The following is a 144,179-nucleotide window of genomic DNA, read 5'->3' on the forward strand; positions in this document are numbered from 1 at the left end:
AAGCTCCGCCCTCGTTGACGCATGTATGCCTGCCTACAGTGCCTTGAAAAAGTATTTGCCCTGTCCTAATTATTATTATTATTATGTATACACACTTAAATGTTTGAGATCTTTAAAAAAAATTATAAGAATATTACACAAAGATAACCTGAGTAAATGCAATTGATGCAGCATGATGATTTCATTTATTAAGGGGAAAACGAGCTGATAAAAAACCCTAAAACAACATCTAAAGACCTGCAGGCCTCAGTTAAGGTCAGTGTTCGTGCATCAACGAGAAGAAAAAGACTGGAGGGCAAAAATGGCATCCATGGGAGAGATCCAAGGCTAAAGCCACTACTGACCAAAAAGAACACAAAGGCTCGTCTCACATTTGATTAGATTATCCCCAATACTTTTGGGTAGATTTCCTGTAGACTGATGAGACAAAATAGTTTTAAACCCTAAAAATATAAAACCATATACTGTGTTCTGAACACAGTGTTTCATAAAAAGAATATCTCACCAACAGTTAAACATAGTGGTGGTAGTGCGATAGTCTGGGGGTTTATAGCTTCAGGACTGGGACGACTTGTTGGATGTCTTGTTTATGGAACCACGAATTCTGGGCTCTACCAGAAAATCCTAAAGGAGAATATCCAGGCTCAAGCACACCAGCAAAATTAAGGTTTTAGACCGGCCTAGTCGATTGAGATGTTGTGGCGTGACCCTAAATAGGCCGTTCATTTTTGAAAACGCTCTAATCAGGCTGGATTAAAACAATTCTAAAGAATTAGTGGGTCAAAATTTCTCCACCGCGATGTGAAAGACTCATTGGCAGTTATCACAAATGCTTGATTGCAGTTGTTGTATGTGGAGTGGGGGCAATTACTTTTTCACACAGGGCTAAGCTGGTTTCGACAGCTTTTTTCCCAGAATATAGTAAATCATCATTTAAAAACTGTCTTTAAAAAAAAAAGTCAGGAAGGGGCAAACACTACTACTACTACTAATAATAAAACATCATGTTAGAGCAGAGAAATAAAAGCACAGTTGGGACCAACGTGTAGCTCACTACAGAATGAGGTCACATATAAATAATTCCACAGAGGTGTTGAGTAAATCATTTGTTCCACATCCTGCTGCTCTCTTGTCAGTTTTTTTATTTTTATTTAAAAAAGGTAGACATGTGTGAACTCACAAGATTGGGACAGGTGTGTAGCCTTAAGAAAACCACTTATCAGTGAGGCTAATCAGAAAAAAGGCTTTAGTTTGCTAGGGAGCATAAAGAATGGACTTTGGAGCGATGGAAAAAGGTCATGTGACCTGATGAGTCCAGACTGATCTTATTCCAGAGCGATGGGCGTGTCAGGGTAAGAAGAGAGGCGGATGAAGCGATGCACTTATCATGCATAGTGTCCACTGTACAAGCCTTTGGACGCAGTGTTATGATCTGGGGTTACTTCTGTTGCTTAGGTCTAGACTCAGCAACGTTATGTAGCAAAGTAAAGTAAAGTCAGCTGACCACCTGAATGTAGTAAACGACCAAGGTTTTTCATTAATGGATTTGTTCTTCCCTGATGGACCATCTATGTTCCAAGATGACAATGCCAGGATTCCTCAGGCTCAAATAGTGAAAGAGTGAATATATCAATATAAGATGTTGGAGAGAAATTAATATGACTCTGGGCAAAAATAAATGTTGTGACATTGCATAAACTTATTGGAACAATGTCACAGCTGTATTTAAAGCAAAAGGTGGTCCAATAAAATATTAGTGTGCAACTATTTTTTTGGCCGGGCAGTGTATTTAAGTTAGATTTTATGTCTCTCTGTGTATTATTTCTAAAAAAAATAATAGACTCAAAACCATGCATCATGACAATCTTTTATGTATATTTACATGACAGAATTTAAATACAGTAGTTTGTTTCGAAATACCTTCTTCATAGACTTACATAGTATATTTTATAAATATTTTAGCTTATTTTTATTTAGCATTAACTCAAGTGTATCTTATGAAAATGCAGTGGTGTTAGTGTTATGGTCTGGTGCTTTGCAGCTTCAGGACCTGGACGACTTGCCATAATTTATGAAACCATGAATTCTGCGCTTTACCAGAAAATCCTGAAGGAGAATGTCCGGCCATCAGTTTGTGACCTCAAGCTCATATGCCCTTGGGTTATTCAACAGGACAATAATCTGAAACACACCAGCAAGTCCACCTCTAAATGGTTTCAAAAAACAAAAAAATAAATAACGGTTTCGGAGTGGCCTAGTCAAAATCAAAGATGCTGTGCCATTCATTCATGAAAATTCTGAAATTAGGCTAAAATAAAACAATTCTGCCAAGGAACAGTGGACCAAAAATCCTCTACAATGATGTGAAAGACTCACTGGCAGTTTTCGTAAACACTTGATTGTAGTTGATTGTGGGTGGCAAAAGCAGTTATTAGGTTTGGGGGCAATTACTTTTTCACATTCGACCAGGCAGGTCTGGAGAGCTTTGGTCCCTTGATTAAAAATAAATAAATCAGGCAGCATATAAATATCCTTCTTTTAGAAGATGTGTAAAGTGAACACAGTTAAGGTACACAGGTAAACTTACTATTTTCATTAATTCTCTGGGACTCAAACAGTGTTAAAACGTTGTTAAAATCAGTTAAAATGCAACAGATATGGTGCTCTGTCTCACAGTTTCTTAAAAGGTAAAAACGGCTAGGTTAGTGTTTAGTGTTAGTTTAGCTTTTAGTTGCTTTTGTACCAGGTTCGACGCGTGGCACCATAAAGCACAGTTAAAGGAGGGAGGACGGAAAGAAAGGGGATGGGATAAAGTGCCATGCTGGCATGCGGGCACGCAGCTGGCGATAGGTGGCAGTGGGCGGAGTGGCAGAACGGAGCACAAGGAGGCAGTGTTCCTGCACGCTCCCATGATGGCGCTTCTCCTGCTGTCGATGGCCAGGCTGGCCCCTTTCAGCTCTTCGGGAGTCCTCGCTGACGTCCGTTTGCTGGGCGGCTTTCCCGGCTTGGATCTCGGCAAACCTCCTCGCGGACTTTTTCTCTTGGGGGGCAGGACAGCAAAGACGGGCTTGGTGCGGGAGTGAAGGTGCTGCGGGAGCTCGGGCAGTTCTTTCCTGTGCTGTCCTCAGCGTGGAGATCAAAGGGCGTAATTCCAGTGTCCATGTTTAAAGTCCCTGGGGCGCGTCACATCTTGCATGCCACTCTCTTCTATTCCATCACATTACACAGTACTTCCTGCACCCCGAACTATACTCTGCGCATTGCTTTTATAATGCGGAGCAAGCCCAAAGTCCTATTAACGCTAATTATCGCCAGCCGGCCCGAATAGGCGGCTCCGTCCCTTTGCATACCTGCAGAAGGGGGTGCTGCCCAGGGAGCCTACATAGTTAGCAAGGAGCGATAGTAGATCAGGTAGATAGGTGCACGCCGTAATACTCTTTAACTCTTATATCACTAAACAGGTAAACATTGTGGATGTTGTTGCAAATGAACACAGTTGTATATACACACAACAGATCCCTTAAACCCTTATTTTGTTCAGTAGAAATGCCTAAAGATGGGTGGGAAATGCTAAAAAAATAAAGTACCTAAAAACATGTGGAGTAAAAAGTATTTTGCTTACCAAGGGAGAAGTCCCCTTTCTCGTATTCTGACTGGCTAGAGAAATGCACTTCCACAAATGCAGCTAATTTGCCTTTAAAGCGACAATGAATTGAAGTATTTAGTGTGATAAGGTGTAAAGTTTCTTGGCACACGTCTCCAGGCGGTCCCTGTACTCCAGTTTAGTGTAGTTACACTCGGGCACTCCATTCATCCCGTACATCAGACCCCAACAACAACAGGCTATAACCGCCGTGCTGTCGCTGTCTCCTGCACAGAACCAAAAGAACAACCAGATGGGGAAGTTACAAATATTTATAATTCTTAATTTTATTCCCAAAAGTCCTTTCTCAGCATTGTTTATTTGTTCACATCAGTTTTAGAATAATTTAAAAAACAGGAAGTACAACAAAAAGCAAAGAAAAAATCAAGTCTCCAGCTTAATGACATGACTGAATATTAAAGCTTTAAAAGAGGTACTGAAAGTGGGAAGCAGAAATAACTGAAATAATCAAGGTAAACCACAGAGCAGGTGACAAGATGGAGCCAAAGCAAAAGCAGTGCCCATCGCATTAAGAGTTTGGTGTGAGGAGAAATTACCTCCATGAAATGCTCCTCGGCTTATTAGCTCCTTCCAGTCTGACCCCGCCCCCATGAGGGCATCCAGAGCTATCATTGGTGCATCGTGACCACTGCTGCCCCCCCATCCAGACCAGCTAAAGCTTTTGTACGCTTTATCGCGTTCAGCAGTTGTGTAAACCTCAGGAAAGACCACAGGACCAGTTCCTGATGACAAACCTCTCAACGCTAGATACCTGAGACAAGAAAGTGACATCACTGCTATAATTATTATTTCTTCAGATGATACCAGAAGGTCCACCACAATGCAGATCAGAAATCTCACTTTTCCCATTTCTCAGTAAAGTATCCCCAGTCTCTCTCTGTCTCAGGAATGGCGTATCCCGCTGACTTCACAAAGTCCTTTGCGACTGGACACGCCTCCTTTACTAAACCCAGCCCCCAGGTTGTGATTGGACGTCGCTGGATGGCATAGGCTGCGAACAACGCAGAAGCAACAGCACCGAGGAATCCGGTCGGATGTGTGTGGGTCATTCTTCCAGTCTCCACGGCAATGGCAACCAGTGAGGAGAGCTGCTCTGGTTGAGGGTATCTGGTACAAAAGTACTGTAGAGTCAGTCAAGTAAAAAGTGATGTTTTATTACACAGGATACAGTACATGTTCATTTATTCCAACCTTAGACCGATGCACATAGCCCTCATGGCAGCTCCACATCCTCCACTTCTTTGAGCATAAGCGATTCTGTAGCCTCCTTTAACTCCTGGCTTCAACTGATGCACACCTATGATGAAACCCCAGAAGTATGAATTAAAAATATTGAGTGGTTGTGAACCTCTGGTGAGACGATCCATGCTGTGTTTTTACCATGAATGGTGGCCCCTCCTGGAGCCCTTCCAGACATGTCCTTCATACCCTTTTTGTAATGGAAAGCCACCTCATGCAGAAGCTCCTCACCTTCCTTACCTACAAGATAATAACATGCGGTTTTAGCACAGTGCATTTAGACACGCTGTGGGAAAGTATGATTTAGTAGTAGGATGATGAACCTGTGGCTAAAGCTTCACCGGTCGCCAAGTGAAGCACTGTGTCATCACTGACTGGCCAATCAGGAAGGCTAACAGTAATGTTCTCAACTCCTCCGAGCCTTAGAACATCCTACAAATTAAAAAGCGTAAATGTGTTACTGTATGTGTATCATGACCTTTCACAATTTTGGCATCAATACACAGTATATGTTCAAACATATGTGTAAATCTGTTCTTCACCTATACGTCCTTGTCCCACTCCAAATCAGTAAAAAAGAGATAGTCTCTCCTTGCTGGTGTTTAAGGTTTTATTTAACCTAATAATCAGCAGGTGTGCAGGCCTCCGAACAAACTGACAGCATTTTGGGAGATACACCTCATACCCACTGTCAAGCTTGGGGGTGGAGGGGTGATGAATTGTTTTGTTTTTTTTGCAGCCCTAGGACCATGGCACCTTCTAGGCAGTGAGCCGATCATAAACTCCCTTTCATGCCAGAGGCAAATGTAAGACCACATGAGAAACATCTGCGTTGTATTTCATGTTCATTTTTGGATTTTTATGTTGACATGTTTCTGGACTGCACTTCCCCTTGGAAAGGCGACTTTCCTGACCAGCCTTCCCTTAAAATGTCTAATGCTTACTCCTTGTCCTGACTTGTACTGTGTCTTGAACTCTTCGCATTTCCACACACCCTTTCTTCTCAACACCTTTTCCTTCAGTAATGCTCTGCATTTTTAGTTGGAGTTAAAAAATATTAAATGCTTTCCTTTCCCAATCAGTGACTCCACATTGTACTCCACAGTAAATACAGTACACTCAGACAATCAGATGTTCTCTTAATTTGTAACTAGGTAACTGCAGCCCCAGTTTTCTCTGATTTCTGGTTCCTAGACCCACCTGTAAAGACCTGTACACTATCTTTATATTTCTTGTAAATTGTTATATAGTATATGCTAACTAGGTCAGCTGTCTCATCAACGTGCTTGATCTAATCCCCAGAGGCGCCTAACAGGCTACACCATGGGTGTGCCAAAGTCTTACCATACACACCCATCTCTATTGTCAGCTGATCTTTCAACCAAAGCTTTCCTTCGGAGCAATCTCCTTCTCCCAACACTTCTTCAGACGTCTTAGATTGATCCAATAATTTACCACTAACTGTTTTCTTCATAGCCACAATGGCATTTTACTTGCTTTAACCTGGAAAGCACACACTGGAGAGCTTTAGAGCCTGAGCTTAGACTATATACAGGCCTAACAACACACATTTAGCTGCTGATCCATATACTAGACTGTCATAATCCATCTTTATTCTTATACCGGTGGTATATATATATATGCTTCAGGGACTCAATACTAACCCTCCCACTCTTTCCCTGCAAGGCATCTTATGACATTTATTATTTTTTTGCACAATATACTCAACGAAAACAAAATGTCCTGACTCTAATGTTTTAGATCATATTCCTTGATTTAGGAAGTAATAGGCTTGTGTATTTTCTACTGAATGTATTTAAAATTTCTTCCCTGTTTTCATAAAGCTCCATCATCTGCAAAAAGCTATCTCCCCCTATCTGCTGAGATACTTTCAAAAATATCTATGATTATTATAGAGAACAGAGTTGGACCCATTTTATACCTTACATTGATTAATTCTTCTGAGCCTATCTTCACCTGAAGACTTCTTCCATGTGAACAAGTTTTTACTTAAACCATCTGCCAAATGCCTAAATGTAAATGTGACTCGAAATGAGGCTTTATTTGTTCACACCCTCTTTTGCTTGACACAAACTTCAGCGTTTCTGGGTCATTCATACCATCACTAGTACATAGTACTGCCCACATGTTTTTTATTTTTGACATGTGTTCAGTAAATAATGGTGAAAAAAGACACACTATGACAAAAAAATGTGTTCACACAAAAATACATGGAATTAAAAAAAGGATAGAATTATGTATGCATACCTCTTGGATTCGTGGTCCGGAAAACACAAACTCCCACTTGAAGCCGAGAGCGTCACCCACGCCGCTCAGCACCATGCCGGCCTTGTAGTGATCAACAGTCGCAGGACTGAAGTAGACAGATCAAATAGTGATAATATTAGATTTACACAAAGTCCATTAGTGAATCTTGATAAGTCAGGTGTAATCAGCAGTTAGCTTAATTACTGACCACTGCACTTTTTCCTGTAAAACAACACACAGATAATGATGTCATAGGTCACATTTTCTTTGTATACATTTCTAAATCTTTACAATATGTGTTCTAAATGTGGAAACTTAACTGATTAATTTTCTGTCTGAAAAACCTCACCTTCAAATTTGCAGAAGCAAATCTTTATATATAAAACTTATTATTAGTCAGGATTTAGGCCACAAAGAAGTAAATAACCTCCCATTGGCCTCTGACCAGGGTTGTGTCACTATTCTTGTGTTACTGGACCTCAGTGCAGCTTTTGACACCATTGATCATAGTATTCTCCTTCACAGATTAGAAAATGTAATAGGAATTACAGGAACAGCCATCTCCTGGCTCAGATCCTATTTGACTGATCGTATGTTTAAGTGGTGTTTATTCTGCATGTTTAGTGGAGTTTGGTGTTCCACAGGGTTCGGTTTTAGGGCCACTGCTTGTTTCCCTTTACATGCTTTTTTGAGGCAACATAGTCCGTAAGCATGGTTTTAGTTTTCATTGTTATGTTGACGACACACAATTATACGTCTCAGCAAAACCAGATGAGAAAAAACAGCTTACTAAAGTTGAGCAATGCGTAAAGGATATAAGAGACTGGATGCTTATTAACTTCCTTCTGCTTAATCCTAATAAGACAGAAGTTCTAGTCATAGGACCGCATTCAGCTAGAAGTAAGATTTTAGATCACACTGTAACTTTAAATGGCCTTTCTGTTCCATCAAGTGCAACAGTAAAAGACCTCATTGTGATTATAGATTCTACTCTTTCAATTGAAGCTCATGTAGATAATATTACCAGGATAGTATTCTTTCACCCCAGAAATATTGTCAAGTTAAGGAATAAATTGTCACTAAACAATGCAGAAAAACTAGATCATGCTTTTATCACCACTAGGTTGGACTATTGTAACGCCTCACTGTCTGGTTGTTTAACTAGGTGCATAAGTTCAGAATGCAGCAGCAAGAGTCCTCACTAGAACCAGAAGATACGAGCACATTACCCCTATCTTATCTTCACTGCATTGGCTCCCTGTGAAATTTCGCATTGATTTTAAAATACTACTTTTAAAATATAAAGCATTAAATGGCCTCGCGCCACAGGTCTTACGATTCACCACGCCTACTTTGATCAAAGGATGCAGGTTGCTTGTCAGTACCGTGTATTATAAAAACTACAGCAGGGGACATAGCTTTTTCTTACAAAGCCCCAATGTTATGAAATAGTCTTCAAATTAATGTCGAGACCTAAGTCTAGGCTAAAAACCTATTTATGTAATCAAGCATTTTTGTAAATAGATTTGACTTGGGTAAAGTAGCAGATCTGGGGGACTCACAGACGTAGAGTATTAGGTGAACTGGTAAATCAAATAACATCAAATCAAATCACTTTTATTGTCACATCACGTTCCTGGTACACTAGTACAGTAGATGTGAGTGAAATTCTTGTGCAAGCTACACAAGCAATAGTGGAATACAATTATAGGAATAGATATGCATGAAAATAAATATGCATATATACAGTACATACATACATATATACATACATACATACATACATACACACACGCACACAAACACAAAGACACATATATACTGTATACAACCGCACCACTCTCTGCAGAGCTTTGCGGTTGTAGGCGGTCCTGTTGCACCAAGTTAGGATGGATCCTGTGAGGATGCTCTGGATGGCACAGCGGTTAAAGGTCCTGAGGATGTGGGGTCTCATGCCAAATCTCTTCAGTCTCCTGAGAAAGAAGGGTCGCTGTTGCGCCTTCTTCACTGTTTTGTCAGTATGAGCTGACCATGTGAGATCCTCTGCATAATGAACACCCAGGAAACAGAAGCTGCTCACTCTCTCCACAGCAGCACCGTTGATGATGATGGGGGAGTGTACACCTCTAGCCCTCCGGAAGTCCAGTATCAGCTCCTTGGTCTTTTCGACATTGAGGGAGAGATGGTTCTTCTGACACCAATGTGTTAGGGCTCTGACCTCCTACCTGTATGCTGTCTCATCACCGTTGGTGATAAGACCCATTACTGTTGTGTCGTCTGCAAACTTCACAACGATGTTGGAGCTGCTAGTGGCCGTGCAGTCATATGTGTAGAGTGAGTAGGGCTCAGTACACATCCCTGTGGAGCACCAGTGTTCATTATGACGGAGGATGAGGTGATACTGCCCAGTCTGACCATCTGGCGTCTGTCAGACAGGAAGTTGAGGATCCAGCTGCAGAGAGAGCTGATCAATCCTAGATCTTGTAGTTTCCTGTCCAGCTTTGAGGGAACGATGGTGTTGAATGCAGAGCTATAATCTACAAGCAGCATTCTCACATACGTGTCTTTCTTCTCCAGGTGGGTGAGGGCAGTAGGTAGAGTCAGGGCTATGGCGTCATCAGTAGACCTCTTGTGACGGTATGCAAATTGTAGCGGGTCCGTGAGTTCGGCAGTGCAGAGCAAATGAAGTTTCTGACCAGCCTCTCAAAGAATTTGCTTACGATGGGGGTCAGGGCTACTGGTTGCCAGTCGTTTAGCGATGTGATGGTGGAGGATTTGGGTACAGGAAAGTTGGTGGACGTTTTGAAGCCGGCTGGTACTACAGACAGAGAGAGAGAAAGGTTGAAGATGTTCATGAACACTCTGAGCCACGCATGATTTAAGGACACGGCCGGGGATTCCGTCAGGACCGGCGGCTTTACGTGCGTTCACCTGTCTGAAGCACTTCCGTACATCCTCTTCAGACACTGTGTGCGCACTGACGTCATCCATGATGCGTTCGCTGTCCAGTCTCGTGTTGTTCGCTGTGTCGAATCTAGCATAAAATACGTTTAGATCCTCACACAGAGAAGCCATGGTCTGCGGTGTGCTGGTTTTCCCTCTGAAGTCCGCGATTGTATTCAGTCCCTGCCACATTCATTTAGGATCATCAAATTGTTGTTCCACCTTGTCCCTGTACTCACTTTTCGCAGACTTAGTAGTCTTCCGGAGTTCGTTGGTGGCTTGTTTATATTTTGATGTGTTAGCGGAGGCGAAGGCAGAATTCTGTTCCGCCAGTGCCATGCGAACATCACTGTTTATCCATGGTTTCTGGTTTGGAGAAATTTTCACTGTTTTGGATGGTAAAATATCATCTACACATTTCCTGATAAATCCGCAGACTGAGACTGCATATTCATCAATGTTGTCTGATAGTGTTCGGGGAGCAGACACGCTTTCCCAGTTCAAAAGTAGACTCAAGAAGCATCCCTTAAATCTGGCATACGCGTAACTCATCCCATAATCTCATACTCCATCTATCCTGAATTCTCTCCATCTGTTCTGTACTTTTCTACCCATCCCGAGGCATCTGGAGATTGTGCCAGCTTCAGTAGACAAAGGCCAATCCTGCGAGGTTTCTGAGGCATCCGGAGAAGGACCAGCTCCAGCTGGATTCTGCTTTATGATGGCTGGAGCTACACATCCTGCTCCTGTGCTTCCAGTGACCCAGACCCCATCTGCCCTCTGCACCTACTGCAGGATGGGTTCCCTGTTGAGTCTGGTTCCTCTCAAGGTTTCTTCCTATTGCCATCTCAGGGAGTTTTTCCTTGCCACTGTCGCCGTCACCCTTGGCTTGATCATCAGAGAAATTTCATTCATCATTCATTCATCTCATCATTATCAAGACACATTTTTCTTACACATACACACTTCTAAATATTTTCTTTTCTAAAAAATTCTTTCATTTTTGTGAAGCTGCTTTGAGACAATGACCATTGTTATATAAATATAAATATATTTATGCTATATAAATAAAATATATATAAATATATTCAATTCAATTCAATTTTATTTATATATCGCTTTTAACAATGGTCATTGTCTCAAAGCAAAAAAAATTTTTTTTTTTTTTAGAAAATAAAATAAAATAAAATAATATATAAATTATATCCGACAGATATCGGAGGTGGTTATGTTACCATGGTAACGCATGGAGACGGGGAGTAGGGAGCACCCTGTGAAGTACACTTCGGAATGGAACGCAGCTTTAGAGAATGAAGCAATACATCTGGGCGTGGCTTAGAATGGGGCGTGTCAAAGCCTCTTGTCCAATCAGCATTGATCTTTATCATCATTGAATGAAAGCAGCGAGTACACGAACACCTAACAAACACCAACTAGTGTGTTGGGACTCTACGGTAATCATTTTATCAGCACATTCGTTGAACCTACAAGTAAACAGTTATAAATAAATAAATCAGAAATAAAGCTGCGGTTTAAGTATAAGATGATTGAGTGTGTATTTAGACAGAGTGAAGTCTCACCTCTCCATGTGTCTCCCCTGGGTAAGTCTCTGTCTCTTTTCCCCACAGATTATGAATTAGATTATTAAATGTTTTAGTCACACCTCTAATGATATCAGATGAACTCAGCAATCTCTCTCATACACACACACGCACTGAAGTGTCTGAATCGGAGAGTAAAAACCAGGAAGTGAGAAGTGTAAACGCGGAAGTGATTTCATTGAGCGTCTGTAATACACACTTATCTCCACTAGATGTCACTGTGTTCATGCTGATTCATGTCAGACTTAATTAACCAACAGTGCACTTAGACCTAATCTCAGGCAAGAAAAAAATTGGCCTCCATGGTGCCCCGATGGACTACAGATATTCATAGATAGATAGATACAGTAGATAGCACTTAGACACGCTGTGGGAAAAAATGATTTAGTAGTAGGATGATGAACCTGTGGCTAAAGCTTTAGAGGTCACAGAGTGAAGCACTGACTGGCCAATGAGGAAGGCTAACAGTAATGTTCTTAACTCCTCCGAGCCTCTGAACGTCCTACAGAATTGAACGACATGAATGTGTTACTCTTTTTCAATCTACCAATTATCACTAACAAAAAGGATTTATCTTAATTAGTGCAAATGTTATAAGGGGCACCAGGTCCCAATTATTTCCCACTTTTGGCATTAATATAGAGTAAATGTCCAAAAGTATGTCAAAAACTAACCTTTACCCATATGTACATGTTAAACATCCCATTCCAAACCATAGACCTTATGTATAGCAGTGCGGATTTCAGGCAGTGATGCTGGGAGCAGAGGCCTGATGTAAAATCACCAGTCTGACTTATCCCAAATGATTTCAGTGGAGTTGATGTCAGAGCTCTGTGCAGGAGTTGATCCAGATCAACTTTGGCAACCCATGTCTTCTTGAATATCACTTTGTGCTGAAAAAGATTTGGGCCTGTTGGTTTTTGGTAATTTGTTAAATACAAAATAATGTGTTGCTTTGCTCTTTTGTGCCACATTTTATGGGAAAATAATAAGTACACAGTTATTAATAGCTTTTTATGTTTTACAAAATTTTATGACTATGTCTAGTCTGCCATGATTTTTTCTACTTAATTCATTATTATTTTTATTATTATTATTATTATTATATTTTCCCCTGGATATTTGTCTTCAGTTTTTTGGTGGTCTTTTGTATTCAGCATACAACAGTTACTGTACTGTGCAAAAGTCTTGACCCCACGGTTTCTTTATATTTTGCCTTCAAAGCTTCAGACTTTCTTGTATTTTTTTTGTAGTCTTGAGGAATAGTTCTCCAGGCTTCCTGAAGGACGTTTTTGTCTCTCACCATTTCCAAACCAGTCTATGTGCAGTTTTAGAGGAGTGTGTTTTGTTTGTTAAGCTTAAAATTCATATAACCAGAAGTGGGTAGTAACGACTTACATTTACTTTGTTACATTTACTTGAGTAACTTTTTGGAGAAAATATACTTCTACGAATATTTTTACTGGACCAATACTTTTAAATTTTACTTGAGTAGATTTGTGAAGAAGAAACACTACTCTTACTCCGTTACATTCGGCTGTACTCGACTCGTAACTAGTGATGGGTTGTTCATAGACGATTTGTTCTTTATTGTGACTCAGAAGAACGAGTAGTCTCACTGAACGATTTTTCTACTGGGCGCGCATGCGCAAATCATCGCAAGACCTCCATAGGTTACGTACAGAAAACAAGATTGAGCGATTCTTTCTCAATGACTCTTCTACTCTGAGTCGTTCGTTCTTTTGTCACGTGACTCCCATAGACGCTATGTGGTGCAATAGATTTAAAAGAACGAACGACTCAGACTGGAAGATATGAGAGGTGAGCTACTCATTCTGTGTATTGTAATATGTCCTTAGCTGCATTATAATAGGCATTATAATAGTCGCCTTGCACCTCCAAGGTCCTGGTTTGATTCCCAGCCAGACTCGATTCCCATCTCTGTGGGCATGGATTTTGTATGTTCTCCACGTGCTTGGTGGGCTTCCTCCGGGTACTCCGGTTTCCTCCCACAGTCCAAATACATATAGGTTAGGTTGACTGGTGTTCCCAAATTGCCCATAGTGTGTGAATGAGCATGTGACGGTGTGTATGTGTGTGTGCCCTGCGGTGGATTGGCACCATGTCCAGGGTGTACCCTGCCTCGTGCCCTAAGTCTCCTGGGATAGGCTCCAGGCCCCCCGCAACCCTGAATACAGGACAAAGCGATATAGAAGATGAGTGAGTGAGTGCATTGTAACATTTTCATTACTGGAACTATAGCCAAAATTTGTGTATGTAGATGTATTGAGGGTCTGTTTATTAAAATTTCTTATTAAAAGAACGAAATGAACTAAAAGACTCAAAAAAGATTAGTTCATTTTAATGAACAAGATTTAAAGACCCGAGTCAGTAAAATGATTCAAACTTCCCATCACTACTGTTACTTTTTTAACCATTTATTCTACACATGAAGCTGCTAGATCTCCAGCATGACTGTTTCACCAATCAGACGCAGCAACAATAATCACATGACTCCGTTTGACCAATCAGGTTCAGCCGGTGTTCTATAAGTTCATGCTACCTCTGAATCCGTCCTACATACGCTCACCACGCACAAACAGAAGTTTCCACATTTTTCTTTATTTGCACATCTAGAACACAATGGGTGTTATGCATCCTTTTCCCCCTTTTATTTATACCCTGCCAGCAGTTTTTTGAACCATGGATTCACAGTTTCACCATAGACGATGCTGCCTACTGTACATTCGTTGGGAACGCCTGTGACACATTCACAGTATGACATAAAAGTTGTTAATGACACAGCCATAAAAGGGGGTGGTTTAGTTGCCTGAGGGCAACATCATGCCATAGAGGGTTAGCATGTTGCTAGCAACATCATTAGCATGTCACTAACATAGGGCTAGCATGATTAGCATGATGCTAGCATGACTCCAATGTTTTGCCACAGCAAGAACCACACACATTTTTTTTTTTTTTTTTTTTTAAATATATACCTCTTTAGGTTACATTAATATTGTTTTTCATGTGACTCTGGAGCTTGTGTTGAGTAGAACTATATACAGTACATGCTAAATAAAGCATTCAGTGATGTCATCAATGACGTGACCACTCAGCACATGATGTAATGTCCCCCAATTATACAATTACTTTAGTTAATAGTTAGAACCTATGCAGAGCGTTTTTCAGATTTAGAGATGGTAGTTCAGACATTTCCCTTTGCACCATACTATATACTATACTATATCATTTTATAAAACAATCCTGAAGGCGTTCATCCAAAATGTGCAATCATTTCCTTTGAACAGTTGATATTAAGATGTATTTGTTACTTAACGGCTCTCATCTGCTGTTTGTTAATTGGCGATTTTTTGGGAAAGTCTTCATGATAGACAGTTTCATCATCATGTTGCTTGATGGGTTTTGCAAATACACTGTTCTTGCAAGAACTGTTCCAGAACAGCTGACTTTTATGTCTTAAAATAACAAATGACTAAATTACATAATGCCATATTTTATTTCATAGTTGAAACATCCAGTATTGTTTTAGAATGTAAAGATTTTTTGAAAAAATTGAATTAGAAGGTATCCAAGGTTTTGACACACACACACACACACACACACACACTTTCTCTCTCTGTTATTAATTTCTTGCACCTACATGCCCATATTAATTGTATTCCGTAAGACACACCTATCTTCACTAGATGTCGCTGTATTCATGCTGATGAATGTAGACACAAACGATTTCATCAGTACAGAACTGAAATACACACGCACTCTGATTACATTACATTAGAATTTTTGCATTACACTTCAAATTTTTGAGGATTTGTGATATACAACAGCCTACGACTAACTGGGGTAGCTCAGTGGTTAAGGCATTGTTGTAGGTTTGGAAGGTCCCAGGTTCTAATCCCACAACCACCAAGTTGTTCCTGTTGGGCCCTTGAGCAAGGCCCTCAACTGCTCAGATGTATAAAGAGGTAAAAATGTAAGTCGCTCTGGGTAAGGTGTCTTACAATGTAAATGTAAACTATATGTTTATACAAGGGGGATTCACCGTTCCGAGAGTAAAAACTCCCTTAATTTCTCTATATAATCTCCTGCTACACTAATGCACTTATCCCAGTGTTTTTTTGTAAACAAGTTTCAGTAAGAAAGTCATATACAAGATGTAAAGATTTGCTTTAACTTTAACATTTAACCAGCCAAGAAAATACAAAACAAAACATAAATTATAGCAAAAATATGTAAAAAAGTACAAAGTAAAGCTTGTTAATAAACTTGACTAGCTCATTAACATCAAACATCTAATATCAGACTTAGAATCAGAAAAGCTTTATTGACAAGTTCGTTTGCAGATCCAAGGAATTTGTTTTGGTGACAGGAGCTTCCACAGACAACTACAACACCAACAACACATTTGTTGAAACTGAATAGGATGTGGGGTATTATAAAATGAATATCAGTGGTGTTGCACAGGAGGGTTTCCACCTACAGTCCAAAGACATGTAAATTAGTCTAATTAGTGTTCACAAATCGCCCATAGTGTGTGAATGAGTGTGTGAGTGTGTGTATGTGTGTCCTGCGATGGATTGGCACCCTGTCCAGGGTGTACCCTGCCTCGTGCCCAAAGTCTCCTGGGATAGGCTTTAGGACCCCGCGACCCTGAATACAGGATAAAGAGGTATAGACTCTTATAGGTATATGAGTAAGTGAGGTATTGCACATAATAATATTGCACATGTTTTTCTAATGCACAGTGGTGGGGAACATTTAACTGTTCATCATCGTCAGCTGCCTGGGGAAAGAAATTCCATTTAATTCAATTTAATTTTATTTGTATAGCGCTTTTAACAATTGGCATTGTCGTGAAGCAGCTTTACACAGTCAAAAGAATTATTTAGGTTTGTATGGAATGTGAATGTGTATGAATCAAAATGGTCAGTTTGTCACTGGTGAGCAAGCCGAGGGCGACAGTGGCAAGGAAAAACTCCCTGAGATGGTAATAGGAAGAAACCTTGAGAGGAACCAGACTCAACAGGGAACCCATCCTCATCTGGGTGAAACAGAGAGCAGGAATTGATCTGCATTCATACTGTGTGTTAGGTGTGTTAAGCAGTTCAGCTATAACAGTTGATGTTAATTAATGTTAATATTGAGTCCAGGTAGTTATTGAAGACCCAGGTAGACTTGCAGAAAATTACAGTCCTGAACTATTGAGCAACTGCAGCCAAGTCAAGTCCTCAGAGAAACAGCTGTCAACATCAGTCGAGGCCAGAACGGACTTCATGGTAGAGTGAAACCGTCCACAGACACCGGACGCATCCCAAAGACACACACGGGGCATCCATGTGACGAGATCTCCAAAAGAACAGAAACTCTTCTTGTGCCTGACTGTTCTGGACTGTTCACAAAGATTCTTAAGCCTAAAAGTTGCTCCTAATTACAAAGAAAATTCTTGGAATTATGACATTTTCTTAGAATTTTCTTTTAAATTTTGGACTTAATTTTAGTAAAGATAAAAATGATTCACAAAACATCTTATCCCTAAAAACAACTTCTAAGGTAAAAATTGTTAAAAGTAGAGAGGAGGACTTTTAAGAGGCTTAAGAGTTTCTGTAGCAAAGGACAAAATGGCAGAAAGAAGAAATATTCTCCAAACACTGAAAGTAAAGCTAAAAGTAAACACGGCTCTTCTGTGCAATTTGGTTTTCTTGTCCTTTTACTTCCTCACATCTTTCTTTGATTGTTGGCTACAAACCATCCAAAAGTGCAACTTAAACAGACTGTCACGCAATCATGTTGCATCATGGTCAATTAATTTAAGAACTTAAATATACAGTGGTATCTACTGTGTGGAAATTGGTTGCTTCAAAAGTAGACACATTCTCAACATCTGGCTGTTTAATTAACTTTAAGATATTTAGCCTATAACAGAGACTTTGCATAAAGTAGCCTGTGGTCAGGATTATACAGTTTCTTCATATACAATCATTATGGTTTCACTGTCTGTTCTATTATCATATATTCTATTTTCACAAAGAGCGCATTTCAAGACCTTTACATAGGTCAGGGGTTATTTTTTATCAACCAATCACAGTCCTTGAATTGCTGAAACATCCCTAGCAGCGGGTTCGACCACACCTCCTCACTAAGATAAAGGTTTTTGTACTTTCCTTACTCAGAGTTGCTCTGTGAAGTTTTTAAATCACTTTTAGTCTAGGACTCCCAGATAGGACTTTTTAAGCTAAGATAGGAGCGCTCCGAGAGAATCCTAAGAAGCTTTGTGAATACGGGCCCTGGAGCATGACAGAGGCGTCTGTAGAGGGCGCACTCATTTTATATTATTTAAAATCAGTATTTTGTACAAAACTGGCAAAAATTTAAACTAGTTGTGACATCACACAAATAAGTCTGTGATTATCTGATTGAATGAAACATAAGCCCCCCCCGCTGACAAGAGTGTGCCTGCCTACTGTATGCGCTTCATCACTAAATATAATAACTCATTAAATATCATGTTAGAGCTGGGAAATTGGGAGCAACGTGCAGCTCCCTACAGAATACACTCGCACGTGGATAATTCCACAGAGGTGTTGAGTAAATAAACAGCAACTCATTTGTTCCACATCCTGCTGGTTTTCACACTGAGGTTTTTTTTATTTAATAGAAATGTGTATGTTTAACTGTTGACGCACCCACACTGTGAAGAAGATGAATGAATAATTTAGCTAGCCAAAAGATTTCTGCTGAGGCTCCTTTACTCCTGCCAGCCCCTTCACCCCCACAGCGGATGCACAGCGGCGTCAACAAGCTGAGAGACGCCTGAGATGCGCTCAGATCCCGAGATTCATCACAATAACATCAGGATAAGAGCAGAACTACTCGACCGCTTAGGAGATTTTTCCCTCTCTGCGCCACCACCAGGTCATGTGATGTACAGGGGGACTAATCGAGTGAGTATGCGATGTGTTTGTTAATACCTGATCAAATGTACCTTGTTGATACAGCAGTGCATTTGTGCCTTTTAGACACTTTACATATTATGATTCAAATATTTTTTACATGTAGTTCATATTTTAGTGATTTTTTTTACCCACATGATTAATTTACTCTCAAACATTTTTTCCCTATAATTTGTGTCATATTTAATATTTTATTTATCACTTGATTTAACACTATTAATTTATCAATGACATACTTTTAAAATTGTTCATTTATTTTCACATGATTTTTACATGATGCTTCTTTCATGACCTCTTTAATGTGATGCTTGATTTTTTTAAAAATTTTATTATTAAGTGATTTTTTTACACAAGATTCCTGTGGTCATTGCAAGGATGTAACATTCTTTCAGAATGGGCAAATTATCGACCTGCAGCAAGCAAAAAAAACAAGGAGATTGATAAAACTTTTAACATTGGGTTAAGAACTGTTCAACACATTATTAAAACCTGGAAGGATAACAGTGACCCAGCATCTTGAATATAAAAAAAAAACAAAACATAGAATTATTTTTGCATGAATTCTCAGCAATGATTAATTTTTAACAAGATAATTTCTTAGAATAATAATAATTAAATATTACCTGAAAATAATAATCAAATATTACCTGAAAATGTAAGTTGCTCAGTCAAAACAAGTTACCAGTTCAAAGTAACAAACTACTAAGCCGGCACAATAACAACTAAGGCAAAAGGAAAAAAGTTAATAGGTCAAAATTAACCTTTAATTATTTAATAAGAATAATGGGTGACTGTGTGAAAATAATGACTTTATAATTCAAAATGAGACAATAAAAGTGGGCTCGTATTCCAAAACACTCGTAAACCAAATGTAAATTTCCCATAAGAAATAATGGAAACTCAAATATATTAGTTCCACAGCCCAAAAAAACAAATACATAATTATTAATAAATAATTAATACAACACATAAAGTAAAAATAAAACAAATTAACCAGCACTTAACCTTTTTTTTGGCTCACCAATTTTCTCCCTAATTTATTTGTGTCCAATTCCCCCCCGTCACTAGAGGGCTCCCACATTAAGGCTACTACTACCACTCATTTGGGAGGGCCAAAGACTATCACGTCTCTAAACCACGTGACGCCAGCCGACCACATCTTTTTAAACTGCTCACTCACGCACCGATGGGGCCGGCGTAACACACTCGGAGGACAGTGCTATCCGCTCCTTCCGCGTGCATGAGCTTAGACGCCCCTGATTAGCTGTAGCGTCGTGATTATTGTACCTACCATCCCTCAGGATGTTACAGTACCTCTTATCCCTCCCCTCTGAGAGAGCTCGGCCAATCAGTTCTCTCTAGACCGCCGGCTGCGAGAGGTTAATAAAGAGACTTTGGGGCAGACTCTGGGAAAGTTAAAAAGTATCTTGCTTATGTGCAAGACTTTTGGGCAAATATTCTGTGAATTGAAAGGACAAAAGTTTAACTTTTTGGAAGGTGTGTGTCTCATTACATCTGGTTTAAAACTAACACAGCATTTCATTAAATGAACATCATATCAACAGTCACACATGGTGGTGGTAGTGTTGAGGTCGGAAGCTTTTCAGTTTCAGGATCTGAATGACTTGCTCTAACTGATGGAACCATGAATTCTGAGCTCTACCAGAAAATGCTGGAGGCGAATGTGCAGCCATCGGTTCATGACCGATGATAACAGGAATAAACATGTTCACATCTTGGGACAAAAACAGTTTTGATTTCCATAGTTTTTGATTTTCAAACAGTTTAGATTTTCCATTCATGACAACTGAATTCTAATGTGACTCACTAAAATTCTGCATAAATGGGGTTATATAAAATATATATATAAATAATCTTAGATATAAAAAATATAAAATATGTCATAGTTTGAGTAACAGCTCCGCTGCAGGTGTTAAACCAATGACTGTCTGCTGACTTGAACTAACCAGCTACCAGGAATCGTTATAGTTTAACTTACCTCAAGGATTGTGGGAGGTGACATGGAACAATGCGTTTTTTAAAAGATTAATTTGTAGAAAACCTGTACTCTCTCATACATGTTTGTCTGTTTGTCACAGCCATAATGCTGATAAAGTGCTCTATATTTTCAGAGTGTAAATGATTTTATGAATTTCAAGGATTTCCTTGTTTTTAGCTTAAACACTTACCTTAAAATTTATATAAATGGATTCTTTGATACGAAGCTTGTCCATACTCTGAGTCTTTTTGTTTACCAAATGTCTCTTCTGTAACACTGAAATCACTGCTTACAGTTTATGCAAAAACCTGATTTGCACCTGTAGTATCATGCCCTACTAAAAACTCCTAATTAAAAATAGTAGAGAAATGTATTCAGAACAAATGAATTACTTAATATATTATTATTATTATTATTATTATTATTATTATTATTATTATTATTATTATTTATTTGGCCTTAGCGCTATGAAAACATTTTCTAGGAAAGGAAAATGTTAGAAGTGACCTACAGTATATATAAATAGAAGAAAGGTTTTGTCTGTACATTAGTCAGAACTCGCTCTCTAAATGATGTCTTTACTTTTCATATGTCGAAGGACCCGAAACCAGTCTGAGAAAAATGTCTGTCTGTCTGTCAGGATTTAATGAAACTTTAGCAGTAGTTACTGTAGATACTTGCCTGAAGTTAAACTTGTGAAGTTATGAGCAGTTATGTGCCAAATTAAATCACAGCATCTAGCGTTTTTTCTACGAATACAGCACTTTTTCCCTCGAGGTGGGTGTGGCTATATGTGTCACTTAACAGAGCCAATGTTTCAAGACCATAGTTTACCATGTACAGTATAAGACAGAGTAATACACCTTTAATCCAACAAACAAATGCGCAAAACTTTGGCTTACTTCAAAAAAAATAAAGTAAGGTGGACTTAACTAAACCTTCAAAGATAAATGGGAGGATCAATGCATAATCTTCCTGTTTCTAGTTTGTCTAATATGTTTTGAAACCGTGGCTCGAATAAAAAGCAGTAATGTGATACACCATCATTATAAGATAAAATAAGAGCAAACATTTATCAGAGCAAACATACTGTATCTGCAGCAGTCCAAGAGCGTGGGCGTGAGAGCGTGTAAAACACAGGAACTGAGAGCCCAGTGATGTGCGTTAAAATCAATGTGTTAAGTAAAAGTGAATTTATGAGCAGTTATGTTCCAGATTTTGTCACAGCATCATGTAAAACTGTCTGGACAGAATTCAATGAACCTTTTGCAGTACTTAGATCTCTGCCTGAAGTTTAACCTGCAGCATAAACCAAATCTAAATGTTAAGTAAAAGTGATGTTATGAACAGTTACGAGCCGGATTTTAGGTATTTCCTGTCATTTTCCAGGTATTTTCCTGTATTCAGGGTTGCGGGGACCTGGAGCCTATCCCAGGAGACTTGGGGCACAAGGCAGGGTACACCCTGGACAGGGTGCCAATACATCGCTACACCTGCACCAATAGATATTAATTAGAAAACTTAAACTATTTACTAGGATTAGTTCATATTTTCACGTTTGTTAAATTTTAACACGCTGGAGAAACTTAGTGTAAACAAGGCGTAAGATACTCAACCTTACAGAATGGGATTTCTTTGTATTCTAGAGTTCTGCTGTACAGAAACACAGACAGACATGTCTGTGGGCTTCACCCTGAAATAATAATAATAATAATAATAATTAAAATATCACTGATTACATTACGGATCAGCAGATTGGTTTTAGCTTTAACCTTTTAACTGTTTCCATAAACTCCTTAACCATCACTAACGCTAGTCTGATAATAAAGCAGATTTACATAGGAAAACACCTTCAGTGAATACTTGGTTCGCTTGCAATAAATGAATAAATAAATAAATAAATAGCAAAAAATCCTTATGTAGGAGAAATGAGTTCTGCTTTTGGACATTTTTTAAATGCCAGGTCGTGTGTAATATAAAATTGCCTCCTCAAAGATGGATCTAAAAAATGCAAAACCCTAGGGACGTGACATTTTTACAGACTTTTCCGACCTAGTGATGTTAATTATCCAACAAAATACAGTAAAATAATGAAGAAAATTCACTAAAGTATTAGAAAATGGTTATGTATGTGCAAACTGCATCCTTGCCTCTATTCTCCCCATCCACAAGTTTTAAGACAGAGGAAGAATGGATTTCATCCTGGTTAGGATCTAATGTCTGGAAAGCAAGATCAGGATGGTGACTAGATCAGTGTATTCACCTTAACATTTCTCAGTGCACAGAGAAAATCAGAGACTGCATTATGTCATGTTCTTAAACTTGGATCATGTCTACTGAACTTCCCGAACAGCTTGCTCTTGCCTCAATCAGTTTTTTGATGACTTGATCCATCGCGCCAATAAACTGGCAGATATATACAAGAGCTGCTGATGCTGTTGCTTTTATTTCATCATGGGATGCCGTTAATGTTGCTTCTCTTTGCACCTGCACAAACACTCGAAACACTGCAGTCATGATCTGGATGGGTTTTTGAGGTCCCTCTCTGTTGCCTAGCAACTGGCCTTGGGGGCCTAGAGTGCAGGATATTATATAAAAAAAAATTAGCAGTAATGTTTATTATTAAATGGGCAAAATAAATTATTGGAAAATCCTATTTAGCATCGGACTGTTAATGACTGGGATTAGTGCTGTAAGTGTCGGATTAGCAATCAGTATTTACAGAAAAATAAATATTGGTTATATAATTTCCAGTTATAAGCTTTTTAAAAGTTTTCAATGTGTTGTTTAGACGTTCCATAGCTGTTAAAGACTAAAAGTTGTTTTTTATCCCCACTTAATCAGGGCTGAGGATTTGAACATTTTTCTATTATGAGTGAAACCGGATTAGGTCTATCTCTTTTCACCCGCATCCTAATTACCTCTAAGGCAAAAGTTAAATATAATTATTATGCATATTTATTTGGCAGAAATTTAAATTATGTCATAAATATGAACTTATTTCACATCCATAATGTTGATTAAGAATTACGTCTGTTGATCAAAAACTGGATAAATATAAAATGTCTTTACTGTTTCTGATATCTCAGAAATATCTACAAATTCATCACAAATGTGGTGTGTAACATGACGTCATCTGTTTCAGAGCTCTTAAGATTGCACAGCGAAACAATTATAACATTTATTTCTTGAGGAACATCTCATTCTTATGTTTCTCTTGAGCTTGATGTTAATCAGTGTAACTTACATTATGAGACAGCGCTATCTCAGGCAGTTAATAGTCAATAGGACGGTTGAACCCTGTTATTGAAGGTCAGTAACTACTTTTGGGTCCTTAAACAAGACCCTTAATCCAATGCACTGTAAAAAACAAACAAACAAACAAACAAAAAAAGTTTAGTAACAAGTTGCACAGCTTTTTTAAATTAACTTCACATTTAGAGAAATTTGCTGGCCAAACAAAATATTTCACATTGCTGTATAGTTCATGTATCCAGTTTAAAATCTTAAGTTGACTCGCATGTGGATGTGACAGGAGCGTGTCTCTCTAAGTCCAATAGAAATCGTTTGGATGTCAGTGTACCGAGGAAACAGACTTGACCAAACATCACTCCTAAAACTTCTGCATTCTCACCCAAACCATCACAGACTACAGTCTCCTTCAACACCTTGTTCACGCTCCTCCTGTAGCTCCAAATTCCAGCCGTCTCCCCTTTGACCCCAATTCTCCACAGCAGAGCTCTGATTAAAGAGGACAAGAACAGTCTAGTAAAGACAAAGATGATAAATATTCACTAAATATCTAGTTATGATAAAAAAATATAATATATTAATAAGGCTATAAACCACCAGATAGCAAAACACTGTTTCTGGAATTCTAATGATGAGTTAAAGCAACGTATTGTTTAATGTTCAAAAGGGTTCTCTGTCATTCTGTGGAGTGATGTTTTAAAATAACCAGGTAGTAACTGAATTCACTTTTCATACAGATAAGTGAACTATGACATGAGCATTAGTGGCTCTGAAGCCAAAGTAACACGAACATTTTTATATCTTTAACTTACCGAGCCCTGAAGCGCCGCTACTCGTTAACTGTTAAACACTCCAGGGTTTCCTCAAATTTTCATTAGCTAAGCGCTCGCGCGGCCGTGTGTGGAGCAGGACACTGTAGCTGGACAAAAGTCAGGGCAAAGTGGGGAAAAAAGACAGATACGGTCATACTGTAGATGTTTAGCTCGCTAACTCCTGTACGAGGCAGTAACATGAAGCCTAACGTTAACAAAATTTAATCACATGATTGCACCTTAGAGAAGGTAAATTACTGACTCTTCAGTCTGTGTCTTCAAAGTTTTCAATAACACAGTGTTACCAGTTGTATCAACAAGTACCACAGTACGAAGTTGACCAACAATACAATATTACTTTATTCAATATTTACAGGCATGTGAGAGGTACTGTAGGGCATCTGACATCAAATGCTCACAATGTGGCAAAACATAGGATAAAAGGGCAAAATCGCAAGGGAAAGAATTGTGTAAATTATGATATTATATATTACTCTAAATCCTAGTATAAATCAACTTTTAAATTCGATAAACTGAAACCAAAGTTTCAGGTGGGAAAAGTGATTATTTAAAATCAGTCGTTTAAGTAAACAAAGCAATCGAAAACGTAAGTATGTAACGTATGAAACATAAGTATGAGCAAACATTAATTAACAAAAAACATTAACAGTAATACAGTTAGTAATACATTTAATACCATATCATTTTATTTTTTATTTTTTTACAAATTACACATTTAAATCCTGAAATTACTTTTTTTTAAATCAAATCAAATTGTCCTATTTAATAAAATACAGGGTGTGATGTATGAGCAACCCAGAAATCAAGATTCTGACCATATTGTTTCCATAGAAACAGCACATTCACAGGGACTTCTACAGCAGATGTTAAAGAAATAAACAGATTCCAAACTTAAGTAATTATAGTTTTCTTCCATTTCATTAAGAGAGAGGAGTTTGTGTGTTGCCTTTTCCAAGCAATCTAAGAAGCTGTGCATTTTTTGATTAACTTTATAAAAATGTAATAATTATTTATTCAATTAACATTTATATAGTGAGAGCCTTTAACAGAGATCATTGTCACAAAGTGGCTTTACAGAATAAAAAAAGGAAATACATTTGTGTAAATATTAATGTGAGGAAATATAGAAATGTGTATGAATCAGGATGATCAGATCGTCTCTGATGAACGAGCCGAGGGCGACGGTGCTGAGGAAAAAACTCCCTGAGATGGTAATAGGAAGGAACCTTGAGAGGAACCAGACTCAACAGGGAACCCATCCTCATCTGGGTGATAACAGACAGCAGGGATTGATCTGCACTCATACTGTGTGTTAAGAGGCTGGAAGTCTACCGCAATCACCTCACCATCAACATGATCAACGAGAGTGGGGAGGACAGCATCGAAACATACCAGTTCACCATAATACTCTACGTCCAGGAGTTGCCCAATACAACTAGGGGATATCCTATACAAATGGGGCTTATCCAAAATAAATGCAGGCATTAAGGCAAAAAACCTTCAGATCTTCCTGTTTCACCTGTTAATAAGATCACTGATGGTCAATCACACACGTGCATTAGTGCATGCACAGCTGTCCTATTAAATGGATATTAATGTTAACAAAATTAATATTACATTTTAAAAAAGGCATAATGGCATAATTTTTAGGGGTGAGGCTCTACATGAGCTCTTTTGTGATGTCATAAAAACGTTTTTTCACATTTTTGGATGCACAAACTCAAAAATAAAGATGCTAGGTTTTACAAAACAGGGTGTTTTTGTTTTAGAGACTTAACATTCAATTAGTTACGCTAGCTATTATGAATAACAGAAATGTTCTCATTTGCATATTGATACATATTCATAGCTTCAAAGAAAATGGTAAGGTGAGATAAACAGCAAAATTATTCCTTGTAGTTTTACTGGCCATAAAAAAATGGCAATTTTTTAAATAATATATGTTAATAATGTGTTTATTATAACCAGAGTTCTTCGCATCATTTCAGCCTTAGTGTGCTAGAATGGCCTCCTGGCAGAAAAAAAATGGGGCGAGTGGGCGTTAATGCTTGACACTCTAAGTGTGTGTGTAAGATAAGGAATGGGATGGTTTCCTAAAAAAAAACACCAAAGCTGTTACCAGATGGCAAGAAATAGCACAGAGTCTGTCAGTAGGAGAGAGGTGCCATTACTTTAACTACAATTAGTGACACGAGAGAGAGAGAGAGAGAGACGGAGACAGAGAGACACAGAAAGAATGAGGGGACATGAATGAAAATGAGACAGAATGAATTTATATCTAATATATATATATATATATATTATAATATATATAATATATATATATATATATATACACTCACACACACACACACACACACACACACACACGTATGCATATGCATGCAGACAGAGAGAGAGAGAGAGAGAGAGAGGGATAAGACCCGTAAGCATCGCTTGACAATACTGCAGTGAAGAGGAGAGCGAGGAGGAGTGAGAGACTGGAGGGAGCGAGGGAGAAAAGAAAAGAGAGGCAGATGAGAGTCTCACACACACATACTACACCACACACCACACACACTTCTCCTCTCTCTCTCTCTCTCGTTTCTTTTTTAACACACTTTTAATCACTTTATTTATTTATTTATTTATTTATTTATTTATTTGAATTGAACTCCAGCTGCTGATGCTGAAGCCGGATGAGGGCTGAATAACTGCGCCGTGCGTCTCTCCTCTGCCTCCTGTACAATAAAGCCTGCTGGATTTACAGAAGTTTCACACTTTAAAGAGGTAAGAAGGAATCACCCAAAACTTTTTCTTAATCTCTCAGCTTCTTCATCAAACCAACCACTTTTTTTTATTGCATTATTACTGACTCATTTATTAGGAATTATTTTCAGTTTTATTCTGCTGATTGTTGGTATGAAACAAACAAACAAAAAAAGAATCATTTTGTTTGTGTTCCTCTGTTGCGTGGCAGAAAAATAGAAAACAAACTTCAATATTGCTGCTAATAAAGCCTAATGACAAGTTCAGGCTTTATGTAGAGATATAAGTTTAAAGTTTTAAAAAATCTCCCTTTTTTTTTATTTAATAAAAAAAAATTCTTACATAAATAATTCTTATTGTTAGCATGATGTCATGTCTGTTTATTCATGTTCATCTGCAATTACAGACTATAACATGTTGCATATTTATATAGTACTCCAAAAATATAATCAAATCTTTTACATAAAGGAAAATACGCTTTATTTTAATATAAACTTTATTTATTATTATTATTTATTTATTTATTTATTTAATTTCTCGTCTCGTCTCGTGCTCAGTGTAGCGGTGTGGACACTCCTGCGTCCCTGCTGTCTGGAGGTAGTCATGTGACGGACATCCTTTCATCTCCCCACCCCTGCCCCCCCCCCCAAACCAACACACACACAAAACGTGTCAAGCCTGGATTAATGAACTAATGCTCTTTTAACGCTACACACCAGAAAACCATGCTGTTAAATAAATCACATTCCCATGACACACACACACACACACACACACATTTGACTCATACATATAATTAGAGCTCATCACAAATAATCATAGGCTGTATATTCCTCCCCATCACGAGTTTAGGTTCACGAGTATAAGAACAGAACGGGAGGAAGCACCATGGTCAGTCCCCATGAAAGCAGGAATCTGTAATGAAGGACTGAATTATTAACACAGCCACAGGAGTTGTGACTTCGTGTGTGTGAAGACTTCATTCTAAATATATAATCAGACCTTGTGCGGTGAAACCACTTCACAACATCGTGAGAAACAATCCCATGGGATTAGTGATAACCGATCCATAAATATGAACGTTGTGCAAAAAAAAAAGGATGGAAATAATAAGTACAGTCAGTAGCATAGTGTCACAATAAAGCATCAGACAGCTGTGTGTGTGTGTGTGTGTTATAATACAACACTGAGTAACAAGTTTCTTCTTATCATACCAACGTTGCTTATTTTCATATTACAGCCACGTTTTAATCCATTAATTAAATGTAACCAAGGATTTAGTATCTGTTCAGACACACTGTTTAGTGATCTAGTCTAGTTTAGGACTTAGTTGTGGATTCACTCACTCACTCATCGTGTATACCGCTTTATCCTGTATTCAGGGTCGCGGGGGCCCTGAAGCCTATCTCAGGAGACTAAGGGCATGAAACGGGATGCACCGTGGACAGTGTGCCAATCCATCGCGGGGGACACACACATACTGTACACACACTCATTCACACACTACGGGCAACCTGGGGACGCCAAAGGTTTCATATTCTTCACGTGCATGATGGGTTTTCTTCGGGTACTCCTGTTTCGTCCCGCAAGGAAACCCGCCAGGCATGGGAAGAACATGTAAACTCCATGCACACAGAGACGGGAATCGAACCTGGACCCTGGAGGTGCAAGGCGACAGTGCCAACCACAACACCACCGTGTCGCCGCGTGTGGAATCAGTACATTTCATTTTGCATTCATTGCATTTGGCAGACACCTTTTTCCAGAGAGACTTATTTTTTTTTTTTTATCTCATTATACATCTGAGCAGTTTAGGGTTAAGGGCCTCGTGCAAACCTGGAATCTTCCCATCAGTAGTTCTGTACTAGCCACTGAGCTACGTCTTTAGTAGCATTTAGTAATTTAGTGCAGATGATTGATTTAACCATGTGACTGTTGGAGTGCTTTTGTATGATTTCTTGGGTTCAGTTTGGGTTTTAGCTCCGGAGTTAGTGTCTATTAGAGCTAAATACTTAGTAGTTTAGTGTGCTGGGTCAGATTGAGCCATTTCAGCAGATTTGCTTCACCCCTGTAAGAAAGGTTTATACAGGTGTTTAAACAACACTAAACAAGGAACACATGGGACATTATGAAGAGGCACGAACAAACCATCTTCAAACAACTACACTTTTGTATAACTTACGAACTCCTTCAGCCTTTTTTTTGACACTGTGTCTACATTTCAAAATTCTGAGCATGGTGGATCTTATTCTCCTGTGGTGTGACACGCCGTACCGAACTCTGTTGAACTTCATGATGTAGGCCCTTCCATTTTTTATAGATTGTACCAGTTCGCTAGCAAATCTGGATGACGGTTTTGATTACATCCACAACAAAACCACTCAAAAAACAAAATTGGTTACTTAATTTTAGCTGACCCGAGTTAGCCAGTATCGTAAAGGTAGCGTTATTGTTAGGGAATGTTAAGGTTAGTTTTCAGTACCAACTCAGTGAAACTGGTGCACTAAAATGGTTTGATAACTAATTTGATCCCAGAAGTTCTTGGTTACAGACTTTGATTTTGAATATATGTAAAAAGAAAAAGGATGATTGAATGATTCGGTGATGCTCTCACTATAAGAGTAACATTATCCTAAACATTATACTAAATGCGAGGCATTGAAGCATAAAAATTGAATGTTTTTTTTTAGTACAAACATTAGAAATAAAATATTAGACAAGCATTAGATGCGGTACAGTGAAACAACGTCTAACCTACATAATAGTTATTAATGTAATAATTATACACTGGGCTTAGACCTTGAATTTCCTCATATGCATTTATAGTGATTTTTTAATTCTAAGTAAGTAAGTCTTATTACTAACCTATGCGATATACACATGCTGACAGATTAAGTCTTGGGGGGAAAAACAATGCTGTGATCCGACAGTCCCTCTCTCTCTCTCTCTCTCTCTCTCTCTCTCTCTCTGTCATTCTCTGCCTCAGTCACTTTTAATTACACTCATCATTCCTGCTCTGTCACTTCCTCCTCAGCTCTGTTTATCCTCCTACCATCACTGGTGTCTGTTGGATCTCATCCTTCATTCACCAAAGTCTTAGATGTGTGCTTTACTCTGCATCTCTGAAGATACCTAAACACAATGCTCTAATTAGTCTGTGGTAGTGCTTAAAATTATGAGGTAAAGGTAAATTATTCAATTTAAAACAAATACATTCTATGTAAATGAAAATGCATCAGGACAACATCTAAATGGGAAAATCAAGCTGAAATAAAAGCACTGGGCAAATTATTACTAATGTCAGGAAGATGGGGGTGGGGGGGGTATGGGGGTGTCTGTAGTACGGGGGTCAGTTAATATTGAAAAGTTCAAAACACCTACAAAGTATATGAACAAAAGTTCTTGTACATAATGGAAAAAAAACAAAGACTTCAGTTTTAGTAAATTTTTTTAGTGATACTTGTATAGGATTACCAGACGCCTGCACATTCCAAGGAGGACAGCAAAGGTTAAAAAAGAGGACAAAGCCTTACAAATGAGGACAATGAAATGAAACATTCCTGTAAAACACTCCAGTAAAATTCACAAAGCACAGCGTGTGTCTAAGAAAACCTTAAAAATTACAATATTTCACAAAACGAGACATTAAATCGAAAGCTACTGTGAAACTATGTGGACCTTCTCAGAAGACGTGACTTTGCACAGCAGATCATCGTTTTCAGCAGCATAGGCGTGGAATTCCAGAGAGAGTCAGTTTAGTCCACTGTGCATTGATTAGCAAAAATGCTCTTTCAGTATTGGCATTGTTGGGAACGCAAAAGGAAAATTTGCAAACGATGAAAACATCACATAACGTCCAAGTGCGAAAATGAAGTTGAAATAAGTAATATTCTCACCATGTTTCTGTGTTTCTTGCTGTGAATATGTCGTTTTAAATTGATGATACCAAACATTTATGAATCAGAAACCAAACTCTTTAAAATGCTTTGTTTTCAGTGCGTCCGTCATGTGTCATGCGGCAATATGGTCGACCCTTAAATTTGCTCTTTACGATTAAAACATAGAGGTTACGGTGTGCAATTGCAGCCCACAACACTGCCAAATCCAAAAGGGCGACATTTTCACAGGTCGATGTCTGGATGACGAAGGACACGTCGTACATGTCCCCCTTTTTGCCAGACGCCTGGTAACCCTATCCTTGTAGTACTCACATGCTAAAATGTTACATTCCTTTGAGGTATACAACAATTTGTATTGTTTAAGTTTCTCCTAATTGCCTGTGAGTGCTCTCTCGATCATGATGGCATTGTTTGTTTTCACTGTATTAAATATGTTTCTAGATGAAGAGTAAAAACTGTTTTTCAAAATCTTTCAAATAAGTTACATAAATATCTGTGGTATTGGACACAATATCGCACATATATTTATTAACAGTGAGAAGAATGTTTAGCTGTTCATGAGGTAAATTGCCTGGGAAAAAACTGTTCTTGTGCCTGACTGTCCTGGTATTTGGTGCTCTGTAGCGTCGATCCAACGGCAAAAGTTCAATTAGAAGGTGGCCTGGGTGTAAGGCGTCCAAAGTAATATTCTGAACCCTTTTCTTCACTCTGGATGTATACAGTTCTTACAGCATGGGCAGGAAAGTGCCAATAATCCTTTTAGCAGTCCGAACCGTCCTTTGTAGTCTTCTGATGTCTACTTTCGTAGCTGAGCCAAACCAGACAGTTATTGAAGTGCACAGGACGGATTCAATGACGGCCAAGTAGAACTGTGTGAGCAGCTCCTGTGGCAGGTTGAACTTCTTCACCTGGCGAAGGAAATACAACCTATCATGGGCCTTTTTAGGAATGGAGTCAATGTGAATGTTTCACTTCAGGTCCGGAGAGATAGTCATGTCCAGGAACCGGAATGACTCCACTGCTGTCACAGTGCTGTTTATGATGTTGAGTGCGGGAAGTGCAGGTGGGTTTCTCCTGAAGTCCACGATCATCTCCACTGTTTTAAGCGTGTTCAGCTCTAAGTTGTTGAGACTGCACCAGACAGCCAGCTGCTCGACCTCACTTCTGTATGCAGACTTGTCACCGTCCTGGATGAGACCGATGATTGTAGTGTCATCTGCAAATTTCATGAGCTTGACAGTGGGGTCTGTATAGGTGTAGTCGTTGGTGTAGAGGGAGAAGAGCAGTGGGAAAAGAATGCATTCCTGAGGGGCTCCAGTATTGGTGGTGTGGCTGTTGAACATGAATTTCCCCAGTTGCTGCCTGCCCGTCTGTCAGAAAACTGGTGATCCAGTAAATGATAGAGCTAGGAACAAAGAGCTGGGTTAGTTTGGTCTGAAGCAGTGCTGGGATGATTGTATTAAAAGCTGATAAAGAGTCTATAAACAAGACCCTTGCATAAGCCCCTGGTTTGTCCAGATGTTGTTGTCCCATATTGACTGCATCATCCACAGACCTGTTTGCTCCATAAGCAGACTGCAGGGGGTCCAGTAAGGGTCCAGTAAGGTCCTTTAGATAGGCCAACACCATTCTTTCAAATGACTTCATGACCACAGATGTTAGGGCAACTGGTCTGCAGTCATTAAGTTCTGTAATTTTTTTTTTTTCTGGAATGGGGATGATTGTGAAACACTGAAAGCATGAAGGGACATTACAATGTTCCAGTGATCTGTTGAAGATGGCAGGGATGTCCTGTGAAACTGATGTAGGCAGCAGCCTCAAAAACACTCCAATCAGTGCAGTCGAAACAGGCCTTTCGTTCCTGCTCTGCTTTACTGGTCCATCTCTTTACAGTCCTTACTACAGGCTTAGCAGATTTACGTTTTTGCCTATACAGTAGGTCAGAAGAAGATGAACTAGGGGGTGGTCAGAAAGTCCTAAAGCTGCTCTGTGGACAGAGCGATCTTCTTCTTTGTCTTTCGGCTGTTCCCTTTCAGGGGTCGCCACAGCGAATCATCTGCCTCCATCTAACCCTATCCTCTGCATCCTCTTCTCTCACACCAACTAACTTCATGTACTCTCTCACTGCATCCATAAATCTCCTATTTGGTCTCCCTCTAGACCTCCTGCCTGGCAGTTTAAACCTCAGCATCCTTCTACCGATATATTCACCATCTCTCCTTTGAACATGTCCAAACCACCTCAATCTGGCCTCTCTGACTTTATCTCCAAAACATCTAACATGGGTTGTCCCTCTGATGAACTCATTCTTGATCCTATCCATCCTTGTCACTCCCAAAGAGAACCTTAACATCTTCAGCTCTGCTACGTCCAACTCTGCCTCCTGTCTTTTCTTCAGTGCCACTGTCTCTAAGCCGTAGAGCATCGCTGGTCTCACCACTGTCCTGTACACCTTTCCTTTCATTCTCGCTGATACTCTTTTATCGCACAACACACCTGAAACTTTTCTCCACCCATTCCAACCTGTCTGTACCTGCCTCTTCACCTCCTTTTCACGCTCTCCATTGCTCTGAACCGTTGACCCTAAGTACTTAAAGTACGGAGTGATATGCATCCTTTATTGTGGTGTAACAGTGATCCTAAATATTTTTGTCCCTGGCAGGACATTTAATGTGCTGTTTGTATTTAGGCAGTTCATGTTTGAGGTTTGCTTTGTTAAAATCCCCAAGTATAATTATAACAAAGTCAGGGTGTTGTTGCTTCGTGTCTGTTATCTCAGCAGCCAGCTGTTGCAATGCTGCGTTCACACACACTTGTAGAGGAATGTACACACTCACAAGAATGAACAAGGTGAACTCCCACGGCGAATAGAAAGGCTTGCAGTCGATAAAATATGTCTCTATATCAGGACAGCACATCTTCTTCCATGGTGTCACATTTGTACACCAACGTTCATTAATGTAAGCATGTCCCGCCGCCTCGCGATTTCCCCGTTGATTCTGTGTCGTGATCCACTTCATTCAGCCAGGTTACCATGAAACACAGTGCGGCAGAGTTTAAAAGGTCCTTATTTTTACTGGAGAGCAGAAAAAGTTCGTCCATTTTGTTGGGTAGAGAGCAGAGATTCGCCAGATGTATACTCGACAGTGCAGTTCTAAAGCCGCGCTGTTGGAGCTTGATGAGCGCACGGGCTCTCTTCCCCCGTCTGCGCTTTCCTAAAGCACTTCAGCAGTGCTGCTGCTCCGGCAGTTACAATGTTCAGCAAAACGTCTGAATAATTAAAATCTGGATGAAAATTTTGTGACATGTCCTGCTGAATTTTCTGCAGTTCATCCCTGGTATAACTGATTACATTTGAGAAACAAAAAAACAGGACAAACTAACAAAAACAGTAAGACAAATGGAGAGCTCCACACCGAGGCAGCCATCCTGGTAAACTGGTACTGCTGATACGCGCAAAGCAATAGGGATGGAGAAAAGAAGTGAAAATAATTGAGAAAATGGAACGAGGGGAAAAGATGGCAGACATTGCTTGTTCTTTTAACACGAATCGTTTAAACATCAGTACAATTCTAAAGAGCGCTGTACTATAACATACTGTGTTTAGTTAATTGTGTTGGTATCCTAGTAATACCAACTAGGATCCTAATGTCAACATTTGACTTACTTTGAACAAACTGGACTTATGAATGAGCTTATTCTCCGAACTTATTCGTTTATAGAGGACTTACTGTATTTGGAACAATATTAAAAACAATGATTATTTATTATGAAAATTTAAGTTTAAGAAAATTGTGTCTAAATTGTTATTTTTTAAGATTAATTAAAAGAATAGGAATAACAGCTTGATGTGTCCGCGGCACCTTGATACGCTTACTGCCTGGCCCTAAACGAGGTGAGGGACAAACACCTTCACACACACATACACACACATGATGTGTCTGAAGTTCTCCATTTATTATTAGAAAAGAGAGCATATTTAAGCTCTTGGCCAGGTGCCCTGTGTCATGTGTTCAAAAGAACCAGGCATTAACATGTAAATCATAGAGAGACCTGGAGACGGACAGATGATCAAACATACATTAGCATTTTCCAGTTAGACAAAAAGGTTCCACCGGACATGAGCTATTTGTATGTATATTTGTCTGGGCACGGGCTATAGGAAGTGTTACCATATAAGGAATCTGGAAACGCAGTGAGGGGATTGTTTTATGGGAATAAAGGCATGGAAAAGTTCAGGCATATTACAAAAACCTTATTGGAAATCAGCGATGATGATTGATTGTTGAAAAACGATAGTGAGGATGATTAGTTGTTAAATGGATAGTTTGAATTTTTTTCATGTCTGTCCCAAATCAAAAGTTATGCTGTATTTAGGAAAGTGCATCTTATTTCTTTCCCAGGATATACTGTAAATTCAAATTAAATTCAAATTTTATTTGTCACATACACAGTCATACACAGTACGATATGCAGTGAAATGTTTAGACAACTGCTCGTGACCTAAGAATAAAAGAATATGAATAGGAATAGGAAATAAATATGAAAATTAAAATAAAGGGTAAATTTAACTGGGGAAGAATAAAATAAAAATATACAAATAAAAGTTAAAAATAAAAATTAAAGTTAAAAATAAAAGTTAAAAAACCATATAAGTTAATAGCATGTAGCAATATGGAAAAGACAAGAGTTCACTTTGTACTAAATACACCGGAACTTTGAGCAGTGATTGTTTCTGGGACACATTTGTGATCAGTTTTGGGAAGCTGGTGATGTACTTAATAAGTCACCTATAACCACATCACAATAGTTGAATTCTTTATTAACGCTCCACATTTGAAACCAATGAAACTGCTACATCCACCATTGTTTCGTCAACAGGAAGCCTTAATTGTCGCTTGCCATATACTTATACTTAGCAAGCAGTATTTATTTTTAATAGGCTCCCTTGCACTGAGGAATAATCATTATAGTATATTCTTCTACAGTAAGCAAAATATTAAATATAATTATTGAATGAACACAGATTTCTCAGTAAGACATGACTGAATGTGTTGTGCTCCACTTCATCTCATACGATCACCCTCATGATCAAATCACTATAATGAACACCCTGGAGTATCTTTATCTAAATGTGTTTTATGAAGAAAGTGATTATCTGTTATCACCCAATTGTGGATGTGCTCCCAGTTGAGTCTTATTGCCAAAGAGTTTGTCCTTAACGCCGTCGCCCTTAGCTTGCTCATTTTAATGCATACACATTTTCTCACATCTTTATGCACATTTCCATAATTTTCCTCTGATTCTGTAGAGCTGCTTTGCGACAGTCACCATTGTTAAAAGTGCTATACAAAGAAAATTGAATTGATTAGAACCCACTGCAGTTCTGAACCTGAGATAAACTGTATAGAGCTGTTAGTAAAATGTAGACATTAGGTCATGCTTGTGTAATTAAGTTTCGTAACCCCACCACAGTGGAGATGAATGACCACAATGCTGAGAACGTCCTGACCTCAATGGGCTTTCATTCACAAACTCTACACTTCATGTGAACTTAACATGACAAAGTCATCTCCATGAAATTGTGGTTATTTTCAGTCCGGTTATACTCTAGAAGTTTCCTGGCGCTGGAGCTCTTATTCCATTGGCATGTCTCCTAATTACGGGAGACTACATGCTTTGAGTCATTTTCGATTTAGTCAAGCACCTCGTTACAATCTGTTAGTGCAACAACTCGGCACAGGTTTAAATGAGCTCACGTCTGTATCAACATGCGAGAAGTTCTTTCTTTGTCTCTGCACTTTAGCTATCAGAAGTTTTTAAACATGCACCACTTTCTCCAAAGAATCTTTTTCAATTCACTTTTTTTTTTGGCACGTCAAAAGATTTTATGTATCTCCCAATGAGTTAGCCTCAACATGAGTTTTCTGTTTTATTTAAAAACTTCTCTGCCTGGTACTTCTGGATTTTTTTACACACCGTCATCTACACTAACCAAATCCAAACGCGTCTTTTTACATCCATTTTTCTTTGCTTATTTCATCTGATATGATACAGTAGGTAAGGCTGTGATGTTGTCCACTGAAAACACAACACAGGATCATTGTTGTTTTTGAAAAGTAAAATGATTTTGATTAAATGACAGACATAACGTTGAATAAATGACGACAACACAATGTTGCATATACAACCTCAAAACAACACAATATCAACCTTTAGGACTTAAACTCCAAATTGTACAAAGTCTGGTTTAACAGATTAGATTTTAAATATTGACCCAGTGACACAGACCTGTACAGTAAACTGTATGCATTTCAATACATTGTTTTCTTGGTTGCTTTCTGATTTAATAGTTTGATCAATTATAGTTAGCAAAAAATATTAAAGACATACATTTTTACTTTTGAGCTTTGTGTGTGTGTGTGTGTGTTTTGAATACAAAATACAACATGTGCATTTGGTAGCCTTAGCCGCTGCATTACCCAGTGAACCACAGTCTAGTTCAGGGTTCTCACTGCTGTGGCCAGGGCTACAAGCTAATAACAGCAGTTTAAGGTTTACAAGGATGTATAAATTTTGTTATATATTTTTATCACGTCTACATCACGCATTATACAGTAAAATCATTCATTATTTTCAAATGTTACTTATAATTTATTAATACATAACATTGCAAAAGAAAGGTTGCATGGCAAACCAGTATTCAGATGGAAACAAAAAAACCCTGCAGCAGGCTCCTAAATTTGAATAAAAACAGAAAGTGAGACAAAGTTACCAGAAGAACTCATATTCTCCAGCATGCTCATAAAACCTAACAACAGTTACAGTTCTGTGCAAAGATCATGAGCACATACAAAAAAAACGAAACCAATAATAAAAAAAACACATAGGCAAATATTTATTTGATGAAAAGAAACGTCTGTAGAAAACATTAAAGAGTAATAAAAAACAGTCAATATTGGGTGTGAAAACTCATTTCGCGTGGGATACAGATTTGTGCAAGTATTACAGCTGGGAGGTTTTGCTGAGTGTGCTGGAGAATATACCAGAGTTCTGAGGTCACTTTGTCACACTCGCTCTTTATATTTTCATGTAAAACCCAGGAGCTAACAATTTTTTTTTGTTTCGTCTGAAAAAAATATGTTGCTTTTTTTTATAGGCATGCAAATTTTCTGCTGTAATGTTATTTATTTGTAATTTATTTGTAATAATATAATAATTATTTTTAATTCTTTTGTACACATCTTTGAGCTTCAGATCAGACCATACCAGGGCCGGTTTCAGCCTAATGCCTTCTTAAGAATGTAAAAAAAATATATTTTGTAAACCAGAACAAAGCGGAATATAGTTTAAGGTAATCCATTTATTAATTGTTCAAATTAGCATATACAACAAGCTAAAGTATTTGCATTATGTGATGGGGAAAATCTATAAATAGCCCTTATAATAATGCCATTGATGTTTTGTTTCTATAAAAACTGCACTCATACTTGTGTGGATGTTTTGAAAGCACAGCTTTTACACTTTTAGGCATGAGAAATATGTGAATCGGTTAAATGTGGAAATTAAACCATCCTGATTTTTCCCATTTCTGAAGACAAAGTTGCGAGAGTTCTGGTTTAGCATACAGTATGATGTCATTAAACAGACTATAAGGCTGCCTTTGTGCAGCAAAGGTATCCTCTCTATAATTTGCTTTCAGGGCCAGATTTAAAAATGTTCTGGGTCCTTTCACAGTTTGTATGCTTTAGCACTTTTATCACTGCTTTACTATTTATTATAGATCCAGAACTACCACTGTTTTTATACAAAAGTGGTGCACCCCCCTTAACCAAGCAGATTCAAGCACTGAAAATAATAGCAGAAACATGATTTCCAAAAGTTTATAGCCTGACCTGTCAAATATGCACTTAATATTGTAATCATGCTAGTTAGTATTGATTGGTTTCTTAAAACAAACATAAATTAGATTTAGTGCATCTAGATAACACTTCATGGGGAAAAGACAGGAGGCAGAGTTGGAGGTAGCAGAGCTAAAGATGTTGAGGTTCTCTTTGGGAGTGACAAGGATGGATAGGATCAGGAATGACTTCATCAGAGGGACAACCCACGTTAGATGTTTTGGAGATAAAGTCAGAGAGGCCAGATTGAGGTGGTTTGGACATGTTCAGAGGAGAGATTGTGAATATATCGGTAGAAGGTTGCTGAGGTTGGAACTGCCAGGCAGGAGGTCTAGAGGAAGACCAAAGAGGAGATTTATGGATGCAGTGAGAGAGGACATGAAGTTAGTTGGTGTGAGAGAAGAGGATGCAGAGGATAGGGTTAGATGGAGGCAAATGATTCGCTGTGGCGACCCCTGAAAGGGAACAGCCGAAAGACAAAGAAGAAGATAACACTTCACTGAGGTGTTCTGGAACAGGAAGCAAACAGACTCCTTAAACCTTTAGGTTTTCCTGTTTAAATGTCTCTTGTTCTTTTCTCTTGTGCTGTTGTTCTTAACCTTATGCCTAATGCCCATCTGTATTTACTTGTTACTGTAGCTAGATGACTGTGCAGAAGGGAAAGAGGATGACGATCTCCATCCAGGAGCACATGGCGATTAACGTCTGCCCCGGCCCCATCAGGCCCATAAGACAAATCTCTGCCTACTTTCCCCGACTGTCCCCTTCATCCTCTGTCTCTGATACGCTGTCACCGAATCAGACAGGGTTTCCGTCTACGGCACTTGTGGCTGGAGGAGCATCAGGGGGAGGAGGACTCCTGTCCCCAGTGTCTCCAGGGACAGCAGCGGGTGGAGGGACACTGTCTACAATGAACAGCATGGAAACATCTGTGGAGATTGACAGCTGTGACAGTGATGATAACAGTGAGTCTAGTATACAGCATAAAATCTTGCACCATCATAAGATATGCCAGGAAAATTAGCATGGCATAGTTCCTTGGTAAGGTATGGCCCATGGTACAGTAGATTCCAGTAGTTTTGATGCATCAGAATTAAAAAATGTTTATAGGTGATTATGTGATTTAGTGTAATAAAATAAGTCTTACAGTGGTTAATCAATCGGACTGTAGGTCCTACCGTCGCCGCGCTCGGCGGTACCGTTTGGCTTTGTGCGTTTGCTGGCTTTTACCGTTGAGTGGCGCTATATAACTACAGACTGACGCCTCATGCCTTAGTTCATTCTCTGCTGGATTAATGAGACACGGAGTTTTAGAACTGCACGTAGTAGCGGATAAAATCAAGTAAAACATTGTAGTTAAACTAATTTATAATCACAGAACTAAAATGACGATACAAATGTAGAATTTAAATTAAATTAAATCTTATTAGGATCAAATTTAAACAAAATAAATGTTAACACAGTGAGCCTTTAAATTTTATCACGTGTAATTAGAAAAGACGCGTGTAGGGTTTTGTGTCGTCTTATATCGTGTTCTTTAAATTTATAGTAGATTTATTAACTAAAATAAATGACCATAAAAATTATAACATTGTCAGGACGTTCTACTGCGTCAGGTGCTGTTGGTCATTCAGCCCCGCTTGTGTTTGTGCGTTATTATAAGAATGAAATGCAGTAGACTGTTATGACCTGTAAACGGATTCGACCCATGTTGCACGGGCGGCACCATAAAGCACGGACATGAGGAGAGGTCTTACGGGAAAAGGGTAATTTATTTAGGCAAAATGGGGAAGGAAAGTGTTGAAGGAGGGAGAATGGAAAGAAAGGGATAAAGGTTGTGCATGTGCAGTTCCGGGGGCTGTGCCACACTGGCATGCGGGCACACAGCTGACGATAAGTGTTGGTGCGAGTGGCAGAACTGAGCACGCGGAGGCAGCGCTCCTGCACGCTCCCTCGTGACGGCGCTTCTCCCGCTGTCGATGGCCGGCGCGAATTCTCGCTGACGCAAAAACCTAACCACACTTTTCCTCTTCGGCAGCGGGGCTGCGAGGGCGGGCGCGGTGCGGGAGTGAAGATGCCGCGGGAGCTCGCGCAGCTCTTTCTCGCGCTGTCCTCAGCGCGGAGATCAAAGGGCGGAATTCTAATGTCCTTGTTTAAAGTCCCCGGGGCGCGTCACATCTCCCCACTGACATATTCTCCATTACATCACGTACTTCCCAGACCTCAGACAAACCTCCGCGCCTTGCTTTTATAATGCGGAGCAAGCCCGAGATCATATTAACGTTAATTATCGCCAGCCGGCACAAATAGGCGGCTCCCGTCCCTTTGCTGCCTATTCAGGGAGCCTACGGAGTGAGGGAGTAGTTATAGTAGATTTGGGCGTACACCCATCACACGCGCACGCCGTGGCAGATCATCATAATTGTCCTAAACTTGTATTTCATAAGGTTTTCCGAGCGGTGGTACAGCGCAACGGGGGTCATTATTTACTATTAAACATTAAACGAATTTACAAAACTTAATGCGTGCAAATAAGCGCTGATTCTACGCAGGAAAGTAAAGAAGAGGATCCTGATGCTCAACATTCCGGAGACCAAACCCCATTTAAATTAAATTAACAAATATTGCATGTAAATAACAATAGCCCACGTTTAAAACAGCATTTTATTTAGATTATAAAAAAATAATCCTGCATCTGTTTTAGGTGTTCCAGCTGCCACTGTTCTAGAATTTAAATTAAATCAAATCTTATAAGGATCAAATTTAAGCACAATAAATGTTAACACAGTGAGCCTTTTGATTCTATCACTTGTAATTAAAAAAAAGGGTGTATGGATTTGTGTCATCTTATTTCTTGTGTTCTTTAAATTTATAGTAGATTTATTAACTGAAATAAATTACCATAAAATTAAAACAGTGTTAGGACGTTCTACTGCGTCCGCTGATGTCGGTCATTCCGCCCCGCTTGTGTTTTTGCGTTATTATAAGAATGAAATGCAGTAGACTGTTATGATTTGTAACGGGTTCGACCCATGTTACTCAAACAACTCAGTTTAGGTGTAAGTAAATGTCTGTGCTGTTTGGGGGAGGGACGTGCTAATGATTTGGTCGGCTCTGTGTGTGTGTGTGTGTGTGAGAGAGAGGGGGGTGTCGCGGTGGTTGATTATTCAGTGAAACAAAGGCTCAGCTGAAAAATGTTAGGCACATCAGTCACTTAACCCCCAATAAAAGGTATTTGAGTGTTATGATAGTTGTAATATAACAGATGCGCACTGAATACTAAACCAGGCACGGAGATTAATGAACCAAGATAGCCCCCATACCCGTTTAAAAAATAAATAAATAAATAAATAAATACCAAATAATATTATTGTGTATAGACTGATTAAAAACAATGCAATTTATGCTATCATAAGGAAAATAACAAGTTCTTCCATTCCAATGATTAAAAAAGGTAACAATGTCAACTTTAGAATCTAGAATCCAGGAGATTAAAATTACACAAATTGAAATCACTGAAAGTCTCCAGAAGAGCCTCAGATTCAAGTGGTTTTTAAAGTGTGGAGAGGTCCATTACAGTTGAATGTATAGGTGAGAACAGCCGATTCACACCTGGGGAGGGTGAATCATTTGTATTTGAATGTTGTCTGGCATTGTAAAGCACTATAGTGACACTAAAAGAACAACCCAGGATTAATAGGAATTCTTATACTGCATAAACATTATTTAGCACAAAAAAATTCCTCGCGCTCGGGAAAACTATGCGTGCGGTTGAGCGCTTTTTAGACTATAGGAAATTAAATCGGAGGGTTTTTATTTAGACTATTAAAAAAATAACCTGCGTCTATTTTTAGGCGTGCCAGCTGCCACTTTTTAGTTAGAAGTTTTCAATACAAAGCTTATAATGCCCACATGACATGACGGAATAAGGCACGGCTGGTGATGATTGGGGTTTGTTGGGTTACAGTGGATTTTACTACGCGGTGTGAGTGCAATGGCCATCCGTCTGCTCGCGCTGACTCTGCTCTCCGCGGATGGCCCCCTCCCACCTCTCGCTCCTTTGAAGTCCCCGGGCGCGTTCCATTTGCCCTGCTTGCATGCCGCACTTCCGCGTTGTTGCACGCGCGCTGCATACACAGCGCGTAGTAAAATCCACTGTAGCCCAACAAACCCCGAGTATTTTATAGCGCGGGGTGCAAGCCCGGGCAACCATAGTAACGATAGCTCACCAGTCATGTGTAATTCTGCGGTCCCGCTGCTTCGCATGTCTGAAGGGGAGGCCGCCTAACTAGTGAGCGAGGAGCGATATTGATTTGGGCGCACGCCGTGACAGGCTGAAAAAACTGCTGTCAGATTAATGTGCAAAAACTATATAATAAAACTATATAAGACTACATGCCTTTATAAGACTTAACTTTTATTTAAGCGCACTCACAATAACGAAAAAACGTTGTGATTTTGTAAGTGTTGTGATTTTGTAAGTGTTGTAAGCTGTGCTGCTCTGTATTGTTTTTGGTGAACTTGAGCGCGTCAGAAAATGAACGCAAACGTTTTTTTTAAAGTCTGCTTGCTGTTTTCCCGACGCGTTCATAATCATTAGTCTACTTCTGCCGGTGCACTCTGGAAAACTTAATGCATGCGGCTGAGCGCTGATTAAAACTATGGAGTAAATTAAAGAGGAGAATCACAATTCTGAAGTCCTGAGCCCAAACCTCATTTAAATTAAATCAACAAATACTATAAGTAAAAAAAAAAAACAATAGCCCACGTTTAGAAACCGTTAATAAATTCTTTCCGACATGAGTTGGCCCGGTGTTATGCGCAGAGCGCCGGGAGATTTCCTGAAGCTCCGAAATCACTGGGCATTTTTTCTAAATAGCCGCTATCTTTAACAACTGATGGAGGTTTTGAGCTGTATACACACGCATTCCTGCCTAAACAACTCTTAAAACTACACCTGTGACACAATAACAGTAATATTTCAAACATTCTGCAGGCTGATATTTGGAGAAAGGAAAGAATAATGAATAAACCAGTTGTTGGGTCAAAATAACCCAACCAGGTGTTCATTTGTAAACTACATCTCATATGAGCCAACATGAGCAACCCAACAATGTGTTTAAAGTACCTGAAATAATCCAGAACTTAAATAACAATAAACAGATACAGAGATACGCTGTATAACGGTCACTGTTGTATTTACGGCAACGAGCGAAAATGTCACTTTGCGCCACCTGGCGGCCATTTTACGAATGACTTTGAAATGCAACTAATTTATTTTGGCCGCTGACGTTTTCACGCGGCGGTGAGCGCGACGGTAATAACCATTCCAATTGATCAACTACTGTATATTTGAAACATGTCCTATTTCCCCTGATTTGCATAAAAAATGTCTTAGTATCAATACTTCAACAATTGTATCACATCTTAAATTCCTACTACTGAGAAGGTCATGACTATTAGTTTTAAAAGCAAGTATTTAAACAATAACATTAAGTATTAGGTATGTCACTATAAAGTCTGATCTTTATTGAATTCTCTTAATTTGCAGCTTCTTTAGGCACTTTGGAGTTTGACCTGCTCTATGAGTCATCCACAAGTTCCCTGCATTGCACAGTTCTCCGCGCCAAGGTATGCACTTCTCCTGCATCTGCTCCATGAAAATAGACTATTTTGTTAATATCTATAATGCCACAAAACAATCCACAATAATCAAAATGGACTGACCCGTCAGCCTTGGGCATCAAAACTACATGAACGCGGCAATGCTTTTGTTACGCTTTACATACTTCAGGGTTGAGCTTAGACTTGGGTTCTTGGTCAAATAAAAAAGAGGTGCTTGTGTAAATAAAAGTGATGGTTTCATGCAAAATCTCTTGAGGAGTCTTAGTGTAGTACTTTATGGAGTCTGTGTTACTGTGTAGAGGTAAACACACATTGTGGGAATTTCCCTTGCATGCTGACAACATGTGTTCTCTGGGACAGTGAGTTGTAACCTGGTGGGGCTGTTTATCTCTTAACCTTTTGAGATACCACTGCCTTTATTTCCCATAGTAGTAGTAGTAGTGGACAGCAGTTGGGCCAATTATTCTTAAGCCTGGTGCAAATTTTAATGTGTTAGGTAAATTAAGGTGTGGAGTTTTTAGTAGCATAATGTACTGAATTTCAATTTTGCTGTTAGAAGGCTTATGATGAGCCACGTTAAATAGCAGTTTTTACAGGTTATTGATACCAACAACGGGTCATATCTTCCTTTTTGAAAGTGTGCCAAGTTTCATTGCTTCGAAGTGGAGAGATGGAACCCTCCCTACCCTCCCTGTCACCCTGACGTGGGGCTGATATTGATAGCCTGGCAGCACTTCTTCAGCTAACACTATGTGCATTACACATCATTCCTACAGGACCCATTCACAAGCATTTCCCATACTAATGCTCAAAACCCTGGCCAGTTTGTTGCCAGTTTGTCCTATTACCAAGTGATGATGAAGTGCCATCTCTACTTTGCCCTGTAATTTTTTTAAAGCTGCCACCAGCAGATATTTGTGAATATCTCATTGCATACGCCTCACTTTTACACAGTCTTGCATTACCCAATGTATTGCATTAAATTATGTTTTGATGAATGGTGATCTGGTTACACCCTAAGCCTATCACCATGTTACCTCATTTATGACGCTGGTGGCACTGAATGCATTTTGCTGATAAGATTTGAGCAATGAAACCAGCTTTATAATTTGTTAAACATTCCCCATTCTTTTTAAGCAACCACTGGTAAGTCATTGGAAGCAGCTGCTGGGAGGCAAGCTCTGATAGCAAAGGAAGAAGTCAAAAGTAGAAAAAGAGTTCATTTACCCTCCAGCAATTCCCATGCAGCTACTGCATCCTCTAGATCCTCTGTCATCTTGTTGAGCATATTGTGTGGGATGATGGCAGTGGACACATCTTCAAGATCATTGCACAGGTCAAAAAACAATTGGTGGTGGGTTTAGTGGAGGAAAAAGCTTATAACCTACCTGAAATAGCAGTTAATGCTGCTCCATGCTCACCTGGATTTGTGATCTGCCTTCGTCTTTATGCCAACTGGATCCATGGATCAGAGTTTTATTATTTAACCTGGATCAGTGGTCTGAATATGAGTCTGTAGTCCACTTGAAAGAAATATTTATTTGGTCTACTGTCTTTTTATAAACATTCAATTTATATCCAATTCCACCCCGTCACTGGAGGCTCCCACATTAAGCATCTACCGCCAATCAGTCAGGAGGGCCACAGAACGACCCACGTGTTTTCCTCCGATCCACGTGGCGTCACCGACCACTTTTTTCAAACTGCTCGTTCACGCACCATTGGGGGCGGCGTAACACACTTGGAGGAACAGTGCTATCTGCTCCCTCCGCCTGCTCGAGCTCACAGACACCTCTGATTGGCTTGTAGAGCCGTCATTAATGTGGGAGCACTGAGTACCTCTCATCCCTCCCCCCTGAGAGAGCTCGGCCAATCAGCTCTCTCTAGGCCTCCGGCTATGAGAGGAAAACAGCATCAACCGGGGTTCGAACCAACGATCTCGACGATGATATGGCGAGCACTTTACCACTGTAATGAATTTGAATGTGTGATTATATAAATTCATACTTCATAAATTTCATAATTTTGGTCTGTGCTCTTCCTGGGTCCATAATGAATTTGGTTGATAGTCCAGCATTTAAAATGTATTAGGGTTTATAGGCAACCCAAATTCATAATCAATTTGGGTCTGTCATTGACCGTAATCCAGAATGAATTGGGGTCTTTAGTCCCACTCTTTACTTATACAAAGGACTGATCATTTGACTCTGAGTTACTTGATATTTAATTTAATTGCTTAGTGCTCATTACAAGAGAAAAACAATAACTTTTTTATGCTATGATTGTTGTTTGTTTCCTAAAGGTTTAATGGAATAGTATGTGTAAAGCTTGGTTAAATAATTTTGTTTAAATTTTTATTTAACTAATATTTATTGGAAGTAGTGATTTAACTATAATTTAAATCAGAAATAGTGACGTACCCTTTTTCTGCTTTTTCATTTAGGGTTTGAATCTTAAACAATTGTTGTGTAACTTGCAAAGCTGTCAGACACAAGAAATAAAAAGTGATTCCAGAGTTAATCTTCATGTCCCCTGTAGTTGACTAAAGGCTTTTTTTTTTTTTTTAGTTTGAAGCAGAAGCTGATGTGCAAATTCCCAGATAACTCAACAAGTACAACAATCTGCTTGAACAATAATGTGAGGTTAGGTTAGACACTGGATACAGCCAAACTCTACAGGAAAGCATTAACAGGTTGGAGGATGCAGTATCAAAACTATCATGATCTGATTTACAGACGAGTGCTTCCCTGCATACAGACTCAGGCATAGCTCAGTGTAATAAACTTTCAGACTATTCTGTTTTCATTTGGAGGACAGAAATTCTGTTTCAGAGTACATCACCAAGTATTTGAAAGTGTCTTTTACGAAAGATCTCAAATATACAGTATGTATATATAATATTTGTTTCCTTTAAAAAAACATAAACAAAAACAGAACATCTCTATACAAGCCATAACACCTACATTGAAGTCTAACTAGGAGAGATTCCACAATAAGGGAGGTTGCATACAGTAAGTCAGTCTGAGATTAATAGACAGTGACAAGGACAATATACCTGATGAATGTGAACTATTAAACTCAAATTGACAGGCCTGGATTTTTTTGATCAATCAGTCAAGACATCTTTCTGCTCATCATTGTCACTATTAAGCACTCTGTCCATTGATCATTATAAGGATGGAAACACATTAGCAACAATGTGATATCATTACAATACAGTTAAGAAGACGAATGGAGTACTTTAAGCCTAGGCAAAGTAACACTGAAGTTGGTCAGTGAGGAAATTAATAGATATGATGAACCCTGAATATTAATTTGCTCCATTAAAGCAGACGTGCAGGTTAAGAAAATGCATTTATACCACAGCTCTGTTAAATTCTGTACACATATTAGTGAGAAGGTATGGATTATTTTTCCATCACAAAACCTTTTATGTTTGTCATATGCATTCATAGGATGGACACTTAAATGAACATATTTAGGAATGTAAGGTTTTCTTTAAGATCAGATGGGTTTTCATTACTCTCTGTTTCAACTAGAAAAAGGATTTTAGTCTCCAGATGCTTCTCATGGTTTCACTTGCCTTCCTGCCATTACTAATTTATGAGAAACATTTTTTTTTAATAAGAGTTTCCAGTTTCTCTCACAAAAATCTTTTACTCCCACAGTTTAATTACTGATCTAAGAAACCATTTCAACAGTTGTCATTTAAAGTAATTCAAAGTGAAGGTAGTAGATATGATCAGCACTGCCTTTATGGGAAAAAATGTGATTATGGGTACACTTTATAAAATCATTTTCCAAGACTTTTTCATGATTAGACACACAGAGATTTTGCTCTGCATGCTGCCTTAACATTCAAGCCCGCAGTATTGTACTATAGTTTAATAAAACATTACAACAGACGCCCTTATTGCTATAGAACAGATGTTTCTTATATGTGGCTGAATTTCACTCTTTACCAAAAGATCTAAGAAAAATTTAGTCTGAACCATTTTCCCCCCATAATCTATAAAACTCTCAAATCCCGATTCCAAAAGCATGCATTCAGACTGAAATTAATGATGGAGTCATAATGTCTTACTCTGTGAAAGATCATTTGATGGCTTGGCTGTGCAGGGTGTTCAGCTCTAGAGTCTTCTCTGTGTTACAGGGTCTGAAGCCCATGGACTTCAATGGTTTAGCAGACCCTTATGTGAAGCTCCACCTGCTCCCTGGTGCCTGCAAGGTCTGTTCTACTTTTTTTTGTTCTCTTTTGATGATGCACTATTGTCTGTGATGATATGTGGCTGCAATTTACATCCAGAAATCTCCTCAGGATAAAGTGAGACAGTAACAGAGATATGTTTTTATCCTACTGATTCACCTCAGCCTCAGGTGATGGAGCTGATCTTTCAAAGCAGATATCTGGATACCTAAGAAAACAACACACACACACACCCACAGTAAAAACCCAGACACACAAAGGACCAGATTTTTATTAGCATTGGAAAAATGAGACACATTTTTCTTCATTTTCTCAGCCCTTCTGTGGGATATAGAGGCATTTCAAATATAAAGACATTATCCACACCTTGGTTTCCTTTCCCAATCATTGCAATTTCTCTTACATTAAAAATAGTTTTGTACATCTGAGACAGACTGTCTGCACTTTTATTTCTTATATTTAATTATGATTAAGCTGGCCTTGGTGCTACCAAACCAGCCTTTTGGATACTGAGTAAGGTACATGTAGATGATGAAAGGCATTGGCTGTAGGCCCATAGGCTCAGCACTCCACTCCCGCCCCCCCTACCCCCCACTCTGAGATAGTCGAGAGCACTGAGAGAAACACATGGCATTGGTAAAGTCCACCAGTATTACCATATTGCATCACGGACTGGTGCATAATGAGGTGATCCTCAAGTGATCCTCAAGTGATCCTGCAGTGAGAATAACCAACGGATGATGCAAGGGTTGGTATCCTTAGCACTTGCCATTTGTTGCAGGGAGTATGATCCCTGACCAGCAAGATGTGTCAACCCGTCAGTATAAGAGCCCCTATATGACGTGTTTGATGGCATGGGAAAACTGATTAGAAGGGTTTTCAGCTGCTGGAATGTTCTCATTGTTTCTTTATTTCACTAAACCTTCATAAGTAAATCTGAAAGGGGTGTTGCCACAGAGAAGAAGTTAGGGACAAAACATAAAAAAATTACCCACTAGCCCCAGAAATGCACATACTCGATAATTGGTTTAGTACCCCTGTATGCTTTGGTCAGCCCTAGATGTCACTTCTTTGGGTTCATTGTTAACCTGGCCTGACGACAGCAATCCCCTCCACAATCAACGTGCAGGGTACCCTATGATATCAGGCGGACATACAGAATAGCACGCATAGATGATGTTTAGATGGCACACATGGTGATGCATAATTGGTTTAGTTGCTGCAGGAAGGTTTGCTGCTGAATACTGGTCTGCAGGAGGGGAATTAGGGATTGACCCAGGGTGTGCCCTGCATGTGAGTTGGTGGGCCGCATTCACCAGTGTAAAGCTAATGTAGCTGGGCATTTACAGATGTGAGGAGAAATAGCTTAGTAAAAATTTTTTTTATTTTTTTTTATTTAAAGAATAAAGATTGGTGAAGGGCGTAAGGGAAGTAGAGGTCTTGAGGGTGAATGAAGAGGACAGGCAAGTGCAGCCCCTTAGCATTTGTTGCAGTCGACGGCTTGGTGAGAGTACAGTAGTAGAGATTGAAGGTTTAAGCTGAAGGTGCAGAAGCCGAGGAGGCAATGACAGATGGATGGAGAATCCCGCTCAGTGAGTCTCCCATTGTTAAAGGTCCTCTGGATTTGTTGAAGTCTAAGGTATACAGTACATGGGGGAGTGGGAATCATAAATGCGCACCCAGGAGACATTACTCACCAAATGGCAGACCTTTTATAGTTGGACAATGACTGCAGAAAAGTGAGTGGAAATGTGATACCAGTTATGGAATTCGTGAACACAGCATGGCTGGCCTTGGTGCTGAATACGCATTCAGTTTCAATGCTGAACGAGAAGTGTGCGGATGAAAAAAGGCTGTCATAATTTTCCACATGGTCATTAACCGTCCTGTCTGTGGCTTCTTCCCTTTAGCACAGGGCACCATGAATCCTTCCCCACTGGGCCTTTATTATTGCTTGTTGCAATTTCCATTTTAAAAATAAGGCAATTATTATTTCATTGTAATTAATTTTTTTTTTTTATAAATGAAACTAGAGATTTTATGCAAGGTTCAACAGATGCCATTTAATACTTTATATAATAATTGCTTAATTGACCTCTAATAACCTTGATCAGACATGTGCAGTTTGTTTACCATGCCTTTTAATGAGGACTCTGGTTTCATCTGGCTGGTCAGATGGAAGCTTTATCCCACCCACACAGCCTATTTTTGTGTACGAGAGCTCACAGTCTATAGAGAAAAAGACCACTTCCTGTTAGCCAAATGATGAAACATGCAGGGATTTGGGGATCAGTGCACCCACTGTATTGACTGGCTTGTTGCCTTAACATCTTGTGCAAAATACACAATGCAATTTGAGGGACTGATGACTTTTTTGGGAAAATTATGTTATTTTTTACTTTATGTGTGTTAAAAGGGACACATTAGTTTTGATATTTCTGTCATTTTTGTTAAAATAATCTTGTCAGAGTAATAAAAATAGGTTTCAAACACGCTGTCAGTTTTTTTGATTCGGCTCATTTCATATAACAAGTGACTGGAGGTTAAAAACTCAACAGCCCACCATCTGTTGCGCTTGTCATTTTAATTACAGAATGAATCACTGAGTGTTGCTGTTGTAGTAGTATACCGGGTGCCATGATAAGGCAATTTTGTTCTTACCACACCTTTTTTCTATTAAAAAAAACAAAAGAACAAAAAGGTTTTTTGAAAAAGTGTATGTTTGTCTTTTCCATCCAGGCGAACAAGCTGAAGACTAAGATTGTGAAGAACACTCTCAACCCTGTTTGGAATGAGACGCTTACTTACTACGGTATCACGGAGGAGGACATGTACAGAAAAACACTCAGGTAGCAGAAAAAGAAACCATTAAAGATGTGGCCATTAAAAATGTGCGTTTTCCCCCACGAAACACCGCAATTCGGTGTGCGCCATGCCGTGACATCCCACAAGCAACATTTGGTAATTTAAATAATCTGTTGTGCTTCACTGAATATCCGCCAGATGGCACATGAAAGGACTTTATCTAAAAGCCAGACCATGTACAATGAAGAGTTGTGTATGATTAGTTAGCCTAAAACAATATTGTTTCCAATGCTGAAGCAAACATGAATTTTATTTACAGTAGTTGATCAATTGGAATGGTTATTACCGTCGCGCTCACTGCCGTGTAAAAACGTCAGCGGCCAAAATAAATCAGTTGCATTTTAAAGTCATTCGTAAAATGGCCGCCAGGTGGCGCAAAGTGACATTTTTTGCTCGTTGCAGTAAATACAACAGTGACTGTTATACAGCGTATCTCTGTATCGGTTTATTGTTATTTAAGTTCTGGATTATTTCAGGTACTTTAAACACATTGTTGGGTTGCTCATGTTGGCTCATATAAGATGTAGTTTACAAATGAACACCTGGTTGAGTTATTTTGACCCAACAACTGGTTTATTCATTATTCTTTCGTTTCTCCAAATATCAGCCTGCAGAATGTTCGAAATATTACTGTTATTGTGTCACAGGTGTAGTTTTAAGAGTTGTTTAGGCAGGAATGCGTGTGTATACAGCTCAAAACCTCCATCAGTTATTAAAGATAGCATCTATTTAGAAAAAATGCCCCGCGATTTCGAAACTTCAGGAAATCTCCCGGCGCTCTGCGCATAACACCAGCCCAACTCATGTCGGAAAGTATTTATAAACAGTTTCTAAACATGGGCTATTGTTTTTTTTACTTATAATATTTGTTAATTTAATTTAATTTAAATCAGGTTTGGGCTCAGGACTTCGATTCGGCATCGTGATTCTCCTCTTTAATTTACTCCATAGTCTAAATCAGCACTCATTAAGTTTTCCATGAAGTTTGATTATGGATGCGTCCGGAAAACAGCAAGCAGACTGACTCTGACCATTTAAAAAAATGTTTGCGTTTATTTTCTGACGCGCTTAAGTTCACCAAAAACAATACAGAACAGCGCACCTTATTTGCTTTCAAACATTTACAAAATCATTAAGTTTTTTCGTTATTGTGAGTGCGCTTAAATAAAAGTTGAGTCTCATAAAGGCATGTAGTCTTATATAGTTTTATTATATAGTTTTTGCACATTAATCTGACAACAGTTTTTTCAGCTTGTCACGGCGTGCGCCCAAGTAAATATCGCTTCTCTCTCACTAGTTAGGCGTCCTTCCCTTCAGACATGCGAAGCAGCGGGACCGCAGAATTACACTCGACTGGTGAGCTATCATTGCTAATGGCCCGGGCTTGCACCACGCGCTATAAAATACTCGGGGTTTGTTGGGTTAAAGTGGATTTTACTACGCGCTGTGTATGCAACGCGCGTGCAACAATGCGGAAGTGCGGCATGCAAGTGGGGCAAATGGAACGCGCCCCGGGGACTTCAAAGGAGCGAGAGGTGGGAGGGGCTGGTCCGGCCATCCGCGGAGAGCAGAGTCAGCGCGAGCAAACGAATGGCCATTGCACTCACACCGCGTAGTAAAATCCACTGTAACCCAACAAACCCCAAGTATTTTATAGCGCGGGGTGCAAGCCCGGGATCATAATAAGCCGTGCCTTTATTTCGTCATGTCATGTGGGCATTATAAGATTTGTATTAAAAAATTCTAACTAAAAAGTGGCAGCTGGCACGCCTAAAAATAGACGCAGGTTATTTTTTATAGTCTAAATAAAAACTCTCCGCTTTAATTTCCTAAAGTTCAATCGGCGCTCAACCGCACGCATAGTTTTCCCGAGCGCGAGAATTTTTTTGTGCTAAATAATGTTTATGCAGTATAATAATTCCTATTAATCCTGGGTTGTTCTTTTAGTGTCACTATAGTGCTTTACAATGCCAGACAACATTTAAATACAAATTATCCACCCTCCCCAGGTGTGAATCGGCTCTTCTCACCTATACATTCAGAGAAACTGAAATGCACTTCTCCCCACTTTAAAAACCTCTTGAATCGGAGGCTCTTCTGGAGACTTTCAGTGATTTCAATTTGTGTAATTTTAATCTCCTGGAAGTTAACATTGTTGCCTTTTTAATCCTTGAATAGAAGAACTTTAGATTTTCCTTATAATAGCGTAAATTGCATTGTTTTTAATCAGTCTATACACAATAATATTCTTTGGTATTTTTATTTAAAAAAAAAACGGGTATGGGGGCTATATCTTGTTTAATTAATCCTTGTGCCTGGTTTAGGTTTGGTATTTAGTGCGCATCTGTTATATTACAACTAAATACCTTTTATTGGGGGTTAAGTGACTGATGTGCCTAACATTTTTCAGCTGAGCCTTTGTTTCACTGAATAATCAACCTTATGAAATACAAGTTAAAGACAATTATGATGATCTGCCACGGCTTGCGTCTGTGATAGGCGTGCGCCCAAATCTACTATCGCTACTCGCTCACTCCGTAGGCTTCCTGAATAGGCAGCAAAGGGACGGGAGCCGCCTATTTGTGCCGGCTGGCGATAATTAACGTTAATATGATCTCGGGCTTGCTCCGCATTATAAAAGCAAGGCGCGGAGTTTTGTCCGAGGTCTGGGAAGTACGTGATGTGATGGAGAATATAAAAGAAGCATGTCAGTGGGGCGATGTGACGCGCCCCAGGGACTTTAAACAAGGACACTAGAATTCCGCCCTTTGATCTCCTTTTTACGTCAGCGAGGACTCGCGTCGGCCATCGACAGCGGGAGAAACGCTGCCTCCGCGTGCTCAGTTCTGCCACTCCGCGCACCAACACTTATCGTCAGCTGTGTGCCCGCATGCCAGTGTGGCACAGCCCCTGGAACTGCACATGCAGAACCTTTATCTCTTTCTTTCCATTCTCATTTATAGGTCCTCCGTAGTGCTCTCCAACTCGTTACTCTCCATCCCACTTCTGACACCAATGTAGCGATTTACCGCCAGAAAGGATGTTGGAGAGACGAGTGAGCTTAATTGCTGCCCAATGCAATGGCTGGGAGTACTTTATTTTGCACAGCACGGTATAGCATGAGCAGCCCATTCACACGAGAAGCACATCCAATTCGGCCTAAGCATGAACCGGAGCACATTCAACAGGTCACACACGGTCTAACACACAAACCTGGCCGAAGCCACTAACCCAAACAACCTTCCCCGACAGGGTGAACACATAGAGAACCCCCGCAAGGCATGACGGTCGACAGCCACCGCCCCGCCCACGCCACACTGCCCCCATCCGAGCTTTGACCTTCCCCGGTCACCATGACTCTCTCAGTCTTGGAGGCGTGAAGGCGGTTGGCTCTGTGAATGCCGGGGTCCTTTTGTGGAGGAGCGAAACATTGTCCTGAGGCGGTCCGCTCTCCGCAGAGTTCGACGTTTCGCCGGCGTGTGTCCATGCCCATACGCTCCATAGGTGTCCCCACTCGAAAGTCCTGCAGCGGTGCTCGCGAGTGCTGGGTGGGGCCCTTCTTTGCGATGCAGAGGTCGCATCGGTGAGTAAAGAGTTTACTGTTGGTATGACAGCCCGGCCAGAAGAAATGAGCGCGCAACCCCCGCAGAGTTTTATTCACCCCAAAGTGACCCGAACCGGAACGTCCATGCAAGAACTCAGTACACATGCCCGCAAAGCCCTTGGTACCAGCAGCTGAAAGCATTCGCCCCCGCCGCGCGGCGTTCCGAGCGGCGGTAGAGTAACCCTTCGTGCAACGCTAGGTGAGTTAACTGGGAGTGAAGAGCTTTTACTTCTCGCCCTAGATGAGCGACTGCGGTGTAATCCGGTCTCACGCCCACTTTAACCCAATCTAGCACCCTATGCGGAACCGGATCCTTCTCCTGCTCAGAAATGTGCTAATCACAGTCCAGCTGTGACACAGACAAAGCGACTACGGGTGATGCTCTAGGTGACGCAATAACTCGGCTGCACGCCGGCTCGAATGGCTGATCACCGCCGGAGAGCCCGGAAGACTGCACGGGGAGAATGTTCAAAGTCGGGGGTTCTACGTCGCAACCGTGCTTCCCCTTAGCGCCCCCCAGAGCTAGTTTAACGGCTGCTGGGGTACGCTGTCCCTCAGGCCTGGGAACGTTGCAATAGTAGTCCCGAGGTCCCGTGCCTCAGCATCGCTGCGAAACCTTGGAGACTTGCTAGTTGCCTAGCCGTGACAGGTAGCCCTGTCCCCGGCTAGGTTCACCTGCCGTGATGTTCCGGCATTACGGGGTCTGCACGCTTAGCCTCGCGTAGCGCTTCAGAGAGGGAAGCTGGTGCCACTATCCTGATGTGCTCGCGGAGCCGCGGCGGTTGAAGTCCTCGGAGAAATGCGCGATGAGCTAGCTCTTCCTGCTCGGGCTCGAACTTTGGATAGCCCCTTATGGTCACCCGCGCCGAACCGGAAGTGAAGCGACTCCTGTAGCATTGCCCAGTCCTTCCGCTCATCACCTTGGAGGTCTTCCAGTGCCCAGAGCACGTCGCCCTCCAGTTAGAGTACTACTCTAACAGCGGTTTCCGCTGGGGACCAGCCCGCAAGTCGGCGGCTAGCTCCACTTAAGCGAAGAATGCATAGGGTTCGACGGCGCTGTTGTAGGAGGGAAGGCGCAGCTGCGGCTCGCCTCGCCGGCTGACGGCGCACGGAGATGTAGCTTGCTCCGGCGCTGGGACTCTCGATGAGTCCATTCCGAGATCCATTGCCGGAATCTTCATTTCACCGCTCCGCTTCGGTCGCCCTGGTTTGCTCACGCTAGCCCCGTCAGGAAAAGGCTCTTACTTCCCTAGTAGTTGCTCCGCTACTCGGCGGCCTGCTTGGATCTTTCATAGGTCCTCCGTAGTGCTCTCCAACTCGTTACTCTCCATCCCACTTCTGACACCAATGTAGCGATTTACCGCCAGAAAGGATGTTGGAGAGACGAGTAGGCTTAATTGCTGCCCAATGCAATGGCTGGAAGTACTTTATTTTGCACAGCACGGTATAGCATGAGCAGCCCATTCACACGAGAACCACATCCAATTCGGCCTAAGCATGAACCGGAGCACATTTATCAGGTCACACACGGTCTAACACACAAACCTGGCTGAAGCCACTAACCCAAACAACCTTCCCCAACAGGGTGAATACATAGAGAACCCCTGCAAGGCATGACGGTCGACAGCCGCCACCCCGCCCACGTCACAATATTATTTTTATAATAATGAAATGAGATGCCCAAAATCATGCTTTAAAATTCATAGTTTCCTATAGTTTTTGTAATGTCTTAACAGGGATATATACAGTATATACCAGGGAACCTCGAATTACGAGTAACGCGGTTTACGAGTGTTCTACAAGACGATTTTTCATAAAATAAAATAAAAAACTTGAAAAACAAGCATTGTCTTGGTTTACGAGCACCGAGTATCATGTTTCACGCATGCGCTTCTTGTTTTGATGCCGAGTGTCACGTGATCACAACTGAGCCAAATTACTATGGGCAATTACACGCTCACCTTCCTTCATATATACACTACATGTCGTACGTTACATCCTGGACCATTGCACAAAGACACTTTAATAACTTTGCACACCTACCTTCACAACTACACTACATTTTACAGTTTTACGTTTACATCCTGGACCAGTGCACAAAGACACTTTAATAACCTCTGCACTAAGACACTTTGTTCTATGCATATTTGCACACACCGTACAGTATATTTCAATTTGCACAGTATATTTCTATTTTGTACATCATATTTCTATTTTTATTTTTAGTTCTATTTTTTTCCTAGCACATTTCTATTTTTATTTTTAGTTCTATTTTTCCTAGTTTAATTTAATTTTTTAATTTAATTTCTATCGTATTTCTTTTATTCATATTTATTTCTTATTTGTAAAATTTAACTCTCTTTTAGGGTCAATGGCAGTCGTATAATGCGTTTCACTACATTTCGTACTGTGTATGTTTGTGTATGTGACAAATAAAATTTGAATTTGAATTTGAACCCATGGTTTTTCTCTCTCTTGTGCTGTGGAATCGTCTCCCCTGCTGGGTCTTAGTGCTCGTCTCTTACTGGTATAATCCACATCTGCGCACGCGTGTACTGTTTACTTTAACACTGTGACTATGTGCGTGTGTGAAACACAAAATATTTTATTTTGTGTTCAGAAGCGCGTGTGTACAGCACGTGTACTGTGTGTGCACGCGAGTAAGGCAAAAGAAATTCTCAATACAGAGGTTAAAAATCTATTTTCTTCCTCATCGCGGTGTGTGTGTGTGTGTGTGAGCATAATTAGACACTGTGCCGGCTGTGTGTGTGTGTGTGTGTGTGCGAAACCCCCATTCACAAAAACACACACGCGCGCACAGAAATGAAGGCAAAAGACACACTCTGCTCTCTAAATAAACTCTTCGCAAATATTTTCAGAGGTAAGGTGCTGGGTGATTTGTTTGTTTGTTTTACTTTACAGCAGTGATTCTGTTAGTTTGTGCTCACACAAGTGTCATTAGCGATGTTTATTGCTTTTTTTTTTTAGATAAAACAGTGTAGCAGGAGAGAGACGTTGAATTATGACCTCTGTTTACGGAAGTGTAGTCCAGTGCGGGAGATGCATTGTGTGTAATGCAGTCCGGTGTGTGTCAACGTGAATGCAAGATTTAAGTTAGGATATAGAGCCTAAGTTTTGTTCTTCAGTAGTTTTTTTAGTTGGATAGTGCAGGATCCACCCGAAAGTTTGTACTATACCTGACAATGCAGAAAATAAAAGAACAGGCATCGACGAGTTTGTCCATCTCATCATTACACGAGCATGAATTAACGGGCTGTTATGCTGTCGCGAGCAGCATTAAAATAAAGTGGAAAAGCTTTAATAATTTAGAGGAGAACAACAATCTTTCCGTTAATGTGTCTGTGAGTGTGTTTAAACGAGAGAAGAAAGTTTTAATATGTAAGATGAGGAAAGGGAGTCTCCACTTACTCTAGCCTCTCTCTCACACACACACACGCACACGCGCACACACACACGCACACACATACACAGCGCCTGCACAAAGGGAGACGCTTATCTGCTGGGATTTATTCTTTACTTTTTTGAAAGGTAGAGTGCAGGTTCATTTGTTTTATTTTTACTTATTTTTTGTAACAATTTTTTTTTTGAGCTGTAGAACGAATAATTTAAGTTTCCTTTATTTCTTATGGTAAAATTAAATTTGGTTTACGAGTGTTTTGGAATACGAGCCCACTTCTGGAACGAATTATGCTCGTAATCCGAGGTTCCATATATTCTTATATGAACACGAAGTGCTTCAGGCTTTTTATAATATTAATCATAATGTTTTTTTGCTGTTCGTGTCCAGCATTGAATAATTATTTTATAGTAATTATAATTTTAAAGGCTGGAAATAATAGCTGGAATGTGATTGTGAAATAAAGCTGTTCATCGCCATGCAGAAACCCCTGGCTTCTACTTTCGGGGAGTGTTTTGATCAAAAGGCTGATAAACGCGTGCGATTTATCGATAAAAATGCAGACATACTCCCCAGAAATGCAACAAACACAAAAATATAGGCTACTCGCCAAATTAAACGCTGGCTTTACCAACATGACAGCGCGCTATAAAATATTTAACTTATTAACATATTTTTGCTGTGTAGTTTATTTTTTGTGTGCATAAGAATTGTGTGATATTATATATACAGTATATATATATATATATATATATATATATATATATATATATATATATATACATAATATTTTTATTTACATTATACATTATATTTTTATATTTATATATGCTAGGGTACTTTTACTATACTGAAGTACCATTTAAAGCTATTTATTTATTTATCTTTTATTTGCTTACTTACTTAGAAAAATTCTGTTAGCTTTTGCTCATTTTAAATCCCTTTCAAATGCAAATTGACCTGTACATCAACTTGATAACTAGCGAATGCTTTAGTTAAGAGCTCTAAAACAACGGCAATAGGAATGACAATGGAATATTACAAAACGTGCGAGTTGACGCCAATGCACCGATCACTAACCATTAAAATGTTGGATTTAAATTAAAATGCCACAGATATAAATGTGTGCATGTGTGTGAGTGTGTGTTTACACAGCTGAAATTTCAAGTGTTGAATTAACACCCAGAGAGTTAAATTAACAATTAACACTATATTGTGTTTATATGGGTCCAGTTGGACTCAAATGAACTATGAAAGAGATAAATCCAAACTGATGATTTTACTGTGTGTGTATATATTTGTCTCTTGCTTTTACTACCATTAAAAGCTATTTATTATAATAAGTGGTGCAGAGGTGTATAATAAACCGAAAAGATAAACACAAGATGGACAGCTATTTATTTAATTATAATTTTAAATACCTCTCAACAACATTAGTAAATACTATAGTACTGCAGAGTAGAATATCATTATAATGATTCGGGGAATCTAGATTATCCACAACGCATTCTCACTTTTCACGTCACCATGACATACAGTACATAGCCTGGATAAATACAGTCCATCCACACGTACAGTAGAGGCATTTCAAAATGACCAAGCTCTGTAAGCTTCATTCTCAAGACATCAGGACAATGAAGTCTGCTCGAAGTTCCAGTAGCGAAATACACAGACATCTGAAATCTGTTGGTGTAGATGTAACATTGAGCACCATCAGAAGACATTATAAAGAACAGACATCACGCAAGCGCAACCCTCGCAAAATTAATCAGTAAGTAGCTTTACCTTATACTGTACTATCACAAATTATACACTTTTGTATGTGTTTGTTAGGCTTTTAATGTCAAATATTTAAATTGATGTTATGCACTTATTTTACAGAGCCATTGTCGCAGCCATAGAAACCATCAATAGGCAAAACGACGAAATGGTTGCAAGCTCTGTAAAAAAACAACTGTGGCGTGACAATGGAGTGGACATCAGTGAGAGGTCAATTCGGAGAATCAGGAAAAAACTAGGTTGGAGATATAGGAAAACTTTGCAGTTTCCCATGATCTGTGACAACACAGAGATACGTCTTCAACAAGTTTAAACATAAATCGATGACGAGGAAAAATTTCACAACAGCAATTTCACTAATAAAACTACGGTGGCTCTGGATCACTTTGCCACAATATCTTTTCGTAAAACAGAAAGACAAGTGTTCAAGCCCAGGCCGAAACATCCTGTAAAAATTCACAATTTAGTAATTTAAAGTAATTATCACAGTTTTTCCAGGACAATGACCCGAAGCACACTGCTGCAAGAAAAATGATCACTGAAAAAGGAAATTAACTGGGTGAAGACACCCGTCGAATCTCCTGACATGAATCCCATTGAAATTGTGTGGCACGCTCTGAAAGACTATATTCGATAAGAAGCAAAACCGAATACAAAATCCGATTTAATTGCTGGGTGGACACACTGGAATGTAACTGAACACTGCATTTATGACTTAAAAAATAAAAGATAATATATTTGTCCTATGTTGTTTTTATTTGATTAAACCATTTTTAAGTTCTTTAATAATAAATGCCATAGAACTATAAAAAAATTAAAGCTTTAAGATAACCATTGTGTCGTATTTTTGTGTTAATTGGATTAAACTAAAACATTTTCTTTATTATTTGATACAATTGTATCATTTCATTATATCATGTTGCATTTCTGGAGGAGTATGTCTGCAGTTTTATCGATAATTCTGCTCATATCTGCACACACGTTTATCAGCCTATCAGAGGGTGCGTTACAATAATAATAAGAATAACAACAATAATAATAAATTCGGAGCACTACTACTAATAATGATAATAATACTGAATGGGGAAAGCACAGTCAAAGAAGTATCATTATTGAAGGAGAGAAGAAAGTAAAGAATAAATACATATCAGTATTTACAGATTGAGCTTGATATGTTTATGAGCTTTGTCGCTTGTTGTAAATAGACGCCTAAGAGAGATAACAGCTTTTCGGCTTCAGTAGACACAATACTTTAGATTGAAACACAACTGTCCCTCAACAGGTAATGAACGGCATTGTATGTGTCTGTCCATTCTCTTCTCTGTGGTTTTCTTCTCGTCCGTATCACATGCAGCTTGAGCTGCCACTGTAAAACATCTCATTACTGCTACCAATTATGGAAAAAAAGGAATGTGTCTGGTATGAAACCTCAAATAGTATAGATGTGTCACGTATATTGGCAATTGGACTTTTGGCTTTTAAACAATGGTGCAGTTTCTGGTTCTCGTCATGCATTTGTTAGATGTGATCCTAAAGTACATAGGCAACTAGACTCGTTCTCACTTGTTTTTCAGTGGGACCAGATCAACCTTTGGTGACGAGAACACTAATGACACTGACTAGCACCTGAACCAGTTGACTAACAAAAAAGTAAAAAACGGCAGTGAGTTGGGCCCTTGACCAATACCTTTATCTCTTAATGATGTACTTCAGCTATGTGCTTTTGTGCTTGTATCACTATTTTTTTATTATTTGTTAATTGAATAAATTCATAAAACATCTAAGATGGCTTAGTACCTACAGTATGGGCACTCTTTTTTTCCAATAAGTAATAGCCTTCACACAGAATTATCTCAAGAAACATCTTTCAAACTTCTTTATTAAACCAAAGGAATGTCAGAAGTTTGGAGAACACCGTCCACTGTCTGACCTCTAAGAGTCGACACTAATGACAAACAGCCAGGCCAGGCTTGTGTTTATGCTAGCTTCGCTCCCATGCGCCCACACAAGCTTCCAAAATCTGGACATGCTGACAGCATCTGGACATGCTGACATCGTGTCCTTGTGTTCGCTTCAAGATGGTCAATTCAAGCACTGTTGAAAGAAAGAAGTGTGTGACCTTCATCACACCTTGGAAGCACAGTGTGGCATCTTAATCCTTACTTCTGATCAGATTTTCAGCCACGGGACATATTTTAGGGTAAAATTATAGGGTTCATTGCAGATTCATTAGCTGGAAGGGCTATACACTATTCAGAATTTATGATGTACTATAAAGATCATCCAGTTTTTAATTAGTTAGGTTTAGATTGTGTGCATACATACAGTATGCACAGGTACTGTGAAGGAGCTGTTATCATCGAAACGCTTAAACATTAATATAAACATGTTAGCTCCTGCTGCACTACTGTTAGATCTGCTGGAATAGAAAATTAACTCACCTTCTCTGCCAAAACATAACCCAAGCTCCGTGATCTATGCATTAATACTAGTTGTTGTTTTAAACTCCATACCAAAAGAAATGTATCAAGCCTGCAGCATCCCCTGCCCTTCTCTCTCTCCCTCTCTCTCTCCCTCTCTCTCCCTCTTTCTTTTTCTGTGTCTCTCGTCCAGCTAGACTGATAGATTGAGGTCAGTTTTTTACCGAAGGGGCATTTTATTTTACTGACCCTCATGTGAGTAGTGAACAAGTATGTGTGTGCCTGTATGTTAGAAAGCTTAAGGCAGGTCAGAATATTCATCTCTTTATAAACAGAGAGAAAAAGCAACCATAAAAAACAACACACTGTATCTGCATAAGAGATTATATTTTAATATAAATAAGTAAATTTAGTGTGATCAACTACAGGAGTTTTTTTTAGGAGTGTTCTATGTGTGAGAGAGTTTAAGTTTGCATCTTAAAAATACACACCAATTACTGGTGGTGTGCTGTGGTGTCTGGTATCAGGACGTTGGCAGCAGATCCTTTGGGTGTTGTGAGTTGTGGGATGGGGCCTCCATCAATCTTCTCTGTGGTTTACTTGTCCGTATCACATGCAGCTTGAGCTGCCACTGTGAAATATCTCATTAATGCTACCAGTCATGGGGAAAAAGGAATGTGTCTGGTATAAAACCTTAAATAGTATAGATGTGTCACTTACAGTATATTGGCAGTTGGACTTTTGGTTCGTCAACAGTGGTACAGTTGCTGCTTCTGGTGCTTTTGTTAGATGTGAGGTACAAAAGAAGTACAAAAGAAACCTGGACTTGTTCTCACTTGGAGTTTGTTAGTGGGACCAGGTCAACCTTTGGTGACTAGCACACTAATGACACTGACTAGCACCTGAACCTACAGTATGAAAGTCAATTTGGAAACCTTGGGCTCTTTGCTTGGTTGGGCTGGCCTTTGGTCTGTGATGACATGGGTGAGCCTTGTGTGCCTATCACCAGTTTGCTAGTGTACAGTATAGTTTTCAACCTTCCCAAATTCTCCAACAATAACCCACTTCTCCGCTCCCTATGTAAATACAGTATAACACTTAGCACACCTTCCATGACCCACCTAATTACTAAGTACTAAGTAGGTTGCTCCTTCAGCAGCAGTACCTTTATTGGCGAGCACCGAACTGTAGAGAATGGTACTGATGCTGAGCTAACTCTACCTGACAGGTCACTACTTTTCTACATTCTCTTTTGGCAGATAATCAAAAGTTCATATCAGAAGGACCTACCCATGGATACAAATAGCCACCTTTACACAGACCCAGCTGCCTCTAATTTCCCTGAAAATTATACCTTGACAGAAGAGAGATCTCTCACATTCAGGAGAAAGTTGAAGGACCACTTTTTCCTCTTACTCACTTCCTGCATGCTCATCATGAGTCTTTCTTTTCTTTTTTTTTTTTTACTCTGTAATGCCGTTTTTCCAAAGTTCCAGGGGAATGACAGGCTGATGTGCAGCAAATTACTGCCCAGCGTTTTAAACACCATCGCTTTTTGCGTGACTGGAGAAAGCTGCTGACAGGACCCAATTTTACCAAAGACAGAGTGAGAGAGAGAGAGAGAGAGAGAGAATAAAACCAAAGAATGAGACTGCTTAAACACAGAAACATTAGTCAGCATTCAGATCCAGTTAAAGAATGCATACTTCTATAGACCTGCTCTTTTTCCTCTCCAATAAATCATCCTATACATATCTAGTATTATAGTGTATTGTATTAAACCCTTGGGTTTGTCTTAGAATCCTAAAGTGTTTTTAGTCCTGTCTGAGGAATCACTTCAATTTCATGTCATGCTGTGAACTGAAATGAACTTAGATGTGCAGAACAGATTGGAACAAATTAAAGAACAGCACATTTTATTAAATAATACCTAATATTTGGTTGATTGCTTTCCTTTGCCTGACTTGTGCCATGACTTTTTTCAGTTGTTGCTTGATTGGACTGGGTTGTGAGTTTCACCCCGCTCCTGTGTGGTTGTTGATGTTTTTTTTTTTTTTGATTTTTTTCTTTACAGCTCACAATCATTCTGTCACTAACTGCTGCTGTTCCTTGCTCGACCTGATTGATGGCTGTTGGCATGTTTGTTGTGTTTTTTTTTTAAACGTTCTAAATTGTTGTAGTGGCTGTGCACAATGTCAAAAGGCTTTAATCTACTGTCCTTCTTTTCTTAGCATCAAAATGGTTTTCTTTTCTCCTACAGTCAGCTCTTATTTGCATTTCATTATTTGCAGTCATTGGGCGAACACGTGAACACTTTGAGACACGTGTGGGGGTTAAAGGCTTTGCCCAGTGGCAACTCGGCAGTGGTTGGACTCAAAACTCAAAAGTCTGATCAGCAACCCATAGCCTCAACCTCCTGCCCCACTGCTGCCCCACTGACATCACTGTAACGTTCATGATTTTACCTGTTTATTTTAGCCAGATTAAGGACTTCAGTCTTTCAATGTCTGGATCTTATCTTTGTCTAAGTAACAAAGACTTACACTTTGAGGACAATAATTTAATTTAATTCAAAACAGCTTTCAATGCCGCAGTGTGATTTTCCCTAAAGGCAGAAATTTAACTGGAAAAGTAAAAGAATAATGTTTTAATTTTTAATCACGTTTATACCAGCCCGGAGATTTGGGAATTATTGACAAGAAAAAGCTGTTGTTTTCTTACTGAACTGGATTATTTTTATTTGTGCCACTTGGTGAGTCATTACTGCAACCTCGTTCGGGCTTGATGAGTCTGTGCCTAAAGCCTCTGTTTCCAGGACACAGTGAATAACACCATCTGCATGTTTGCCTTATTAATCTCACTTAAATCCTTAATTGAAAGTGAATGAGTTCTCATACTTACTAGACAGAACAGGTGGACCTGTAATGAAAGCATTTCTTTTTTAGTTTGTGTTTGTGGACACTGTTTATGTAATCCAGTATGACTGCTTGTGTATTACATCCTCTCGGTCTGTCTTTCTGGCCGACTGTCTCTGTCTCTCAGAGTGTCGGTGTGTGATGAAGACAAGCTGACGCATAACGAGTTCATCGGCGAGTCGCGTGTGGCCCTGCGCCGGGTCAAGCCTGATCAACCCAAGCACTTTAACGTCTGCCTGGAACATCCACCTCCTGTGAGTGTGTAGTGTGTGTAGGCGTGCAATGCCCAGCGGTTGCAACATATGAATTATTTACCCAGTTACCATCTGATAAATGGTGTAGAAGGGAAATTAAAAAAAACTTTGCACACAAACTACACTTTTCTGTCACTGGTAAATTTCAGGTATTATTAACAGTGTTAGTTTTTTGGATTGAAATACCCTATTAAATACAAAAAAACAAAGGTTCTGTAAAAATATGTTTGTCACCATGCAAAAATATGTTGATGAACCTCTGAGGAATTCTAAGATTGTTGAACCGTTCCATATTCAGAACTTTCAACCATGCAAGGAACCTCTCTCTCTCTAGAAAATAATATATGTATTTTTAAGAATCACTCAGTACCCTATCTTTTTGAAAATTTAGACTATTTCCCATCCACGGAACAAATCCTTAACAGATCTTTAAAGAAGATCTGTTAAGGACCTTCCATGAACCTGAAGTACCATTAATTGTTCAGCTAACCCCTAAAGATTCAATTTCTTAGAGTGTGGAACAGCTGGCCATTGAAGGACTGCCTTTTTTAAGAGGCTAAACCAATTAACTATCACAAGAACTCTTGAGAAAACCCTGAGAATTTTTTTTCTTCAAGCGTAAGCCTGTTGCCGAAAAATAATAACATAATCTCTGTTTCTCAGCTGGCATCTCCTACTGCCATGACCTCAGCACTCAGAGGAATCTCCTGTTATCTACGGGAGGTAAATATCCATTATGTTTCACTTTTTCTAGTTTTGCTTCCCAGTAGCAATCCACCAAGGGTAGATGTTATGCATTATGTGTAACAAATTGGTATTAAGAATCTTAATGTCTTAAATAATGTTTTGAAGGTTTACCACAAAATGATCTCTCAGCTCAGTGTTCTTCTATTAGATGTGAAACCAAGAGAACATGTGCATCCCAAAATATCTTGCCACTGGAAGACTATAAATACACACATCTGTATGTAAAGTGCTGCCTGTAGTCATGAGTGACTCACTCTTCGCATTTCATTTGTCTCCTTCTCCCACTCTCTTCATGCGTCCTCATTCTTCTGTCTTCCCCTCCATCTGCCTGCCATCCGTCTTTGTCTGCTCTGACCATGTGACAGCCTGGTGCTAATAAGCTACATAACCAGATTGTTTAATCATGACATGGACTTGGATTTGCAAATAAACAATGTGTTTCGTAACATGGTGGTACTGATGTGTTAGGGTGGGTACAGTATAATAGAAGATGTTTCTCAGAAGAGCTCAAACCAAACAACTGAGTGCAAACTTTGATTAGGCATTCTTTTAAATGATCTGATATGACCTCTTCTGATATTTACAGTGAAACCTTGGATTGCAACCAGGGGTAGTTTAGTGGTTAAGGCATTGGACTACGGTTTAGAAGATCCCAGGTTCAAACCCCACAACCACCAAGTTGCCACTGTTGGGCCCTTGAGCAAGTTGAGGGCCCCTAACCCTCAACTGCTCAGATGTGTAATGAGATAAAAATAAAAGTCGCTCTGGATAAGAGCGTCTGCCAAATGTCTAAATACAAAGTAATGCGGTTTGCGAGTGTTCCGCAAGACGAGCAAAGATTTTTAATGACTTTCTTGCACTGCGGAAATTGTGGGTAATCATCTCCCCTGCTGTGTCTTAGTGCAGGTCACTTACTGGTATAATCAACATCCGTGCATGCGTGTACTGTTTACTATAAAACTGTGACCACGTGTGTGGGTGTGTAAAACATATTTATTTTTGTGTCTGTATGCCTGTATGTACAGCGCGTGTGCAAAGCAAAAGCAAGTCTCATTAGAGAGGTTAAAGATCCATTTTCACTCCATTGTCTGAATGCGCATGCATTCTCCATTACACGCCAGCATTCACTATTTACAACATTCTGCAACAAAGACTACTGTTCCCCATCAACATTGTTGTTCTTTATCAGACATAACAATTCTTCAATAAACACCAAACATAAACAATCTTCATTAAAAGCCATTATCTACTAACATACATTAGTATTCTCCGACAAACATCAACATTAAACATTAAACAGCAACATTCTCTAAACATAAACATTATTTCTTGAACACCAACATTCTCCATGAACCGCCGTCGTTCTCCAAACAGCACTAGAAATGAACCACTTTTCAACACTGTTCATGAACATTGTCCAGTTAACTGTTAAAAAATGCATCTTTTATTAGCTTTTCATGTGGGCCTATAAAATAAAATGTTTTGCTTCTTAGATTATATGTTAGCGTTATAGAATAAATAGCATTTCCATTAGCTAGTTGTAGTCTTTACAGATGTACATGTAAAATAAGCTAATAAATACAACACAAACAACAAGTCGAGAAGCTCTCAGGGAAAGGTTCTCTTTAGCCTAGTTATGCTAGTTCGGCTAGCCTCTCCACACAATGAATTCCTTATTCCAGCACTGACCTTACTGGGTCTTCCAAACCCAGCTCTTAAAGGTCAAATGAGTACTTTGGAGGTATCAGGTGTTTAGCTCTGAACTTATTACTGAAGTCATGAAGTTTATTTAATGAGATTTTAGTGATCAAAATTCACAAACTCATACAGTATCACAGGTAACAAAGCCAAAGCCACAAGCTTCACATGTACAGTCTAAAATATTAACTTACAATAAGTAAATTTAATATTTTAAAGTGTTAAGTGTTTTAACAATTAAGTAGCAGATAAAAGATCACAACACACCTTCAATTATTTATGTAATAATCACTGAATTATAATATTTAGATTTTTAATTTTATACTTACAGTGCATTTGCTGAGTTTTTATAGTTCTTACTGTTGTTAGGCTAAAATGTCATAATGTAAAATAATTGGTATCTACAATAAAGCTAAGTTCATTTACAACATAAACATAAAAAACAACGTAAAAAAAATCTTTATTTAAGATTGAATTGGGGGCACACATATTTTTATTATAATAATTTTATCTGACAAAGCAAAAATTTATTTAAGCTGGACACCCAACCCGATATATATATATATATATATATATATATATATATATATATATATATTATGATTTTTTTTTTACTGAAACAGTGAAGAAGGTGCATTAATAAACGTGTGATTTGTAGCTGCACCAATGTCTCAGCTGCTGTTACAGAAAATCAACAGCTTCTGACCAATCACAGTCCAGAATTCACCAGTTAACTATTGTTGTAGGGAGCGATCATTTTTATTCTTACAATAATGTGTCTTTGTTTATGTGGTTGCAGTGGGAGAGCGAGCAGCAGCGCAGTTTGGAAGAGCGCGGCCGTTTGCTGTTGTGTTTGCAGTTCTTGCCTCCAGCTCACACTCCAGAAGGCGATGTTCCACCAGAAGCTAAAGAAAGAGCGAAGGGTGGTTTGTGTGTTGGTGTCAAACGCTGTGCCCATCTTGCAGCCATGGACGTCAATGGACTGTCTGACCCCTACGTCAAAACGTGTGTCGTACCCTTTTTAATAATAAAAAAAAATTATAAATTTCGGCAAAATGCTCAATTCATTGATTCTCGCTCACTTTACATAAATAAATATTTTAAGTTATTTTATTGGAATTATACTTTATTTACTGAACATAAATTATATTTTCCAAACCTACACTTATGTATCAAGACATAAAATTCTTGTAGTTTAAATAAAGCATTTTCAAGGCAAAGCAAATGTGACCTTTTACACATAACTAAAGCTGTATCCATGACTGCAGTGTGGAACTTGAGGATTGACTTGACCTTGACTCTGTCTCAGTTAAATATTTTAAGACTTTGGCAGGTTTTATTATTTTAAATATATACTTTAACTTGGTTGTAACTAGGACATTTAAAAGCACTTATTCACCTAACTTACATTTTCTAACATTTTAGCTCAGTGACCCTTTTGATGGATGCTGATTGTTTCTAATAAATTAGACATTCAGCACAATATTGTTTTTTAAATCTTACTGTTTGTATTGAAAACACAGTGACTAGAGAGCTGAAGAGCAATTATTATAGCATTATATTATTAATATTATGTTAATGCATTCATATGCTCAGATTCCCACTTTATTTTTTTACCTATAATTGTTATTTTTCAGTTAATGTGTAACACTTTCTTTTCACATCCATCTCACTTTTGCACTCTCTCAGTCTCTCAACCCCCACACCAACACACACACACACACACACACACACACACACACACACACACTTTTCCTTTCTCTCAATTTGTCTCTATTTATCTGTGTTCCTGGTGTATTATTGTATTATAAAGAATGCGTAGGCACTGCATTGCTGTATTGTGATAGTGGGAAGAAGAGGCAGGGGTAGCTAGGGGTGGGCCAGGGGTAGCTCAGTGGTTATGGCATTGGACTACGGTTCGGAAGATCCCAGGTTCAAATCCCACAACCACCAAGTTGCCACTGTTGGGCCCTTGAGCGCGGCACTTAACCCTCAACTGCTCAGACGTGTAATGAGATAAAAATATACTGTAAGTTGCTCTGGATAAGAGCGTCTGCCGAATGCATGAATGTAAATGTAAGTGAGTGATGAGGCTCCTGTAAAATAAATGAGGTAGCTACTTCTTCACTAACCAAGAACCTCTGCTGACCTCAATTACAGATACCTCAAGCCAGATGTAAAGAAGAAATCAAAGCACAAGACAGCTGTGATAAAAAAAACACTAAACCCAGAGTTTAATGAGGTATGATTATACATGTACTGTATGTGTGCGTGTATGTAGACATTTGCATTGTTTTGTATTCCACATTTGCGCAAGCACATGGTCTAAATGTCAAGTACCGGATTATATAATTCAAGTAAAGAACATATCGCTGGATTTCTTGTACTGACCTAAATATCAATTCTAATGTTTTCTAGTAACGTTTCTTTTCACCTTTCCCGCCCCAATTAAGTGCGTGTGGTATAAGGTCAGGTCTATGAAGCAGGCACTAATTTCAGTCCATAGTATATTACCATTAGAGTGGTAAACTTATAAGAAAATAAAGCACAAGATTTGGTAAACTATGCTAACACAATCAGCTGCCTAGAGTAAAAAAAAAAAAAACTGCAACTGCCATTATATCTCGCGTGTGAATCAAAATAATGGTACATTTTCCAGACATTTTGATCGTTAGTTAGGTTGGCATTAACGCACATTTGCTAGCGATAGCAACAACTAAATTTCCAGCAGCCTCACAAAACAACAAAAATATGTGTTTAATACACAGTAAAGAATCACCCAAACATGCATTTACAATGAATATAAAGTAGAATGATAATTAAAAATATATTTTTATCTGTGAAGATTTATATTTAAAAGGTTTTGGATGTAAAACCACACTGTAAGTATTATTGGCAATGTCTCCACTGTCTAGACGTTCATCTAATTTTATTTCCTGCAGGAGTTTTTTTACGAGATTACATTTAACGAGTTGGCAAGTAAAACGCTGGAGGTGAGTGTGTGGGATTATGATCTGGGAAAGTCCAACGATTTCATCGGTGAGTAGAACTATAAACTGTTTTTTTTTTTCAGAAAAAATGTGCTTTAAGGGTTTATATATCTGACATTTATTTTGTTTTCCTGTTTTTGGATTCTTGTTTCAGGCATACCACATAACTATCATTTGTTTTGTGTCACACAGGGGGTGTGTCTCTGGGCTGTCAATCACAAGGCGATGCCCTGCAGCACTGGATCGACTGCTTGAAGAACAAAGGCCAGAAGGTGGAGCGCTGGCACACGCTGACCAACGACCTGCCTGGATCCACATTCTAGAAGCAAAATGGCCATGTCTGTCTCATTTTGCCAATTCCAATCCATTTCTGATTGGATACTCATCCCTGTCAATTACTCACAGAGGATTATGGGTAACCAACGTGTGGCGACAGTGGAATGAGCTTCGACTGTCAGAGTAGAAGCTAGAATGATTCTCATTATGATGTGAAGAACTTGATATGAGTCAAAGGAGCAATTTTTTAATCATTATTTTAATTCATATGATCATTGGGAGTGTGTTCTGTTCTAACACCAACTTTAACTTTTTTATTTGCAAAGCAATGAATCTGAAGCTTAGAATGCATTAATATGTTATTTGCAGTGCAATAATTCATCTTGCAATAATGCCCTGTTTGATAATGCTTCCATTAAAATTTCTTCTTGAGTGGTCTTAAACACTGGGGTGGATGTGGATTGTTGTTTCTTCTGGTTTATAACTAATAATGATTAACAGAAGTACTTGCTAAGTGTCTGTTTATACGTCTTGTTATTCAGCATGCTTAGTGTGCTTTAATTGTGGCTCCTCCGTATCCAAATCTTTCTTATGGAATTCCCGTAATGTGTTTATTTGGATGTTCCTGATTTGCAGATGTTATTTATATTTACTTAGTACACTAAAAAAGTTTAGAGTGCATTTAGAGTTTCTTTAAGCTTTTTCTCTCTGTTTAAAGGTGTGCTCTGTGATTTTAGGATTGTCGGGCCAATCTTTTAGCAGGGAGACCTAATAAATGGGTGGAAATTGGTGGAGAAAAATTGGAAGAAAGAAATCCAAGAAGGTTTCCATGTTGGTGTAACTGTTTCGATTCTACTCCAAAAACCATTAAAGCATTGAGTTACTTTAACCCTTTAACATTCTACTTTGTTTTGGTAGAGCAATTTTCTGGAGTTACTATATTTTTAACTTGATATTAACTCAATTAACTTGTTTGAGTCATCTTTACCACTTGGTTGAGGTATGCCATGTAAGGAAAAAAAAAACACTGGATATTGCTTTGTCTTTAAATAAATGCCTTTTCGATTGCTTCGTAGTGTACCATGAGAAATAAGGTAGATATACTGTAAGCACAAAAGAAGGTATGTTTCTTTTTATTTATTTATTTATTTATTTATTTTTGTACTTGTGAATTGTACTGACACTTTTATACATACAGTATTGATTTATATTAATACTTTTGCCCGTACTTTAATAAAGCAACATTTCAATTATTTGGAAGAGGCCCTTACTTGGGCTTGTTAAAAATATTTTTAATCATCTTAGTGGTAGGTTTTTCCACTGCCATATTCAATTCAATTCAATTTAATTCAATTTAATTTTATTTATATAGTGCTTTTTAACAACGGCAATAGTCACATAGGAGCTTTACAGGATCAAAAAGAAAATGTGAGTTTGTAATATGGAATCCAACCATTAATGCTGTGGGACACCCACGTCTTGTATATTATATACATTTAAAATAATTTTAATGATCCAATTGTATATTAGATATTTATAAAAATAATTTGTAATAAACATTATTGTAACTTCTCCAGCGATGTCCTCCTTTCACATAAACTCCCATTCCCAACATCACATTCCAACTTCCAGGAAAAGCCTCTAAAAATAATAAACAGCACCTCTGATTAGAGCCATTATTAAGGCTTTACAGATCATGAGTAGGAGACATATCTCAATGTGTCAAAATCTCAATTGTTCAAAGGAGATTGTTGCATATTTTAGATGCCTCCAGCATCCTTTAGAGTGAAGAAAAAAAATTAAAATCAGCAATGATCATGGAGTTTGAAAATGATCCTAAACTTTTAATCAGGAGTGTAAATAAGTTTAACATGCGAAGATAAAAGCAGCTGTGACCTGGATGGATAATGGATGCAAGCTCTGTGATCTAAGTTGCTTAGTACTACTACAGAGTGTCAGGGTGATGGTTTGTAATTAATGAATTTTTTTTTAGCATTTCTCCAGTGTTATAATAATTCTGTAACAAAAAAATGTATCAGACATATGATTTCTACTTTTAAAGTTCTGTTTATTTTATTGACTGGTTGTACCAGTTGTATTTTTATCTGGTCATTAGCCCTTTTATCTGAAAACTTTTGTGACTGGAGCATGCTATTTATTTATTAATGGGGCATTGTGTGTTTTTTTGCTGTTATGATCCTTACGGGGGAAAAAAAACCCCGAATAAAAAAAAACAATGTGATGCATTTATGTACGTTGGTTGTTCAATGCTGTGTCTGGAATGATGTGTCATTTTTTTCTGACATAGATGTGTTCCTTAAAGGCTTTTCTGAAATTAAAGGAATATTTGTTTCAGACATACAGTAAGCAGTATCTTTGATGTAAAAAAGGTAGGTGAATGCACCCCCTGGCTGGATTATTTGACCATTAATACTCTCAATTGATCAGAGGCATGGCAGAGACTTTTTATGTATGCTCTATGACAAGCATTCCAAAAGGAATCCCCATGGGACTGTGTTTGGGTGTTAAACCCACCATTTCCTTTGACACTGACAGCCACCTTCCTATCCTGAGCTGCACACACCCCACACCTTGCTATGCTCACCCCCTTACTTATTTTCTATACAGCTTTGTACTGTATTCAGGGTCGTCAGGACCTGGAGCCTACAGGAGGCTTAGGGCACAAGGTAGTGTACACCCTGGACAGGGTGCCAATCCATCATAGGGCACACACACATACACACATTTACACACTCATTCACACACTATGGGCAATTTGGGAACGGCAATTAGCCTAACCTACATATCTTTAGACTGTGGGAGGAAATTGGAGACCTGGATGAAACCCACCAAGCACAGGGAGAACATGCAAACTCCATTCACACAGAGATAGGAATCGAACCCGGACCCTGGGGGTGCAAGGCGACAGTGCTTACCACTACACCACCGTACCTTGCTATGCTGCACTATCATAATGTATATTAATTTTAAATCCTGGCCACTTTGTTCACAAAATGATGGATGAGTGATGATGTTATTGATGATACCCATTGCATTAACACCATATGACTTTAACCATGTAACATTGATTAACAGTTATATAGCAGTAAAATGGTTACAGGATCATGACACCACAGTCCCACCCATGCCCATGGTAACCAATGGTCAGGCCATCTGGTCCAATCCCAAAAAAAAAAGTTAATACTGTCTACTAAAAAAGGCCTCCAAACTTCTCAGATTTAAAGCTGATCATGTCTAATCCATGGCGGCCCTCACCCCACAACATATTAGCTAACAAGTGAACAGTTGCACCACAAGACAATTTGCACAACAAGGGCCAAATTATGATGGCTAAAGGATTGTATATATATATATAGGAGGTCAATAGGACAGTCATAGGGTCGATGAGGAGGGAGTGAGGTAGCCCGAGCCTTGTTGAAGACTAACTTGAGACCGTGGTATTCAGCGGGAACATTAGAGATGTCCGGAGGGTCCTTAGGCTTAGCTGGAGCAGAAGGGAGAGCCAAGAGAAGATAAGACCTGGAACATGAGAAGCCCCAGCCTGTGATGGTCTGCTTAGTCCAGTCAATCTGTGGGTAATGAAGGGCAAGTCAGGGAAGACCAAGAACTACATCAGCATGGGATCTATCAATGACCAGCAGACTGATCTCCTCAAAATGGTTCCCTGAGGTCCTTAGGGTAAGTGGGAGGGTGCATCGTGTGATGGCGGGTAAGCGGCTGCCATCTAGGGCCTGAACCGAGAGCGGGGGTTCAAAAGGAGTGCAGGGGACCTCTAGCTTCCTGACTGTAGCGGCGCTGATAAGGGTACGGTCAGAACCGGAGTCGATGAGCGCCTGAATCCCGTGAGCTTTGCCGCTGACGATTAGCGTAGTGGGGAGTCGGGGACAAGGTTCTGGAAGTTTCTCTGGAGGAGCGCCCCCTAGTGCTCCCAGTCTGACTAAAGGACGTCTCTTTTTTAACAAGCAGGTTTTGAGTGGATGTCCTGAGGCCCCGCAATAGAAGCAGGCTCCCTCCTGGCGGCAGCGGCGTCTCTCCTCCTCGGAGATTCGGGTCCCACTAGCCGCATAGGCACTTCCTGATCGAACCGTCTCGGAGGAGAAGGTCCTTCAGATGTTCTGGGAAGGGAGGATCTCCGAGCAGAGGGTAGTCCTCTGGGGGTCTGCCTTGAACGGAGACGCGTGTCGACCCGGCCGGCGAGGTCCATGAGTCCATTAAGGTTGGCGAGTAGCTCCTGAGAGACCAGCTGGTCCTTGACTGCCTCCGACAAGCCTTCGAGGAAGGTATCAGATAGGGCCCTGTTGTTCCACCAACTGGTAATGGCGAGGGTCCGAAATTCAATAACGTAATCATAAGTGAAGCGGGCTCCCTGGTGGAGCCTCAATAGCCGGCTCCCAGCCTCTCTGCCAACATCATAGCAACAAAAGTCATAGCAACATGGATCGCGAGCTTCCCAGAGGACCGTGCCCCACTCCCGGGCTCTGCCTGTAAGGAGGGTGATGACATACAGATGGAGCCACGCCAAATAGCCGCGGCCGTGTGAATTGCGTACGAATGGCGTACGGCTGCCCTATGCACGCCGTAATCCCCCCTCCTTTTTCTTCGAGAAAGGCGTGTCAAGATTTCACAGTAAACACGCCCATTCAAGCCCTATTTATGCATTTACCTGGTTCCACCACTAGATGGCGCTTCGTTCTCAAGGACACGTTAACACAAGCCAGCAATTTAGCTGCGCTGAGTTGCAATCACGTGATTTTAACAACCCACCCCCACCCCGCCGAACTGACGCTACCAAACTGCACTAGAGATGAAGATGGCGGCTTAATGGACTATTCGCGGTAAGTGGTGATTTAATTTATAAAATTTGTTTGGGATTAGTTTAAAGTTTATTTCCCAGTTTAGTTTTTTATCGGCCATTTTGAAAATCACTGGCAGCACCAGCCGCGGTCAGATGTAACTTTAGATAATTAATGATCTGTTTACCAAGTCTGGAGTTAACATTACAGCTTACTGTCAGTGTCACAAACTCACAATGTCACTCCTCTTCAACTAAAAAGACACTAAAGCTTTAAAAATACTATTAATGTCCCTATTACAAAAGCTGCACTACCGGATGAAGAGTGTTTGTGCTTTATAAAAATGCCTTTAGAGTCTGACCGCGTGTCTGGATAAATTCAGCGTTTATTTATTCTTTGGGTAAGAGTTAATCTGCAGGTTATATCTGTGAATATAATGTGATGCAGTTCATGAAGGACACAAGCTGAGGATAGATGTACAGGAGCTCGCGAGCTAAACGCTCATAACCCGGTTTATATTTTTCTCAGTTTGGCTGTGACTTTGCGCGGTAGCGCGAGCGCTTAGTTACCGAGCTGGATAAAAACTCTGAAGTGTTTATCAGTTAAGGAGTGGGGGGGAGGGGAGGTGTGTGTGTGAGGAGGTGTGGGGGGCTTCAATACTGGGTAAGTTATAGTTTGGCTTCAGAGATGAACTAATATATACGAGTGTTATATCGCCTAACTTATTTGTATAAAAAGCGCATTTTAATTTAATGCAGACGATAATACAGACAGACCGGGGTTAACACTAACAAAGTTCACTGGTTAAAGTTATCCCAGTTTATTTACATTCCAGAATTCCCCAAAACAGTATTTCACCCACTCTGTGGTGTAGGTTTACTAATATCTTTTATATTTATTACAACTAGATATTCTGTAAAGTTTATTTATCTTTGTTTTCACTAAATTCTCCTGTTGTCTTTAATCAGAGCTCCGCCCTGGACGATTGGGGGTCAGACGGATGACGGTTGGACTTTTGGAGCTACTGGAGGAGCCTGAACAAGCTGTTGAGGGAGCTGTAGGAGGGATGACGTCACAGTGCAACAGCTTTAGAATGATGTTTGGTCAGGTCTACTGTATGTTCTAAACATAGAATTGCAAAACGTCTGATACTTTAGGGGGGAAACAAAGAATTAAACAGTTCAATCTTTAATATATATATATTTTTTTAAATGATATTTTAATATAAAAGAACCAGATAGAGACTGATAAGCAGCTGGTGTTATCCGGGTATTTTAATGACCTTTAAGCAAAAATTTAACATGTTTTTAACTGTTTTATACAAATTATTGTTTTACCTTTGACTAGTTTTGGAAGAATAAATTTTATTTTTAAAGTCATGTGTGCGTGTTTTAATTGTTGGGGGATTGTTTGTGTATTTAAAAATACATTTACTTAAACCAACAACTTCAATGTGCAAAAATGGGACCCGACGTTGTTTTAAATAGTCAAAGAGTTAGGCTAATAATAATGATAATTATTATTATTATTATTATTACTGGTTATAGAAACAAATTAAACCAACAGTTAAACACTTGATCATATGTATCTGTGCTAGTTTGTGACTATGTGACCCATAATCATTTTTTCTCAGTATAAAATTTTGGTTTTTCTTAAGAACTCCATTAAAAGAGCAAAGACAAACTTAGAAGGAGTGGAAGGTAAGAAACCTCAGTGGAGAATACTGACTGTGACATGGTGCTAATTGCTCTGTGTGTGTGTGTTTGGCGGGGGGATGGGTACTTCAGACTTACTTGTCTCTGCCCAAATGTTTGTGTTAAAGCAACGGAGAAATGCCGGAGCGCGCACACACACCTCTCATCCACAAACGCTTTAACTGTTGTCTTGTAAATCGTTGATTAAACCTATGAACACAGCTGTTCAGCATCAGTCCTAAACACAAGCGCAGGGTCTGTTTTTGTCCTTAATTAAAAGACACCAATATGTTAATAATTTTCACAATGATAACATGTTGTTTATGTTTAATGTTTATTTTGCGGGAAAAGGTAATAAGCAATATTTAAAATAAAACAAACCAGGAAGTAAGTGTTTCATACATTAAGGTGCTGTGTATAACCAAGTGCCCCAACAGACATAGCAACAGTGTGGAGAGTGTGTGCGCTGTGGGGGATTGGAAGGTGAACGAAGATAATCATTTACAAGACAAAAGACGTTCAGAGGTGTGTTATGCCCTAAAACGCCCCCCCGGCACGGATTGCCCCCCCATTACGCAATCGCTATCTTCAAAGAAAAGCCGCCGCCCCTTTTCATTTAAATGCTATAGCGAGTGTTTTTTCTTTCCCTCCGCTCGGTTTTGTGAACACAGTTGCGTTCAGTAACACGATGGAACGAATTACCTAAACAGCAGCAACAACAACCATTATGATCACACTTTGTTGAATTTATATTGCTTAAATATTTCGCAGCTCTGTCCTCTTTGCATTGCTACGTGTTTATTTACTTCCTTTTCGTATCGCACGTATAATGCGCTCTAAAATCGACACTATCAAACTTGGAAATGATATAATATCAAATCAAACATCACGTTATAAAAATTAACGAATTTGTCACTACTCTTCTCTTATGCAGCACGGCTAAAAAGATAATAAAAATTACACCAAAGTGCTGAAGGTTTGGTGTCTGTGTGCTTTTCCTAATCAGAGTTACACGGGGGGCATTTTGTGGCTGCTCCAGTTACACTCTACTTAGATATTACACAGAGGGGAGTTTACTTCTGTTCTCTTCATCCTAGCTTAATTTCATCTCATGACATAATAGTGTTTTGGAGTTTTGGTATGAGTTCATCTCCCCTCCCAGTGTTGGGACAGGGTAGCATTGTGGCAGGATTGGTGTAACTTTTCTTATCTTTTTAGCCGTGCTGCGTAAAAGAAAAGTAGTGACAAATTCATTACTTTCGTTACTAGACATGGTCTATTTTGTCTGCAAGTGAAATATATCGATACGTTAATAATTTACACCACGATAACATTACTGCAGAAGGATCTAGAGACGTGACTTTGAGACGTTCACATTATATTCGAACCGTAGACAGTGTTTATTTTGCAGAACATTACAAAACAGCCATGTCCAATAAAACAGTGCATCTTTAATAAGCCGCATTGGTTTCGAGTCAGTAGTAAAAATAACGAAAGACTGAGAAGCCCCGTAAACTTGACCCTGACAATAATAGTCGATCTTATATTTATGTTTATATATATGTTTAAATTAACGTTTCAGAGTAGCCTATATAATTTATCTTGTCATCTGTTTACAGCGTTGGCTGATTTTGTGATTGAGACCCATGGGTTACATTGAAATATTTTTTATTATTAGTAGTAAGCCAGTCTTTAGTAACCCTGGATAAATCACAATATAAGCCCTCTCTCGCGCACGCTTTTTCTCTCTCTCTCTCTCTCTCTCTCTCTCTCACACACACACACACACACACACACACACACACGTACACACACGAACAAGTAAAACATGAAATCGCGTAAAACCAAATGAAACTATGGCAAAAATATATAAGCAGTAAAAATTACAGTAGTCTCCAGTAGGTGATTCCTGTCCTGATAACAGGCGCTGACCCTCTGGAACTGTTTAGTTCTGTTAGTATTGTGTTCAAGTGTAAATGTTTATGGGGATTTAATCTGTATCTGCTGCCGCATCTATTCACCGTAGTGAGAAGTGATTAATGTCCCATCAGATCTTTAATGGGGAAACGTTATGCTGGTTAAATGACTAAAGACATACTGATCCGTATGGGCAGATATTTGTTCCAGATATCATGCGCCATTAATCGATTTGTTATGCCAATTTTTGACTATCAGCGAAAAAAACATCAGCGAAAACATCAAAAATATAACGAAAACAAACTCAAGCAGAAGTTAAATTTCAAGCTTTACTTTGCAGTAAAATATTATCTACCAGTGTATTAAACGGAAATGGATAAAAACACCATAATGTAAAATACTGTACATAGCCCGCATTTGTATTCCGTACCTACAACGACCGGTATAGATAAATTACAGATGTTACCGTCTTTAAGTATTATTAAGGATGTGGTGAAAATTATTGCAATAAGTAGTTTTATTAATTAATTAATTTAATCATTAATTAAAATAGCATAAGCATCATGGGTTGTGTATTGAGTGATTTAAATCTGTTTTATGAATCGTTTTTTATCCATCTTTTTTACCACATCATCTTTTTATGAAACTATGTTGACGTAAGTTATGTTATATATATATTAAATATAGTAACCGGCTGCTTGGACACTGCAGTTAACTGAAGCAGTCAATGCTCCATCTGGTGGAATTATACCACATTGCAACCATCTTTTTAGAAAGCGCATGGGGGCGTTTATGGGGAGGGGCATCGTTAACTACGTCATCGCGGGGGATCACATTCCGTGCACGGATCGATCATGGTCCTGTCACGGTCCTGTCATGGACCTATCATGCTCCAAGCGGCTGTTTGACGTGGCTCCCACTGTAGGCCACCCGTGACCGTTCTGAGAAGAAGGTGGAGGCTTGTAGCTCAAAAATCAGGAAACCGGTGTGCCAGCGGGGCGGTCCGGGGGCGTGTGAGGAAAGATGACAGCGTGGGAAAAACAAACCAGCGTGGTGAAAAGCATGACAGCGTGAGAAAGGAAATGTCAACAGACGAAAGTGGTCCTTGATCAGCGCGGCCTGCTGAGAGCGTGAAAACCTGTATATAAATATCTAAATATAATCTAAATACATTTTTGCTAAAATATTATATTTACACACAGTATAAACTGTGTGTAGATAAATGTCCACTAGAGATTTTTTCGAGGCTGTTATGCTGCTGGAGGGATGGTATGTCTCTAATTACAGTACAGTGGGTAGAAAATTAAGTTATTGTTGGTAAAATTGCATTAAGTTAAGGTAAGGTAGGTGAAATTGCATTAAGTTTGTCATTATTGCGTTCCTGCTTTAAACGAGAAAATGGATTATGGTACCTCACGCTGGGTGCTGTATCATTGTTTGTAGCAGAAATTCACCTGTAAAATGAGGAATCACTACCAATCTCTTCAAGAAAGGATAGCTGCGGTTGTATTTTCTGAGAAGCTCAGGTCTTTTAACGTCTGCAACACCATTTTTCAAATGTTTTATTAAACTGTTACGGTGAGTATCATCTTTAATGCCGTGGTCCTTGGTGCTGTAACATGAAAGTGTCAGACAGAAATCGACGGGTCAAAGTAATTAAAAGGGCCGGATCGATGCTAGGAATGGAGCTTGATTCTGTAGATGTAGTAGCAAAGAGGAGGTTTTTATCCAAAAAACGATAGATTTTGAACAATCATTCTCACCCGCTATTTAGTATTCTTTCCGACTAGAGGGTGAGGGTTTTTCTAACAATTGGCCATAAAATTATACAACTGTTTTCTGTAATGTGTACACTATAGAGAAAGTCACTGTCAGTAACAAAATTAATACAATATTATTATGTACCTGGACAATTTGTGCAATATTTACCAATGCTCTTAGGCAATGCCACTTTTCAAGTGCAATTTCTGATTTACCCTTGCAATTTATGCAAAACCTTTTCCCCTTTGCCTGACATGTGCAATATCTGTATATTGAATTGTGTTTAGTGTGCAACTACGGATTTACTGTCCCTCTTCTCTTTGTCTAATTTATTACTCTTTTCCTTTTCTCCTGGAAAACAACTGTAAGCCAAGAATAAGCAATTTCCCTCTAGAATGAATAAAGTTCTTTGAATCTTTGAATCTGAATCTTGAATCAAACAGTTATATATGCTCAAGTAAATATATGATTTTCTTTTCAATTAACAGTTACACATGAATCTTGGTATCATGTAATCTTATCTTTCTAAATTTAGAACATGTACACCTAGCCCCAGAATGCTACCATGCACCCATTAAAAGTACTGAAAGAGCACATCTCTCAAATCACATCTGTCATTCTGTAAGTCAGAGTGCATAGGTTATAACGCATGTTACATATTAACAGAAATAACATACATCCCTCTACTTCTTGATTCCTTGATGCTCAAAGTCCTGTATTATATAAGCAATTTGACGCCATAACGTCTTCTTTAACATCCCATAATAGTTGTTTCACAGTCCATCAAGTCCTTTGCTTAATCAAGAACATTTTGTACAAAAAAAAAAACATTCCATAATAGTCGTTTGTTATATGTGTCTTCAAGAAAATGATGAAACTGATATGCAGCTGACAATGTATTACAATAACAATACAGTCAAACTGGTAAATCAAGAACATTTTGTACGAAAAAAAAAACCAGATTAAGTTCAGATAAAAAGATAAATGATTATATGTAGTAGAAAAACATAATTCAAATGTCCTTTTCAACAAATATGCTTAAATCTTACTATGGATAAAAAAAATTAAAAATTAAAGACCCAGCTTTGTTCTGTTTAGACATTATCTGAAAGTAGAAACCACCTGAGTGAAAGTGAAAGCGAAAAGTTCAGCTCTACACATTGTATCCTACAGTGCAATGGAGTGTTCAATGTGATGATGTCGCTTTGCAACATCAGCATGAGCCATTTTCATGTTCTATGGAAATTCGGGGACTTAAAAGAGACAAAAGAATCATAGGGTCTATTGCTTTATAAATAAGGTAGACAATAAAGAAGGCTGGGAAAGTTAACACCATCTAGGGAAAGTTTCAGACAAAACTAACACTAGGCAACCTGTCAAAAAAAGTGTTGGGCTTACATCTGCACCATCTGTATTTAGTTTAAAAGCAGGATATTATATTGGGTACAGTAACCATAAAGGATAAAAAAGGATAAAAATTTAAACCAGAAATCTAGAGAGCAAATTCAGTGGAAAGCCATCACTTATTTTTTAATAATATATATAACTTAAAATATTAATCATTAAAACCTGATTAGTCCACATCTGAAGCTGTATATTTATTCTCCCACATTATTGGCACTGGAATTATTCATGCTTTTCTGCACAAGATTTTCATTTGGAACTCCTACTACCTTCTAAAAAATTATCCTGATGATTCATGTGAGTCTGCGGGTTTAATTTTTTCTCTGAATGACATTTTACTTCAAACTTGTAAACCTCACAATAAACACATTTTAAAGCTAAAGATAAATGAATAGACTTTATCCATAAAACAGGTACCACGTGGGTCCAAGAAATAGTGGATTTGTTGCTGCATAATGGAGACGCTGAAATTTGTAAGAGGGCTCCGACTCATGTACGCAGCCCGTTTCTGGAGATTCATTATCCTCCTCCAATTCCATCAGGTACAAACACACAGTTGAAAATGTCATATCTTTTGACGTTGCTTGATAAGATGAATTTCTATAGTCATCCTTTATAAACACCACACACACATACACAGGCTTTTCTTTGGTCTCCAGGACTGGAGCTACTAAAAACTATGCAACCTCCAAGAGTCATCAAGACACACTTACACCTGGTGCCTGAGGGATTTTGGGAAAATAAATGCAAGGTGAGTGTAAATATTTAAGCAGGCCTTGACAACGACTGAATTGCTTCAGTTACCAAACACTAATGTTCACTAATACTCATTAAGTTCTGGGGTCCGTTCTTCGTACGTTGCTTGACACATCCGAGATGAACTGACACATCTAAGATGAGATCATCGTGCTAATTACGATGTGGCTAAGTTGGTTCTTCGAGAGCACCTGTTGTTGATGATTAGTATAAAACAAAAGCTACAGTGGTTACTCAAGGGAAATGTCTATGACTGCCGCGCACTCTGTCGCGGCAAACGGCAACAGCCAAAATAAATCAGATACAATTCAAAGTAATTTGTAAAATGACCTCCAGGTGGTGCAAAAGGACATTTTGCAAAACGGCTGCAATAAATTTTGTTTAGACAGACTCTGTTTCTATCTGTCTTTTGTTATTATTTTAAAAAATAGCACAAACAACAGCTTAAGGGCTTGTAAAAACATTTTTATTTTTAACGGTAAAAATGTCAATTTGGAGTCAGTGGTCCGAGCACAACGTAAAGTTGTACCAACAAAATAGCACAATGAATGTGTGTGTGAATGACTGAAATGTGGTTGTAAATCTTTAAGTGAATGTAAATGTTCGCGTGAACCCGCGTTTTGCCGAGTTTTGATCTGAAGTCGCGCGCTGATATAAAAGATTATAAATATAAGAGATTTTTTTCCCCCAGAAATATAACAAACACACATTTGTACATGTTAAATAAGCACTGTCTTTGCGGCGCTTTGCGAAATGCACGCCGATGTAAGCAGCTTTATTTCAGATGGTTGTGTACCGAGCGATTAAAAACAATACAAGGCGTGTTATGAATAGGAAACTTTCTATCTCTTTCATTCCAGCGTTTAAAAAATGGTAAAAAGGTCAATTTTGGAATCCACAGACGCTTAGTGGGCCGAGCACAACGTAATAATCTTTGTATGATAAAATGACTCGTGGCATGATGAAGGGCTTCAGTTTTAAATAATTATCCAATAACATGATAATAATCAAAAGTAAAATAATATCGGTCTTTTTGCTGTTTATGTCCACCATTTAATAATTATTTAATTATCAATAATTAAAGCTGCTCACATCGCACGCGCTTTCACTTTTAAAAATATGCAGTGTTTAATCAAGTATATGTCGCCTCTCTTCATGAAACAAAGCTGCTTGTGTCGGCTCATATTGGGAGCATTTTGATCAAAGGGTAAAAGGGGAAAAGTAAAAGTGTCTACAAACAACATAGCACAACATAGCACAATGCATGTGTGTGAATGGCCGAAATGTGGTTGTAAATCTTTTAGTGAATGTAAATGTTCGCGTGAACCCGCGGTGCGCAAGTGCGCTCTTTACCTTTGCCGAGTTTTGATCTAAAGTCAGATGAACGCGCGCACCAATATGAGAGATTTATAAAAGATTTCTCTTTCCCAGAAATACAACAAACACACATTTATACGTGTTAAATAAGTGCTGTCTTTGCGGCGCTGGGCAAAACGCACGCTGATGTGAGCCGCCTTATCTCAGTCATAATATACAAATATGTTTTTGCTGTGTATTGGACCGCGCCCGCGCACAACCTCTCGCGGGCGAGCCTTTCTCAGAATATGCCGTTTAAACGGTGGTGGGGATAAGAAACACCGCACCGGAAGAAGTAGAATAATGATTATGAATGCGTCAGGAAAAACAGCAAGGAAACTGACTGGCCATTTTAATAATTCATTGATAAGTTGACGTCTTTTCGTTTCGGCTGTGAGTGGATGCGCTGTAGTAATCCATGTTTTATACGAATTACATAAGCTGATTTTTTCTCTATTAGTTTATATAAAAGCAGACATTTTGCTTTCTGTAAGTATATATTTTTTTACGTCTGTGAGGCGAGTATACATGGAGTTTTGGTTCATTTTTTGACGTGCAGAAAATGTTCACATAAACCCAAAACAGAAACTTCCCAATCAGATGAGAGAGCGAGAGAAAGGAGGGGTGAATCCGTCTTGCGCACTTCTGCCAGATTGGCTTGTGAGTTCCAGGAATGCAACGTGGCTCGTGGCTCTTCCCTGAAGAAAGTGAAGCGCGCACAAAGCACTTTCATGGGGAGAAGATCACAATGCTCACAGTCTCCTTTAAGCCCAAGGAGAGCGTGCTTTTCACCCAAACACTCAACACAAAAAGTGTGGAAATCGCCCTCCGAAAGGAAATTCTCACAAAGAGGGACACATCTTGTTTTAAACTTGGCCATTTCATCGGTAAGTTAAATCCTTTTTCTTTTAGTTTGCTTGTAAACACACACACTCAATGCGGTCTGAAGACAAAAAGATCTGAGAAATGTTTCCAGTTCACTACTATTTATAACCTGCAGGTGCGTCTCATTAGACGACGTCACCTGACCAAGGTTATATAAGACAAAATTTGCTTATATGCTTTACAACCAGCAACAAGAAAAGATGTTCCCATAGCATTTTCATGCAGCATCTAGTGTAGCTTTCAAAAGAAAACACCTTATTAGGTAACATAAAAGATATGGTTAATGTATATTTTGTGCAGAGTGCAGTCAGTATGTCTGGCAGGACTATCCATGACAGCATAACTAAAAGGAAGTTCCAGAATAAAACACAGACATGAGGCTACTTCTGGAAGCAGATCTGTAAGGTTTACTTTTGTTTAATATTTACAAAAGGCATGATTAAGGAAATGTAGTAAATAGAGCATGGTCCCTTTAAGTCTACACCCTTTGTTTATGCTGTTCCTATTCAATTCAACCCTTGCAGTTTATTGTGCTGATAATTGGTTGAGGTAAAGCTTAAAAAAGGTTTGGTAGAAGACATAGGGGTCTTGTTAATGCGCTTGGCACTTGGGCACTTGCAGCACTTGGCACTTGCTCTGTGTTGGGAGGCGGTGTGTGTGCAGAGAGCCTTGCTGAAATGCAGAAGCGCAGAAACCTATCAAAAGAGCCGTGTGCAAAGGAATGTGGAAGCACGAAGCATAAGACTTATTTAAGGAGTTGGAAGTGCAGAGAGTCCAAGAAGAGAGGAGTGAACTCCTTGAAGAAAGCCTGCGTGGGCGAAACAAAGTCGTGCAATTTAGTGGTTGGTTTGCAAAGCTCATTTGTTGTTAAAAACAAGCAGGGTTCAGAGCCAGAGAGACGAGAGAGAGTCCGTGATCCAAATTCATTGTTGCTATACAATTCCAGAGGTCAGTAAAAGAGCATCCATGAGCAGGAGTATCCGAGACGTGAGATGAGTGCAAGATTGGTAGAAACAAAGTAGGGTTGAGATTGGCTATGGCTTGGCGGATCATGACATGTATAGCGCTTTTAACAATTGTCACTGGCGCAAAGCAGCTTTATAAAATCAAAAGAAAAATATGGAAATATGTATAAATCAAAATGATTAGACAGTCCTTAATGAGCAAGCCAAGGGAAACAATGCCAAAGAAAAACTCCCTGAGATGGCAGTAGGAAGAAACCTTGAAAGGACCCAGTCTCAACAGGGAACCCATCCTCATTTGGGTGATAATAGATAGTTCTGTAAAACAGAGGTGCCACTATTGTGTTGTGGTGATGCTTTTCTTCAGTAGGGACAGGGAAGCTGGTCAAAGCTGATTGGAAAATGGGTTGACCCAAACAAGACAATCTTTGAGGAAAACCTGTAAGAGTGTGCAAAAGACTTGAGACAGGGGGACATTTGTAAATTCTGGTAGTTTGTAAAATCTTGCAAAGATTTTTTTTCTTTTTGCTTCTCTTAATGACTATCGCCCTGTAGCCCTCACCTTAGTAGTGATGAAGTGCTTTGAACTGCTGGTCAGAGACTTCATCATTTCTTTACTGCCGACACACTGGACCCACTACAGTTTACAGTTACAGTTACCACCCAAACCGTTTCACAGATGATGCAATCTCACATCTCCTTCACACATCACTCACTCACCTGGACACTCGGAGGGGAAATTATGTAAAAATGCTCTTCATCGACTACAGCTCTGCATTTAATATCATAACAGAGGGTCGTGCGTTCGGCTGAGCGCACAATCCGCACCAAGCTGACCTGCACTCGATCTACAGCAAGCGGTGCCAGACCAAGGCCAGGAAGATCGTGAAGGACCTTAAGAAATGGTCCCTCATGGTCATGATTTATCTGTGTACACACCCCAATACACTGTAGACCGGACAACCATGGACACTGCACATTTGCACACTCATTGCAACATTTGCACATATATTGCATATTGCACACTTGCACTCATGATGCTCATTTGCACACTTCTGGACATTTTTCATTCATTCCACTTTTTATTTGCATTTAAATATATATTTATTTTGTCTTGTACAGAAAAGTTTTATATTTCTTATATATTTTGAAAACTTTTATATTTTGGTCTAACTTCTTATAATTAAACTATTTATTTATTTCTTGCTTTTTTTCCATTTCTCTCTTATTTCTTGTCAATTGTGTTTTAAAAATTTTAAGGTCACAGGCGTTCGTATAAGCATTTCACTACATATCGTACTGTGTATGACTGTGTATGTAACAAATAAAATTTGAATTTAAAGTCTGTGTAAGTTTTGACAATAGACTAAAGAATCAAGGTTTATGGTTACACTTTATTGTCATTCAACTGTAGACACTAAGGCACAAAGCAAAATTAAATTACAAAACACAAATATCATGTCACACAAGATATAGGAAGTTGCATCTAGTCAACTTAATCATTTCACATCATAGAGGACATCAAAGTCTGTAAGAGCAATGGGATTATTATTTACCAGAATCTCCCTCTTGTTTTTTCAGGTTATTTATGTGGCTCGAAATGCTAAAGACAACCTGATCAGTTACTATCACTTCGCCCAAATAAATTTAAGTCATCCAGAACCAGGTTCTTGGGAAGAATATCTCCATTAGTTTATGGAGGGAAAATGTAAGGTGTATAAAAATCTGAACAACCCATGAATAATATCTTAAAATAAGGTTCTTTACCAATACCCATGTCCACTGAACCCTGGGGTTCTTGGTATGACCATGTGAAAGGTTACTGGAAAGAAAGGAAGAAGAGGAATATCCTTTACATTTTCTTTGAGGACATAAAAGAGGTACAATATAATATAATTAATATAATATGTTTTTAACATATTATACAACAACTGCTTTCATGTACAGATGTGGTCATTAAGACTGCGTGTGTTTTCCCGTGGGATGCCTCAATTTAGCGCGCGGCGCGCCGCGACTTGCCGTAAGCAACATTCGGGAATTTAAATAAATGTGTTGTGCTTCACTGAATATCCGCCAGATGGCGCATGGAAGGACTTTATTTAAACGCCGGACCAAGTACTGTACAACGAAGAACTGTGTATAATTACTTAGTCTAAAACAATATTGTTCCCAATGCTGAAGCAAACATGAATTTTATTTTGCTTTACAACAGATCTTTCATGATAAATGTGTGTATATGTGCTTCATATTTTTTTCATAATGATAAAATGAGATGCCCAAATTCGTGCTTTAAAATTCTTAATAAGTTTCTTATATATTTTTTGTAATGTTTTAACAGGGACAAAACAGTGAAAGACATGGCAATGTCTCGGTTTACATGGTGTTGAAATTAATTTAATTTCCTGATAGTAGGCTATCTGATAGTGTTAACTATGCGAATGTCCTGATTCGTGAATATGCCAACATATCTTATTTAAATCGTAAAAAATGTGTCGACATCATCAGAAGACATGAATGAACTATATATATTATATTATTAAGTAAATATTATTTTATGACCACGAGCTTCTTCTGGCTTTTTATAATAATCATCATATTTGCTGTTTGTGTCCAGCATTTAATAATTATTTCATACATTATTTAACCACGGCTGGAAATAATAGCTGGAATGTGATGTGATTGTGAATTTATGACTAAAATAAAGCAGTTTGTCTTTTGTAAAGTACTTTCACTTTACAAAAGGCAGCGTTTTTATCAAAAGGTTGATAAACGTTTGTTGTACAGTATATACACCGCGACAGCGCGCGCAGTTACTCACTTCTCACCTTTCATGTAGGTCTGCTCGGACTAATTCGTTTTAAACCCCTCAAAAATGTGTGTGTATACAGCCCCAAACCTCCATCAGTTATTAACGATAGCATCTATTTAGAAAAAATGCCCCAGTGATTTCGGAGCTTCAGGAAATCTCCCGGCGCTCTGCGCATAACACCGGGCCAACTCATGTCGAAAAGAATTTATAAACGGTTTCTAAACGTGGGCTATTGTTTTTTTTTTTACTTATAGTATTTGTTAATTTAATTTAAATGAGGTTTGGGCTTAGGACTTCGATTTGGCATCGTGATTCTCCTCTTTAATTTACTACATAGTTTTAATCAGCGCTCAGCCGCATGCATGGAGTTTTTCAGAGCGCACCGGCAGAAGTAGACTAATGATTATGAACGCGTCGGGAAAACAGCAAGCAGACTGACTCTGACCATTTATAAAAACGTTTGCGTTCATTTTCTGACGCGCTCAAGTTCACCAAAAACAATATAGAACAGCGCAGCTTATTTGCTTTCAAACATTTATAAAATCACGTTTTTTCGTTATTGTGAGTGCGCTTAAATAAAAGTTGAGTCTTATAAAGGCATGTAGTCTTATATAGTTTTATTATATAGTTTTTGCACATTAATCAGAGTCCTCATCTGTTACATTTTTGAGGACAATAGTTTTTTTTCAGCCTGTCACGGCGTGCGACCAAATCAATATCGCTCCTCGCTCACTAGTTAGGCGGCCTCTCCTTCAGATATGCGAAGAAGCGGGGCTGCGGAATTAGGCACGAATAGTGAAGAAGAGCTCTCCTTGCTAATGATCCCGAGCTTCCAATCCGCGCTATAAAATACTCGGGGTTTGTTGGTTTACAGTGGATTTTACTACGCGGTGTGAATGAGACGCGCGCACACAACGCGGAAGTGCGGCATGCAAACGGGGCAATTGGAACGCGGCCCAGAGACTTCAAAGAAGAGCAAGCGCAAGCGGACGGAGGCAGAAGCTGCTGTCCGCGGATGGCCGTCGTATTCGTATTTTATAGCGCAGGGTGCAAACCTGGATGAGCTATGTCCAGCTCTGTACCAGCATGTCATGTGGGCATTATAAGACTAAAAAGTGGCAGCTGGCACGCCTAAAAATAGACGCAGGTTAATTTTTTTATAGTCTAAATTAAAATCCTCCTCTTTAGTGCCTCCTATTCCTATTAATCCTATTGTTCTTTTAGTGTCACTGCGTGTGTTTACAATGCCAGACAACATTCAAATGCAAATTATTCACTCTCCCCAAGTGTGAATCAGCTGTTCTCACCTATACATATTAACCTATACGTTCTCACCTAAAGTGTTTAGGTAAAATTCCACCTATACAAGTGTGACAAATATGCAAAGAAAAAAAATAGGAAGCGGCAAATACTTTTTCATGCCACTTCACATGTAACCAGATTGTTCCACTGGGCTGAAACTGTAGCAGGTGGAGTTATAGCACTTTTCAAATCACCCTTACTATACACTGATATGAATAACTTTGAATGATGAATGCTACGTTAATATGATCTCGGGCTTGCTCCACATTATAAAAGCAAAGCGCGGAGATGGAGATCAGGGAAGTACGTGATGTGGTGGAAAATAGGCAGTGGCGGTTCTACACTGAATTGCTCCGCGGGCGAGACTCCCGCCCGCCCCCCCCGTCATCGGCACTTCTAACCAACCAAACCCCCTGTCTAAAGTCTGCTCGGTCTTGTTAATTTGTTTTAAAACCCCCAAATCTGTGAATTCCCCCAGCAGCGAAACCGGTTTGATGACTTCACACCTGTCGTAAAGGTGAGATGGGGGATTACAGTAACTGTGGGTGCGCTTCACCTCGGAGCGCGCTGTCGCGTTGTATTCAATGAATAGACTAAAACAAAATCATGTTTGCTTCAGCATTGAAAACAACATTGTAATAGATTAACTGTATTAAAGATTATACACTCTTGTATTCTTTGTCCACACACGTGGGCATCTTTAAATTTTTAGATATTGATCCTTTCTTGATGCAGCGAATTTTCTGAGCAAATTAATAATAATTTCCATGAATTAAAAGGAGGAAGAAGAAAAGGTTACGAGAAAATAAGAAAAAGCTTTAGAGGTAAATGCTGTGAAATGCTTCAAATGAACAGATTCTGTCTATAACAGGTCAGGGACAGTGAGGCTGGATCCAGCAGCGCACCACATCCCACATCATAATACATGCTGATGATGACCAACACGTCTCCCCTGATCTACCAGAGCCAAGTAAAAAGAATGGCAATCAAACAGAATAAAATTAGTAGCAGCATTAACTTGTGCTAGTTATTATGATGGTGGTCAATATTAATTGAAATAATGTTTCTCAGCATTATTTCGTGTTAATATTGACTACCATAATAATTAAAATAAGTAACTAGTTTACTAGCGTGAGCTACTGCTGCTACTGATTTTATTTCAGCTTACCTGTTCAGTTTAATTGCCATTCCTTTTAAAATATTGTCTTTATAGATTTATATGTTGTTTGTCTTGATGTTCTTTTTTTTCGTTTCTTTGACCCAATATATGTTCAGTGATACTTCAAATAACATGTTTAAATAGCATTGATTTCTGTATTGTGTCATATTTTTATACTAGTAACTGGTGTTAAAAATGTATCTCTACATTAATGAGCCAATGTATTATGGTGTGGGCTGCTGTGGGCCAGGAAGTCCAGGGCCACTTTTTGGTCCCAGTCCGCCCCTGTATTAACGAATGGAGAAAGCGCAGTCAAAGCCCGGGGATTCTGCGTTCCGCGAGGGCCAGTCGTGAATAGCTGACACTCGGTGACAGCCAATGAAATTGAAGCATTTTCGCCACGTGGTGTGGCATTGCTTAAATGATATCCGTATAATATCCGTATATCCTATAAAATCGTCCAGACCCTGGTTCGAATCCCGCTCTGGGTGAAAATGTAATAAATGTGAATCCTTTGTTTTACACTTTTTGCTTATGATAATCATTAAATTACAGCAACTGTGAGGTGAGTGCTTATGTGTTTCATAGCTTAAGAAAAAAAAATTCTCAATTGCAACACGTCACACACCTCAACACACACACAACAGGGCCGAAGTCACTAACCCAAACACCTTTCCCCATCATGGTGAATACACCGACATCCCCGCAAGGCATGCTGGTCGTCAGCCGCCGCCCCGCCCACGCCACACTGCCCCCACCCGAGCTGTGACCGTCCCTGGTCACCATGAAGAACTTTGTTTCGGAAGCGTGGAGGCGGTCGGCGCTGGCGGTGGGAACGCCGGCGTCCTTTGGCAGCTGAGGGATGAACGCAAACGTAGTCCTGAGGCGGTCCGGCCTCCACAGAGTTCAATGTTTCCCCGGCGTGTGGCTGGCAAGGCGCAAGACGGTCCCGGTGGAGCAAAACTCGTGCCCGCCCCGCCAACCGCACCCGGTAGATGACATCGGAGAGCCGAGCTATTACCGTACAGGGGCCCACCCAGTGAGACACACGCCCGGCCGAGAGCCCCCTCCTTCTCCTTCCGGAGGAACACACCCACACCTGCTCGCCAGCAGCAAAATCTCGCCCCTGGCTGTGAGTGTCCACGCCCATTCGCCCCATAGGTGCCCCCACCCAAAAGTCTTGCAGCGGTGCCCGCGAGCGCCCCTTTTGCCTGGCGATGAGCGGTTCACAGTTCAGCTGTGAGACCGGCGAGACCGGCGGAGCGACTGCGGGTGACGCTCTGGGTGACGCCGTAAGACGGCTGCATGCTGGCTTGGACGGCTGATCACCACCGGAGGGTCTGGAGGGCTGCACGGGGGAAACGTCCTGCGTCGAGGGTTCTACGTCGGCTATCGGGAGTTCCATTTCCCGGTGTGCTGCTAACCTGTCCGGCTGTGGTTTGGGTCCGAGCAACCTGGCTACCCCTAAGTTACCACGCAGAGTTCCGCTGGACAAGTTCAGCACCGCACCCCATCTATCCAAAATGTCCAACCCCAAAACGCAGTCCTCCTCGACACTCCCCACTAAAAACTCGTGTGCGTAAGTTCGACCACCCACCTGGACTCGCACCGTGCGACACGCCCGTACCTTGACGCAGCCCCCAGCAACGGTGCGGATGCTGAAGGCAGGATCAGGCCGTCGGCGAACACGCTTGCTTTGCCCCAGTACTCCAGAGCGCAGCAGCGAAACAGTGGAGCCGGTGTCCACGAGCGCCCGCAGTAAGACGCCATCCAGCACACAGTCAATGTAAAGCCCCGCGCGGCTTCCCAAGTGTCCTCCCGGCGCTAGTTTAGCAGCTGCTAGTGTACGCTGTCCCGTGCCTCGGCCTCGCCGCGAAACGTCGGAGAGTTGCTCGTTGCCTAGCCGCGACGGGTAGCCCTGTCCCCGGCTAGGTTCACGAACCGAGCGCCACTGAGCTGCGGGCGGTCGCTCGGCTCTTCCGCCGTGATGTACCGCCGATATGGGCTCAGCGCGCTCGGCCTCGTGCAGCGGCAGGTCGCTTTGCCGGCTAACGGGGCGCGGAGCTGTCTCTTGCTCCGGCGCTTGCGCAGCGCCAGCCTCCGCCCCGAGATCCAGCGCCGGGATTTTCACCTCGCCGCTCCGCGTTGGTTGCCGTGGTGTGCTCGCTTTAGCGCCGTCGGGAAAGCGCTTCTTCTTCGCGAGTAGTCGCTCCGCTACTCGGCGGCCCGCTTGGATTTTCAGAAGGTCCTCCGTTGTGCGCTCAAACCCGTTATTCTCCATCCCACTTCTGACACCAATGTAGCGTTTTTACGCCGGGAAGAATGCTGGAGAGACAAGTGAGCTTATTTGCTGCCCAATGCAATGGCTGGGAGTACTTTATTTAGCACACAGCATGTAAGGCATGAGCAGCACCTTCACTCAGGAGCCTACATCCAATTCAGCACTAGCTTGAACTGGAGCACATTTCACACGTCACACACCTCAACACACACACAACAGGGCCGAAGTCACTAACCCAAACACCTTTCCCCATCATGGTGAATACACCGACATCCCCGCAAGGCATGCTGGTCGTCAGCCGCCGCCCCGCCCACGCCACAATATATATATATATATATATATATATATAGAGAGAGAGAGAGAGAGAGAGATTCTGGTTTACTTTTCAAATGCATATTGACCTATATATCAACCTACAGTATATGTGAAGCGCGCGTCAACACACACAAACTCTGTGCACGCGCACACAATCTCTCCGCGCGAAAATAACGCGAGTAGCCTATATATGGTACATGTTTTTGTCTTTGGTGCATTTCTGCCCGAGAATGTCTGCATTTTTATCGATAAATCGTGCACGATTAGCAGCCTTTTGATCAAAACGCTGCCTTTTGTAAAGTGAAAGTACAAGCCACTGGTTTTCACATGGCAAAGAACAGCTTTATTTATTTCAGTCATAAATTCACAATCACATTTCAGCTCTTATTCCCAGCTGTGGTCAAATAATGGATGAAATTATTATTCAATGCTGGACACAAACAGCAAAAAACATGATGAAAAGCCCTAAGCACTTTTGTGTTCATAAAATAATTTTTCCTTAATATGATAAAATTTAAAAAAAGAAAGGTGATTTAAGCAATTTCGAGCGTGGCATGGTTGTTGGTGCCAGACGGGCCGTTCTGAGTATTTTATATTTTTACAGTTACTGGGACTTTTTTGGAAAACCATTTCTAGGGTTTACATAGAATGGTGTGAAAAGGGAAAAACATCCAGTATGCGGCAGTCCTGTGGGCGAAAATGCCTTGTTGATGCTAGAGGTCAGAGGAGAATGGGCCGACTGATTCAAGCTGATAGAAGAGCAACTTTGACTGAAATAACCACTCGTTACAACCGAGGTATGCAGCAAAGCATTTGTGAAGCCACAACATGCACAACCTTGAGGCAGATGAGCTACAACAGCAGAAGACCCCATCGGGTACCACTCATCTCCACTACAAATAGGAAAAAGAGGCTACAAATTGCACAAGCTCACCAAAATTGGACAGTTGAAGACTGGAAAAATGTTGCCTGGTCTGATGTGTCTTGATTTCTGTTGAGACATTTAAATGGTAGAGTCAGAATTTGGCATAAACAGAATGAGAACATGGATCCATCATGCCTTGTTACCACTGTGCAGGCTGCTGCTGGTGGTGTAATGGTGTGGGAGATGTTTTCTTGGCACACTTTAGGCCCCTTAGTGCCAATTGGGCATCGTTTAAATGCCACGTGCTACCTGAGCATTGTTTCTGGCCATGTCCATCCCTTTTTGACCACCATGTTCCCATCCTCTGATGGCTACTTCCAGCAGGATAATGCACCATGTCACAAAGCTCGAATCATTTTAAATTGGTTTCTTGAAACATGACAATGAGTTCACTGTACTAAAATGGCCCCCACAGTCACCAGATCTCAACCCAATAGAAAATCTTTGGGATGTGATGGAACGGGAGCTTCGTGCCCTAGATGTGCATCCCACAAATCTCCATCAACTGCAAGATGCTATCCTATCAATATGGGCCAACATTTCTAAAGAATGCTTTCAGCACCTTGTTGAATCAATGCCACGTAAAATTAAGGCAGTTCTAAAGGCGAAAGGGGGTCAAACACCGAATTAGTATGGTGATCCTAATAATTCTTTAGGTAAGTGTATATATATATATATATATATTATATATATATATACCCATGAAAGGCCCTTGAACCTTTCAGTTAAAGCTTGAGAAAAATATGCCAACAATGTGGTTAATGTAGCACAATGCAGTATTAGTTTAAACCTGATGTGTTGATTAACACAGTGTGACACAAAGACTCTAAAAACAGGGAGAAAGCTATGTAGCATTATACTAGAAGCAAAGTACATGAGATTTAGCAAAAACACATTTGACAATACATTTTACATTCCAGTTAAAATATATTTGTTTATATTGATATTAAACAAAACTTATGTCATTTACCTTATGCTTATGCTGAAAATAAAATAATAACAATAAAAACTAACGCAAGCATTCTATCAGCTATATTCAAAACCAGAGGCAGAGGACATAAAAAAGTAAATGATTACAGTATGTGTAGTAGAAAAATTTTAAATCAAATGGAATATACTTCCTTTTCAACAAACATGTTTAAATCTTACTACAGATAAAAATGTAAGATTAGGCTTTGTTCAGTTCAGCCATTAAAATGACTAAAAATGAAAAGCAAAATATTCAATTCAATTCAATTTTATTTGTATAGCGCTTTTAACGATTTACATCATCACAAAGCAGCAGAACTAAAGTTGTATACCTGTGATTTTACACATTTACACGTATTGTATATGTGTCATAGAACTAAACATATGAAAACTTATTTCCTATGTTACCAACTAAGCCTTGTATAACATATTAAATGCGACGTAACGTCTCAGGTTACTTTGCTGTAACCCTGTTCCCTAAAAAAGTGGGAATGAGATGCTGCGTGAAATCGCTATGGGAACGCTCTTCGCGCGATCGGTTGTTAAAGCATGTGTGTCAAACACGGCAAAAATTTTGGCATATATAACCTTGGTCAGGTGACGTCATTTGATTATGTGCATCTGGAGGTTATAAATAGGCATGAACCGGAAACATCCTCAGGTCAATTTTTGTCTGAAAGGACGTCCAGTCACGCATACAGTACAGTGCAGCATCGGAGGGCAGCATCCTGTTCCTGCTTTTTCAGGGAACAGGGTTACAGCAAAGTAACCCGAGATGTTTCCTTTTAAAAGCTACACTTGATGCTGTGTGAAAACGCTATGGGAACAAGAATACCAATGCCGCCGCACTGCAAGCGTCTGGACCCCCAGGGTTGTGTAGTGTGCGCACAATAGCCAAGGAGTTCTTAGACATAACTTTGGTATGCTGAGTAGCATGGACATCCAAACCATAAAATCTGACAAATATGTGCGGGGAGGACCAACCTGCTGCATCACACACTTGCTGCATGGTGACACCTTTTGCCAGTGCAATTGAAAAGGCAATCCCCCTGGTCAAATGAGCCCTAAATCCTAGAGGCGAAGTGTAAACACGCACCTCGTAGGCAGGGGCAACAGCATCTCTCACCTAATGTGACAATGTTTGTCTAGTGGCCCTGATTTACGCGACTGGCTAGCTCAGTGGATGTACTGTAAATCTGAAGAGCACGAACTGGACACAGTAAGTGAAGGCTTTCCTGCTCCTGAGTTGTAAATGGCGGAGGACAGAGAATTCGAGAACAACTGGGCGCATAGTCAAGAATGAAACCTTCAGAAGATAGTTAGGGTGGGGTACAGAATAGCTTTGACTAGCACAGGGGCAAAGTCTAAGCAAGATGGGGAGGCTGACGAAGCCTGAAAATCTCCAATTTTCTTCAGAGAAGTAATGGTCATGAGAGAAACCATCTTAAGGGTCAGAAGCCTGACAGGCGCTGACTCTAGTGGTTCAGAAGGGGTGTCAGGCTTCAACTGTTTGTCCACGAATAAAGCGGACAACTAAAGGGTGCTTTCCACAGAAACCCCATCAGTCAGAACATGACAAGCCGAAATAGCAGCTACGTACGTTCTGAGAATACTAGGGCATATGACCGAGGTCAATTTTCTTGTTGAAACTCCAGCACTGAAACAATTTGACAGTGGACTGGGTCTACATGTTTTATTATGCACCAATTTTCAATACACTCCATTTGAGGGCATAAGTTCTTCTAGTAGAGGGAGTCCTAGCACTTAGTATAGTTTCAATTACGCTGGATGGAAGACTAGTTTCTCTTCACTGGTCCCCCTCTGGGGCCAGACGTGAAGATAGAAAAGCTCAGGGTTGGGGATGGAATGTCGTCCCCTATGCCTGAGATAGAAGATATTAAGTCTGAACACCACACACTGGTCAGCCAACGGGGCGCTATCAATACAAGGCACAAGCCTTCTTAACAGACCTTCGCCAGAACTCCCAAGAGCAGAGCTACGGGAGGAAATGCATAAGACTCAGCTGCTGGGGTAATTCAGGGCCAAAAGTAGAGTCATCGTTACGAAGCAATTGATGTGCCACGCGAATAGATGACCTCTTCAGATCCCTTGGGCTGAACGGCCATCTAAGACTGGACCCCAGCCCATGAGGGAAGCATCTGTCATTAGCAGTTTGCAACGACAACATGGACCTACAGTGGGACCTAGGGTTAGAGTCAAAAACCGGGGTCTAAACCACATAGAAAGGTTATGAAGCGCTCTGCGCATAACCCTTATTGCCCTTTGGGGATTGGCCCTTGGATGAAATCCCCTGGATTTTAGCTACAACTAAAGCGATCTCATGTGCAGAAGGTCCAAGGGTAGCACCGTGGAAACATCTGTCATGAGACCTAACAGTCTCTGAAAGTAGTAAAAGTTACTTTCTGGCCTAGCTTAATCTCCTTTAGAATATTGGGAATGGATTCGACACACTTAGAAGAGATGATGCTCCTCAGGTCTGGCCTTCTTGAGGCGGACTGCGAAGCGTGGCGAATCCTGCTCCAATCTCTACGAGGGGGCGCTGGGCTCGTCAAACTCTTCTTTTGTGCTTCACGCCTGGCGAGAACCAAACCTGGTCAGGACTGGGTGGCCTACAGTCCCGACCCCTGAGCACGGCGGGGTAAAAACTTTACAAAGACCTGCTCGTAGAGCTTTGCCTCCCAAAACCTAGTGGCGCGGTGTTTATGGCATCGCCAAAAAGGCAGAAGGCAAGATTGGGGCATCAAGGAGGAAACGCAATCCCTGTCATTGATGCCTTTTGAGCTTAAGCCACAGCTGTCTCTCCGTGGTGACCGTTGCAGCCATAAAAACGGCCGATAGCACGGGCCGTCTGCTTGGTGGCACGACGTAGCTCCGCAAACGCCATGTCGTCGATAGACCCCCCAATGCTCAGATCTCTCAGTAGGTCAGTTTGGTATGCCTGCAAAGCCATGGTGTGCAGGGCAGCACCAGCCTGACCCGCTGCCTAAAAAAAGCTTTTCCCACCAACGAAGATGTTAGTCTACACGGCTTGGTGAGGATTGTGGACTTTTTCAGGGAGGATTAGCTCCCAGGAGAGAGATAGCCTGCAAGCGGCATCATCATATAGAACCGTGCTTTTCGCATCAATGGCACAAAACACTGAATAAATACGGCTTATTCCATGAATGAGTTAACTTATCATGAAGTTTGCCAAAGAAGGGGTTGAGGCCCCTCCTCTGGCCACCCGACAGAAACCTGTCGTCTAACTTTGAGCATTTGGGAAATTTTTATTTTATTTTATTTTTACGGCGAATCGAGATGTAAGCGGTCAATCACGCGTTACCACCTCTAATAACTCCTGATACGCTCGCTAATCGCTAGAGGAGCGATCTGAAGTGATAGTTTCTATCTCCACGGAAACGAGAGAGAAAGTTTCTTCTGCCCCTTCACGAGAAGATTCAGTTTCACGCTTCCGCCAAATTTGCACACAAGAATATTTCCGTTTTAAAGGCCGCAAGCTGAGCGCGAGGGACTTTAATAGGGAGGAGATTTTTGCCGTGGTTGACACACATGCTTTAACAACTAGTCGCGTGAAGAGCGTTTCCATAGTGTTTTCATGCAGCATCGAGTATAGATTTTGAAAGGGAACATATCACTCTACAGTAATCCTGGTCAAATCTATTGTACTATTGTGTACACACAGTCAAGCTGTCAAGCTGTCTAATAAAACTTTTCTACACCATGCATTTCTTATCTGCCCACTCTTATCTATTAACAAAACTTTATTACAACATGAACTGTACACGCTTGCATAAAAATTCCTCATGAGCGCCAACTCCCTATGAACTTTGCAGTAAAGATCACCATATGGGTTACTTGCAGTACTTTCTGTTAGGTTTAGAGATTTCTTAGGTACAAAATCGTTTGATTAATGCCTAGCTTCAAAATACTTCCTGGTAAAATCTGTTTCTCAAGTTTATTTACAGAAGAAGAGGTTTTTAGTTTCCTGAGTACATACTGTAAGTGTCACACTCATGTGTTGCTACATCAAAATAGCATGAGCCATTCATATGTTCTGTGAAAATCCAAAGAAACAAAATAGAGAGAAAAACAAAGTATTTGCCACATGTGCAATAAGGAAGACGACGAGGATGCCTGGAAAAGTTAACACCATCTGTGAAAAGCCATCAGGGAACAGATATATCTGCATGATTTGTTCAAAAGAGAGATGGAGGCTGAAAGTTCAGTATAACAGGAGATGTGTTTAAGTTAATTTGGATCCCAGTTCATTATTGGACACTGAGGTAGACTGTGGGAAACTCCAGTCCCGAACTATTGAGCAACTGCAGTCACAAGTCCTTAGAGTACTGCCAGCAGCATGAGCAGAGGCCAGGGGTGTCTTTGTGGCAAAGTGGAACCATCCCCAGTCACTACATGCATCCCAGACAGACTGTACAGGGCGATCCATGCGACAAGATCTCCAACCAGATGTGAAAATTTTTTATATTCTACATAGTTCTGTGGAAAATGTAAACAACTACACAGTTGTTTAGTCGCAATCCCTTGAGTTATACTCACACTGTGTGGAAATGCTAAACATAACTGTAAGTTCTACTGTTGTTTTTATTTTTTGTTTTTTATTTCACTAAGTGTTTAGGTAATCTCCTGGTAATCTTTAGGTAATTTAGCCTGTTTGTCCGACCACATTTTTTCATTGATGGGTCACCTCTATCCTTTCAGGTTTTTAATAATAATAATAATAATAATAATAATAATACGCTTTACAGTTCTTAATCCAATGTTAGTAGTTTAACTTCCTTTGTTTTTGTTTTTTTTACTTGATACAGGCCAATACTTTGTTGGTTCTAAAACAGAGAAACATCTTTGCCATAACCACATAATATATTTTATATTTTTCACATGAGAAGTTCCTCACTGCATCAGTTAGGTTTACATAACTTGTTGCAGTCAAACATGTTAATCATTGCAGTAATTCCCCAGTCCCAGGCACGTACATATTTGTATGGTTCAATCCAGGTGGTGACTTTTTTGTGAAGAGTATAAATGCCATAAGAAGGAGAAAAAAGATTGGTGAAAGGCTTTCCAGCAGCACACACTGATACAGAAGCTCCAACCTGACCAAGTAGGTAAATCATAAATCCAATAACAAAACTGCATAAGCCTTGCACTAGAACATTCATGACCATAGAAAATGGATAAGAAGGAAGAAGTTATGGATTTTAATGAAGCTGTAAGCAAGGCAGCTAGCGCAATGCATCGTTTCCCTCTGAATGAGGTACAAGGTGTCCCACTCAGAAATTGGATCGTTCAAAACTGGAGCTCTGTTTCAGCTTTCTGTCCAGATCCATCAGATTTGCTCATCTCCACCTACCCGAAAGCAGGTAAAACACTCAGTCATTACAATTTAAAGACCAATTAAAATTTTTATTGTTCAACATAAAAACAGTTAAACTATTAAAATGCTATTTTAAAAGTAAAACTTTATATCCCCTTTTATGTGTGTGTGTGTACAGGTCCTTCTTAAAAAAATAGCATATTGTGATAAAGTTATTATTTTCTGAAATGTACTGATAAACATTAGACTTTCATATATTCAAGATTCATTACACACAACTAAAGTAGTTCAAGCCTTTTATTGTTTTAATAATGATGATTTTGGCATACAGCTCATGAAAACCCAAAAATTCCTATCTCAAAAAATTTGCATATTCTATCCGACCAATAAAATAAGTGTTTTTAATACAAAAAAAGTCAACCTTCAAATAATTATGTTTAGTTATGCCTGCTTCAATGCGGCGTGGCATGGAGGCAATCAGCCTGTGGCACTGCTGAGGTGTTATGGAGGCCCAGGATGCTTCGATAGCGGCCTTAAGCTCATCCAGAGTGTTGAGTCTTGCGTCTCTCAACTTTTTCTTCACAATATCCCACAGATTCTCTATGGTCAGGGGAGTTGGCAGGCCAATTGAGCACAGTAATACTATGGTCAGTAAACCATTTACCAGTGGTTTTGGCACTGTAAGCAGGTGCCAGGTTGTGCTGTAAAATGAAATTTTCATCTCCATAAAGCTTTTCAGCAGATGGAAGCATGAAGTGCTCCAAAATCTCCTGATAGCTAGCTGCATTGACCCTGCCCTTGATAAAACACAGTGGACCAACACCAGCAGCTGACATGGCACCCCAGACCATCACTGACTGTGGGTACTTGACACTGGACTTCAGGCATTTTGGCATTTCCCTCTCCCCAGTCTTCCTCCAGACTCTGGCACCTTGATTTCCGAATGACATGCAAAATTTGCTTTCAATCCGAAAAAAGTACTTTGGACCAATGAGCAACAGTCCAGTGCTGCTTCTCTGTATCCCAGGTCAGGCACTTCTGACGCTGTTTCTGGTTCAAAAGTGGCTTGACCTGGGGAATGCGGCACCTGTAGCCCATTTCCTGCACACGCCTGTACACGGTGGCTCTGGATGTTTCTACTCCAGACTCAGTCCAATGCTTCCGCAGGTCCCCCAAGGTCTGGAATCGGTCCTTCTCCACAATCTTCCTCAGGGTCAGGTCACCTCTTCTCGTTGTGCAGCGTTTTCTGCCACACTTTTTCCTTCCCACAGACTTCCGACTGAGGTGCCTTGATACAGCACTCTGGGAACAGCCTATTCGTTCAGAAATTTCTTTGTGTCTTACCCTCTTGCTTGAGGGTGTCAATGATGGCCTTCTGGACAGCAGTCAGGTGGGCAGTCTTACCCATGATTGCGGATTTGAGTAATGAACCAGGCTGGGAGTTTTTAAAAGCCTCAGGAATCTTTTGCAGGTGTTTAGAGTTAATTAGTTGATTTAGATGATTAGGTCAATAGCTTGTTTAGAGAACCTAATTTTTTGAGATAGGAATTTTGGGTTTTCATGAGCTGTATGCCAAAATCATCAATATTAAAACAATAAAAGACTTGAACTACTTCAGTTGTGTGTAATGAATCTAAAATATATGAAAGTCTAATGTTTATCAGTACATTACAGATCTAATGAACTTTATCACAATATGCAAATGTTTTAGAAGGACCTGTATATGTGTGTGCGCATGTGTATGTGTGTGTGTGTGTGTGTGTGTTTAATGTAATGTCAAATTTTAAACAGTTAGTTTTGCCATCATGACTAGAGCTCTCTGGAAGAAGATATTTTGTATCTTACTGGGAGCTTTCTGGCTTAATAAAGGATAAATCAAATAGAAAAAAATTCGTTATCAGCTGCTAAGACAGTAAAAAGTAATTACAAGGTACAAAATGTTACAAACTGGGTCTATGAAGGTTATAACATGCCACTGAATTTTTATTTGAAGTTATATAAGTTTATATAAAGATAAAAAAATCACTGCATAAATATTAAAAGTATAATATTAAAAAAAAACTGTAATCCCGTAAGACAGTGGTTCTCAAAGTGTGGGGCGCGGCCCACTAGTGGGGAATACAGACATAACAGGTAGGGCGCAATGAACGGGAGGGAATTAGTGGAAAATAATAGGATATAATATAATAAATAGCTTTTGTTTATTGACAATAAAGATCAGAAACTCGAAACTAAACAAATATACGCAAAGAAATGGATCATTATTACAAAAATTAAAATAACATCAGAGAAAAGGCGAAACCATAGTGCAACAATAACGGTTTAAAAACATGTTAATTGCAGAGGAACAATGTATAAGGAAACATTTGGTATTATATATGTAATTTCATTTATTCCAATGTGTATGCTGATGTTTTTGTATTTTTGTTAAAAATGTATATTTTATCAGGCAGTACTAGTCTGGCATTTCTAGTTTCCAGTGTGGGAACAAAGTTGTTTTTTGATCCTTCAGGCGCTGAATAAAAGGGAAGGTCAATATTGTTTCACGCTTTTTGTTGGCGTGCGGCATTTTGTGGTGATCCCTAAATCATTTGTTGCGCCGTAGAGAATATTAATGTTTATGCTTTTAAACATGTATAATTTAAGGCGGATGGAGATTAAAGACAATGTAGAGAGGAAATATACGTGGGTATCTTATTTGCGGGTTTATTTACGCAGCTATTGAATATTGAAGATGCGAGTATAAAAATAACTTTACCGGGGACACAAACCGGGTCAGTAGAGTACTATATGTAGTGAGCATAATAACGTCAATGAATACATTTGTTACATGGACCACAAAAAAGCCTATGTTGCGCTTCTGTTCATGGTGGGGATGGTGGGGGCAGAGGAGAGACCCGTGTGGGACAAAGCAGGAAGACACTTAGAGACAACACACCCCAGTCATGTTATTAAGCCACTCAACTTCTTTGAAGGTAAGCTCTAGATAAGTGACGAAGTAAGCCTGTTATAACAATTGCACGTGAATTTGATTTGATCTTATTGGTTTATAAATTAATATATTTTAATAAATGGTAAACTTGGCCGATTTCGTTATTATTTTGTTGACAAGTAGGGCTTGAAAATTCGCCCACCCCCTTAAGTGGGGAATGACAGAAAATGTTTGAGAACCACTGCCTTAAGAACAAACTCATAGTTACCTTGACTTTAAAGTAGCCATTTCGAAAGATATATTGTGCTATAGAAGCCCTTGTTAACCATTCATCTCTTACAACTATGGAAATGTCCACCAGAGATCCACCAGAGGCTGTTAAGCTGCTTGAGTAAGATGCCGTGCATCAAGCTATGTGAATTTGGACTAAATTTAATTGTCTTTAGTGTATGACTGCCTCAGACTTGTTGAGAAACTGGGTAGCTTGTAATCATATATTACAGTAACACTTGCACCTTACATGTGTTTAAAAAACAACATTTTAGTCACTTAATAAGTAAGAGCAAAGGTCAAACCACATTACATATTAACAGAAACTAACACACATCCTCCTCCTCCTTAATTCCATCCACAAAGCCCTAAATTATATAAGCCACTTCTCATCTTCTTTAACATCCTAATATAGTTGTTTGCATGTGGCCTTCAGAAACTGATGTGCAGCTGATGCAAACTCTATCTGCAAACTCTAACCTTGTAAGAAAACTGCACTAAAACATTAACTGTCCAACTCCCTTGGAACTAAAACTCCCTTGTAACTGCAATAAAGTTTTTAAAAATGTTTTATTTGTTATTCTAAATGTTATGTTTAACTATGTGCGAGGAAATACTTGCTTGATCGATGCCCAGCTTTGATGTGCTGTAATGCTAACATACAGTTCACATATAGTACTGTATGTAGTAAACACATAGTTCAATGTTCACTAGTTTATTTAAACAAAACTACAATTCCATTTCCTGAGTACATATGTGTCACATTCATCTGTTGCTACATCAAAAACGCATGTTCTATGGAAATCCAGGAAAACAAAAGAGAGAGGGACAAATCATCTGGTGTATTGCTATATACAGGGAATCTCAGGAAAGTGTCAGCAAACATTAAAACTATGGCAATGTTAGAGAACAGAGTGTTTGGCCTATTTAGTCCAAAAACAGGATGACGTATTGAGTAAAATAAAATATATAATTAAAGAATAAAAAAAGTATAAAAAGAGCTATCCAGAGCCAGCAGTATTAAGATTATGAATCAGTCCTTTGTCACACGAACCTTACAGCAACTTACAATGACATTTTTTTTTTTTTTGCACATCCCAGTTAAGAAGCTGGGGTCTCCCATTTAAAAAGATAAGAGAGGTCTGTAATTTTCATCATATATATACCTCAACTATGAGAAACATAAAAAGAAAAAAAAATCCAGAAAATCATATTGTAGGATTTTTTAAAAATTTATTTGCAAATTATGGTGAAAAATAATATTTGATCAATGACAAAATTTCATCTTAATACTTTGTTACTGTATATACCCTTTGTTGGCAATGACGGAGGTCAAGCGTCTTTTGTAAGTCTTCACAAGGTTTTTACACACTGTTGCTGGTATTTTGGCCCGTTCCTCCATGCAAATCTCCTCTAAAGCAGTGATGTTTTGGGGCTGTCGCTGGGCAACATGGACTTTCATTTCCCTCCAAAGATTTTCTATGGGGTTGAGATCTGGAGACTGGCTAGGCCACTCCAGGACCTTGAAATGCTTCTTACGAAGCCCCTCCTTTGTTGCCCAGATGGTGTGTTTGGGATCACTGTCACGCTGAAAGACCCAGCCACGTTTCATCTTTAATGCCCTTTCTGATGGAAGGAGGTTTTCACTCATTCTTTCTGATGGAAGGAGGGCTTCATTCATTCTTTCCTTTACACAGATCAGTCGTCCTGGTCCCTTTGCAGAAAAACAGCCCCAAAGCATGATCTTTCCACCCCCATGCTTCACAGTAAGTACAGTAGGTAGACAACCAGAATGCTTATTACCGTTGCGCTTACCGCTGCGGAAAAGCATTAGCGGGCAAAATAAATCAGTTGCATTTTAAAGTCATTCGTGAAATGACAGCCAGGTGGCGCAAATTAAGTCATAAAAAAGTCTTAACAATATGTTGTATCGAAGAAATACTACATGGATTGTAATTTCCACATCTGAGAACAATGAAAAACAAAAATGAAAAATCTGAACCAGAGATATTGATATTTATTGTATAATAATGAGTTAAAAAAACAAACATTGGTTAAATGTTGTTTGGACAGAGATCAAGTTCACTAGCTGATAATTTAATTTGTACAAATAATAAACTGTTATATAGCCTATCTCTGTTTGTATATGTTTATTGTTATTTAAAAAAATAAATACAAAAATACATCAAACTTTAAATAAAGAAATAACTGGTAAAATAGACTGTCACAATAAAACATTACAATAACTCAAAAAAGACGCGCTAAAATGCTGTGTTGTTTCTGTAAACACATCGTTGGGTGGTTTATCCTGGGTCAAAATTCTGGGTTATTTCAGGTACTTTAAACACTGTTGTGTTGCTCATGTTGGGTCATATGAGATGTAGTGAGTCATTTACAAATGAACACATGGTTGGGTTATTTTGACCCAACAACTGGTTTATTTTTTATTTTCTGGTTTCTCCAAACGGCAGCCTGCAAAATGCTTGAAATATTACTGTTATAAGTGTAGTTTTCGGAGATTTGAGCTTCAGAAAATCTCCTGGTGCTCTGCGCATAACACGAGCTCAATGCAGCCTAAGAAAGAATTTCTAAATGTGGGCTATTGTTGTTTACTTACAATTTTTGTTAATTTAATTTCAATTAGGTTTATGCTTGGGATTTGGTATCTGTAAGGTGTTCAAGCCTATTTGCACGGGCAGCACCATGAAGCTCGGACACGAGACGAGAAAAGGGATAATTAATTTAGGTAAAATAGGGAAGGAAAGGGTTAAAGGAGGGAGGACGGAAAGAAAGGGGAAGGGATAAAGTGCACGGGCAGATCTGGGGGCTGTGCCATGCTGGCACGCGGACACACAGCTGGTGAAAGGTGGCGGTGGGCGGAGTGGCAGAACGGAGCACGAGGAGGCAGCGCGCCTGCACAGAGTGAAGGCGCTGCTGAAACGCGAGGATCAAAGGGCGGAATTCCAGTGTCCTGTTTAAAGTCCCTGGGGCACGACACACCGCCTCCACTCGCCTGCCACGCTTTTCTGCTTCAGCGCATCACGTACTTCCTGGACTCAACTCAACACCTTGCTGCTATAATGCAGAGCCCAAGATCCTAACGTTAAGTATCGCCAGCCGGCCTGAATAGGCGGCTCCGTCCCTTTACATACCTGCCACCTATCTAGAAAGCCTACGGAGGGAGCGAGGGGTGATAGTAGATTTGGGGGCATGCCCATCACAGGCGCACACCGTGACATATCGTGATCCTTGTCTTTAACTTCCTACGTAGTCTAATCAGCGCTCAGCTACAGGCATAAAGTAAAAAAATGCGTTGGGGGAAAAACAAGGAGCAAGGAGACTCACTCTGACCATTTTAATAATTCACATATACATGGAGTTTCGGTTTATTTTCTGACGCGCTCAAGTTTACCGAAAACAATACAGAATGGCGTTTGCTTTAACTATTTTACAAAATCATAAAGTTTTTTTTGTCTTTGTGACCCCCTAAAAATAGATGCAGGATTATTTTATATAGTCCAAATAAAACTGCTTTTCTAAACGTGGGCTATTGTTCTTTATCTCCTCTTCTTCAATATCCTACAAAGTCTAATCAACGCTTAACCACACGCATAAAGTTTTCTTGAGCACAGAGAATTTTTTTTGTAATATTTAATAACATTCATGCCGTATAATCAGGGGCTCTTATTCCTATTTGTCCTGGGATGTTGTACTTTTAGGCTTTGTTCACACGGGCATTAAAATTGAGCCTTTTTCTTGCGTTCGTAGCGTCCGGTGAGCGCGGATCAAGTGCAGAGTGTTTTCTACACATAGGAGTCAATGAGAGTGTTCACACGGGCTTTGGTGATGTGCGTTTGTCCGGCTGCGCGTTTATACGGCATTAAAAAAACGTTGCATGCAGCTTTATCTTGGCATTCAAAACCCAACGAACGCAAGGAAACCGATTCTAGTGCGTTTTCTTCACGTTGATTTTACGCTTCGTAGGACCGGATATACCCCATGATCCTACATGCTATACATAGGGAAATGCGGAAAAAGGCAAAATAAAATAAATTGTTAAAAAACATACGCAGAAATTTTCGCATTTCTTCATAAACCAAAGAAAAAAACACTTCCTTTAATCCGACGTTGCGCAGTCAGAGAGTGAACTCAGTAGCGGCGAGCTTTCATATCCAGTTCCCGACACTGCCACCACAGGTTAACACACAAACTACAATTTGGGCTGCAGGCTGACGTTAGACAGAGACAAACGAACGCCGGTGTAGAAGTCAATTGATTGCCACTACAAAACGCAACATAAACGTCTAAGACGTTTAGAGCACGTTCGCTTATCCAAAAATTTTACGCCCGTGTGAACAAGGCCTTAGTGTTACTGTGTGTGCTTTACAATGCCAGACAACATTCAAATGCAAATTATTCAGCCCATCCCAGGTGTGAATTAGCTGTTCTCACCTATACATTCAGATGAATTGAAATGCACCTCTCCACACTTTAAGACCTGGATTCTGAGGACCCACAGTAATTCAGGCCTCTTTTTAAATTTCTGCAAACTTCATCTTCTGGATTCTAGATTCTAAAATTGACATTATTACTGTTTTACTGGAATAGAAGTAATTGAGATTTTCCTTATCATAACATAAATTGTATTGGTTGTAATCACTCTATACACAATCATTTTCTTTGGTATTTTTATAAAATATTAAGAGTTAATATTTTATATAAAAAAAAAAAATAAATAAATTTAAAAAAAAAATCCATTTGTATTTCCCATCTCTAAAATAGCATAAAAATCATGGGTTGTGTATAGAGTGATTAAAAACAATACAAGGCATGTTATGATGAGGAAACTTTCTATCTCTTCCATTCCGTCGTCTCCGCAGCAGTGGACGCACCTACAATTCACTTTTCATACGAATCACATGATTTAATAATTTGTTTTTCATTAGTTTATATAAAAGCAGATACGTTATTTCTATAAGTATATATTTTTCCCTGTGAGGCGAGTATACACGGAGTTTCGGTTTATTTTCTGACGCGCTCAAGTTCACCGAAAACAATTCAGAATAGCGCACCCTGTTTACTTTCTTTATTTAACAAAATCATAAAGTTTTTTCATCATTGTAAGCGCACCTAAATAAAAGTAGAGTCATATAAAGGCCACCATCAGCTCTTTGGTCTTTCCGACATTGAGGGAGAGATGATTATCCTGCCACCAATGTGTCAGAGCACTGACCTCCTCTCTGTATGCCATCTCATCACCGTTGGTGATAAGACCCACCACTGTTGTGTCGTCCGCAAATTTCACAACGATGTTGGAGCTGCTAGTGGCTGTGCAGTTGTATGTGTAATCTAACATAATCTAATAGTTTGTTTTTCATTATTTTATATCAAAGCAGATATTTAGCTTCTTATAAGTATTATAAGTATTTCGGTTCATTTTCTGACGTGCTCAAGTTCACTGAAAACAATACAGAACAGCGCACCCTGTTTACTTTAATTATTTTACAAAATCATAACGTTTTTTTGTCATTGTAAGCGCACCTAAATAAAAGTAGAGTCTTATAAAGCCTATGTAGCTTCGATAGTTTTACTATATAGTTTTTGCACATTAATCTGACAATGTTTTAACTTTATGGTCGTATAGTTTTATTCATTTCAGTTAATAAATCTACTACAAATTTAAAGAACACAAAATATAAGATGACACAAGACCCTACATGTGTAGCTTTTCTAATTACACATAATAAAATCTAAAGGCTCAACGTTTACATTGCTTAACTTCGATCATAAAAATATTTAAATTAATTTTAATTATAAATTTGTACTGTAATGTTACCACTGTGATTATGAATATGTTTAATTACAATGTTTCACTTGATTTTATTTGCAACTACGTGCGGCTCTAGATGAGCTGCGGCTCATTAATCCTGGAGAGACCGAACTAAGGCCTGAGGCGTCAGTCTGTAGTTGTATAGCACCACTCAGCGGAAAAAGCCAGCAAACGCACAAACCCAAATGCAGTCGCCGTGCGCTGTCATGGTAAAAGTAACATACTGCTTGTCCACCTACAGTACTGTATGGTGTTCTTTGGATGCAATTCTTCTCAGCATTCTTTCTCCTTTAAATACAACAAGTTGAGGTTTTACTAGTTTTTATCTGACCATATGACATTCTCCCAATTCTCTTCTGTATCATCCATTCACTTCGGTCCCAGCTCTCTGGAGGTCATTACCTAGGTTCCCCCCATGTGGTTCTGGTATTTTTTTGCTTCCAGTTCTTGTGATAATTTTGACCCCATGGGTTGAGATCTTGCATGGAAGCCCAGATCAAGAGAGGTTATCAGTGGTCTTGTATGTCTTCCATGATTTCTTCATACGAAGCTGCTTACCTATTGCAGATTCAGTTTTCCCAGCATGGTGCAGGTCTAGAATTTTGTTTCTGGTGTCTTTTGACAGCTCTTTGGTCTTGGCCATAGGGAGTTTGTAGTGTGACTGTTTGAGGTTGTGGACAGGTGTCTTTTATACTGATAACAGGTGCCATTAATACAGGTAACGAGTGGAGAACAGAGGAGCTTTTTAAAAAAGAAGTTACTGTCGAGTTATCTGGGAATTTGCACATCAGCCTCTGCTTTAAACTCGAAAAAAGCCATAGCCAACTACAGGGGACACGGGAATCAACTCTGGAATCACTTTTAATTCTTGTGACTGACAGCTTTGCAGGTTACACAACAATTGTTTAAAATAGATTTGACTAGGTGAGGGAGAGAGAGCAAGGTCGATAACCTTAAATGAAAACCAGAAAAAAGGGTACATCACTATTCCTGATAAATAACAGTTAAATCACTACTTCTAAAACACACCAGTTAAATAAAATTTAAACAAATACACCAACAAAATTTTTAACTAATCTTCTAACACAACTAACACAGACTATTCTATTAATCCTTTAAAGGACATGTAATACACAACATTATATTACATTTTTTGTGTTATAAATTTATGTGAATACATTTAACTAAAACAACAATCACAGCATACCATAAGTTACTCTTTTTCTTGCAATGAGCACTATAGTGAATTAATTAAATGTCAAGTAACTCAATCAAGATTCTCAAGAGTCTTTCACTTATTTAACTTTACAGTTACGGGTCTGTGAGAGCCAGTAATCTTGCTTGTTTGTAAATACTTTTTGCCCCACTGTAAGTGTTTTGACCTCCACAGTGACGGCTTGGTGGTGCTGCGGCTTGACCTCCCAAACCTTCTGATCAGTAACCCAGAGAATAACCTGTTAGAGCAACCACATCTACAAGTTGATTTTTTTTTTTCAGGGACAAACAGGTTCTATTTTAAACATGTAATCTTTATAATGAACATGTGTTAAAGGTTAAAGCTAAATTAATAGATTCAAGCTAGAAATTACCTCATTCATAAATCAGGTACCACATGGATCCAGGAAATAGTGGATCTGTTGCTGCATAACGGAGATGCTGAAATTTGTAAGAGAGCTCCGACTCCTGTACGCAGCCCATTTCTGGAGGTTCATTTTCCTCCTCCAGTTCCATCAGGTAAAAATACCCAATTTTATAGCTTTTGACATATAATTAAAGCATCGCTTGATAAGACTCTTGTTTGTTCTACAGGACTGGACATAATAAAAACAATGCAACCTCCCAGACTCATCAAGACACATTTACCCATTCATCTTGTGCCTGAAGGGTTCTGGGAAAATAAATGCAAGGTGAGTGTAAATATTAAAGGAGGACAAGACAAGGTCAGTTTTCAAACACTAATGTTTTCTAAAGGTCAATTAAGAGAAAGCCACATCTAAAAGTATTTATACCTATTTTATATACCTAGTATTTATACCCACATTGCTGGGGTGACAACATGTACCCAGTTCTAAACCCTAAGTTGACTCAACTTGTAAATCAAATGTTTAGGTCAGCCCAAGTAGTATTGGTTGTGGGCTTGAATAACTATATTCCTAAAAGGTTGACTTAGACTTTTTATCTACCCAATAAGGTAAGTTGTCTCTCAGTAATGTATTTGGTTTAAGTGATTGTGTTTCTATAAAAACAAATTAGCCTAACAGTAATCAAAAAAATTAAACATAAACATTACTTTAAAAAGACTTTATTCTTCCAAAACTTGTCAAAGGTAAAACAGTGGTGTATGTATAAAACATTTGAATAAATTTTTATGTTTTATCAAAATAAAAATGATACAAGCAATTATTTTACTTTACTAGCAATTATTTACTTTCTCTAAGACAAAAACACATTTTCTGTAAAGAGCATATACTGTATCAGAAAACATTTTCAATGACCACATGCTGTACACCCCCCTACACATTTATACTACAGTACATATGTAAGAGGGTAAGTGAAGTTTTTCCTACCTGCTTATTGATTGTTTTATTACTGGATAGTGGGGAACTACATAAAGTGGTTGGTAAGGTGGTTTGGTGTCACAAGTCCCGCCCCTTTGGTTCCAGTGTCGCACTTAGTCATCATCCAGGTATATGAGTCAATGTTGGCAAAATTGGAAGTTACGCATCGAAGTTCATATTAACGTGTTTTTTTTATAGCATAGCCTCTTGAAGCCTCGTGGTTTGGCATTAGGTTGTTCTGCTGCAGAGTTGAGCGGCAAGCAAGAGTCAGTACAACAGATACAGGTGTTCACCTGGAGTTACGGAAGTGTTTTGTTCCTCAAATAAACTTACTGTCTCTCAGCCTGGACTAAATGAGCCCTCAGCCTCCCCCTGTACATGCTTTGTCTGCCCCACTGGCTGGACCTTAGAATTAAGTTATTCTGTATGTGTTTTTTTATTATTTGCATCAATGTTTGGATTCTTTAATTCATTGCCAATCATTGTGTTTTCTATTTTGTTTTCACTGTAATTTTGTTGTACAACAATTTATTGGCATCGTGACATTAATTGTTCATTAAAATTGAATGGTCTTCTTGTCCAAGAAATGAGCCACCCTGCATGGCTGCCAAAGTGATAAGGATGCAACCAGGGCCAACACAGATGGCAGTTACTGTCACGAGCCAGCTCGATCCACCAAGCGCCTCACAATCCTAACTCCGTTTCAGAGTTTTCAGCACACCCAGCGTTCAATTACAACACACCTGTATCCAATGAGAACATCATCCCTAGGCCTTAAAAGCATACAGAGTGCACCAGTCTGTGCCGCAGTATCTCGCTCGTGTGCCCCTCGTTTTCCCTTGGATATTTTCTCTCTGGATTTTGACCCGTTGCGGACCTCGCTGCCATTTGGATTTCTTTTTTTCTTTTCCCTTGATTACCTCACCTGTTCTTGGACTGATCCTCGTGTTTGACCCTGCCTGTGTTAGGAATCTGGTTTTCGTACCCGCCCCTTTGAATTTGTTTTCTCTCGTAGCTGGATCTTTGATTATCGACCCTTACCTGATAAACAACGCTGATTCTCTCTCCTCGCTCCACAGCTAGTGACGCTCTCCCGGCTCTGCTGGTACGCGCCTCCACCATCTTGTTGGACTCTCCTGATGCGCATCGTGCTCCTATTCTTCAGGGAAAAGAACCGAAGCTCTCTGCCCTTCTTTGGTTGCGGAGCAAACCAGCACGACGAAACCATCGCGAAAATTTTGTCGCGCAACCCGCTGAGACGGCAAAAGATTTGTGCGCCTTCACTTTCGGGTTCACGAAGGTTTCCTGACGACGTCGCCCTGCCTCTTGTCACATTACAGGCTATTTTTCGAAGCATTCTGTGTGCGCACACACACGCAGCTGCTGCGCACTGACTTTCTCACGCACACGCACTCACGCACTGGACTGCAATAATTTAGAAGGAAGACAAGTTTTTTGGAACAAGGGGAAAGGAGATGGACCAAACCCATTTACATGCCCACTTTGGGGTCCAGAGTTTTCAGGTCCAAAGGGGAATCCACCGAATCCTGGTAGGATGCAGAAACTGGCAGAGAACATTCCAGAAAAAACTTCCACATTATTTCCAGGATTACAGATGACAGACCAGCTTCAAGGCAGAGTGACAAGCTACAACCTTTTTTACAAAATACATATTTATAGAAAGCTTGAATTGTCTACTTTTACATTTAACAATTCAACTCGGAAACAAATAATCTGTTTTTATGCAGTTTTTTTCTCATTACAGCTAACGTGATCCCGCCTCCCTGTGCGCGTGCTGTTGATGAAAGGTTTATTACCATATGAACAGCGCGCGCATGGGGAGGCGGAATCACATTAGCTGTAATGAGCCGATACAGGAGAATCTGTACCACTCCTTACTTTCATACAGATTACATAAAAACAGATTATTTGTTTTCTAGTTGAATTGTTTAATGTAAAAGTAGACAATTCAAGCTTTCTATAGATATGTATTTTGTGTCTCTCTGTGGAGTATTTGCTAAGTTTCAATTCATTTTAATGACGTGTTTCTCCCTGCAGTTCACACAGACCAAAGCGACAGACAGCGCACCCTGTTTGTTTTCTTTATTTTATTAATGCACAAAGTTTTATTTTTAACTTGTGTGCAAACAAAAAAAAGTAGACACTTTACAGATTTGATTAATATATGGATCTTGTCTGTACGAACAAAACCGAAAGTGTCATTTAAATTCTTATTGGCGTCATCAGGGGAAGACGCCTTAAAACGCATATATGCGTGCACGGACCTCAGAGGGTTAACGCGCTCTGTGCATAACACTGGGCCAACTCATGTCGAAAAGAAATTAAAACCGTTTTCTAAATGTGTTTATTGTTTTTTACTGATAATATCTGTTAATTTAATTAAAATAAGGTTTGGGCTCAGGACTTTGATTTGGCATCGCAATCCCCCCTTTTGAAATTCCCCATGTAGTCTAATCAGCGCTCAACCTCATGCATAAAGTTTTCCAGAGCGCACCGGCAGAAGGAGACTAATGATTATAAATGCATCGGGAAAAACAGCAAGCGGACTGACTCTGTCCATTTAAAAAATTTATTGATAAATTAGTGATGTCTTTAGTTTTGGCTGTAGAGGTGAAGCTAATTATGTCATCTCGTCGTCTCTGCAGCATTGGATACGCAAAAAATCCACTTTTCATAGGAATGTCATCGTCTACATTTTTTCCTATTAGTTTATAAAAAAGCAGAAATTCGCTTATAAGTAGATATTTTAATACATATAAGTATACACAGAGTTTCGGTTCATTTTCTGACGCGCTCAAGTTCACTAAAAACAATATAGAACAGTGCACCCTGTTTGCTTTCAAACATTTACAAAATCATAAAGTTTTTTAATCATTGTGAGTGCGCTTAAATAAAAGTAGAGTCTAAAAAAGGCTATTTAGTCTTATATAGTTTTATTCTATAGTTTTTGCACATTAATTTGGCCAACTTTTTCTGATACACACCCAGTCAGTTTTCTGAAAGTTAGATATCAGGGGTATAGGTCAGGGGCAGGGGACCCAGATATAGGTCAGGGGTAGCTCAGTGGTTAAGGCATTGGATTACGATTGGACTACGGTTCGGAAGATCCCAGGTTCAAACCCCACGAACACCAAGTTGCCACTGTTGGGCCCTTGAGCAAGGCCCTTAACCCCTTAACTGCTCAGATGTGTAATGAGATAAAAATGTAAGTCGCTCTGGATAAGAGCGTCTGCCAAATGACTAAATATAAAGGTATACATTTACTTTGCTTAAATTCAATGCAAATAAGAAATTCATATTTAATTGAAATTATTATACTTTAAATTCGTATATATATGATAAGAATTTTCAGACATTCTTTAGGTGAGGTTGCATTGGGCCCGGTGTAATGCGTAAAGCGCCCAAGAATTTCCTGAAGCTCAAAGAAAAAAAAAATAAAAAATAAAAAAAAAAATATATATATATATATATATATATATATATATATATATATATATATTTTTTTTTTTTTTTTGAGCTTCAGGAAACTCTACGAATACTGCACACACAGACATGAGAAATATATCTATAGAAAGCTTAAAGGTCCTACACATCATATTTTTCATTAAATGTTAATATGATCTTTAGGGTCCTAATGAAAAGTTTGTATTATACGTTAATTAAAAATTCAAAATTACCTGGTAAAAACTAGCTCCGTTTTAGCAACCTGTTTCAGTACATGCTAATTTAAATGCTCATGACCTCTGCTGAGACCCCCCCCCCCCAGTTCTGTGGGGCGTGTCTTCACAACACACGTGGGGTATAGCCACGGAAGTGTAGTCCAGTGCGGGCAATGCTTTGGACTGCATTACCCACAAAGCATTGCCCACAACGCAGTGCTTTGTGGGTAATGCAGTCCAAACTGGAAAACGCTGGATTATAGAGCCCAAGCCTGTTTTCTTCAGTCGTTTTTGGTTTGATTTAAGTACGGAACCTACGCGGAAGTTTGTAATATCGCCTGACAACGCAGAAATTAAAAGAATGGACATGCATCGACTCGATTTGTCTTTCTCATTACTGCGTGGGCATGAATTAACGGGCTGTTACGCTGCCGCAAGCAACAACAACAAAAACCGGAGAGGCTTACAGAGAGAGATACGGACGCAATGTGTTTACTGATGTGTTTACATGACTACTTAATCTTCGACAGACATCGTTATAAACCATCTAACGTAACAAAGGTAAGCATAATATAGTTTGCCGACTACGTACACAGTTTGCAACTAGACAATCACCTTAATGCATTGTTTATTATAAACGGGCGATTAGGGATTATATAGAGACGGATGTACATAGAGAAGAAGCCATAACCATGTTCTATGAGAGTATAAGTTAACTTACCCCCCGCATTCATCGTGATTATTAGAAAAGGCGATCTGCAAAGAGTCATAGTAAAATAAATCACACTCACCGAGCCTGGTGAAGATGAAGCAGGAACACGAAGCGTTAGTACAGATCCATTTTTTAGGAGCAGCTTCCTAGTAAAACCTGCTTTATATTGACCCACGTTTATAAAGCAGTCTGGTGAAAAATGATTATCACAAACATGAACGCATTTAGGTAAATCAGCGGGGACGTTAGCTTTAAAAACTAAATTCAGCCACTGCGTCCTCAGTGGCTCAGATACCTAACCCTAGGTAGGTACCCTAGGTCACTAACCCTAGGTAGTGAATGACAACTGCTGTGTTCGCTATTACACCCAACAACTGTACACAACACTCGCTTAGGCGCCATTTTGCTCCAGCGGCGAAAAACAATGGCCGACAGCTTCTTCTCACTCGGGGCGGGTCTTTGCTAAAACACCAGTGTCAATCAACTAGTATAGGAGCGTCCTCTGTCGGTGTGGCGTCACATCGACAGGCATTTGTGATTGGCCTGATTTCAGAAGGGGGATGTTATTGTAATAAATGAAAAGAAAACCACTGGGCGGCTCTTTATCATCGTAGAGTGGTTGTGTACGCACTCTCCTAACACACAGTTCAGTCCAAACAGCTTAAAAAAGTGCATGTAGGCCTGTATGACCCCTTTAAAGTGCCTAATTTTAAATAAAGCAATTTAAATGAAAAATAAATATTTTCAGTGTATGTGATCCACCTAAAACTCAGGAGAGGCAGAGCATTTCTGTCGCACTTCATTATCTGCTAATGACCCGAGGCAGGACAAATTACCACCATGGAGTACATTAGTTATGATACACTCTTGTTTCTATTGGTGTACAATGTACTCACAATTCGACGTTTTTAACTCCGGATCCGAGCTGGCCGAGTGAGATCCTGAGGGAGAACAAAGGACGCGACGTGAAGCGGCGGCCCCGAGGGAAACGAGCCGGCGTCAGGAACAGGCTGAGAGCCCGTGCACACCGCACACCTCTGCCTAGCATTCTGCTTGCCAACGTCCAGTCACTGGAGAACAAGCTCGATGACCTCAGGGCCAGGATAAAGTTCCAGAGAGACATTCGGGACTGCAATCTCCTCTGCTTCACCGAGACATGGCTGAACCCAGCGGTGCCAGACCACGCCATCCAGCCGGCCGAGTTCTTCTCGGTTCACCGCATGGACAGTACACAGGACTCGGGGAAGTCAAGGGGAGGCGGCGTGTGCTTAATGGTGAACAGCAGCTGGTGCAACAGTGCGAGCGTTGTTCCTCCCACACGCTCCTGCACACCAAATCTGGAACTACTGTCCATCATGTCGTCCTTTATATCTACCTCGGGAGTTTACATCGGTCATAATCAGCGCCGTTTATATTCCACCACAAGCGGACACGGACACTGCCTTATGCGAGCTGCATGAGGCACTCACACAGCAACAATCACCACACTGGGACGTTGCGCTTATTGTAGCGGGGGACTTCAACAGCGCCAACCTTAAAAATCCAGCGCCAAACTTTTATCAGCACATCACCTGCCCCACCAGGGGCAAAAGGACACTGGGTCATTGTTATACAACGGTCAAGGACGGCTACAAGGCACAATCTCGTCCACCGTTTGGTAAATCCGACCACGCCGCCATCTTCCTCAAGCCAAAATACAAACAAAGGCTGAAACAGGAAGTTCTGGTTCAGAGGGGGGTCCCGCGCTGGACGGACCAATCGATGGCCGCGTTACAGGACGCACTCGATGACGCAGACTGGGACATGTTCAGGAACAGCTCCGATGACGTCAGCGTGTTTACGGAAGCGGTTGTGGGATTCATCGGGAAACTAGCAGATGATACCGTGGAAAAAAAGACTATTAAAACGTTTCCCAACCAGAAGCCGTGGGTGGATAAACCATCTGCGACACTCTGAGATCTCGCACCGCTGCCTACAACACGGGCCTTGCATCGGGGGACATGGAACCGTACAAGGCTGCGTCATACAGCGTCCGGAAGGCGGTAAAAGAGGCGAAGCAGCGCTACGGGAGAAAACTAGAGTCACAACTCCAACAGAGTGACTCTAGGAGCCTGTGGCAGGGTCTAAGGACAATAACGGACTATAAAACATCAACAACCGGTTTGACAAACGCGGACGTGACTCTGGCAGACGAGCTGAACACTTTCTATGCTCACTTCGAGGCTGCAGCTAAAGACGCTAGCGATGCTAATGCTACAGACAGGAAGACACTGCCAGCACCGGAAACGCGTTCATCATCACCGAGCACGACATGAGAGCCTTCAAGAGAGTGAACACCAGGAAAGCAGCAGGACCAGACGGCATCTCAGGACGTATCCTAAGAGCCTGCGCAGACCAGCTAGCACCTGTGTTCACTGAGATATTCAACATCTCTTCATCTCAGTCGGTGATCCCCACATGCTTCAAAAAGTCCATCATTGTTCCTGTCCCAAAGAAACCTCATCCTGCTTCCCTCAATGATTATCGCCCTGTAGCCCTCACCTCAGTAGTGATGAAGTGCTTTAAACGCCTGGTCAAAGACTTCATCATTTCTCAACTACCAGACACACTGGACCCACTACAGTTTGCATACCGTCCAAACCGTTCCACGGACGATGCAATCTCACATCTCCTCCACACATCTCTCACTTACCTGGACACTCGGAGGGGGAATTATGTGAAAATGCTCTTCATCGACTACAGCTCTGCATTTAATACCATAATTCCCTCCACACTTACACCAAGCTGGAGCACCTGGGACTCAGCTCATCCATGTGTCAGTGGATCTCCAATTTTCTGACTGGCAGACCACAGGCAGTAAGGATGGGCGGACATGTCTCAGCCTCCATCACTCTCAGCACAGGAGCCCCCAATGTTGTGTTTTAAGCCCCCTGCTGTACTCTCTGTACACCTATGACTGCGTGGCCACTACCAACTCCAACACCGTTATCAAGTTTGCTGACGACACTGTGGTGGGCCTGATCACCAACAACGATGAGACGGCCTACCTGGAGGAGGTTGGAAATCTGGAGAACTGGTGCCAGAAATACAATCTCCTCCTGAATGTCAGCAAGACAAAGGAGCTGATAGTGGACTTCAGTACAAAGCAGGTGAGGAACTACCAGACCCCCATTATCAACAGGAGCCCAGTGGAGAGAGTGGACAGCTTCAGATACCTTGGTGTTCACATCACGCAGGACCTGGCATGGTCCTGTCACATCAACACTGTGGTAAAAAGGCCTGGCAGCGTCTGTACCACCTCAGACGCTTGAGAGACTTTAGACTGCCCTCCAAGGTGCTCAGGAATTTCTACTCCTGCACCATAGAGAGCATCCTGACGGGAAACATCACGACCTGGTTCGGGAACAGCACCATGCAGGACAGACGAGCTTTACAGAAGGTGGTGCGATCAACTGAGCGCCTCATCATCATAGCTCCCTGACCTGCACTCAATCTACACCAAGCGGTGCTGGACCAAGGCCAGGAAGATCGTGAAGGACCTCAGCCATCCCAACAATGGACTGTTCACTCTGTTGCGGTCTGGGAAGCGATTCCGCTCCCTGAGGGCCAACACAGAGAGACTGAGGAGAAGCTTCTTTCCGCAGGCGATAAGGTCTCTCAATCATCACACCACCACACAAGACTAATACCATCTCTTTGAAACTCCACGGCACAAATCACTTTAAATAATCCACAAATAATGCACAAATCACTTTAAATAAGACTTGTGTTAAAAGACACTTTACAAAGTCACTTTTTATGCATACTTGCACACCACAGCTATTTAAATATTCTAAATCTGTTGACAAATTTCTATTTTCTTTCTATACTTTTATACTTGATATATTGATATTTTGCTTTTTTTATAGATATCTTGTTCTTATTTGTAAAGTTTATTTTACTATTACTTTGTACAGTACATTTGTACTAGTTAATCTTATTTTCTAACGTACTTCTCTTATTACAGTATATTTTACTTTGTACAGCATATTTTACTAGTTAATTTTATTTTTAAAATATTTCTTTCATTTCTTATTTTACTTTGTACAGCATATTTTACTAGTTAATTTTATTTTTTAAAGTATTTCCTTCATTCCTATTATTTCTTATGTATAAGCTTGTACTATCCTTTCCTTTAAGGTCACTAGCAGTCGTATAAGCATTCATTTCACTGCATATCGTACTGTGTATGACTGTGTATGTGACAAATAAAATTTGAATTTGACACGCCCACACGCTATTTACACGGAAAACAGTCACAGTGTAATCTACATACAAGGCCACGGCCCCCAACACCGGCATAAAAACACACACACAGATTCAGTGAGTTTTCTGCACATGTGGAAAGTGAGGAAGAATTGACCTTCAAAGACTGTGACTCTGATGACGAACGGGAGCATTTTGAAGAGAGAACAAATCCAGCAGAGGACATTCAAGCAAGCTGCTATGACAATACGTAAGTCTTATATAACTCTTATTCTGTTAATATTAAAATAATCTTAGTAAATATTTATCTTCGACAATAGCTTTTGGATAGCTTTAGATCATGGTTACTAATATATATTTGGTCCAGTTTTGGTTAGCCTATAACACTGCTATCGATAATGTTATTTAGCACAAACAAGCTAGCTCCAGTTTGCTAAAAAAGTGCCTTATGGAGCTAAGAGATATTATGGATTTATGTGGTGTAAGTGTTGATAATGTCTGTTGTTTAGCTTGTATTTACAAATACCTGCTTAGGTGTAAATGTTTAGAATGTGTTAAATATGTGTGTAAAGCATGTTCAGTAGATGGTATCTGCTAATGTCTCGGGTGTAAATGTTTGAGATGCACTACATGGTCTGTGGCCCATCAACAGATATTTGTCCAGCCCATTGCCCATCACCTGACACAGAGGGGCACAAAAATGTATACACACTTTGACAATTGTTATCTATGGCCTTTTTTAAAACTTAAATTAAATTATGGTAGCCATGTGTAGTATTATCTATCCTCTAAAAACGTCGGTTATATCACCATCATTGATTCTGTCATGTTACCTACAGAAGACAGGTTTATATTTTTAATGTTGAAAAGGATGTCACCTCCTTGTATATGGCCTTTCTAAACAAAAGGTGTCTTAGAAAATTTAAATAAATGTATTGTTTTCTGTAAAATGAGTAAGCAAGGTGATTGTCACATCATTTTAAAGTAAAACGTCTACACTATAAGATCCAGGGCACAAAAGTCTTGTACACAAATGTCATGAATGTGTTTTGTGGTCTTATTTCAGTGACTTATTTTTTTGTTGTTTTCAAAAATCACGCATAACTGTTTTTTTTCTCCAATATACAAACTTGTACATACATGCTGCTCATATATTATTGTTGCCCAATTTGTGCTGAATAAAATGTTATCAGACTTTAGACATTTATTTGTTTATAAGTAACTGAAAAATACACAAATGTCAGGACATGGCAGAATCTCTTCAGGGCTCCAAAACATGGATAACCAGCCCCTGACTCCGGCATTAGAGCACTCACAGCGGGGCGAGTGGATGACGACTCGGCGGCATACTACTGTAGTTCAGCTAAAGCTATGCCTAGGCTAGCCCACCGGAGCACACCTCTTCTGCGCTTCACGTGTCGAACAGGTTTGCTTTCCTCAGTGATGCACCCACTGAAATACCTGAAAGAGCTCTGGTTATAGGAGACTCTATACTAAGACATGTGAAATTAGCCAGAACTTGAGGTGCGCCAGTGGCAGGTGCATTCAGGAGCACAGGACATAGCAAGTAATCTTAGGGCTCTAGGACAGCTTAGGTTCTCTAAGATACTGGTACATGCTGGAGCTAATGATGTACACCTTCGTCAGTCAGAGGTTAGTAAGGGTAACTTTACAGAGGTGTTAAAATTAGTGAAGGTGATGTCCGATGAAGTAATATGCTCTGGTCCCATGCCAATGAGACGTGGCGACATACATAGCTTACAGCAGGTTATGGTCGCTGAACCGCTGGATGTCCAGGAGGTGCTCTGAAAACAATGTGGGCTTCACAGACAATTGGAAGACCTTTGAGGGCAAAGCTGGCCTGTTAGGGCGGGACGGTGTCCATCCCACTCAAGAAGGTGCTGCTCTCATTTCTTGTAATATAGCTTATAGTCTCAGAAGAGGCCCAGTTAATCGGTGACAATTCAGAGCCCAGGCCAAAAAGGAGACAGACAGGCTAAACCAACCATCTGCTAGCTGCATAGAGTCGCCACTCAGGGTTCATTATATTGAGACTGTGTCTGTTCCCCGAGCTAAGCAAAAATGTAGAAAGTCTGTTTTCAAGGATTCAAGGAGCTTTATTGTTATACCAGCACACTTCCATGTTCTGGTACGAAATTAGGACCCAGGTCCCGTTAAAGCCACAGAGATAGCATAGTAATATAAATATGAGGGTGTAAATACAGTGGTTACCTAATCGGAATGTAGGTTCTACCGCTGCGGCGCTCGGCGGTACCGTTTGGCTTTGTGCGTTTGCTGGCTTTTACCGCTGAGTGGCGCTATATAACTACAGACTGACGCCTCATGCCTTAGTTCATTCTCCGCTAGATTAATGAGACACAGAGTTTTAGAACTGCACGTAGTAGAGGATACAGTAAACTCAAGTAAAACATTGTAGTTAAACAAATTTATAATCACAGAACTAAAATGACAGTGCAAATGTAGAATTCAAATTAAATGAAATCTTATTAGGATCAAATTTATAGAATTTACCCTAAACGCGTAGAAAAGACGCGTTTAGGGTTTTGTGTCGTTTTATATCTTGTGTTCTTTAAATTTATAGTAGATTTATTAACTAAAATAAATGACCATAAAATTATAACATTGTCAGGACGTTCTACTGCGTCAGCTGGTGTCGGTCATTTAGCCCCGCTTGTGTTTGTGCGTTATTAAAAGAATGAAATGCAGTAGACTGTTATGATCTGTAATGGATTCGACCCATGTTGCACGGGCGGCACCATAAAGCACGGACATGAGGCGAGGTCTTACAGGGAAAAGGCTAATTTATTTAGGTAAAATGGGGAAGGAAAGTGTTGAAGGAGGGAGAATGGAAAGAAAGGGATAAAGGTTGTGCATGTGCAGTTCCGGGGGCTGTGCCACACTGGCATGCGGGCACACAGCTGACGATAAGTGTTGGTGCGCGGAGTGGCAGAACTGAGCACGCAGAGGCAGCGCTCCTGCACACTCCCTCGTGACGGCGCTTCTCCCGCTGTTGGTGGCCGGCGCGAGTTCTTGCTGACGCAAAAACCTAACCACACTTTTTCTCTTCGGCAGCGGGGCTGCGAAGGCGGGCACATTGCGGGAGTGAAGATGCCGTGGAAGCTCGCGCAGCTTTTTCTCGCGCTGTCCTCAGCGCGGAGATCAAAGGGCGGAATTCTAGTGTCCTTGTTTAAAGTCCCTGGGGCGCGTCACATCGCCCCACTGACATGCTTCTTTCATATTCTCCATTACATCACGTACTTCCCAGATCTCAGACAAAACTCCGCACCTTGCTTTTATAATGCGGAGCAAGCCCGAGATCATATTAACGTTAATTATCGCCAGCCGGCACGAACATCCCTTTGCCACCTATTCATGGAGCCTACGGAGTGAGGGAGTAGTTATAGTAGATTTGGGCGCACACCCATCACACGCGCACGCCGTAGCAGATCATCATAATTGTCCTAAACTTGTATTTCATAAGGTTTTTCCAGCGGAGGTACAGCGCAACGGGGTCATTATTTACTATTAAACATTAAACGAATTTACAAAACTTTATGCGTGCGATTAAGCGCTGATTCTACGCAGGAAAGTAAAGAAGAGGATCATGATGCTCAACATTCCGGAGACTAAACCCCATTTAAATTAAATTAACAAATATTGCAATTAAATAACAATAGCCCACATTTAAAAAAGCATTTTTATTTAGATTATAAAAAAATAATCCTGCATCTATTTTAGGTGTTCCAGCTGCCACTGTTCTAAAATTCAAATAAATTTAAATCTTATTAGGATCAAATTTAAGCACAATAAATGTTAACACGGTGAGCCTTTTGATTTTATCATTTGTAATTAGAAAAAAAGCGTGTAGGGATTTGTGTCATCTTATTTTTTTGTGTTCTTTAAATTTATAGTAGATTTATTAACTGAAATAAATGACCATAAAATTAAAACCGTGTTAGGACGTTCTACTGCGTCAGCAGATGTCGGTCATTCAGCCCCGCTTGTGTTTTTGCGCTATTATAAGAATGAAATGCAGTATGCTGTTATGATTTGTGACGGGTTCGACCCATGTTACTTATGGATAAAAAGTAAATGTCTGTGCTGTTTGGGGGAGGGACGTGCTAATGATTTGGTCGGCTCTGTGTGTGTGAGAGAAAGAGAGAGAGGGGTGTCGCGGTCGTTTTCAGTGAAACAAAGGCTCAGCTGAAAAATGTTAGGCACATCAGTCACTTAACCCCCAATAAAAGGTATTTGAGTGTTATGATAGTTGTAATATAACAGATGCGCACTGAATACTAAACCTAAACCAGGCACGGAGATTAATAAACCAAGATAGCCCCCATACCCGTTTAAAAAAAAATAAAAAATACCAAAGAAGATTATTGTGTATAGACTGATTAAAAACAATGCAATTTACGCTATTATAAAGAAAATCTCAAGTTCTTCCATTCCAAGGATTAAAAAGGCAACAATGTTAACTTTAGAATCTAGATCCAGAAGATTAAAATTATACAAATTGAAATCACTGAAAGTCTCCAGACGAGCCTCAGATTCAAGAGGTTTTTAAAGTGGCGAGAAGTGCATTTCAGTTCCTCTGAATGTATAGGTTAGAACAGCCGATTTACACCTGGGAAGGGTGGATAATTTGTATTTGAATGTTGTCTGGCATTGTAAAGCACTATAGTGACACTAAAAGAACAACCCAGAATTAATAGGAATTATTATACTGCATAATTATTATTTAGCACAAAAAAAAATCCTCGTGCTCGGGAAAACTATGCGTGCGGTTGAGCGCTGATTAGACTTTAGGAAATTAAATCGGAGGGTTTTTATTTAGACTATAAAAAAATAACCTGCGTCTATTTTTAGGCGTGCCAGCTGCCACTTTTTAGTTAGAAGTTTTCAATACAAATCTTATAATGCCCACATGACATGACGGAATAAAGGCACGGCTGGTGATGATCCCGGGCTTGCACCCCGCGCTATGAAATACTTAGGGTTTGTTGGGTTACAGTGGATTTTACTACGCGGTGTGAGTGCAATGGCCATTTGTCCGCTCGCACTGACTCTGCTCTCCGCGGATGGCCGGACCGGCCCCTCCCACCTCTTGCTCCTTTGAAGTCCCCGGGGCGCGTTCCATTTGCCCCACTTGCATGCCGCACTTCCGCGTTGTTGCACGCGTGTTGCATACACAGAGCGTAGTAAAATCCACTTTAACCCAACAAACCCCGAGTATTTTATAGCGCGGGGTGCAAGCCCGGGAGCATTATCAACGATAGCTCACCAGTCATGTGTAATTCTGCGGTCCCGCTGCTTCGCATGTCTGAAGGGGAGGACGCCTAACTAGTGAGCGAGGAGCGATATTGATTTGGGCGCACGCCGTGACAGGCTGAAAAAACTGTTGTCAGATTAATGTGCAAAAACTATATAATAAAACTATATAAGACTACATGCCTTTATAAGACTTAACTTTTATTTAAGCGCACTCACAATAACGAAAAAATGTTGTGAATGTGTAAGTGTTGTGATTTTGTAAGTGTTGTGAGCTGCACTGTTCTGTATTGTTTTTGGTGAACTTGAGGGCGTCAGAAAATGAACGCAAAAACTTTTTTAAATGGTCAGAGTCAGTCTGCTTGCTGTTTTCCTGACGCGTTCATAATCATTAGTCTACTTCTGCCGGTGCGCTCTGGAAAACTCCATGCATGCGGCTGAGCGCTGATTAAAACTATGTAGTAAATTAAAGAGGAGAATCACGATGCCGAATCGAAGTCCCGAGCCCAAACCTCATTTAAATTAAATTAACAAATTTTATAAGTAAAAAACAATAGCGCACATTTAGAAACCGTTTATAAATTCTTTCCGACATGAGTTGGCCCGGTGTTATGCGCAGAGCGTAGGGAGATTTCCTGAAGCTACGAAATCACTGGGCATGTTTTCTAAATAGACGCTATCTTTAATAACTGATGGAGGTTTTAAGCTGTATACACACGCATTCCTGCCTATACAACTCTTAAAACTACACCTGTGACACAATAACAGTAATATTTCAAACATTCTGCAGGCTGATATTTGGAGAAAGGAAAGAATAATGAATAAACCAGTTGTTAGGTCAAAATAACGCAACCAGGTGTTCATTTGTCATCTCATATGAGCCAACATGAGCAACCCAACAATGTGTTTAAAGTACCTAAAATAATCCAGAACTTAAATAACAATAAACCGATACAGAGATACGCTGTATAACAGTCACTATTGTATTTACTGCAACAAGCGACCTGGCGGCCATTTTACGAATGACTTTGAAATGCAACTGATTTATTTTGGTCGCTGACGTTTTTACACGGCGGTGAGCGCGACGGTAATAACCATTCCAATTGATTAACTACTGTATGTATATACATGAATATAAATAAGAGCAGTCAGAGATATATTATGGAATATTCAGGAAATTAGACATAAACTATACATAGTGTATTGCACATTTTCAGAGGCTGTATTGCACACATTGTATATTTGACTTATAGGGTTATATATTTATTGCACCATAGAGTTAAATATTACACTAAAAGTTTGATTGTGTGGTGAAAAGTCCAGTATCATGTATCATGTATCACGCATGCGCTTCTTGATTTGATGCCGAGCGACACGTGATCACAACTGAGCCAACGGTTTTTCTCTCTTGCGCTGCGGGTATTCACCTCCCCTGCTGGGTCTTAGTGCTATTATACATTATGTGACTGCGACCATACCTAACTGTTCTCTCCTCTTCTGCTCTCCCTTTTTCTGTTCTTTCTACCCCCTGCTCTCTTCCCTATCTCCCCCTCTCTCTGTCGAGCTACACATGTTGTTCCTGAGCTGGCAGTGATCCAGACTCCCTCTGCCCTCCGGACCTGCCTTCGAACCCATCCTGGTGCCCCGCTTCTGGTTGGAGATCTCATTGCATGGATGCCCTGTGTGTCTCTTTGGGATGCGTCTGGTGTCTGGGGATGGTTTCACGCTACCATAAAGACAGTTTTGGCCTCGACTGGTGTTGACGGCTGTTTCTCTGAGGACTTGACTTGGTTGAGATTGCTCGATAGTTCAAGACTTCAATTGTCTCCAATTACTACCTGGACTCTATATTAACATCAATTAATATCAACTGTTATAGCTGAACTGCCTGCCACCTAACACACTCAAGTGTAACAACCTAACAACCTCTCAAGGTTTCTTCCTATTGCCATCTCAGGGAGTTTTTCATTTTCCACTGTCAACCGTGGCTCGCTCACTAGGGACGATCTGCTCATCTTGATTTACGCACACTTACATTCCATACAGACTTAAATAATTCTTTTGATTTGTGTAAAGCTGCTTTGCGACAATGACAATTGTTAAAAACGCTATACAAATAAAACTGAATTGAAATTGAATTTAATTACAAAGTTTTAGTTTCTAGTTGGGGTTTTCAGCGTGCCTCAATCTTTTTCAGTAGTTCAGTAAAACCATAGCAAGTACTGTATCAGGCAAAGCAACTTACTCTGATTACCAGGCCTTGACTTTGGAGTTGCACCCAGAAAATGTTTATTTAACTTAGCTACAGCTAAGAAAAACTTTAATTTACAAGAACTAACAAGTCATAAAGAGAAGGATGCACAATACTATTAATTTTGATACTTATAAAGTTAGCACCAGAACCATGCTGCCAGCCACGCATCTTAGTCTCACCTTTATGAAACTGATGTTTCTAACCTGGGTTTGCTGAAATACAATACAACTGTGTGTCATTAGCCTAATGACACACAAACTAGGTGAAAACTAATACCATTTTTACAACTGAAAACACTGGGGAAAAGACATTGGGCCTTAAACAGAACCTTGTGCAACCCGAAATATGGCTTTAATACAGAAGTCACAATTTATATCTCTAAGGACTGTTCATTTAACGCCTCCCAAATATTGTAAGAAATAAAAAAAATAGTATAAGTAACTCAGTCAAAATCTGCACTAAAGTCAAGCAAAACAAGCAAGGACACAAAACTATGAACGAAGGCTAGTAGTGGGTGGCATAAGTCATGGCATTTCTACCAAAATCCTCTTGTTATTTATTTTTTCAGGTTATTTATGTGGCTCGAAATGCCAAAGACAACTTGATCAGCTACTATCACTTTGACCAAATGAATCTACTTCAACCAGAGCCAGGTTCATTGGAAGAATATCTCCAAAAGTTCATGAAAGGAAAATGTAAGGGTCAATACTGTTTATTAATCTGAACAACCCATAAGTAATACCTTAAAATTAGGTTCTTTACCAATACCTATGTTCACAGTGCCCTGGGGTTCTTGGTATGACCATGTGAAAGGTTACTGGAAAGAAAGAGAGAAGAGGAACATCCTTTACATTTTCTTTGAGGACATGAAAGAGGTATAATATAATATAATTAATGTAATATGACTCCCAACAAGTGATTTTATGTAGCCTTTTTATGTAAAACCAATGTGGCTTCCAGTTTAAAACTATGAAAGAAAAAACATGCATAAAATAACTGTATTCCCAAAAAGGAACATAATGTTCCAAAAAATATTCAAATATTTTCTATGAATAATAACAACAGTTGGGACCATTCTGTCATCATCATTAGTAAATAGCAAGTTTATTTTCAGCTCAGTCTTTGTACTCATTGTTTATTGGTTTACATTTCAAATTTAGAACCCTCGTCAAGAAATAGTGAGGATCATGCAGTACCTGGGCCTGTTGCTTTCTGATGACATCATTGACAAGATTGTGGAGCTGACATCTTTTAATGTCATGAAGGAAAATCCAATGGCCAACTACACATCTATCCCAAAAGTTATATTTGACCACTCCATCTCTCCTTTTATGAGAAAAGGTCTGGATTGGTACTTAAAGGTCTCAATATTATTTATAAATATAATATTTCTTATGGTCCTGTCAAACTCAGTGTTACATTAATGTGTTTATTTTCCGCAGGGGATGTGGGAGACTGGGCCAACTACTTCACACCTGCTCAGACCCAGACATTTGATAAGGACTATGCCAGACAAATGGCTGATGTTGACATACTTTTCCGCACTGGTCTATGAAAGAATTTATAAAAAATAATTCATTTAAAAATTTTAATCAGCACTGAGATAACACGTAATATAGTTTAGAACACAGAAAATATTATTATTTGGGCTGTAATGTTAAATAATAATAATAATAATAATAATAATACAATTGCTTATTTAATTAATTTATCATCCAAATGTTTTTGACCTTTGGCGTAATTCAGTAGACAAATCTGTAACATTACTCAGCCTTTGGCTTGGGACTACACATACATTATTTTCTTCATTAAATTATTACACAAAAATATTAAATATGTAAACCTATATTTGCTGAGAAGGTGAGTTGAAAGTAAAAGGGAAATTCTACTGTTATTTTGTAAATCCTTTATGTAGGGAGTATAAATTTTTTTGGTGTTATGATATTCTGTGTTTATGAGAATATGTTTTGGGTTACTTTGCTGTAACCCTGTTCCCTGTAAAAGCAGGAACGAGATGCTGCATGAAAACGCTATGGAAACGCTCTTTGCGTGACCGGTTGTTGAAGCATGTGTGTCAAACACGCCAAACATTTGGCATATATATCCTTGGTCAGGTGACGTCATTTGATTAAGTGCACCTGGAGGTTATAAATAGACATGAACCGGAAACATCCTCAGGTCAAATTCTTGTCTGAAAGGACGTCATGCCTACAGTGTGGCATTGGAGCACAGCATCCTGTTTCCGTTTTTTTCAGAAACAGGGTTATTGTTACGTGGTGCGGTATGGAGAGCCGCACCACGAGATGTTATATTGGGTTATAAGAGCCCTGACGCAGGGCTTTAGAGGGAATCAGTGAAATATGAGGCTGTGAGAGTGCTTGTGATACGCATGGGAAGACCTTCCCGTTTGGAGATAGCTTGGGATTATTAATTAAGAGAACTCAAAATGAAACAAATGAAAACTAATAACACAAAATAAACAGAGCTCCGCCGTCTACGTGAGAATGGACGGGGCTCTGGAAAACAAAACAAAAACTATACCCTCTCGGGGCGTTCGCCCTTACCAAGGATTTATGAGGAGAGAGGGGTGGTGTTTTATGCACACTTTATACTTTACCCAAGAGCGCACGCTACACGGCTGCGTGACGCTCTCTCTCTCTCTCTCTCTCTCTCGCCGGCGTCTTAAGGAGGCAGAGGCTGGGGCTTTGTCTCTGTCTTTCTTTGCACGCTTTTCTTTTTCTTTCTTTCTTTGTCTTGGCCCTGATACCTTACCGGTGCTACCTAATATTCGCACGAAGTGCGGAGGTATCAGGGCCCTTATATAGACGTGCTGCCAGGTGCGGCTCATTCAGGCTAATTGCCTGACGGCGGCGTTGCCTGGCAGCCGTGTGCATAAATGGCCGCGTCTTTGCCTGTTCAGAACCCCGCATGGTAGCAGCCTGCGGATCCGCCCGTTCTGAACAGTTTAAGAGCGGCTCTGCCTTTTGCGCGAGCCGCATCGTTACAGTTATAGCAAATTAACCAAAGACATTCCCTTTTAAAAGCTACACTCCATGCTGCGTGAAAACGCTGTAGGAACGAGAATACCAACGCCGCCACACTGAAAGTGTTTGGACCCCAGGGTTGTGTAGTGTGTGCGCACAATCATCAAACAGGTCTATACCTGATTCTGGGATGCTGACTAGCGGACCCGTGAGCCTGGAGTAGCATGAACATCCAAACTATAAAATCTGACAAATGTGTGCGGAGAGGGCCAAACTCTTGCCAAAGCCACTGACAATGCAAGCCCCCTATTTGAATGGCCCTAACTCCTAAAACTGAAGTGTGACCACACACCTCATAGGGTTACGGCAATAGCATCCCTCAACCAATTGTGACATAATTTGTCTAGTGGCAGCCGCCCCCCGGTTGCGGCCCCTATCACATATAAAGAGTGAGGATGCAGAATAGCTTTGACCAGCCCAGCGGCAAAGTCTAGGCAGGAGGATGAGACTGACAGAGCCTGCAAATTCATAATTCTCTTCAGAAAAGTAATTGCTATTAGAAAAAACATCTTAAGGGTCAGAAACCTCACAGAGGTTTGAAAGGGGTTTCAGCCAAACCTTCGAGCACAATAGCTAGGGTCCATGAAGGGACTATCGTTTTAGTGGACGGCCTTAACCATTTACCTCCATGAATAAACCGGGCAACTACCTAGTACTTTCCCACAGAAACCTCATCAATCAGAACATGGAAAGCTAAAATAGCGGCCACACACGTTGTAAGTGCTAGGGCATATGCCTGAGGACAGTTTCCCCTGCAGAATATTTAGCACTGAAACAATCTGGCAGTGGACTGGCTCTACATGGTTTGCCATGCACCAATTTTTAAAACCATTCCATCTGAGGGCATAAGTTCTTCTAGTAGAGGGAGCCCTTGCACAAAGAATAGTTTCTATTACATTGGCCTTTAGGGGCCAAATGTGAAGGTTCCAGAGCTCGGGCCTGAAATAAAATGTTGTTCCCTGAGACAGAAGATCCCTCCTGACCAGAATTGCCCATGGTGATATATTGCTCATATCAGGGAGAGATATTAGATCTGAGAACCATACTCCGGTCGGCCAACGGGGCACTATCAATAAGAGGCAAAGTCCCTGTTCGGACCTTCGCTAGGACTCTGGGGAACAGAGCTATTGGAGGAAATGCGTAAAGACGCAGTCTGGGCCTCGTGTGGGCCATGGCGTCCAGACCCAGGAGAGCTGGAGGATTTAGAGAGTAGTAAAGGTGACATTGTGTCGTGTCCTGCGAAGCAAGGAGGTTTACCTCTGCTACCTAAAATCTCTCCCAAATTTGACTGACCACTTCAGGGTGGAGTTTCCATTCCCCATGTGTCAGAGCTTGTCTGGGCAGCAAGTCTGCTCCCACATTCATATGCCCCGGAATGTAAATCGCCCTGAGGAACAAGAACTTTTCCTGTGCCCAAAGCAAAATCTGCTGTTAGCTTGTTTCAGCTAACAGTATCGGGTCCTTCTATTTGGCCTAGCCTTGTCATCCCACACATATACAAATGTGTGCAAACGCAATCTGCCCTGGCAATTTATGTAAGAGACTACCGTAGTGTTGTCCACCCGCACTAGGACATGTTAGCATCTCAACTGCTGAAGGAAGTATTTCAAGACATCATTTTGAGGCAATTGATGTGCCATGTGAGACGATGACCTCTTCAGATCCTTTGGGATGGACAGCAATCTAATGCCGCAGCCCAACCGAAAGGGTAGCGTCTGTTCTTCGCATCTTGCGATGACAACACTGACCTAGAGTGGGACCCAAAGTCAGAAACCAGGGTCTGAACCACATAAAAGGGTATGAAGCATCTGGCGCATATGCCTTGTTTGCCTCAGGGGATTGGACCTTGGATAAAATCCAAGCCACAACTGAAAGGTTGTCATGTGCAGATGGCCCAAGAGTATCACTATGGATGCACCTACTATGGGACCTAGGATTCTGTGAAAGTAACAGTCACTTTTTGGCCTAGATTGATGTTCTTTAGGGTACTTAGAAAAGATGCAATGCATGCAGGAGACAGTTGTCCCTGTGATATGATCAAGTCCCATACGACCCCTGAATATGTTGTACTCTGAGCAGGAGAGAAAACGCCTTCCTTGATGTTAAGTCTCAACCCTAGAGATTTAAGATGAGCTAGGACGGCATGCCATTGTCGAAGCACTAGCTCCCGAGTTTGAGCCCAAATGAGTCGTGTATGTAATTCAAAATACGGATGCCCTGGAATCGTTTAGGAACCAGAGCTGCATGTATGCTTTTTGTATATGTGCAGGGTGACAAGGCTAGGCCAAATGGAAGGACCCAATACTGTTAGATGTTAGATGTTCGGCGTACTGAAGTTCTTATTCTCTGATGGAATACTACTAATAATACTCCCCTTCCTGGGGAGAGACATCCGCCCGGTCGTGGGCACATTAGCCTCTGGAATTCTTTTTCGAGAAGATAATACTCCTCAGGTCCGGTCTTTTAGAGGCAGACTGTGAAGCGCAGCGGAAGGTTAGATGGAGGCATCAAGGAGTAATCGATCCTTACCCTTGATGCCAGTAAGGTTTAGCCACAGTTGTCTCTCCGTGACATCTACGGAGAGTCAAATCCGTGGCTCGGCACAGCTCTTAAAAAGCTTCTTCGCCGATGGACCCTTAAGTCCTTTAGAAGGTCAGCCTGGTATGCCTGCAAAAACCGTCATGGTGTGCACGGCAGCACGGGCCTGACCCACTGACTGAAAAGCCCCTTCTACTAGAAAAGATGAAGGTCTACCAGGCTTACCGTGCACCCCGCCCCCCCCCCGGCCACCCGACAGAAACCTATCGTCTAGTTTTAAACGTTTTTTTTAATCACAACAGAAGCAAGAGAATAACTCTCGCGCTGAAGGAGTGAGCAGCGGCTTGTGATTTCCCTTTAAAAAACTCTGATTGAGAGGAGATCACAGTGCTCGCATTCTCCCCCAATTCCAAGTGTAGCATGATTTTCCCCCAAACATTCAACGCAGAAAGCATGGCGATCATTATTACCAAAAAGTCCCTTGCAGGAAGGTAAACATCTTTTTACTAGCGCTGTTTTAACTTTCACTTTCTGTTTTTTTTTTTTTTTAACTGCAGCGCAGTATTTCAAAGAAAAACACATGCACACACAATGCGGTCCTTAAAGACAAAAAGATCTGAGGATGTTTCCGGTTCATGCCTATTTATAACCTCCAGGTGCACCTAATCAAATGACGTCACCTGACCGGGGTTATATATAACAAATTTTTAGCGTGTTTGACACACATGCTTTAACAACCAGTCGCGCAAAGAGCGTTTCCATAGCGTTTTCATGCACCATCGAGTGTAGCTTTTGAAAGGGAACAGAGTGTTTTCTTTCTTTGACCTCGACATGCTATGCTATCAGCAAACACATTCCTTAGTGTAATCTATGTTTAGTGTCGTAAAACTGCTAAAGGCTCATAATTGCAGACATGTTTCCAAGCTTCTGTTCTTCTCCATGTTATCTTTTATAAAGATGCTTCCTTCTCCCAACAAACCTTTGCATTTGGTTGATATGCTGATAAAGGCGTCTAGACATGAAACTTACTGTTGAAGTGCCTGATTTAGTTCCTTTTTCTTACCTCACAAACATACATGTGTTGTTAAACCATGTGTAGGTTAGTTAATAAGTTAGTACACCTGTTAATTCAGTACCAAAACCTGAAGGTACGTGGAGATTCCAGAGCTGATCTGTGCCAGAGCATATCTGAGAGTGTCAAAAGAAGAGGTGGATTTTATCTCTATCAATGCACAGGACGACACGCTAGTAGATACAGATTATGACTGCTGTTTAGAGATTATTCACTCCACCTGTATACGTCCTGATCTGTCTTCTACCCCATTAACAACTGGTGACTCTGTTTGTAGATGGTTCCTGTTCAAAACCGTATGATGGGAAATTCCTCTGTGGTTATACTGTGTGTGCACTGCCAGATATTATCGTTGAAACTTACTCTCTTTTCTTCTTGTTTGCTTAGGCAGCTGAACTTTTTGCTCTAACCTGTGCATGTGTTCTTTTTAAAAGAAAAGATGTTACTATATACACTGATTCTCGTTACGCAAACCATGGAGAGTAAAAACTGGGTTGATTTGTTACCTGCTATTCTAGTTGAAATGAGAATAACACCAAGAAAAGACATGCACATGTCACCACATGAAATTATATTTGGCAGACCCTTTCCCGTGCCATGAAGGAAAGACAAACCCGCAATAGGAACAACTGATCTTGATGTACATATTGCTGAATATTGTGCTGCTCCAATAGACACTCTAACCAAACATTATGAACAAATTACTGATGTGACTCCAATATCCTTAACAAAACCCAGACATCCTTTTAATATGGGAGATACTGTTCTGGTAAAATCTTTAGCGCCCCCCCCCCAAAAAAAAAAAAAAAAATGGAGAGATTGTAAATATGACAGACCAGCAGAAATAATCGCAATCACTTGTACTGCTATCCTAACTGATCTTTTTCCACAGTGGATCTATGCTACTAGGCTAAAGAGATGTCCTGTCGGCAAAAGATCAAAAGATAAAAATAATGCTTGTGTATTATTATCTCTCTTTCTCTGTCATTTTTTGTTTTCTAGACTAAAGACATGGTGCAGTGATGACCAACCCGTGACATGACACAGAGGGATCGTCTTGGGTGGCCACGGGACGACTTAACTTCTGCTATAAGTGTACAATTCTTGGTGGTGTCTTAGCGCCTTGTGAGGTGGGACGAGTGCAGATTGGGCAGGCTCGCACTCTGAGCACTGTAGCATCGAAAAAGGCAATAGTTCACCACTAGTAGTTATTTATGAGTCAGACCTGTGGTGTCTCTTTGGTCCATACATTCTTTGCTGTATGCTAAATCTTTTGTAAAAGTATGTTTCAGGTTATGTTCCTGTTCCAAGTCTGATGACCAATTATCCGCCAGCGGCTTTTGGAAAGCTCTGAGTTTTATTCAACAATGTTTCTTATAAATAAAAGGGGGGAATTGTAGGGAATATTTAATTTTTATGTTTCATGATATTCTGTGTTCATAAGAAGAGTGTTTTCTTTCTTTGATCTTGACACGCTGTGCTATAAGCAAACACATGCCTTAGTATAATCTATGTTCAGGGTCAAAAAACTGCTGAAGGCTTATAATTGCAAAACTGTTCCCATGCTTCTGTTCTTCTCCACGTTATCTTTTATAAACATTCCAGACCAGATGTAACTGATCCTGCACCCTCCTTTTTGATGCCTTGTGTGTGTATGCATACAGTAGGTGGACAAGCGGTATGGTACTTTTACCGTCTCGGCGTATGGCAACGGCATTTGGGTTTGTGCGTTTGCTGGCTTTTACCGCTTAGTGGCGCTATATAACTACAGACTGATGCCTCAGGCATCAGTTCATTCTCTCCAGGATTAATGAGCCACAGCTCGTCTAGAGCCGCACGTAGTTGCAAATAAAATCAAGTGAAACATTGTAAATTAAACTAATCATTAATCACAGTAGTAACATTACGGTACAAATTTATAATTAAAATTAAAATTTTTTAGGAATATTTTTAGAATTTAAGCAAGGTAAACCTTAACACACTGAGCCTTTAGATTTTATTATGTGTAATTAGAAAAGCTACACGTGTAGTAAAACTATATAAGCTACATAGTCTTTATAAGAAACTACTTTTATTTAGGTGTGTTCACAATGACGAAAAAACTTTTTTGTTTAAGTCAACTTTCAAAAGTCTAACTTTTTTGATTTTGTTAAATAAAGAAAGTAAACAGGGTTCTGTATTGTTCTCGGTGAACTTGCGCGTGTTAGAAAATAAACCGAAACTCTGTGTATACTCGCCTCACAGACGTGAAAAATATATACTTATAAAGAGCGAAATATCTGCTTTTATATCAACTAATAAAAAACAAATTAATAAATTATGTAATTCATATGAAAAGTGAATTGTGGGCGCGTCTACTGGTGCGGAGACGACGGAATGGAAGAGATAGAAAGTTTCCATGATAACATGCCTTGTATTGTTTTTAATCACTCTATACACAACCTGTGATTTTTATGCTATTTTAGAGATGGGAAATACAAATGAAATCTCCTTTGTTTTTTTTTATTTTTTATTTTTTTTAAATAAAATATTAACTTATATTTTTAAAAATATCAAAGAAAATGATTGTGTATAGAGTGATTACAACCAATACAATTTATGTTATGATAGGGAAAATCTTCATTTCTTCTATTCCAGTAAAACAGTAATAATGTCAATTTTCAAATCTACAATCCAGAAGATGAAATTTGCAGAAATTTAACAAGAGGCCTAAATCACTGCAGGTCTTCAAAATCCAGGTCTTAAAGTGGGGAGGGGTGCATTTCAGTTTCTTTAAATGTATACGTGAGAGCAGCTGATTTACACCTGTAGAGGGTGAATAATTTGCATTTGAATGTTGCCTGCCATTGTAAAGCACACACAGTAACATTAAAAAAACAACATCCCAGGATAAATAGGAATAAGAGCCCCTGATTATACGGCATAAATATTATTACATTTTACAAAAAAATTCCTCTACGCTCGAGAAAAACTTTATGCATGTGGGTGTGCGCTGTTTAGACTTTGTAGGATATTAAAGACGAGGAGATAAACAATAGCCTACGTTTAGAAAAGCAGTTTTATTTAGACTATATTACATAATCCTGCATCTATTTTTAGGGGTCACAATGACAAAAAAAACTTTATGATTCTGTAAAATAATTAAAGTGAATGCTATCCTGTATTGTTTTCGGTGAACTTGAGCGCGTCAGAAAATGAACCGAAACTCCGAGTATACGTGAATTATTAAAATGGTCAGAGGAAGTCTCCTTGCTGTTTTTCCCCAACGCATTTTTTTACTTTATGTGTGCAGCTGAGCGCTGATAAGACTGAGTAGGAGACGAGGATCACGATATTTTACAGCGTGCGCCTGTCATGGGCGTGTGCCCAAATCTACTATCGCTTCTTTCTCACTCCGCAGGCTCTCTGGATAAGCGGCAGGTATGTAAAGGGACGGAGCCGCCTATTCGGGCCGGCTGGCGATAATTAAGATCTAGGTTAGGATCTCGAGCTCTACATTATAAACGCAATGCGTGGAGTTGAGAGTGGCATGCGAGTGGGGCGATGTGAAGCACCCCAGGGACTTTAAACAGAACACTGGAAGTCCATCCTTTGATCCTCGTGCTTCCGCCGTGCCTTCACTCGTGCCTTCACTCGTGCAGGCGCGCTGCCTCCTCGTGCTCCGTTCTGCCACTTTGCCCACCGCCACCTTTCGACAGCTGTGTGCCCGCATGCCAGCATGGCACAGCCCGCAGACATGCACGTGCACTTCATTCCTTCCCCTTTCTTTTTATCCTCCCTCCTTTAACCCTTTTCTTTCTTATTTTACCTAAATAAATTGTCCCTTTTCCCGTACGACCAAACCCCATTTAAATTAAATTAACAAATATTATATATATGCCAATATATACACTCAACAAAAATATAAACACAACACCTTTGTTTCTGCTCCAATTTTTCATGAGACAACTCATGGATAGGGATTGGACCTTGTTCTTCTCCAGAGTTGCCCAGGGTGTGAGGCGCCAGCCAGGTGTGGAGATGTTCACGAGTTCTCAGCTAAATGCCATGATGTTGGAGTTTACTCCAGTGGACAGTTGCCTCTCTGTTGGACTTCAACGCACACATGGGCAATGATGGAAATATTTGGAGGGGCGTAAATTGGGAGGAACGGCCTTCCTGGTAAAACCTTGAGCAGTGTTTTGTTATTGGATTTCTTTGCTAGTCATGGATCGTCCACGATAAATACCATGTTTGAGCACAGGGAAGCTCATAAGTGAACTTGGTACCAGAGCACCTTAGGCCAAAGGTCATTGATCGATTTTGTGACGGTATCATTTGACCTGAGGCCATATGTCTTGGACACTCGGATAAAGAGAGGGGCAGAGTTGTCAACTGATCACCATCTGGTGGTAAGTGGGGTCAGGTGTAAGGGGAGGTCACTGGACAGACCTGGCAAGCCCAAACAGGTAGTTCGGGTGAACTGGGAACGTCTAGGGGAGGCACCTGTCCAAAAGGCCTTCAACTCCCACCTTCAGCAGAGCTTTTCCAGCATCCCTGTAGGAGCTGGGGACATTGAATCAGAGTGGTCAATGTTCAAGCTTCTATTGCTGAAGCTGCAGCTGTGAGTTGTGGTATTAAGGTTCTGGCTACCTCAAACCCAGAGTGGACGGACGCCTGTAGTTAGGGAAGCTGTCAGACCGAAAAAGGAGTTCTTTAGGGATATGATATCCCGGAGGACTCTAGAGGCAGTTGCAAGGTACAAGCGGGCTCAAAGGACATCAGCCGCAGCGAAAGCAGAGGCAAACCAGCAGGTGTGGGCGGAGGTCTAATAATCCATGGAAAAAGACTTTCGGGCGGCAACAAGGTGATTCCGGAAAACCTTCAGGGACCTCTGGAGGGGGAAACGAGGACCCACCCAAGCTGTGTACTGCAAGAATGGGACACTGCTGACCTCGACTGAGTTCCATCTGGAAATGCTAAAGGCTCTGGGTGTTGAGGGGCTGTTTTGGGTGACACGCCTCTTCAACATTGCATGGAGGTCTGAGACAGTGCCTAAGAAGTGGCAGACTGGGGTGGTGGTTCCCCTTTTCAAAAAGGTTGACCAGAGAGTGTGTGCCAACTAAAGAGGCATTACACTATTTAGCCTCCCTAGGAAAGTGTACTCTAGGGTGCTGAAAAGGGGGGTTCAGCCGATTGTTGAACCACAGAATAAAGAGGAACAATGTGGATTACTGTGGATATGATCGAGTCCCTTAGGATTTTCTGTGGGAGGTACTGCGGGAGAATGGGGTGAGGGGTCACTTCTCAGGGCCATCCAATCCATTTACACCCAAAGTGAGAGCTGTGTTTGGATTCTCTGCAGTAAGTCAGACTTGTTTCCAGTAGGTGTTGGCCACCGCCAGGGCTGTGCCCTGTCACCAATCCTGTTTGTGATTTTCATGGATAGGGTATCAAGGCGCAGCTGTGGAGGAGAGGGTATCCAGTTTGGTGGGCTAAGGATTGCATCGCTGCTTTTTGCAGATAATGTGGTCCTGATGTCATCATCAGTCTGTGACTTGCAGCGCTTCCTGGATAAGTTTGCAGCTAAGTGTGAAACGTCAGGGATGGGGATTAGCACCTCAATTCAATTTTATTTGTATAGCGCTTTTAGCAATTGTCATTGCTGCAAAGCAGCTTTACACAATCAAAGGAATTATTTAAATTTGTATGAAATGTGTATGAATCAAAATGGTCAGTTTGTCCCTGGTGAGTAAGCCGAGGGCGACAGTGGCAAGGAAAAACTCCCTGAGATGGTAATAGGAAGAAACCTTGAGAGGAACCAGACTCAACAGGGAACCCATCCTCATTTGGGTGAAACAGAAAGCAGTAAGGGATCTGCATTTATACAGTGTGTTAGGTGACAGGCAGGTCAGCTATAATAACTGATGTTAATTAATGTTAATATGGAGTCCAGGTAGTTATTGAAGACTCAGGTAGACTTGTAGGAAGTTCCAGTCCTGAACTATCAAACTGTCAAGTCCCCAGAGAAACAGTTGCCAACACCAGTCGAGGCCGGAACCATCTTCTAGGTAGAGAGAATAATTTCCAGAAACCAGACGCATCCCAAAGAGACACACGGGGCATCCATGTGACGAGATCTTCAGCCAGAAGAGAGGCACCAGGATGGGTCAGATGGGTCCAGAAGGCAGAGGGAGTCTGGATCACTGGCAGATCAGGAACGACATGTGTAGATCGACAGAGAGAGAGAAAGAGTGAAAGGGGGAGACGGGGAGAGAGGGAAGAAAAAGAGGGAAGAAAAAGAAGAAGAGTAGAGATGGCAGTTAGGTATGTTCACAGTCACACAATGTATAATGTAAATGTATATTAACTGTAGAGTGCAAGCAGAGACTCCAGCAGGACTAACTATGACAGCATAACTAAAAGGGAGAGCCAGAAGGAAACACAAACATGAGGGCTTCCTGAGATGTAAAGCAAACAATCACCTCACCGTCAGCAAACCTGAGTGATCAATGAGAGTGAGGAAGACAGCATCTAAACATACCAGTTCACCATAATACTCTACGTCCATGAGTCCCCCAGATCTGCTCCTTTACCTAAGGCAAATCTATTTATAAAAATGCTTGGCTAAATAAATAAGTTTTTAGCCTGGACTTAAACACTAAGACTATTCCATAATTTTGGAGCTTTGTAAGAAAAAGCTCTGCCCCCAGCTGTATTTTTCATAATACGCCTGACAGGCAGCCTGCATCCTTTGATCGAAGTACTGTAGGCGTGGCGGTTCGTAAGACACTAGCAGTTCGCTCAGGTACTGCGGCGCGAGACCATTTAATGCTTTATATGTCAAGAGTAGTATTTTAAAATCAATGCGAAATTTCACAGGGAGCCAATGGAGTGAAGATAAGATAGGGGTGATGTGCTCATATCTTCTGGTTCTAGTGAGGACTCTTGCTGCTGCATTTTGGACTAGCTGAAGCTTATTTATGCACCTA

General features: G+C 40.1%; 3 protein-coding genes across 4 annotated transcripts; 2 read left to right on the forward strand and 1 right to left on the reverse strand.

The window, feature by feature from the left end:
- Positions 1-1,919: 1,919 nt before the first annotated feature.
- On the reverse strand, positions 1,920-7,297 carry LOC128541493 (ADP-ribosylhydrolase ARH1-like). Of its 2 annotated transcripts, XR_008365635.1 has the most exons (8): positions 7,172-7,297; positions 5,227-5,335; positions 5,045-5,143; positions 4,856-4,961; positions 4,505-4,771; positions 4,201-4,415; positions 3,623-3,870; positions 1,920-3,378 (listed from the first exon to the last, which is right to left on the reverse strand). XR_008365635.1 is itself a non-coding variant. In XM_053511944.1 (7 exons), exons 1-7 carry the CDS (start codon positions 7,244-7,246, stop codon positions 3,722-3,724), a joined length of 1,020 nt encoding a protein of 339 aa, XP_053367919.1. In that variant the 5' UTR covers positions 7,247-7,297; the 3' UTR covers positions 1,920-3,721. The 2 variants fall into 2 exon arrangements, 1 of the variants encoding a protein (XP_053367919.1); XM_053511944.1 differs by having other exon boundaries at positions 1,920-3,870.
- A 20,158-nt stretch (positions 7,298-27,455) lies between these two features.
- Positions 27,456-73,181, forward strand: LOC128540933 (double C2-like domain-containing protein alpha). The gene is made up of 11 exons (XM_053510930.1): positions 27,456-27,539; positions 39,958-40,283; positions 44,870-44,949; positions 49,097-49,171; positions 51,890-51,999; positions 66,279-66,405; positions 67,069-67,128; positions 69,650-69,855; positions 71,011-71,092; positions 71,793-71,889; positions 72,033-73,181. Exons 2-11 carry the CDS (start codon positions 39,962-39,964, stop codon positions 72,161-72,163), a joined length of 1,290 nt encoding a protein of 429 aa, XP_053366905.1. The 5' UTR covers positions 27,456-27,539; positions 39,958-39,961; the 3' UTR covers positions 72,164-73,181.
- Positions 73,182-102,637: 29,456 nt separating this feature from the next.
- On the forward strand, positions 102,638-132,109 carry LOC128540903 (sulfotransferase 1C1-like). The gene is made up of 7 exons (XM_053510896.1): positions 102,638-102,827; positions 113,419-113,547; positions 113,623-113,720; positions 131,123-131,249; positions 131,335-131,429; positions 131,715-131,895; positions 131,997-132,109. Exons 1-7 carry the CDS (start codon positions 102,638-102,640, stop codon positions 132,107-132,109), a joined length of 933 nt encoding a protein of 310 aa, XP_053366871.1.
- Positions 132,110-144,179: the final 12,070 nt, after the last annotated feature.

This window comes from Clarias gariepinus, chromosome 14 (assembly GCF_024256425.1).
Source record: "Clarias gariepinus isolate MV-2021 ecotype Netherlands chromosome 14, CGAR_prim_01v2, whole genome shotgun sequence".
Taxonomy (NCBI): Eukaryota; Metazoa; Chordata; class Actinopteri; order Siluriformes; family Clariidae; genus Clarias; species Clarias gariepinus.

Bases quoted from the DNA above. Each gene is read 5' to 3' on its own strand.
- LOC128541493 (XM_053511944.1), bottom strand. From the start codon at position 7,246: ATGGTGCTGAGCGGCGTGGGTGACGCTCTCGGCTTCAAGTGGGAGTTT. The intron at 5,144-5,226 runs GTTCATCATCCT...ATTATCTTGTAG, and splicing joins CGGTGAAGCTTTAGCCACAG to GTAAGGAAGGTGAGGAGCTT. The intron at 4,772-4,855 runs GTTGGAATAAAT...CTTTTGTACCAG, and splicing joins GCTATGTGCATCGGTCTAAG to ATACCCTCAACCAGAGCAGC.
- LOC128540933 (XM_053510930.1), top strand. From the start codon at position 39,962: ATGACTGTGCAGAAGGGAAAGAGGATGACGATCTCCATCCAGGAGCAC. The intron at 40,284-44,869 runs GTGAGTCTAGTA...CTTAATTTGCAG, and splicing joins CTGTGACAGTGATGATAACA to CTTCTTTAGGCACTTTGGAG. The intron at 71,890-72,032 runs GTGAGTAGAACT...TGTGTCACACAG, and splicing joins AAAGTCCAACGATTTCATCG to GGGGTGTGTCTCTGGGCTGT.
- LOC128540903 (XM_053510896.1), top strand. From the start codon at position 102,638: ATGGATAAGAAGGAAGAAGTTATGGATTTTAATGAAGCTGTAAGCAAG. The intron at 113,548-113,622 runs GTAAAAATACCC...TTTGTTCTACAG, and splicing joins TCCTCCTCCAGTTCCATCAG to GACTGGACATAATAAAAACA. The intron at 131,896-131,996 runs GTCTGGATTGGT...TATTTTCCGCAG, and splicing joins CTCTCCTTTTATGAGAAAAG to GGGATGTGGGAGACTGGGCC.